Genomic DNA, 144,179 nt, shown 5'->3' on the forward strand with positions numbered 1-144,179 from the left:
GAAATGAGTTAAAGAAAAACAGCAAAAAGAATCTAACTTTTAAAGAAAGACAGCATATGAGCTTTGTAGGAAATGACCCATAGCGCCTAAGCATGCAGTAGAGTCGATTGGTGGACACTCCTTAGTGCAGTATCACGCAGGGTCTGTTTTTGTCAGGTAAGGTGGGGAGCTTTGATTTTACTTTGGAATACAACCCTCTCCCTCCTTCTCTTAATATTCAGTAATGCCTACATTTTTTTTTTTTTTTTTTTTTTGGTTAGCAGAGATGAGAATTAAAGGAGAATATTTGGGGAAGAGGAATATTGGAGTTTTTGGTGGTTATTTTTTTAAAATCTTGAGACTGGATGTAAAGGAATATATATATGAAGACATTATTTTTTAAGGATAATTTAGTCTTAAAAGAAGTAAAAAGAACTACTTACTGAGTAGAAGTATTCCTAAAATTATGTGTGTTTTTATAAATCTAAATTATGCCTTATATTTTCAGGTTATTTTTTATACTTGATATACTTTTCAAAATACTATTGAAACTGCTTGGTTGTATTACATTTTATATTTGAGTTAAAGACTCTTTTACTTAACTAATTTTCATTTTTATTTAAAGTGAGTCACATAAATTATCCCAGTATGAATTATCACCATAATTTCTTCTGTGAGATCCTAAAACTTCAGGTGTGCTAGAAATACAATATGGGAATTTTATTCTTTCTGAATAAGATTATTAAAAATATTTTACTTTCCTTGGAAAATACAATGGGATAGATGTTAGTTTTTAGGATTTGGGGAAATCAGAAATCAAATTGCCTTTTCCAGATTAGATACTAGTATTTTAAAAAAGAATTCTTACTTACCTATGGAAATTTAATTTAATCCTATGCTATTATTTTATATAGTATCTAAAGCTGTTCTAACAAGCATCGAGAGAAAAACTAAACACTTGAAATTTTTTTTCCTTGAATTTTTCCTCCCTTAGCATTTTTTCTATTTATTTAAAAGTAATTTTATTGATCCTTAAGAAAACTTACTAAGCTTTTTTTTGGAGCTATTTTATTAAAGGAATTCAAAACAAACAACTATTTCTTTTACTTTTATTAAATTCTCTCTTTCTTAAACATTTTACCCTCCTCACTTTCTATCATAAGCCAGCGTTTTCAAGTTGTCCTCACATTTGTCATTTCATTCATCTGGGATCCCCTTGTCATTTCGAGGTGCTGGTTTCATTGGGTGCATATGCTATACGCAAATGAAATCACCTATAAGCAACTGCTTAATGCAATACTTAAAGTGGAACACAATTATAAATGATTATAAAAACAATCTGAGGAAAGATCATTTCATTCTTTTAAATCAGATATGGTGGCAGTGATGATATATAATTTTCTAAAATTCCATTAAAACAATATTCTTTTCTGCCTGTTGATTTTACTTAAAAAAAAAAAAAAAAAAAAAACTATACTTTTAACAACTGAATTATGTAGCAAGACTCAATTACATCAGGTGGTACTGACTGCCGTATTTAATGTTGGAATAAAGATGCCAGCCATGACAGAATCGGTTAGTCTAATATTATGGCAAAATGCCACTTCTTCCACAAAGTTGGCTAATAAAAAACATTGCTTACAGAGTGATGAGGCCTGTCAAGTAAATTTATGGTATGCAAAATTCATAAGCTTTCAAGTATTTCTTTGGAGTTTGGCAGCATGGGTCGCTTAGAGTGTGCTGCCTGTCTGTGTAAGAAACAAACAAAACGGAACGGAGGGTGAGCTGGCTAATAAGCAGTCCACATTATAATTGACTCATTAGGAATATTTCATGTTCTGTATCCATCTTTCATCTAGAATGTTCTTCTTCGGAGAGTTCTATATTTCACATTCAGTTTTTATGTTTACTTGCAAGTTTCTCTGGTCCCACATTTCAAAGAGAGTCTGTTGAAGGGGAAATTAGAGGCTGTGATTCAGAATTCAGTGAGTCTAGCCCCTGCAGAAAGTTGGCAGAGGAGAGGATCAGTTCTCGGGATGCCAAATTCAGTGGCCCTGGGCCAGAGGCTAATTTTGAATGCATGGCAAACATCACTCTGTTTCTCGATTAAGCCATGTCTGCGGATCCCATGCAAGCACAGGGGGAGATTTTATTCAACACATGTATTAGCTTACAGCACATCATAGATTTAATTCTGGCTTTAAACATGTGACAGAAATTACTTCCTTACATGATGAATTCCACCTCTGAAAAAAATGAATGAGGAATGTTAATTGATGTTTGTCTGTTCATGTTTCCTTATTTGAGTTTTAACAATATAAATTCTGGTCATTTCTTTTCTTTTTTTTTTTTTTTATCCTCACCCAAGGACATTTTTCCATTTTTTGTTCAGGTAGAGTGGGAGGGAGAGAGAGGAACAGAGAGAGAGAGAGAAACATCGACGTGAAGGGACACATCGAGTGGCTGCCACCCGCACAACCGACCAGGGCCGGGGACAAACTGCTACCGAGGTACGCGCCCTTAGCGGGAACCGAACCGGGTCTCTCAGGACCACAGGCCAACGCTCTAACCGCTGAGCCAAACCGGCCAGGGCAATTCTGGTCATTTCTTAAAAGGCATATTTAAAAAGAAAGAAGTAATCTGACATAATGTAAAAATGTAACAGAAATAGTATAATAATATTTTGATTATTTCTCCCCTCTGCTTCCTGCTTCTCTAATATATATCAGGGAGAAATAGATTTATCAAATTAGATTTGTTTATTAAGCTAATTCAGAAGTCTTAGAACAGACTAATCAAAATTACAGAGCAATGAAAACTAAATATCAAATATAAGACTGGATAAAAAAAGTTTTCTTTATGAGTCTATTCACCCTGCTTGTTCATACTGTTGTTTTATTACCTGGGCACCTTCCCAGAACCTTTTCTTCTTTTTCCCATCAGGGAGCTGCAACTTTCTGTGTGTCTGAGTCTGCAGAAACACGGCCCTTTCCACACAAATACTTTTGGCATTGTTCTCGTGCAAAGTCATTTGTAAATATATATATACGTTAAATGTAAAAAAAAATTTAAGTTACTGATATAAATTTTAAAACTGAGAGTTGTTGCCACTGAGTGATAGAGAGGATTAATGTGCTGTCTTAATGTACTGACTTTGAACTCTGCCAAGTTGTTGTTGTCAGCCCAGATTAAAAAGACCAGGATGAATCACATGCAGCTGGCCCAGGGAATTACAATACAACATAATATTCTTGTAAATCTACTGTCCGAGAACTATATACAAAAGTCTTCTATCTATACTAACAGTTTTTTTAAAAAAATCAACCAGGATATGAGAAACTCTGACCTTTTGTTCAGAGAAAAATGTCTACTATTTAAATGACTGATTTTGTGTTGAATGTTTTTCTCTCTACAGCAGTTTACTTCCTCTCTGTGTTCCTTTTTAGTGTGTTTATGCAACTCTGAGTATTTACTCACCATTGAATACTTAAAAGAGAAAGGAGGTAAAAGGCCAGAACCAAATTAGAATCATTTTGAATCGTTTGCTCTTGTTCCAGTCAATCTCATTCTGAAATGAAACTAATATTGCTCTTTTCTTTGGAATTAAAGAGAGAAAAAAAGAATTCAGTGTAAATTATATTGTTATTTTACAACAAGCTTGCATTGGCCTAAGGGAAACACACACTGAATCAGAAGAAAGTTTTGATGCACAGTATGACCAAAAAAATCTTGTTGTCACTCAACACTGGTTTGACTTTGAGTGAATCTGGTCTAAATTGTGGGTACTGTAGTCCTGTATAATGGAGATGAGATTGGGGAGGACTGACATCTCTTAATTTATTTATTCTACCAGTGTAATGCTAGCCACCTCCTGTTTTTATGATACCAATTTAATGCCAGCCATTTCCTGTTTTCATTAGACCATTGTAATGCTAGCCTCCTACTGTTCTCATTAGTGCAGGACTGTGTAATGGCAGCCACCTCATGTTTTCATTATAACAGAGCTGTATGGTGCCAACTGCCACTTGTTTAACTTTACTGAGATGCATTTGACCATGGACTACATACTCCTACAAGCTAGCGCCAAAACAGGGGGAAGGTGCCAAGTTCTGGCGAAATAGTGGTTAAGTGCTTAAGTGACTTATTAGCTATTAAGCATGCAAGGAATATAGTTGCTGGTTAACGTCTGGGAAACTGCAATACACTGAATAAACTCTTAAACTGTTTTGTTATTGTTGTTCGGTTGTGTTTTGTTTTAGAATAATTTGTCTGACAAAAGACCTTCAACAGGATTTTGAAAGTATCTGTTGTGTGGATAGATTTTTATTACTGAAAAGAATCCATTTGTAATCATGGAGAGCATTCATTAAAGTTTACTATGTGTCCAGCGTGTGTCTAAGTTCTTCATGTATTATCTCATTTATTTCTTACAATTACCCTAGGATTTAGTTATTCATTCACATTTACAGATGGAGAAACTGAAGTACGTCCTAGTTATATGATGTAGGGCTGGCAAATTTGCTTTGTAAAAAGCCAGATAGTAACTATTTTCCGCTCTGTGGACCATAAAATGTTGCCCTAACTACTCAACTCTCCTATTGTACTAATAAACAGCATGCTAATGAGTCAGCGTGGCTGACTTCTAATAAATCTTTATTTCCAAAAATAGGCTGGTGGTTGGAGCTGGCCTAAAGGCCATAGTTTGTCCACACCTGGAAAATTCACAGAGCTAGGAAGCAGTAGGTGAGGATTATGGCGCTAACTGATCTACTATTCATCTGCACAGACTCTGACTTAAACTGCCGATAAGGCTGGAAAACTTTATTGTGCTGTGATTCAAGTTTTCAAACAGGAAAACAACTCTGTTTATGTGCTTTGAAAACTTTGCTTTATTATTTATATTTTCATAATTTTGTCCCTGATGCTTTTATTTATGAAACATCTAAGGATTCTTTTGAATAACAACATACCTATGAAATTTATTATGGAAATTAAATGTCTTTTCTGTGAATAAAAAATAAACTTTCAAATCTATTTTAACCTGCATTTTTCTCTTTATGTAAAATTGTTATGGAATAAATTTTTTTAAAAAATCCAACACTTTGTCATCCTCAGATTGCTATATTATTAACTTTACAAAATAGGGTAATTGACAGATGTGTATAGTTTGTTGAAATGATTAAAAGCTGTTGAGAATTGTAACCTGTCAGTGTTCCCTGGGAAACAAAGTCCTATCCATCTGTTAGGGGATTCTCTAAATAACTGTAATGAGTCACCTTTAAAATGGCAGCTGTCACCCTAGGATTTGAACCTTGAGGCATGAAACAAGAATGCATTATATATAATGATGCATGAGCTTCAACAAAAAGGGAAAATATATCTCCAAATTTCATGCCTTTGATCACAAAGGGGGTCAGGAAGCAAGGCTTTGTTTCATGAGGCTGTGATCTACAGTTTGCACTCCCGTCTGTCTGAGGCCAATAAAATCAGGCAAGCAGGAGCTATGTGGAAGTTTGGTAAGACATTCTACTCTTGCATGTAACTTCTCACTTGTCTCTAAGATTTCTCAAAATGAATACACCCTCACAATGAACTCAGTATGGCTCAGCATCTCCCCTGAAAATTGCCTTTATTGAACTGCAGCAGTAAAGACTCAGAAAGAAGCAGAAGATTGAAACAGAAAGCCAGTTCTAGTCATGAGAGTAGGAAGCATCAGAGATTTTCATGCCCTCTCCAGGCTGCTGGGTTCAGCGTTGCAAAGTGGGGATGGGTGGGTGAGGAGTTTCTTATACTCATTCTCTCCTTTCTATTTTCTTAGTTTTTGTGTTTTATCTGAAATAGGGCAGGTAGAGTCCTAATATTTGCTGTGAAATAAAATGCAAATTCCACTATGCAAATAGACCATTAGAAAGTAAATTAGCTTGAACAGTAGTGGTATTTCAGCAATTATAGTGCTTTTTAATATAGAAAGATTCAGCGTAAATAAAACCCAGCAAGTCTGTGTATGTTCTAGGGAGATGACTGTCTCCACTGGGAGAAGACCCACCAAGTCTGCGGCTGTGGCTTTCACTCTTCTCTCGACTGCTTTTCAAAGTGTCCCTGGTCTGTTGGTGTCACCCCCATTGACAACAATGGATAGCAACTATATTTTTCACACACTTAGTGCATATTTAAGCAAATTATACCAAATAAAACCTCAAATGTGGATTGGCTATAGTAATTACCATTTATATTAATTAGCTTGTCAAAGTGCAGACTTGCAACTTCGCCACTGGAGTTCCTGTCACCCTTTTAACACATTACCATTATTATTTTTAAACCAGAGTCATTTCAAGTTCAAATTCATAAAATGTGCATTGGAACCGCCCACCCTGCATTACAGATGGGTAACGCAAAATACATGTCAAGAGAAATAAGGCTTTTGAGAAACCATTTGCACTCACCTTCTCCTCACCTCATTTAGAAAGTCAATTTGACATTTTTTCGTATTCCACATTTCACTTTTAAAGAATTAAAATCAGTATTTCTGGCAGGAAGAAGCCAGGGAGATCAACAGAGACAGTCATTGTATCACATCCAGGCATATTTATGGTCACCCAGTTTCTGCTCAAATGTCATCGTTCCTTGATCTGCCACCTCCCTGACCATCACCACCTTTTCCAGTTCTAGCCCCTACAGACTCCCGACGTCATGGTAGAGGTGGATGCCCCATATATGCGAAGGACAGGTGACTTGAAGTTGGAGAATATGTTGAGCATACCAATTTACTTCTAAGGCCTCTGAGGCAATAGCGGACTAGACCATTGAGGTAGTCCTGAGACCGACTGTTCCTCTCTCTTTCCAGCTGGGGAATTTTATTTCACCTGACCTCATTAGGGAATCAGCTTTAAACTGCTTTGGGGGAAGGGAAGTAAACAGCCATTCCCAAGCAACACCTTTTTTTTTTTTTTTTTTCATTCCATGGAGATTCTTCCAATATATGTGCTACTGGAACTGATTAGAGTCTGAGATAGTACTCTCAGCTGCAAGGAGACAGGGGTCCTGCCAAGCTCTAGAGCAGAATATACCCACAAGAAGTAGATCACGTCCTCTTGTTAAGTAATTTGGATGTCTTTCCAGGACTCCTCTCAAAACTCTGGAAGAAAACACACCAGTCCATTTAGTATCCAACACCCATCTAAAGCTAAGTGCTGTTCACTCCTCTTTTTTAAGATTACATCCTTTCTAAGGAAGGATTTTTTCAACCTGGGCATTATTGGCATTTTAACAGGATAAGTCTCGTGGGCTGGGGTCCGTATTGCGCACTGCAGGATGTCTGGTTGCTACTAAATATCAGTAGCAATGCAAACCCCCCACCTCTTGACAACAGAAATTGTCTCTAGATATTGACAAATATCCCTGGGGGCCAAAATTGCCCCCTGCTGGGAACCACTAATCAAGTCATTATTCCCTATTTTATTGCCTCAATAATCAACAATTATAATCTCCTCTACTGATACACACAGAATATTATGAAAATATTAAGGTAAGACACATATATCGTCAGCTTTGGGGCTCCTGAGAGAGTGAACACAGCCACAGATTTCCTAGGAATAGGATTATTCTGCCCAATAGAATTCACACAGCAGATACCAGGAGATGCTTGGAGAATCTTGGAATATTTTTAAAAATATATTTAAAAAAATTTTCTCGAGAGATGAAAATCATCCATGCTCTTGATCTTCACCTTTTTCTTCTGTCTCTCTTTGCCTCCCAAAGCTTCAAACACGATTACAGATTTCAAAGGAAGAATTATTTCTGGGAAGTTGGAAACATACATATAAATACTCTGCTGAGGGTTTGAAGCTGAGAATTGCAAGATTCAGCAAAGTTGGCATTGCCTTTAGATAGTTGGACATGATCCAAGAACAAGGTGCTATTAGGCAGCATCTTATAAAGAATGGCTCACCAGGCAGCAGCAAGCTGTCCTGGTGTTATTTTCCTGAATTCACATTCGGCTTGGCAAGCGGCTCACAGAGCTCCCCCAGCCAGTGAGCCCCATCCAGGCGTCCTCGAATCTCTTCCTTGGAATAGGAATTCGTGTGACATCTCATTGCAGCATTCAGTACAATTTCCAACTGGACTTATCCCACCATTCAACCCTTTCTAATTCCTAACCAGAAAATATTCTGACTTATTTCAATGTTTTTGCACACACTGCCTCTCTTCTTTCCGAATGCATTTCCTGTACATCTCTGCTGCCAAAATCCTGTCCCACCTTAAATGCTCAATTCAAATACTGCCTTCTCTAAGAAGCAGTTACTGATTCCCTCAGCCACCTCTCATTTCCTCAGCTGAAAAACTTGCTCTCTCTCTTTTATTCTCCCTCCCTAACATACTTTTCTCACAGTACCAACTACAAACTGTACTTGTGTCAATATCTTCATTCCCCAGAATATCTTAAATTCTATAGAGACAGAGACTGCATTTTGTTAATATCTGTGTGCTCCATTGTATGAAAAAACACAATGCACACTCCATAAATTAGAGTTGAATTGAATTGGGATGTCACATTCCCAGGACAGAAAATCACCAGAGAAGCCACATTTAACCCTTTCATTTATTTCCTTTCCTCCTCTGGATTATGAACAGAGAGTAAATTTCAGTAATTATCCAATATAAAAGTAATGATGAAATATATATACCATAAGAGTTGAAATGTAGAGATAGTTGGGGAAGAAATGCACATTGAGAAATCATGAGCACATAATCTCTGAGGTCAAGTTCTTTTCTTATCTTCAACCAAAGCCAACTATGTCACATGATGAGATATTAAAATGAATATTTCTTAACATATAGGAATTAATAATAATAGAGTAAGATGATACACTTTCAATCTTTCAGTGAAGTAGCTAGGCACTCGTGCATAAAGATTATAGCTAAGATTCTGCATCCTTACCTGTTTACCACTTTGCATCCCTCTGTCACATTTTATTATGCATTTTGTTCATTTTAACACTCCACATAGGTTACATCTAAAAGATATTATTAGTTTTCCTATATGTTAATAAAAACAGTTTGGACATTTTTCACCTTATGTAATTATCTAGTGGGACATCACTTGCCTCCATTATTGATCCATAAACATGAAGACATATGAAAGAATATATAAATATGAACGCATATAATAGAAAAATAGATGAGAAAGGCTATATAATAGTTGATATTGATATAAAACTATGAAATGAAGATAAAATAAGAGAATAGTCACATATAAGACAATAGATATTATAGAAAGATTAATGCTTGTAGACAAAAATATGATTTTAAAAGAGAAAGAATAGCCCAGCCAATGTGGCTCAGTGGTTGAGTGTCGACCCATGCACGAAGAGATCGCCAGTTCAATTCCCAGTCAGGGCACATGCCCAGACTCTGGGCCAAATCCCCAGTGGGGGGCATGCAGGAGGTAGCCAACTGATGTTCTTTCTCAACAATGTTTCTGTCTCTGTCTCCCTTTCCCTTCCTCCCTCTCTAAAATCAATAAAGAGAAAAGTTTTATAAAAAAGAGAAAGGATAAAATTAAAAGGGCAAACACCTTATCTCTAACCAAATTATTATATTGAAGATGTAGTTTTTCAGCTGAAATAGTAAGGGAGAATAATATCAAAATATGATTTGATTTGCTAAAAATATAGTACTGAGATAGTTGATCAATGGGACAAGTGAATATCACATCCCACCTATTTGGATTTAGATGTTCAAAATATAAAAATAGCTAATTAGTGTTCAAAGAACCTTGGAATTTATTTCTGGATCTCTTGCAAATAAGGTTGGTTTTCAATAAATTGTAAAAAGAAATATTAAACAATGTATTAGTAAGTTAAATTCAGGCAGAATCAGAACAGCTTCATTAACCAACCTGAAAACAACTTTAATAGCAATTGCAATCTCTCTTTTTTCATGTTATCATTGAAGAAGTGAGTGATATAATATTTTATCCATTATAGATGAAGCAAGATAGACATTTTTTTAAAGGAATTGTTTATCCCTTAGCTGTATTATTGCTCCTTAAATTCTCTCTCTCCTTAATTTTGTGATACCGGTTTCTGAAATTATTTGACTTTCATGACTCTATCTGTGTATATTAATTCACATGTATGGATGTAATATTTGAACGTCCCTTCAATATTAGCAGAGTTTATGTAATTATTTCTAAGAAGCCAACTAGTAATACTATTAGTTTAGTATATGCAAAACTTAATGATATAAAGGAATTCAATCAAGTCTATATGACTGCTTTCAGGTGAATATATATCAAGTTCAAGAACAAAATAATGTTTCATAATATTCTCTTGGAATATTTCAGAGAGCATAACACTAATATTGTGAAACACTTTTATAGATGGAAATAGAAAAAGTTGAGGGCAATATTAAGAGAAGCACAATTCTTACATCTTTTTATTTTCTTGGAAACTGCCATCCCTATTCTCTGCTTTTCAAATTATTTAATACTGTTATGAACTATTTAACACAGAGACTATCTAAATTCTGTGATGTGACTGTCAATTTAAAGGGGGAAGAATATTACTAGCATGATGTAATTTTTCATTGATGAATTTAAGATACTAGAGAGGTCAGATGTTAGGGCAAGATTGCAGAATTCACAAAGTCCAAAACAAACACAGGAACTGGACTCTCAGTTCAAGTGTGGTCTTAAGGCTTTCTTAGTTCTTTGTCCTGGGATAAGTGCATTTGCCTTTAAGCTTCATAATTCTTAACTCTGTACTGTATTATAATTTTGTGAAAATGCTCTGTATATGGAAAGTTCTCTATAAGCAGAATTTATCGGTATTAATTTAAATGTGTGTAATTCTTCTTTTAGTTTGTCTGCCTGGTGCTGAAAATCTTTAGAGAAGTAAACATGATTTTCATGTAAGCAACGCTAAACAAAATATTTTCAACAAAATATGACAATCTGTATAAAATGAACAAAATGAGGGTTCAAATTTAGTTCTATCTGTTTTTTAACAATCTTAAAAATATTATAAAATAATTTGATGAGTAACATAATTTCAGGAAACCAGATTTTTAAATATAAATCATAATCAAAATTTAGTTTATTAAAATGTTGCAGGCAATTTAATGTGTATAAGAAAGGGTGGAACAAATAATAAATTGTTTCTCTCAAAGTGAAGTGTTGCATTTGTAAGACAAAAATAGAATAGCCCTGGCTGGTTTGGCTCAGTGGTTAGAGCGTCAGCCTGCAGTACAGAGAGACCCGGGTTCGGTTCCCACTAAGGGCATATACCTCGGTTGCAGTTTGTCCCCGGCCCAGGTTGGGTTGTGCGGGTGGCAACCATTCGATGTGTCCCTTTCATGTCGATGTTTCTCTCTCTCTCTCTCCCTCTTCCTCCCTCCCTCCCACTCTATCTGAACAAAATATGGAAAAATATCCTCTGGTGAGGATAAAAACAAAGACAAAACAAAAATAGAATAGATATCTTGATCTACTGGGTGGTGTCATCTTGTGTGATACAGTTTGTAAAAGCTCACTGAAATCTTCCTTTCTTAACCCATTTTTGCATGTAAGACATTCATTACCACTTAAAATAGCTTGCAAACACTGAGTAATTTTTTTAATGTTTATTTTTATATTTTTTTCTTTATTGATTTTACAGAAAGAGGAAGAGAGAGAGATAGAAACCTTGATGAGAGAGAACATCGACTGGCCAACTCCTGCATGTCCCCCACTGGGGATTTGGCCCACAACCTGGGCATGTGCCCTGACCTAGAATTGAACTGGCAACCTCTTGGTACATGGACCAACGCTCAACCATTGAGCCACACTAACTGGGCAACAACTGAGTAATTTTTTATGAATCTTTCTAAAATACTAAAAAGGGGAAATAGTAAAAGAACTGCATGCTTTTTTAAGAATACTGAGAATTTGATCCCTATTATACAATGGCTTGTCCAGTATTACAGTGTCTAAAATGAGCAGTAAATGATATATGTCCTTGGTGAACCATGTGCAACCATCTCCAAAAGCACATACAAAAGAGGTTTGAGGATGGTCCATTAACTTACTGATTTATTTCTGGGTGCCATATTGACGAACTTTAAGAATGGGTTCTGGCCCTGGCCGGTTTGGCTCAGCAGTTAGAGCGTCAGCCTGCGGTCCGGAGAGACCCGGGTTCAGTTCCTGCTACCTTGGTTGCAGTTTGTCCCTGGCCCTGGTTGGTCGTGTGGGTGGCAGCCACTCGATGTGTCCCTTTCACGGCGATGTTTCTCTCTCTCTCTATCTTCCTCTCACTCTACCTGAACAAAAAAGTGGAAAAATGTCCTCAGGTAAGGATAAAAAAAAAAAAAAGAATGGGTTCTGTTCAAATTTTACAAAGAATTGTCTACGATTGTCAAATAATTGTAACTTGCGAGCATATCTACTCAAAAAACATAATTAAAGGGACTTTGATAGTTCATTGACTAAAGAAAGCCTATAATATAGATTCCATTCATCACTTCCTCCGGATTGGAGCATGGCCAGGTAGGGCTCTCCATCTGAACGACTGGGTGGAGTCAATGAACAGCACGCTCTTGTCACGCTTGAAAGCAGTGAATGGCATGGCAGGCATGTGGTTTTTGCTCTTCCTAAGAATAAAATCTTTTTCATTATGAAAAAGTAACAATGTCATGCACCATAAGGTCAATTCCTATTTGGTGGATATCACCTAGGCACAAACTTTAAGTACTCTGAGGGTAAAATGGAACTGGTTTAGTTCTTGTACCTTAGGATCCTTTTACAGCACCTGAAACTTGACTGAGGCTCAATGAAAAAGAAACAGAACTCAACAAATAAATGAGCAAAAGACTGAGTAGATAAGCCATTTAGTCTATCCTAGTAACTCTAAAACATAAAGATGTTAAATATGAAAAGGCCATGCACTTTTCTTGATACAAGTTGTGCTTTCAGAAGAAAAGTAAAATTAAAAGAAAATATCTAAATGGGCAGACTATTAGGTTGATTTGGAATTTAGGAGATGCCCCTCACTGAGTGAGATATGAGGAGTAACTGAGGAAAATGCAAACAACTAAATCCAATTCATAAACAATAATGTGTATTAAGACTTACCTATTTTTTTCTATCACCAGACTGTGACTCCAGGCATCATTCCTTGTTTGCTATTTACTCCTGGGACATAACAGCCCAGGGCAGACACACAATAGAAATGCAGTAGATGTTTGTTGAATGAGTAGAAAGAGAAGCTTATTATTTTAAGTTGCCATGAAAAACATGTCTTTACTTTAAAATGCCATTTATAAATATGTGCTTTCATAAATCATGTAAGATTATTGAAGGTCTTTATAAAAATAACTTTTCTGAAGTCTTTTAGGATCTTGTACCAAATAATCCTCAAACCAATTATAAATATTAAAAACCACAAGTATCATTAGGCTAGGACTCCCTGGTAATCATTTAACTAGTCAATTTACTTACACTATCTGGATGATTGTTAACCCATGTCCAAGAGAATCTAGTGACATTACTGTTCCAAAATTTTTTAAAAAATATTATTTTACTGGTAAACAAATAACTAGCAGAAACTGTTGTGATGTCACAGTTGCTTTCGAAATTCATTCTGACCATGGTCCCTGTAATATGCTATGTGTAACACATCACTTGTGTTTTAATGAATTCAAGGAAATGCAATGCCACTATTAGTAATAGCTTTTTATTCGGAGTCCTCATTTTCCAGATAGGTCACATTAAACACAGCCATTAAACAATAGCATTGAGATAAGTCCATACAATGTATGCTGCTTTTATTTGTGTTGTCCTTGTTCACCAATCACATGGTGCAGCTAAGAACCTTAGGGTGTGATGGAGTTGATATATGAGAATAGCCAACCTGCAAAACACTGGGGCCAGGAAAGTCAGACTTTAATCAGGTCTCATTCAATTACATTTCAAAACAACACACGTTGATAGCCAAAACTGTCATTTGAATTAGTGCTCTGATGAATGCTGTCTGTTGTCAAAATAAAATTATATAATTGGACAATAATGAGTGGGCATTATTATGCCAGACCTCAGTTTACCTGCTGACCTCAGCAACTTCTACTCCATTAGGCAACAAACAGTGTTTAACCTGGTTCTAATAAAGCATTCTGCTCTATTAGTACATGACTTTATTTCCACGGTGTCATTTTTAAATCAAGCAGTGCCTAGGCCTTTTAAAGGGAAGCCATGTTTTACAAGATCTCAGCTAATTTCGGAAAACAAAACAAGTCGGTTTCCCAACTAGGAATTCAGTTAACATATGGAGTAGTGAGCCAATCTTTGCATATTGCCTGTAATAAGGGTAAGTGTGTCAGGTTAAGAAATAATATAAAAGCATTGTTTAAAATTGTGTGAAATGTCTCTTTAATGTTTACTTTGGTATAGGTATAACTAACACTGATTCTTACTACTTTTAACTTTGATGGAAAGATCTTTCATCATTAACATGTAATGAAAAGACTGTTTTGTTATTGATTTTTTTTTTTTAGTTCATCAGTAAACAGTTTTTAAAACTTTGACTTTCTTAGGAAAATTTCTATAAATTCTTATTCTGTGCTTGACTTCAGTTATTTAAGGACCTAAAAAAAGGTATCATCAAATTATTTATTTTGAATGTGTGGGGTTTCTTTTTTGAAGGGTTAGTAAATGGAGGATATGAATTAAGACAATTTTTTTTTCACAATCAGAATTATGCTGCAACCCCCTGAAACATCACTGTTTGATCACGTATCACCCCTTAGAGCAAGTTGCTCCCAAAAAGGGTGTTTTGGCATCTCATAGACTTCCTTGGAAGTCAAGCACCAGAGGTCTGTGATAAAGGCAGTTGCCAGCCAAATGAATAAAAGCGTGAGTCCCTCAACTCAACTATAAAAGCTTTGAGTCCTGACCGCTGATTTACCACCAACTTGTAAATAAATAATCACTACTAAATACAGATAACGTGTTAAACAGCTAACACTAGTAAATCACTGGTGACAGAGAGCCTAAAGGTAAATCCCTCACACATTGGCAAAACCAATTCTTAAAATCTTATAGTGTTTTAATGTCTTCAGACACATATACTAAATTGAACAACTGGTTACTCAAAGTTAAGAATGTTTTAAAAATAAACCCTACTCTCCTTGTTGATTTCATTTACATACTGCCTTAGATTTTACTAAGTGGCTATCTGTCTAGTGAGAGAGTGGTAAGACTAAATGGACATCCATCAAATTTCTGCTATCAAGCTAAATCAACCTATGGTCTCCCTGCAAAAAAGAAAAAAAAAAAAATGACATCATATAACAGAGACAACACATTTCAGATACATAAATTGTCCAAAATATAGAGAGTCAATTAGGTTTCACATGTCCAAGATCCCTTCTTTTCTAATTTAAACATTTACAAATGATAAAAACCAAGAGTAGAGCTTTGGAAAGGCTGTTACTAGGAACCAAATACAGTTCTCGAGAGAATAAGGCTGATGGGAGTGGTCCACTCTTCCTTTCAAAGCAGTTTTGCAAACGAGGTACATTCTAAAATCTTGACAGCATTTGACGGAAATATTTTCAGTTGAATTTGTTGAGGTTTAAAATGACAAAACTTATTTCAGTTCAATGTTTGTTTTTGCTCTTGTTTTTGTTAATATAAGGATTTTATGACATTTATCCTGTTTCTACACTGGCTTTGTGGCCAGGAAAGAAGGCACAGAATTCTCCACCAGTTTGCAAATAATGCATTTTTCTGCTCCAGCGCACAAACAGACTTTATTTAACTCAGCACCACATTTTCTAAGGTATGGGCTGGAAGCTGTTTGTCATGAAGCTATAAAATGCCAAAAATTTTTAACACTGAAGGAAAACGTCAATCAAAGCATTTTCCCATCTGCTGCTACTTCTGCAAGTGCTAATCTTATTTTTCCCAATTCCTGAAATTTGAGGTCTCCTTGCCTCACGTGGAAGTAAGTTTGAAACTTGCTAAATGACACAAGAAAAAGGTCCAACCCAACGAAGGAAAAGAAGGTGTATTGTTCTTAAAGGACACCAAGAAAGGAGGCAGAAGAACATTGAGAAAAATGAAAAACATTCTGTTAAGACGCAGATCTCTTGAAAAACACTACACAATGCAAATAACCAGGGCTGATATCACACATGCATGAAAGCATTTGTCATGGTTTGGAAATAAATGGATACACACATCTTGAACCACATAAGATACTTTTGAGAACCAATCAACAGTATGATATCTACAGAGGCAGAAACTGTAGGCTATTGAGAAAACATGAAGAAATTTCAGGTATTGGTACAAATGTAATTCTTGTGATTTAGCATGACTTTAATCAAAGCTTCTACAAGGACTTGCACATAACCATGACTGACAGATGTAGTTTTTGACCTTTCAGATAGCTCCATCGGCTCACTCAAACACATTTTGAACAGATTATGTACTGTAGTACTTGGTAGACTATACATTAAACAAGAGACTTTGCTCTGAGGCACTGCTTCCCACACTCCATGGGGAAAAGGAAGCAGGAAAAAACAAAACTCATAGAGTTCGACAGCTACCGAGGCAACACTTGCCATTTACAATATAAGCCCAAATATTTTTGCAACACAACTATATATTAATTTAATAAAATACACAATATAGCTCTTATACACTCAACAATTTGGCTCATATGCACTGAATCTGCAATAAATCAATAAAAATATGTCATTTGATGTAAACACATTGAATCTTCTTACATTTGCACATATAAATGGTCATGTGATTTGTGTATGTCTAAGACATTTTCAGTTTCCTGAGCTATTTTAGTGTCCACAAATGAGTAAAACACATTAATCATGTTAATTTTCTCTGAATAGTATTACTCAATGTTAACTATTTTTCAGAACCTTCTTAGGTCAAATTAAAAACATATCCATCATTATTTATATGTTTGGTGGACACTAAAATGCTGAAGAGGCATTTTTAAAACTTTAAATTTTCTTTTTCTTTAATAAAGTGAGTTAGTCTATGTGTGTGCAGGACAAAATGGACTATCTTTTTACACTTAACTTTTATACGACATGAGGTGTCTTACAAATGACCAAGTATTTTTCAAAAATTTTTTCAACTAATGATATGGAATGTTCTTTGTGTTTATATGTGTGGCAGGTAACTTTATACAGAAATGCTTACCACAAATATGTGTTAATGTTTGGTGTAGCTTGGACTACTGCAAGGTCTTTTCGGGACTTTCAGTAGAAGCCTGTGATGATCGCTAGAAATCCACCACAGATCACAAATTACGACCCTGCTCTGTATGGGGTTTATAGGTAAACAGTGAAGTCAGCATAAATCACGGAGGACAGTCTTAGAGTGATCAGAAATACTTCCATTCTCGCACCGCATACCTTCCTAACAGATTGTCACAAGGTAACTCGCCTCCTCATCCTCCTTTTTCTTCTCTCCTTTCTCTTCTTTGTGTTTCTTTCCTCTTTGCGCATCATTAATTCTGTCCTAATATAAGTCTGTTCAAAACAAAACCAGTTATCTCTGTAAAAGAAATAGCAGTGAAAAGAACATACTTGTGGGCACTTCAGATGTTCACGAAAAGCCTTAAAGCAGCATTGGTCTCTCTTCGTCTCTATAAACCAGGTTGTCACCAGGAGGGATCATTTTTAACTCAACAGAAGAGACAAGAAAATGCCAATGCTCCCCCACACCCCCTCACTTTCTCACAGCCACAGGGTCATTTCCCCGGCAGTCCTGCAAAAGCTTGTCGATTTCTCTCACAACTTCCTCCGCATCCACCGACTCTCTGCCCAGATCCCTGTTGGGGTGGTCGAGCTGCTCAAGGACAGCCCCCATCTCGCTGGAATCGCGGCTGGCTCTAGAATGCACATCTGCGAAGACCCTTGCCATCTGATCGGACGCCATGAAGGGAGGGTCTCTGGGTTGCTTACTGGGTGACAGATACTGACTGTCAGTGGGCAAGTACTGGCTGCTTGCTTCGGCCAGGGCGCCTGGTTTAGCTTCACAGCCATCCTGAGAGCCTTTCGTTGAGGTGCAGGGCTCCACGCACGCCTTGGTTGGGCTGCTTGATGCTGAGGGGACCTCTTGGAGAAGAGGGCTCAGGGCACGTTTGGCTTTTAAATAAGGTTTAACATTGGCAATGAGAATAGTGTGCTCTCGCTTGTCTTTTCCAAATGTACAAAAAGTCTTTTTCCCAGTGGGATTCACAGTTTCATAAGTCTCAGTCTCAACATTAGCTTCAACTGTGGGTACAAAGAGATTTGTGCGGTAATCTGCGTTTTCAGCCTGATTGGCTGCAGGGAACTGTGGCATCCAACACCTGTCAGAATGACCAAGCACTCGGCATTCGTCTGTGCAATTAACACACTCTTCTGGTTCTGTAGAACGAGAGAGAAAACAGCAAATCCGATCATTAGGGCTGCCTTTCCATTTCCACCAAGACTGTGCTCAGCTCTCAGTGGGCTTGCTTGACCTCTGGTCTCTTAATTAAAAAGGAAAGGAAAACAATAATTAAAACATTTCAGGATGGTTGCATAAACCCGCTGGTTGAGACAATGGTTTTATTTAAATTTATTCTCTAGGTATTAACAAATTCCCATAGCCCGGGAAGAAGAAAAAGTGGCCATTGGAGAATCATTCTCAGTAGAATAGAACATCACTGTAAACTAATTTCCTGGGGATATCTGTTAGTCTTTGTTCTGCATAACCCATCCTGGAAACAGTTGACTTCAAAAAGGATTACCAGGATTAATTTTTTCATATCAAACAACAGGGCAAAAACTGGAATGCAAACTTCTGTAACAAGTCCTAAGCTCCTTAAAAAAATGTTTTATCCCTATTTTGTTTGTAATTGTTATTTTAGCGACAGTCGTAAAATAAAAGGTTTCCTTTAAAAGCCTATTTTTTCCTACTGAGAGTACCAATGGAATTTTCTATCAGAATGTGTTATGAATAAGCTTGTCAAAAAATACACATTCCTATTTTATTAGATATGGGTATGGATCACGTAATCAGTTTTCTTCATGTTAGATATTTGTTGTTGATGTAAGTGGGTACAAACAGATTTAGCTAACAGATATAGTTCCATGAATGACAAATCACAATTTCCTATTCTAAATGATCACATTTTCTGTGAGAATTTTTGCTTCTCTTTTGCCAATAGGCACATAGAGAATCTATATAAAACATTCTTTAATTATCCTTATTTTAAAGATGTTGAACAAGAAAATATGAAAGAAAATGCCTTCCTTGTGACAACATCTGCATACCCCCATGACCCCAGTATTTTAAACTATAAGGCTGAACCACCTCTTTTTAGTTGTCCTGTTCATCTACAAATAGCTGTTCCCCTTAATGTTAAATGATCCTTTTAAAACCAGAAACGTTTTTTGTTTTGTTTTGTTTTGTTTTTTCCAAGACGGGATATTTACAATTTACTTCTTTGTGATGGAAATAGAATTCCCTATAGATTTAGGAACCCTTGGGATTGACATTTAATTGATGCAAGAGGATCCTCACAAATTTATACTGTCATGTACAAGAAGAAAAATGCTCACATGAAAGATATTCAAAGCAGGAAGCAGCAAATTTAACAGCATTGATACATTTACACAGTTACTTTTCAAAGTCATAAATAACATGAGTTCAAATTTAAAACACATAAATAATTTCCTCTCCGGAATAGAAAAAAAATTAATAAACCACAACTTGATTTATCTCAGAAGGTTTTAGGATAAAATAATTTTCAATGAGATTAACATTTTCTAGAAAGTTTGGTTTCTTGACAGAACAAAAATACGGTGATATTTCACGCCGCATGTCATTCACACTTGTGAAATATTTAAAGAGTATTTAAGTAGCCTGCCTATACTTTAGTTTTGTCATGTTTTAAAAAATATATTTACCTGTGAGTAAATGAAATATGTTGTTTATTAGGTAATGCAGGCAAGAATGCTGAAATGTAATCTCTAACTGAATTTTACCCAGACATTCAAATATTGTATGACTTGAAAATTGTTAGACAAATGAACACGAACAGAAGCAGAAAAATCAAGGCAATGAAATTTTCTAAAGCGCCTTCCTGTGTAGATTAAAAGTAGAGTAGACATATTTTTAAAAAAGAATATCCTGTAAAGTTCAATATTTGGTATCTATTTTCTTTACCTATTCTGAATGGGAAGCATAACAATTACCATTATATCTATGTCAATAAGTGTTAGGAAAAAAAGGTACCATTTCACTCAATCAATTTTTTTCCTTCAAAAATACAATAGAAAACATTACTATCTATTTTGCTTCATGATACTCTTGGATCTTTTACAGTGTAAATCTGTAAAAAATTCATTTACCGCCCTGGCTGGTTTGGCTCAGCGGTAGAGCGTCAACCTGCAGTCCAGAGAGACCCGGGTTCAATTCCCGCTGGGGGCATGTACCCTGGTTGCAGTTTGTCCCTGACCCTGGTTGGGTCATGCAGGTGGCAGCCACTCAATGTGTCCCTTTCACATCGATGTTTCTCTCTCTCTCTCTCCCTCCCACTCTATCTGAACAAAAAATGGAGAAATGTCCTCAGGTGAGGATAAAAAAAAAAAATTACAACTGATATGCACTCATTGAAACACAATGACACAGTTTTATATTCCAAGCTTGACTGGCCTTCAGTTTCAGCCATTTGGATAGCCTCGCGCCGAATAAATTCAATGTGAATGTTAAAAGAGAGTGAAAGTGATAGAATAATGCAGATATATGAAAGTGCAAATCGACCTTGAATTTGAAACCATCAACGTGAAATGATTGTTTGTAGTTTCCTGCTGAAAATCTGCAGCGTTTTACTTGGATCCTTTATGTCACATGCTAGGAAGCAAATTTGGAGTATTGATAGTGATACATTATAAGCTGTTCACCTGGCAATTAGACTGCAATTGTGATGGCAGCAATCCATAGGCAGCGAAGAAAATAGAATGGATGCTCTTGTACAAGCAGCAGAAACTATGAGCATGAAGTGAACAGTAACTGCCAAGGGTCAAATAAGAATTTATGAGAGTGAAATTACTTTTGAAGTAACATTAAAAAATGGGTAAGTAGGTAGGTACATAAGAGACATAGGCAGTATATAGTGGGAAAAAGAAGGAAGGAAGGAAGGAAGGAAGGAAGGAAGGAAGGAAGGAAGGAAGGAAGGAAGGAAGGAAGGAAGGGGGGAGGGAGGAAGGAAGGAAGGAAGGGGGGGAGGGAGGAAGAAAAGAGGGAAGAAAAAAACTAAGTGAAGGGAGAGAGGCGGAGAAGGAGGGAAGCAAGGAAGCTGTATTAGGAGGATTTCTCTCATGTGTATCTTTTATTATATATTTTCAAAACTCCCTCAATAACCCAAGTGTATATAATAAAGAATAATAGTGTGGAGTGTTTTCTCAAGTCCAAGAGCTACTAAAGTCGATGAACTTTTGTATCTTAGAGAAAATGGATCTAAAATAGATATGTTGAATGATAAGCTATAGAAAAAATTTAAAAGAAAATTATAAAGACTGCCACTATTTGTATAAATTTGTGTATCAGAAAAAAATATATATATTTGTATTAGAAAACAAATTTAGAGACTCTGGACAGAAGAAATCAAAGCAAATATAATTGGTCCAAGATTTACTTTTGTCTGCAAACCAATTTGGGATTATAAAGAAATTATTTACCTTTATTTTTATCCTTCCCTCAGTGTAACAGGATTACCCTTCAACAGAATGCACCCTCTGCCAGAAAGATAGCATAATCCAACTGGTATGCAGATGAGAATAACTGAGAAGTAAGCATGTTTATATTGCAAAGAGAAAACAATTCTGAAGTCCAACAGCTTGAAATCTGGACAGTTCTGCCTATGGGGAAAGTTTACAACGTCTAATTTTTTAAATGTATGATTGCCTGAAGGATCATGTGGCAATCAGATATATTTTAATACTTGTTTAGTATTAAAAAATCATTGTCTATACTCATATGTAGCCCCTCTGACTATTACACAAGCCCCCATAGGGTGGGATCTAAATACTGTCACCCTAATTAGTTCAATTTTGCATCTTAATTTATATCATATTTTTTCAAATGATATAAAGTCAATCAAATGGCTACAGTACTTACAGTTCAGCTGTACCATAAACCACACATACACACACACACACAGAATTTATTTGTAGGTGTGTGTGATAAAATACAGCTTTCTCCAGCATATACTTTAGACAAAATTTAAAAACTCAAATACATAGCCAATTCTTGAAAATTAACCATCAGTAATTGATATAAGTGAAGTACAGGTGACTCAATAAAACATATAAGAATGTTATGTATTCATAATATGAGGGATAACATAAATGTATATAAAACATATATTAAAATATTTATATATAAAACATTACATATATAATGGATATGTGCATGTGTGTGTGTGTGTGTGTATCTTTTTATTTAAAATCTATGATTGGACCAACAACTTGACTACCTCTGATTTTAGAATTTTATACAATGCAAATTGATTTAGACATCGGCTGACATATCTGAAAGCTCTCGCTTTTTTCACGTAGACTAAGCAATTTAACAAGTTAATCTTAGACAAAGTAGGTAAGTAATCATTTTGTGCCAAATACATCTTCAAAAGAACTGTCATTGTGGATGTTACACGCATGAAAGAAAAAAGTGTTTAGGCAAAACATCAAATTATCTATTCTTAAATTATTGGATTTTAGCAATCTTCCAAACAGATTACCATAGTTAATGTTTACAGGGTGATTTTAACTCTGTGATATCACTATATCATAGGAACACATTGACATTTCAAAGATGCCAAAAATTGCTATCTATAAATTTAAAATTGGAAGTCAAAACATTATTTAAACCAGCAAAGATGAACAAAGATTAAGGGAGCCTCTGTTAAAGATAGTTATTTGGGGAAAAGTCAGGGGACGAATCCTTGCATATTAGGACTCTGGGGTGTTCACTGCAAAAGAAACACGTGGAGAAACCAGTCCATAAAATTTCTTACTTCAAAGTAAATTTATGTCTTTATTCTATTCTGCCTCACTCCCAGGCGAGAATTTATCACACATTAGAAGTTAAGTTTATTTTCCCGGTCTTGGAAACACTAACCCACATCACCCAAAGAGAGATACTTGGCTACTAATTTGTTACCACTTAGGGAAATATTAAAAAACATAAAAGGATTTCCTCCCCTTAGTTTCAAACTTGCTTGCTGCCTTGGGAGCCCACATTATTTGTACATCTGAAAACATGCATAGAGTTTCTAGCATTAGAATTTCAGATTTGCATCTGATTTAATTTGTTATAATGAGGAAATCACTGTGTCTTAGAAATGTGAAGACCAAAATCTGTAAGTCAGGGAATCAGTGAGCACATTCCAAAGGGCTGCGCCATGGAGGAAGGACATCTGAACATTCTCCCTGCTTAACAACTGTTCACAGAATGATTTCATTTCTGCTTTGTAAATAGCTTTAAATAAGAATAGTGCTCCTTTGTTAGTGTTGTTGTGGTTGTTACTGTTTCTAACAGCATCTTAAAATTAGAGTTGTTTCCAAGTAGGCAACTCTATAAATGGAAGTCCATTTTTTATTTGTGCTCATTTTTCTCTTTTATTTCAAATTTACCTGTTTTTCACTAACATAAGCTTTCATAACACCTAATTAGCTGTCTGGAAAAGCAGGAGCAGAAAACATCTCTATTTATGGCTGACACAAGTGTTCTGGAAATTAACCCTACAGAATGTAAACGAGGCAGCCATCGCAGATTATCTACCAGCAAACAGGTGAGTCAACAACTTAGAGTGGCATTTCATTTATACCATCTTCCTACTAAAGGGTTCTAATGGTGTAACAACAGTTCACTTTTACTGTCTTTTTCTTCTTCAGCACACACACACACACACACACACACACACACACACACAGATTTCACACATGAAGCACACACACTTCTCCACAAGCACAACAAACTATAATTTACCCAAATATATTCTAACGCAGTAGAGAAAAAGTATGAATTCTAAATTGAAACCTCATCAGAATACAGTCCAACAAATGTCTAATACATTTTTCAGTAGGTTGATGTAATTTGCAACATCTTGTGACTGACACTTTTCTAACAGTTCTTTCCTTTTTGGTGATGTTGATTATTATTTAACTATTACCTTTTACCATCCTATTAACCCCTTACATGTGTTATAATAGGGTGAGTCATTCCATAAAAATGGCACAATCTATTTTCATTCAAATCATTTCCATTTATGATTTCTATGTCCCATTTACTAGCATATTAGTTAAAAATAAACTGGATTTCACTCTGTCTATGAGAAGGGTAGAATTTTTCACTTTCAGTATTATTTCTAGAGACAGTGACGGAAAGTTAACCTTTTTTTTTTTTTCACTGTGGCAGAATTTTAAAAAAAAGTATTCTAATATTACAGTTTTATCACATGCTTCCTCCCCCCCCACTAGTGTTCACATGACTGCCAGCCTTAATTTTAGCACAATTTTTAATAAGCTTGGTTGTATCCCTTATGCAGGGAAGAAAAGGGTAGGAAAGGTAAAGGAAAAAGTCACTTCTGAGACTTTTTTTTTTTTTTTTTTTTTTTTAGCAAAGTGGTGTTTCATCTGTCACATTGTATTTCCTGTTTCTTACTTGTGCTCAGGGATCTATGTTGTTTTACTAATCAAGTAACTGATCCAAAATTACACACATGGGGGTGTGTTTTTGCTTCTTTTATTTCTTAATGTGAGGGAAATCAAGCATTTTGTTACGATAAGCTCATTTGCTCATTTTATGAGGATGCCATTTCCCACTGGCACGGATATCATGATGCAACACTATACATAGGACTCCAGAAACTTACATTCTTTTCTAACAATTGGCCATAAGATATCAGAATTTAGAAACACAATACACATAACAAAAATGCTACGATCGCAACGTATGTATTTTCAAGTGGATGCACTGTAAATCTGGCTTCCAGATTTTACCTCAGTTGTGAGATGCCCTTCTATCTGCTTTTGATAGGTCGAGAGCACATGTTGAAGAGGAAGTTATTATAATACTATCAATAGTCAAACAGCGCAGCTTTGAAGTACTAATCCTCTAGCGTGCACCTGCGTCGCGCAAGGCTTCTGAATGCATCGCCACGGCTGCACGCAGACACCAGAAACCGCTGGCCTGTATCATATTCAACGGCATCCGATTGCAGCTGGGCAGTTGGGGGCTTGGCACATTTGCACTTACTATGGAGTGCAGCTGTACACCTTCAGGGATGGAGTTCAGTGTTTGGGACCTTTTGGACACAATATGTCTACTCAAGTGAGCTTTTGGGCATATATATATAGATAATGCTCTGAGATTTAAAAAAAACTTGAATTAAATGGAAACAGTGTTAAGGAATGAAAACAAAATGACAGGAAATTTGATGTGACAGTACCAGAAATAAAAATATTTTTTTAAAAAAGGAGAATTTAAACCCTGCATTGGGAATCTACGGCACAAATATAATTATGTCCCATGGCACACGGCTCTGAGATTAATGTAGCTGCCCGCCTCCCCCAGTCCCATACTGTAGTTGCTGCCATCACCTGGGGCGGCAGCAGATGCTTGGGAATGAAGGCCCAGATAAAGGGCCATTGCTCTTAACAGGTACCCCGAGGAGAACTGGCTCTGAAGCTCACCGCTATTCTACTGCAGCAAGTTTTTGTTTTGTTTTTGGGGAAAGGGCTCTCCAAGAGCCTCTCAAGTAAAAATAATACAGCTCAAATGCCCGGCCAGAGTAAAGACAGCTCAAATTCAGTAGGGGCATTCGATGTGTGCAATTTGGCAGTTAGTTTAAAGAAGTTATACTCAATCATTCACAAGGCACTTTTCAAGGAAAGACATCTTGAACAGAATACGGTAGAACAGGTGTTGTGTCAAGTAAAGGTCTGTGGTAAATGAACCTATGTCTATACACCTCTAAATCCCTCCAATCTGTAAGATTATATCTTTTCACCGAGGAGTTTACACTTTGGAAACTAGAAAAAAAGCTTTGAGCCTGGCCGGTGTGGCTCAGTGGTTGAGCGTGGACCCATGCACCAAGAGGTCCCCGGTTCAATTCCCAGTCAGGGCACATGCCCAGGTTGTGGGCCCGATCCCCATTGAGGGGCATGCAGGAGACAGCCAATCAATGTTCTCTCTCATCCATTTCTCTCTCTCTCTCTCTCTCTCTCTCTTTCTCTCTCTCTCTCTCTCCCTTTCCCTTCCTCTCTCTCTAAAATCAATAAAGGGGAAAAATTTGTTGTTGTTTTTTTTAAAGAAAAAAGCTTTTAAACCAGCAAGGGGGAAATAAATCATGATAAATTACATTTTATCACTGAGAAAACACAAAAGAATGTAGTCTGTGATATTACAAAAGGCTTTGTACAAGAGGTGATGTTTGATCTGTAATTCAAAGGATAATCAGGGTTTCAACAGATAGTGGAGCGCAGGAAGAGGGTGATCCAGGTGAAGGGATTAGAAAGTGAAACAATCACTACACAGAGACGTACATTTCTCAGGGTAATAATAATAATAAAAAAAGATTTATATGTCATAGGACATATGTTGCAATGCCAAAATATAAAATAATAAATGTAAGGGAAATTGACTAAGATTTACAAGACAAAATTTACAAAAACTCTAAATAAAAGACCAGAGTTAATGTAGTAGACAGTGGAGCACTCATACAGTTATTTGAGCAGTTTATTGCATGTTTCAGAAAATTCTTGAAACATTTAGGTACTTGATGGGGAAGGTACTAGACAACATTTATGAACATACAAAACTAGGATGAGCCACAGGTCAAGTAGTGTTCAAATCATTATTTCTGAATAGATATTTCTAGAGTTTGGGCCCCAAACGAAGATATCTCCAACAGAGCACAATAGGCCATGGCATGATTTACAGGATTAGTCATTCTGACCTCATTCTGCTTGCATTTCATCAGATAACGCTTGAACCACAGAACATTTTTAATGTATGTTTATCCAACTGTTATTTTTAAATTAACAGTATAAATCTTCCATTTTATAATTTTGCATTAGGAAAAGATATCTTCTTCCCACATCTAATTTATCCTTCTTCCTCAAATTTGTTGTTATTATTATTTTTTTTCATTCTCACCTGAGGACATTTTGCATTTATCTTCAGATAGAGTGGGAGGGAGAAAGGGAGAAAGAGACAGAGAGAAACATCAATGTGACAGAGACACATCGACTGGTTGCCACCTGCACAACCCCAACCGGGGCCAGGGACAAACCACAACCGAGGTACGTGCCCTTAGCAGGAACCGAACCCAGGACTCTCTGCTCTGCAGGCCGACACTCTAACCACTGAGCCAAACCTGCCAGGGCTCAAATTTGTTATTATTATTAACCAACCATAAGAATGCATATGATCACATATGTGAAAGATTAAAGAATTCTTTCAGAAAGCCAGAAGAGGGAAAATCTGAGAGAAAGACGATCCTCTTAGGTATCTAGGATAAAGAGGATAATAAATACTCTTATAAGGCACAGAGAATGGCCACAAATAAGGTAGATATTGAATCTCAGAAATCTTTCAAAGTTGATTCTGAATATCGAGAAGAATAAATAATTAAAGAAAAGTCCTGAACATTTTCTCCAAATTAAGCATTTCTGTTTTGGATGAAGATAATGCCATCATTTCCCCCACTGAATTATATATTTTAACACTGTTTCCTAACTCTTAGCATTTTTTTGTGTGTTTGCCTCTCGTTGAGATCTTAATAGCCCTTAAGGATCAAGACACTGATACCATGGATGTTATTTCATGCTCCATTCCTTGAGTCCACAGAGCAAAATATCCATTCTTCTGAGTTTGAACAATATGCTATAATTGATGTAATAAAAAACATTAAATTAAAAAGGTATTATATACTATCGGTAATCTATAACAGAAATGACAACCCCTTACAAATGACTCATTTCAAAACCATTCATATGTGGTTGTAATGCCAGTCTCAACTGACATATACATAGCAGTAGCGTCAGATCGGTCTTTTAAATACCATGTTTACATAAAAATCCAAAGTTCTTTAGGTAATATATGTACCATTTTAAATAAAATAAATTCTGCCTGACATATATACACCTGAAACATGGAGGTCAAGGAAACTTGTTAAAGCAGTCACATTATTATTAAAATTAAAGCCTATATTTAAATAATCACTTCTTTGTAATTTTAAATTATGGAAAATAGTATCTTGAAAAACTACACCTCAGCATCTGCAGATTTGTTTCTTCTCTCCTAGACTTTTCCTTTCGTTCTGTTTTGTTCTACTACATTTCCTGTCAAATGTATCTTGTTTTAGTTAGCTGCCTCTGTAGCTTATACTTTATCTGGCAGCTATCATCAACCTGCAAATTAATTTAAAAATCTTGCAATTTTAGAGTCTTGAAAGGGTTAATGCAGCTTCCAAAAGAGCCTGATTTATATGCAGTGAGAAACCTATGCTCTGGCATGCAATAGTTAGTAAAAGCTGTTTGGTTTACAAGGACACATTTAAAATTCTAGCAACTTCACACTGTGAATTTCAGACCCAAGACTATTTAAATATGCTACTATTCTTCATCTTTAAAGACGATATTTTCCTTATGCTTTTATTGCCTGTGTAAGCTAACCCCATCTCTGATAATGACACCATTTTTGATGACATGGATGAATACATCTAAAATTCAAGTCATCCTCCTTGCAAAGGGGTAATCCTGTAAGTAAGGTCAATGAAAACATGCCTATTAAGCCCAACTCTGTGTAAGAAGCAAGCAAGGTAGTCTTAGTGATTTTCTCTTATGCCTGTTATCTGATTTCTACTGGAATGTATATCTATTTACCAGGCTAAATCCCCTTGTTCATCTTGTTTCTAGCACTTGTTTGCTTTCAATTGTTAGAGACAAGTAAACAGAATCAGGTATCAGTCTTGGCATTCTCAGAAAACAGAGTTAATCCAGATGCAACTAATCCTCTCCTGCTTATTATTTAGTAATCAACACTTGCCAGTAAGATTTGGGAATCCCAGAGATGGATTTTAAAAAAGATTTTGACATTTTTATATTTTAGTGGCATGCTAATATCCAAAAGCTATTCATTAAATTTATAGAACTCAATTCTAGAAATAGAACTAAAGTTTCAATTAAATTAGATAAACGTGTTTCCAAAATAACAGGTGGGTGTGTTTCTCAGGTCTGTATTTACACACACACACACACACACACACACACACACACATATGCCATATTTAAAGAGAGAAGTAATACAAAAGATATTTTCTTTTATGAATTAAAGAAGTGGGAAATATATATAACACTATGCCTCTCCATAAATAGCTCCTACAAAAATTACTTATACTACAATGAAAAATAAACCAAAGCTAAATGTCCTCAATGTGCATGCACACACACACACACACACACGCACACACACACACAAGGATAATATGCATTTTGGCCAAAATGCCTCCTGTGAAATAAAGTTATTTTTCTGATAGAACTATTAAAATTGATAGTGTCCCGAAGATAATTTTTGAATATAATACAGGCAGTTTGAACCTAAATAATTTGGTCCTGGATTTTCTAAAACAATTTCTACCACTAAGCTGCTAATATTACCACTATTATTGCTATTATTATTATTATAAACAGTTAAAATATATACAGAGTAGGAAAGGAAAGATAACTGACATTTTAAATAAAGCCTCTTCTGGAAATTACTTCTCTAAAACTATTATGCTATTACCTTTTGTGTGCTGTAAGTTTATTGAAAGCTGTTTTTTATCCTGTATGATTGGGTCATCCCCAAAATAAAAAACTAAGTAAAATCAATACACTCAATATCCATGTTCTAGAGTAAATATAAAGGAGTGTTTCTTGTAATAGGTTTACTGGCAATGACAAACCATTTTTCGTAACAGCTTTAATAATTTGTAATCATTAAAACACAGCGAAGCAATGAAGAACTTGGAAAAAGACAGTATATTGGCCCTCTGGATCATCCTGCTATGTAATCAAACCAAGGGTCAAAAAGCTATTCAACAAGGCTATCCTTCAATCAGAGCAAATATAAAAATATGTTTTTAAAGAATATGAAAACCTACCCACACTAATGCAGCACGAAGATCAAAGGGTATTGACAGTGGTGTTTTGAATACTTTCTTATCTTAGAGAGCATTTTCTGTGATTTAATTGATAATCAGTCACTCCCAGACAACAAGCAAACAATAAAACTGAAATGTATTGCTCATGAGTAATAATTACAGGGCAATACATGTAAATATAGAAGAACTAATTTTATTTTTAGATTTATAATCTAAACCTAATCTGGAGGAGATTCATATTGATATTCCAGGAAGAATTAATTGAGATAGCCTGTTTTAACTCAAGCATGGTGTAGTTGAGTACTTCCATTTAAAAATTTGCATGCTGAGTTTCAGAAAGAAGGGATCCTTTGTATTGCCGAACTTATTTTTGAGTGTCTGCTTAACATTTCCCAAAGTCATTACTGAAAAAGGTTATGATCTGACCTATTCAGTTTGGTGTTCCAAGCCCTCCATAATCTGGTCCAAATAAATTCTTTAGACAAGTCTACCATATAAGAAAAAATGAATAGTTTCTAACAAGTCTAATTTGTGTACTTTTTGTTTTTTTTTAACAGCAAATCTCTTTGTAATCTTTAGGAAAATGGCAGCAATTTTCTGATTGAACCCTTGCAGTCCTTAGAATGTTGAAGGTCTTAAATCAATTGGAGAATGTGTAACCTGCTACTGGACATGAAGTTGTCATCACAAAGTGTCTGCCCAAAGGAGAAAATAATACAAATTTGAGAAAGTGTCACTGTAACCTTAAATTATAAGTGACTTATTTTAATTTTTCAGGTTCAGATTAGTGTATGCCTTGATCTAAAATGATCTAGTATTAAAATCCAAGGTCTACCTAGAAATAGAATAAAAGTTAACTATTTACTCCAGCAAATTAAAAAAAAAAAAGTTGTAATGTTTTTTTCATTGCATTACTAAAAATATGCATGATCACAAAAGAAAAGTATCTAGATAATTACTATTGTAAATATGGTCATTTTGGTAAGTGTTATAGTAAAATGGATAAATTATTAATTTAGAAATACTTAAAACATAGAAACTTCCTATTTATTGGGTATGGTTATTTTATTATTAAAAACATATATATCTGCACATAATTCTGTATATAATTACAAATATAAATGAGGTGTTGTAATACTCTGGCCAGTTTGGCTCAGCAGTTAGAGCATCAGCCCATGGATTAAAGGGCACGTACCTGGGTTGTAGGTTGGATCCCCAGCCCTGGTAGGGCTCATGCGGGAAGCAAGCAGTTGATGTGTCTCTCTCACATTGATGTTTCTCTTTCTCTCCCTAACTCTCTACCTCCTTTTCACTATATCTATAATCAATGGAAAAATATCCTCAGGTGAAGATTAAAAAACAACTAAAAATAATAATTTGTTGTAAGACTAGGCATTTATTTAAAGAGTACACAGTATAACATATTTAACTCACTAATCTACTTATTATCCATTAGCATATGAGTTTTATCTATATGAACCATATGCTTGGGAGATACTAGTAATTTAAACAAAAAGATACCATTATTCTGATTCTTTTATGACATACACATAAAATGATTATATTATATTATATTATATTATTACATATAATATAATCATTACATATCAAACAAAGTATAAGAACAATCAAAGAAATGTATGTATATAAAAATAGACAAGGATTTCATTGAGAAAGCTCTGATAATTGACTAAATTTAAGGGTTTTATTATAGCATCTATCTTAATGAAAAATATTCACAGTCTTCACTATATTGATACTTCAAAAAAAATATGATAACTTCCAATGTCAGGTAACTATCAACAAAGAAATACAACTAAAAACTAAGCACACATATCCTATGCACATGCCCTTTGTACACATGATAAAAACACACATTCCTATATGAGATGGAAATGAATGAAAGAAGCCTTGCCTAAGGACAATATTCTTCTAGAAATAAAGGCCTAAACCTCTAACAACAGCTTCTGTTTTTCTGACACTCAGTCACAGCTCCTAGATAGCTTTGTGTCTTGAGTTGGTAGACGGTCATGGTAAAGCACAGGTGTGTACATGCACAGACATGTACATGTACCAGGGAGCATATACATGTACATCAGAAAAAAAATGGATGTCAGACCAAGAGAGAGATTTTCAGGAACACATAAAATAATGTAAATAAATTTATAGTCTAAAAGCTAAAATGCTTTATTGGTATGAATGTTATCCTCGAATTTAATTTCTACGAAATTATAAAATAACTCATTTTCCCAACTGAGTATAATTTAATGAAGGTGAACTCACAACTATGTAAGTCATGTAACAGGAATATTTTATATGGATGTGTGTGTGTGCATGCACACATTTTAAACTTCCCAAGTCACCCCTCCCCAAAATCACTAACAAGTATAACTGTCCTAACTCTCACATTATTTAAGACCTTGTCTGTATTTCCTATTCAATTTCCATTCATTTCCACACAGAAAATAATGCAAGCTCTTCTCTTTCATCTGGCATGAGTAAAGCAACACAAATAGTTTTAACAGCGATTGTCAGGTTGCTATAACATATACATATACATTGCAAGCACAGCAACAACCTGACATTCTAGTTTTCTCCACAGGCTTGTTTCTCTTATGTAAAGATTAAATTACTCAGAAACCAAACAAATCTCTCTAAAGCATTCAAATGACTCAAAGACTTGGACTATAGTCTCCAGATAGAGAGAAATAATGTGGTGAGCTAAAATTTCACCTGAGAGAGATAGATACTCCTTGCTGCCTTTCACTTAATCCATCCAGTTATTTCAAATTTCAATGTGTTTTCCCAGAGTATCCGAGTCACATCCAGAACATAGTTAGAGATTAAAATATATTGGCAAAATTATCAAGTTCAAGGACTTTAATATTGAGCTTCCCTAGTTATAATTCGCATGAATTTCCTTCTGCCCTGGCTTTAGGAATCTATATTAAGGTGGTGTGTAAAGATTTTACAAAGTAATGTGTAAAGAAGCTTTTAATATATTCCTCAAAACAACACTTATCTAATATGGAGTATAATTGCCTGTTCAAAAGAAAATATTCGGGGACCCAGTTTCTTAGGTGAAACATTTCTTCAGACTCTAACAGTGAAGCCAGTTGCTTTACATCCACAACTAACATCCAAAAACAAAAAACAAAAACCCAATGCCCTTTCCTGTTCCAGCCCACTTATCATTCCATCCTTTTTTAGTATTTCCTGCATTGTTTCCAAAGTAAAATTGCTACAAGTGGTAGATTTTCTATATTCAATAACTGAGAACTGGGCTCACTTAAAACTCCTTTCAGAAAAATAAATATGAAAAGCCTCTACATAAATGAATATTTAGATTCCCTTTTCAACTATCACTATACAGATTTTCCTGAAATATTTAATAGCACCAAAGCAGGTATAGTAAAATAAATTACTTAATGTTATTTTCTTTTAAAAAACAAAATCCACAAATTCTGCATGGCTATATAAATATATATATATATATAGAGAGAGCCATTTTTGTGTAAATGGCCTTATGAGTGCCATCAGCTAACAAGTAAAATTCAGATCACAGAGAAGAAAGCTAACAGATGAAGAAATTGCTCACCTGTAGGAAGCAGATCAACAGACTGAAGTCTACTTGTGATGCTGTGTAGGGTGAGGAGAGCAAAGGAAAGCAAAGTCGGGAATGCTTGAAAAATAAAATATTTTTAGTTAACAAATAGGAAAGCCAAGTGGGGGAAAAAAAGGGCCAAGTGAATCATGAATCTTTTATTGATTTCAATTTCTCCATTAAAATTATTTAGATTGACCAATTCCTAAAAGATAAGGTCATTTGGTCTTTCCCCGGGTACAAAAGACTTAGTCTTATTGGAAGAAAATTACTGTTTTGGAATATTTCTGTTTAGATGAGATAGAAACAGTACAAAGTAACGACATGAATGCCTAGCACGATGGGGAAAATACTGTAGTGATGATGATGGAGTCACTTACTCTAAATAAAATAAAAACTTTTGTGCAATCGTGGGTAGATGTAAACAAGCAGGCCACCAAAATTAAAGCTGTAAACTGTCTATTTTTTAATATCCCTAGAAAACAAAGCTTTAATTAAAAAAAAAATATTCTGCATCTTAATTTAGTTACACAAATGTATATTGTCTGGAACTTGAAACACAGACTATTTATAATTTAGTTCTTTAGTCAATCACCTAAAAACCTTAAATTTTTGAAAGCATATTGACTTCAATAATGAGAAATATATCTATACATATATATATCTGTAACAATTTCTACTCTATTTTTACTCAACACATTTATGTAATATATAATTAACAAATGTTACATCTTTGTTTCTGTTTTGCTTTTTATGAACGTCTAATCGAGGTGTATTATGGATGTGTATAATTGATCAATTCCTTAGACTTAAAAAGAGAACATTTTATTTGCATTAATGTTATTGATGTGTGCAGCGAAAATATGGAATTGATTGCTGTCTGAAAGTGTTGGCAAAAAAAAAATTGTCAGTGAACAATAGTAGCTCTATATTTTAAATGTTCTCACTTTCTTATTTTCAACCTATTCAACATCTGTTGTTTGCCCCTCCCCTGGAATGTAATTATGCGGGATTCCAATGTAAAACAGGTTGAGCAGTTAATAAAACAGGCAATTCAAACATTTTTTTTTTCTGTGTTGTTGGCCTACAGATGTTTCTTTCATTATTTTTCCCTTATCCCCTGGCCTCTTGTTTAATTTGTGTGTGTTTCTCTCCTATTCTTAAAGTATATTCCCACAACAGATGGAAACACCTGAAAATAAGTCTGCCTGGTACACATGTTTAAATGATGCCTATTGTGATATTTAACATAGTAGAGAGAGTAGAAAATATACAGAATATTTATTTAGGGGAAGGGAGATAACTAATATGTAAATTACATTGTTACTATGCTCAATTTAAAATTCGGGAGAGACAACCTAGCTCTTGCCAAAGACATATGAGGAATAGTTTATAGTCTACAACCTACTTTTTTTTTTTTAAACAGATTCATTTGTATTTTTGCATTTGATACAACTCTTAAATTTTCAGTCCTATAAGAAACTAAAATTTTTCTATCCACTGACCACTTTGCCATGTAAAAAGCATTTTATACTCTCTTGATGATAATCCAAACCCAGTAATCAATATCTAAAATATTTTAGATATATTCAAAATATGCCACATATATTTTTTGAATATTATAACCAGAGTCACATAAGGTATGGAACTCCTTTATTCAGAAACATATAACCTATCCAAATTGTAGGGAGAAAAATAATAGTATAGGCTGTGCATTGGGTTGGATTTTGTCTCCCCCAGTAGTCATGTCCCCTGTAACAAAAGAATATGATATTATTTGAAAATAGGGTCCTTGCAGATGTAATTACTTAAGATGAGATTATACTGGACTAGAGTGGGCCCTGATCAAAAATCTGATGTCTTGATAAAAAGAGTAAACCGAGACAAAAAGACAGTCACATGAGGAGAACGCCATGTGCTGATGGATGTAGAGACTGGAGCACTGTGTCTAGGCTTGCTGGCTAGAGACCAGGGAAATTCTCCTCCGGAGCCATCAGAGAGAGCGTGGTCCCGCTGACACCTTGATCTTGTACTTCTAGTCTTCAGAACTGGGAGAGGATATATCTCTGTTCTTTTAAGCCACCCAGTTTATGTTTTTGTTGTTGTTGTTGTTGTTCTAGCAGTCCTAGGAAACCAATACTGATTTTGGTACCAGGAAGTGAGGTGTTATGGCAACAAATACCTAAAACTGTGGCAGTGCCTTTGGAATTGGGTAATGGGAATACGCGGAAGAGTTCTGAGACGCATGATTTTAAAAACCTTGATGGCCTTGAGGAGACTATTAAAATATGGACATCAAAGGTGATTCAACTGTTACCTCAGAAAGAATAATAGCTGTAAAGAAAAGTGTCTATCACCTTAGAGAATATATTTAAGTCTATATCATCATGGGCAGAATGTAGATAGAAATATGAACCTTAAAGGTGCTTCTTGTGAGGTCACAGATGGAAATGTTAATGGACACTGCAAGGCGATTCTTGTTATATAGCTTCAGAAAACTTGGCCAAATAAATTGTTGGGTGGGAAGTAGAACTTATCAGCAGTGAAACTTATATTTAGCTGAAGGGATTTCTAAGCAAAGAGTGGTATGCATGGCTGGGTTTCTCTGTTGATTACAGAAAAATGTGAGAGGAAAGAGATTAATTGAGGAATGAACTTTTAAGCCAAAAGGAGTCAGCACTTGATTTGGAAACTTTTCTATCTATCCAGTAAGCATGCTCCAGAAACAAGGACAAAGATGTGGCTGGAGAGTTGTTTGTTATAATGACTAGGTATGCAAATTAGGGGTCCAGTCAACCATCTCAAGAGGAGTCAGGGTCAGAGATGGAGTTATTGAGGAAGGTTACTCTAGTCTAACAGTGTTGGTGTGGATTCCCTCAACATCCACTAAAGACAAAGCTATTGAGACTTTTATACTAGCAGAAACACTGCTAACATGGAGTGAGAGCAACAACAATAGGATGAAATGAAAGAAAAATGACTCCAAGAGTACTGATACAGGGACCAGAAAAGTCAGGTTACTACCCCAGAGGGTCAAGTGAGCTTACAGGCATAGAGGGCATTAAGACAGAAAGAATTACCCTCAGGACTTGAAATCTAATGAAATGTGCCTTGCTGCATTGCCAGCTTCCCGTAAACCAGTAACCCCTGTATTATTTTCATTTTCTATCTTTCAGAATGAGAATTATCTATCCTATGCCTGTTCTACCATTGCATTTTGGAAATAGGTAACTTGCTTTCTTGTTTGATAGGTCTGTGGAAGGAGTGGAATATTGCCCCAGGAGGGACCCATAGCCTCACCCATACCTGATTTAGGTGGTGAAATGGTGACATTTGGGACTTTTTTTTTTATCCTCACCAGAAGACTTTTTTCCATTTTTTCTTCAGATAGAGTAGGAGGGAGAGAGAGAAAGAGAAAAAGAGAGAAACATCTATGTGAAAGGGACATATCCAGTGGCTGCCACCCACACAACCCAACCAGGGTGGGGGGACAAACTGCAACCGTGGTACATGCCCGTAGCGGGAACCGAACCTGGGTCTCTCTGGACCACAGGCCAATGCTCGAACCACTGAGCCAAACTGGCCAGGGCAAATTTGGGACTTTTTGAGTTAGTCTTTAGATGAGATTTGGGACTTAAGAGTTCATGCAGGAGAGGACTTCCAGTCAACATGGCAGCGCAGGTAAACGCGGTATCACGTCCTCCCACAACCACATCAAAGTTACAACTAAACTACAGAACAACCATCACTCAAAACCACCTAAAATCAAGCTGAATGGAAGTCCTACAACTACGAAATTAAAGAAGCAGCCACATGGAGACTGGTAAGAGGGGCGGAGGCGTGACGGGCTGGTCCCACACCCACGTGTGGCGGATAAAAATCAGGAGGACACCTCAGCTGGTAAGGTCCTCCCTGAGGACTGAGGGGTCCCTGTCCCACACCAGACGCCCTGCTTAGGGTTCCAGTGCAAAGAAGAGGATCCCCATCACTTCTGGATGGAAAAAACAGCGGGAACTGAGGCTCAGGGAAGCTGACACGGCTGGAACCCCAGGCAGCTCCTTAAAGGGCCCACGCACGGACTTATCAGACTCTCTCCCTCTAAGCTTGGAGGGGAGGCAGCTAGAGGGGCACCAGAGACATACAGGGAAGAACTGAGCTGTTTGGCACTGGAGCGAGGGCTGGAGAGGGGGCTTTCTCCGTGACAAGCATGCTGTCAGAGACCTTTGTTCCTATGGTGAGCCCTTCCCTAGGGCAGCAGAGAGTCGCCATAGCTGGGACTCCAGCAACCTGGCTCACACTGGTTGCCCCACCCCACCCAACTTTCAGGCCCACCCAAGCTGTTGCCAGTTGCTTAACCATAGGATTGGCCTGTCTTGGATCATGCTTCAGGTTTTCCTAAATTCTTTCAAACAATCCGCATCTGGTCTCAGATAGCCCCATACCTCTCATTAAGTAACACAGAGAAACAAATACAGGGAGGCAGCCAAAAATGAGGAGACAAAGAAACAGGTCCCAAATGAACAGAACAAAACCCCAAGAAAAGAACTAAGCAAAATGGAGATAAGCAACCTAACAGGTGCTGAGTTCGAAATACTGCTTATAAGGATGGTCAATGAACTTAGTGAGAACCTCAGTGAACTTAGTGAGGGCCTCAAGAGCATAAAAAAGGACCAGTCAGAAATGATGGATGCACAGTCAGAAATGAAGGAGGCACTAACTGAAATAAAGAATAATTTACACAGATTCAATGGTAGAGTATGTAAATCCAAGAAGCAAACCATCGATTTGGAATATAATGAAGCAAAAAATGCCCAATCAGAACAGCAAAAAGAAGAAAGAATCCAAAAAAAAAAATGAAGACAGTGTAAGGAGCCTCTGGGACAACTTCAAGTGTGCCAACATTCGCATCTTGGGGGTGCCAGAAGGAGAAGAGAGAGAACAAGAAATTGAAAACCTCTTTGAAATAATAATGGCAGAAAACTTTCCTAACTTGGTGAAGGAAACAGACATACAAGTCCAGGAAGCACAGAGAGTCCCAAAAAAGATGAACCCCAAGAGGCCCACACCAAGACACATCGTCATTAAAATGCAAACTGTTCAAGACAAAGAGAGAATCTTAAAAGCAGCAAGAGAAAAGCAGTTAGTTACCTGCAAGGGAGTTCCCATAGGCTGTCAGCTGATTTCTCAAAAGAAACTTTGCAGGCCAGAAGGGAGTGGCAAGAAATATTCAGAGTGATGAAAAGCAAGAACCTACAACCAAGATTACTCTATCCTGCAAAGCTGTCATTTAGAATCAATGGCCATATAAAGACTTTCCCAGACAACAAAAAGTTAAAGGAGTTCATCACCACCAAACCGTTATTATATGAAATGATGAAGGGTCTTTTTGAAGAAAAAGATAAAATATATGAACAAACAAAATGGCAATGTATACATATTTATCGACAATGGAATCTACAAACAAAATGAACAGGCAGAACAGAAACATTCTCATAGATACAGAGAACATTTTGTTGGTTGCTAGATGGGAGGGGAGTTGGGGGAATTGGTGAAAAAGGTGAAGGGATTAAAAAGTACAAAATTGACTAAGAAACCTCAAAGGGAAGGGGGGAGGGGTGTGGGAAGAAATAAACCAAGGAACTTATATGCATAACCAATGGACACAGACAATAGTGTGGGAAAAGGCGGGAGGGCGTCAGGAGTGAGGAGGAGGGGGTCAATGGGGTAAAAATGAAGAACATCTGTAATACATTCAACAATAAAGATTTTTTTTAAAAAATTCATGCAGGAAAGTGTAAAGACATTTGGATGATGTTGGACTGGGGGTAGGGTGGGGCATGTATGGATTTTGTAAATGGTATAAATACGATTTGGGGGATACAGAGGGTAGACTGGGTTAAATAGTACTGTCTCAAAGTTTATGTCCACCACTCTGACCAATGTGGCTCAGTTGAGCATTGCCCCATGCACTGATGGGCTGCTGGTTCAATTCCCTGTCAGGACTCATGCCCTGGGATTTGATCCCTGGTGGGGGATGTGCATGAGGCGGCTGATTAATGTTTATCTTTCATATTGATATTTATCTCTTTCCCTCTCCCTTCCTTTCTCTCTGGAGATCAATAAATTTTTTTTTTTTTTTAAAGAAAACTGTATGTCAAACTAGAAAATCAGAATGTGATCTTATTTGAAAATAGGGTCTTTGCAAATATAATTACTTAAGATAAAGTGCTTAGATTCATATTTAGGTGTGTCCTAATCCAATGACTCCTATCCTTATAGGGGGAAACAAGAGACTCAGAGACAGTTGTACAAGGAGAACACCATGTGAACACACAGGTTGAAATGGGAGTGTCTAGGATGACCAGCAACCACCAGAAGCTAAGAAGAGGCAAGGAAGAACCCATTCTTGGAGCTGTGAGAGAGCATGGCCCTGCTGAGACCTTGATTTTGGATTCTAGTTTCCAGAACTGTGAGAGAATAAATTTCTGTTATTTCCAGCTACCCACCTAATTGTATTCTTTTAAAGCAGCCCTAGGACTCTAATACAGACTGCCAAAAAAGTAACTTCAAGACACAAAATATCCAGATAGCACAATGTTACTTTCATGAATGAAAATGGGAAAAAACTAAAAAGTAGATTCTAGAAAAGTAAAACTAGGTGAATGTGGCTAAATTAAAGTGTTGTCTTCTCTCTTATGATTCATAAGTAAACTAAATTTGGCCTCAAAGATAAGTACATATGCCAGTAAAACTGATGTCAATGCCCTTGAGCATAAAACTCAACTGATCACTTTGTTCCTGGTACCTTAGAGGCAGTTGGCTGCTTCAGCATGAAGCTGGACATCTCTTTCCAAGCTGCTGGCTGGTAGAAACCCATTGAAGTGGACAATGAATGCAAACTTTGGACCTTTTATAAGAGGTATTTGGCCACAGAAGTTGTTGCTGATGCTCTGAGTAAAGAATGGAAGGGTTGTGTGGTTCAAATCAGTGGTGGGAATGACAAACAAGATTTCCCCATGAAGCAGGTGTCTTGATTCCTGGCCAAGTCCACCTGCTGCTGAGTAAGGGTCATTCCTGTTACAGGCCAAGGAGGACTGGAGAGAGCAAGCGCAAATCTGTTCAGGGTTGCATTGTGGATGCCTCAGCTTTCTCAACTTGGTCATTGTACAAAAAGGGGAGAAAGATATTCCTGGTCTCACTGATCCTACTGTGCCTTGTCCCCTGAGGGCCCAAAAGAGCTAGCAGAATCCACAAAGACTTCAGTCGTTCTAAAGAAGATGATGTCTCCCAACATGTTGTGAGAAGGACCCTAGACAAAGAAAGAAAGAAACTAAGATCAAAGCACCCAAGATTCAGCATCTTGTTACTCCACCTGTCCTGCAACACAAATGTGAACACATTGCCCTGAAGAAACAGGGTATGAATAAATACAAGGAAGATACAACAGAATATGTCAAACTTTTGATAAGAGAATGAAGGAGGCCAATGAAAAACACCAGAAATAGGTTGCTCAGAGATGTAGGCTGTCCTGTCTGAAAGCTTCTACCTCCAAGTCTGAGTCTAGACAAAAAACAAGATTTTCTAACAGTAACAAATAAAGAACAAAGATAAAGCAAAACAAAACCGAAAAAAACAAAAAAAACAAAAAAAAACAAAACTGAAATCACCCAGAAAAATTCTGTGTTTGTAAGAATGTTTCAAATCTTACCAAGTACTTAGAAAGAGACTACTTTCTTAAAATACCTGCAAATTAATAGCTCTTTGTACTTGTTGTTTAGATGGTTTACCTCTCTTTTCAGTTTGTATTACTTTTTATTTTTTTGTATAGTAATCACATTTTTAGTGCCATCTGCATAGAAACCCTGCTTAAAATGTCCTTGTGCAGCCCTGGTTAGCCAGCTCAGTTGGTTGGCACATCATCCCATACACCAAAAAGTAGAAGGTTCGATTTCCAGTCAGGGCACATATCTAGGTTATGGGTTCAATCCCCAGTCAGGGCATGTGTGGGAGGCAATGGGTCAATGTTTTTTTTCCTCACATTGATGTTTCTCTCTCTCTTTCCCTTCTTGTCTCTAAAAAATAAATAAAAACATATCCTCAGGTATAATAGTGTGCTATTAAACAAAATGTGTGACTGTAGGTATACACACATAAGTGCACGAGTATTTGGATTAACAATAAAATAGTCTCTTGTAAGGAGAAAGCATATCTCTATATTTGTAAATATGGCTTCAAATTACATGCATGTTTTTCACCAGAAACTTTCTATGGATAAAATGGATAGATGATTCAAATGGATGCTCAACATTATCTCAATGCATTTATTAATACATTTCCCACTTTTGAGGAGAATACATGCACAAACATTAAAATATTCCAATTTTATACATTTAGTAGGATGACTACTTTTTTTAATTTAATTGAAAAAATAAGGCAGAAATATATTTCCCTTAAGAAGTATGATACTAAATTTCACCAAAATATATTATACATAAGCAATAGTTACATGCATGATCACTAAATGCACTTCTTTTTACGTTAATTTAGTATACACACATACACATACACATTGTGTTTGTTTTGAGATTTATGTGCCAATATATTAATATTAAACCATCTTTTTTTTCTGTGAGACATTTGTCTTAGTCCATTGGGCTACTCTCACAAACTACTACAGATTGGGTTCTTATGAACAGCAGAAATTTATTTCTCACCATTCTGAAGGCTGAGAAAACATACAAGAGCAAGGCACCTGCAGATTTTGTTTCTGGAGAGGACCTACTTCCTGGTTTTTGGAAGACTGTCTTTTTCCTGTGTCTTCACATGGTGAAAGGGAGTCACTTTTATAAGGGTACTAATCCAATTCATGAGGGCTCCACGCTTACAATACAATTACCTCCCAAAGGCCCCACATCCTAACACCATCGCATTGGGGATCACCTTTCGACTTATGAATTTCGGAGGGATACAAACACTCAATAAAAACCCTCTACTTAATAAGAACACTCTACTGAATAAAAGAAAATAAATGCTGTGAGAGGGGAGAAGACTATATGTCAAGTAGTTCTAAGAAGAAATTGAGTCAAATCTAACTGGCCTGTTGTGGAACTATGTAAGAATAAAATAAATACATAAATAAACAAATAAGTGAATAAATAAATACCTGTTATATTTTATATATGTAATCATGCATGTGTGTGTGTATATATATACATGTAATTTATGAGTATTCATGTACCCTTTGCAACTGCAAAACTCAAGAATCAATAAATCTAAGTTACACAGTAAATCTTTGTGTAAAAACTGACAGTGTCTTATACACAAATGCAAGAAAATATCTCTTATTGTTTTGTTATATTGTTCACAGTAGAATCTTTCTGCCATGCTATTTCAGTTTTTTTAAATGCAAAAAAAAAATAAAAATCAATTCATGCTTTATTATAGCATAGCAAATTACCCCCTGTCACTTTGTTTCAAATAATATCTTCAAAGTGCCATGTCTACATCTTAGGTTTCAGTAGGTTCTTGGTAGGGATTTGAGTCACCGCCAGACTTTACAATAGGAAACAGCTATTAAATTATTTTTTTCTTGATATTTAGCTCTCAATCATTATACTGACCCAGAAAAATAATGCAAAGTTAGATTTTAACAACTGATTTATATTATCATAACTATAATCAAAGAGAAAAAATGCTCAGTACACTTTGGGTTTTATACGAAATTTCTGCTGACTACTAGACAGCTTTAATGAGCAGATTTTGTAATCTACAATGCTTACCAAAAAGTCACAAAGACATAATAAGCCTTGTGATCATTATTATCCTTGACAATGGCTACAGAGAAGAGGGGAATTATTTAATCCATACTACTTTGATGTCAAAACAAAATGGCAAACTGACAGGGACAGATTAAATTTCTAGAGATTACAAACCTATGCAGCTGAATTCTCATTCATTTTAGTTTTGAAATCAGAGGAGAGATATCTAACTATATTAAAAGATCAAACTAATTCAGAAATAAATCTTATCTAAACACTTTTCTGTAAATGTCCCTAACAACAACAGCAACAATAACAGTAAAAAGAAAAGGATAAATCAATATTCTTATGACAGCCAGCAAACATCACTAGTTGTCTATGCAATCAAAAGTACCAAACACATACATTCCACAATAACAAATGGGTTATGTTCTGTAGTCGTATTCATTATTCTGACTTTGGAAATTCAAAATGTATTTTATTACATTAAAAAGGCATAGTGCCCTGAGGGTTTGATTTCTGGTCTGGTCACATACCTAGGTTGTGGGTTCAATCCCTGGTCAGGGTGTATACAGCTGGAGGCAACCAATTGATATATCTCTCTCATCATATTTCTCACCCAACTTCCTCCTTCTCTAAAAAAAAAAAAGTCACAGGAAAACAGATTCTTTGTTTAATTTGCAAAAACCTGCTAACCTCATAGGGTGGCTGACCATAGTACTAAGAATACTAACTCTGGCTTTAATTTGAAGTCATATCAACAGGGAACAATAACACAGTGGGAGTATTCCCTCCTTTCCTGACACAGAAGTGATACTATGAAAAATGTGAAATAGGAATGTATTTTACTCCAATCTCCTTTGTTCTTCCTTCCTTATATTTCCTGAGCTGAACACCCTTTCTCCCAAATCACCTAAAGACTTTTCCTCCCTCAAGAAAACTTCGTTTTATGCCAAGCAGTTCTTATCTGGTGCATGTTTTTCATAGAAGCAGAAAAGCAAGGTGATTAAATCACATCCATGTGACTTAATAAACCCCACATTTTCTCAAAATTTAGAGAAAAGTAAGGTACCTTGTATGAACTTTTTTAATGAACTTCTCGGCCCAAGAGTACACATCTTTACAAAATGAGTGAACTGTCTCATTTGTGAAACTTTAAATAAACTGGTTATATGAAAACACAACTAAGGCAGAACACACGAGCAAACACCTGCACGCACACATGTAGGCACGCTTCTGCCAGGAAAAGAAAGGCCAGCGTCACGTGGGAGCCTGCCCGCATCCCTCGCTGCGCCGCGTCTAATAGCTCTTTCCCTTTCCCACTTTTGAGGGCACAGTCAGCAGTAGGGGTTCTGAATGAGTCCCAGACAATGAGGAAGGGAGAGTGTTCTTCTGTGTATTTGGGTCATTTATAAGTCAGACACTGCCTGTCTTGCTCCCTGCGGCTGCAGAGCGGCCCGTCAGAGAGCCCCCTGGAGGCAATGAGGGAGCAGTCATACCATTTTTTGATGTTAGCTGCCTGCACTGTTTGGGGGGCTGAAAATTTCAGTCTCTAAAACTGGATTCCTACAAATATCAATAATGTTGGGCAGTTAGACTATTGAGGACACACGGAGATTGAATTTAGCAAACCCGATAGCTGGATCTGAAACCTCATTGCATGTGTTCTGGGTCAGATTGCTTAATTTCTATATTTTTCATGTCCTCATCTTTAAAATGGGGATATCCTCAGGGGCTGCTGTGGGGATTCAATGAGCATACCCATGTAGCCCTGAGAACAGTTCGTGAAAACCGCTCAGTGAATGCTACCATTAGGTTATAATGCTTGGGCAGAAATAACAAGTCAAGGATGTACAATACAATTTAGATGCAAACTCAGTTTGAATTCAGAGCCCCTTGCAAGTGAAAGCCGTTCATTTTGGGATTCTATGTTTTAGCAAAACACATGGTTATTGTTGCTCTTTTTAATATGTGCAATGTAACATTTCTCACTCCACACTTAAGCATATAATAAGTAACACACAATCTTTGGGGGATGGTATTAATTTACAGTTTAGGTTAAAAGGTCATAAATATACTATTCTTTCCTTCTAGGGCATTTTTGTAATGAATGGAATCAGAATTTCAGAGCCATTGATGATGATCACTATGCTTCTCTATCAGAAAAGTGTATTCAAGATATACAAAACAACAGATGAATAAGACTACAATTACTAAATGGAAAATAATTTAAATCATTACTTCTCTGTTAAAATAAATTTTATTATAAAACAGAAAGCAAAACTATGGGTATTTCTAGAAGTCGTTAGAAGACTCATAAGTGTGCATTTACTATCCTCTGCCTTCAGGGATCCTCTAGTAGAAAAACCTGAGAAATTTCAGAAAGGTAAGGGAATTGGACTTGGGCCACATGCAAATTAGTAACTGACTAGGGCCCTTCCCCTCTCTTTCTCTAAAATCAATTTAAAAAATAAAAATAAAAATAAAGGAATAAAGTAGAATTAAAATGCTTTCCCATGTCTATCATGCAGGTTCTTTCACTACCCTCCACTTCTACAAATTAAGTAACAAAAATCCCAGAGGCAAAGAATAAAGTAATACTGTGGCAAGGCAATTTGATAAACTGAAAAGTGATGCTAGCTTTTGTCTTTCTTTAATTTTTTAATAAACTAAATTTCATTTTTTACATTTTTCCATCAGATCTTAATACTAGAGAAGAATAATGAGATGGTTTATTTTTAGATTGGCCTTCTATTCATAATTTAACTATGGTTTACAGACATTCAAAGAAATGGTGACACAAAAAGTACATTTCATTTAACTCTTAATTGAACATTGTGGAGAAAACCCTATTTTCAGAATTGCTTGGCCTGAAGTTTTCTTAGAGGTTCAGATTTCCATGTGTTTGACTCACTCTTTACATAGAGAATAACAATTACATTAAAATTTTTATTTGATATTTTCTAAAAGAATTTGGATAATAGCAATATAACTCCAAACAAAAGAAATCGAATATTCATGCAGATATTCAGGTCATGTCTTAAATCAAGTATATCTATCTGAGCTTGTTTACTTGCAAGTACTGTTTATATGCATATACAATCATTGCATAGTTTGAAATGCAAAAGAGAGATAATTGTGTGTGACACTTTATATTTTAGGGATTCAAGATAATTTAAAGATCATGCAATACAAAAATCTTTACTTTACAGGTTAGAAAATTGAGGTCCAGAATAGTGTCAAAAATTATTCTCCTTATTCCAAGTACAGTTCTTTTCCCATACAACCTGTGTCTAAATCTTTTTCTTTTTATGATGTTATGTTGTATTCACCCATATGATCTTATGTTGGATGACCACATAATATATTGTCTAAACAAGGGTCTTTTTGAAAATGTTAGGGGTCACTCTAACATTTGTATGCAGCCAGTAAAGAACAACATATAAAAAATAAGAGAAGGATAAAAGACGCTATATTCAGAATGAGTATATAAGTATGCAAAGAGACAGTGTGAATTAATCATACAAAACAGAAAGGAGAAATACAATGTGCAAATTTAATGAAGGGATTCTGGTGGTGCTCACTTGAGTAATCAAAGAATGACAGATCAATAATTAAAATTAGATAGATAGCTGAGAGAATGGTTTGTTTAATATTCAGGAAATTAATCAAAAGAAACTTTCACTGTCTTCTTAATTTGGGAAAGAAGAAAACAGAGATATGAAATACTTCTCTCACACACATACTTTAAACATACAAATCAATGAATCGAAACTAAATATAGACCTTATAGTACCTCTTTTGACACAACATCAATGCTTACAAGGGAATGCACACATTATAATAATACAAGCCGAAATCATTCAGATTTACCATGGCTAGTAATTATCTGGGACACCAAAAGATCCCAGTAAAAGTTAATCTAGTAAATCTGCCACTATCTCTAACACTTCAGATCTGCCCCTTGAACTAACAGTTGTAGCAATGGAGCTCTGATTACACAGAACTGAATCTGCGTGAGAGGAAAAGATGCCAAGGCTTTCCTAATTTATTTATTTTTTCATTTCAACTGTTGACACGAAATGATTAGCTGGTATTTTCTGATTGTCCACAAGGTGCCAAAGATCACTTCTTTCCCTCATAAATATCCACTACCTGACATGAATGTGAAGGCAACTGCTTATTTGAGTTCTTTAGCTCTGAAAGCCGGCTTTAGAAGTGTTCAAGGCCATTCCCCAAAGCGTTGTTTCTGATTATTATATCTCTATGGCCTGAGTAAAACCTGAACCGGCTTCAGAATAAGAGACAATACTTTGGAATATTTTTGAAGGGTTCACATTATTCAACAATTTCTGTAAAATATATAAATTTCACAAGACAGCAATCAAAATTAGCCATCGAACTTGTGGAACACAATATGCTGCTCTTGGTGCCTTCAGTCACATGCGCCGAAAAAAGTGCCCTAATTCTATCATAAGCCTGTGTTTTTCAGGAGGATTAGGAAAAAACAGTGTGATCTTTAAAAACCACCAAAGACCAATATTTGAGCCCTGATTTTCCTTCAGAACTGGGGCTCTGTATGTATATGCTCTGTTGCCTCAATTTCTCCATCAGGTCAAAAACAGGTTTCTTCCCATGAGTATCTCCCAATAATGGTACTTAAAATAAGCATATAAATAGAGGAACTTAGGTTATTAAAAACAAACAAACAAAAAAACTAAGAAACAAACAAAGAAAGAAAAACTTTCTCCTCTTTCTTTATGCATCCCTCTGTGTATTTTCCATTTTTATATAGAGAAATGCAATCTAGTCAATAAATTCAGAACATTTTATAAGCCTATGACACTGTAAAATACTCCAGGTCAAGTTAAAATCTTAACTGATGAAATCTCTTTGTACAATGTTACATCAAAGTATATATTTTACTACTTTATCAAGGTTATTATGGCTGTTCACTCTTGTCGACTTCAGATGCTCCTATATAGATAGTGATGACTAGACTGTGCATGGAAAACACTGAAGAGAATCTGGGACATTAAATATCTTTTAATATATTAGAAAGAACAATGTAAATCCTAAGTAGAATTATGATCTATTTGATTTCACATAATAAAGATTCTATAAATTCATTCAATATAAAATATATCACACTTGTAGTTTTGGTTCTGTTTTGTTTCTGACCTTTTTGAACTTCTTTTGTGGCCATAAAAATAAATCACAATTGTTTTGAGCTGCAAGATGAGGATGCCAAACATATAGACTCTGTTTTGTATCACTGTTAGCATTCTATGTACTTAAAAAAAAAACTGGAATGTTTGACTTTGGATGCTATATACAGAGCATATAAAGACAGTCATTCTTATCCAAGCAGTACAGTTTGGTAACAGGTGGTTCACAGATCACTTTTGATAGAAATGTGGCATAATGAAACCTAAATAGCAGACACCATTGTAACAGAGCTATTCATGTTGGGCATGAGAAATGGTTGGCTTCTTAACATCATTTTTCCTATTTTGCTTATTTGGTAAGATCTCTGCATTCTTTATTTCTATGAGTTGTATATAATAGACCTAAAACATATTAACATAAATCTAAAAAGATAATTTAAAAAACTAATATTTCTTTGGGAATCAAGAAAGTCATAGATTTCTAGCATGAAACACTCATGCAGAAATTTGCTAAATCGCTGATATACAACATGGCTAATATTCATAAAAAACATTTTATTTTAAGAATAAATAAGAACTACTCTGCATGGCCATGAAGGGCTAAAAAGAACAAAAAAACCAACCTGAATTCATGGTGTTTCCACTTAATGAAAACAAGTGCAAGCAGCTCAATGGAAAGAAGGGCATCTGCAAATGTAAACAGGTGCCAAAATGAATAGAAGATTTTCTCCATTGAAGCTGGATCCCTTACCATAGAAAAGCAAGTTGTGTCTCTACAAAAGTAAAGTTTTAATGATAAATAAATAAATAAATAAATACAGGCAAAAAGAAAGAAAGAAAAGAAAACCTAAAAAATCATTCCATTTGCTGCACTTATTTCCTAATAATTTCTTCAAGTCCACTTCAAAAATTCCCTAAATTTTAGAATTATTTAAAACAAATTAAGTGGACAATTCTAAGTGTGTGGAGGGTGTCAATTAACAGTAGATGTGGGAGGACTTGAAGTAGAAGAAAGCACTGCCAACTTTTATGTGACTTTTTTCTCCCACCAGCACAGATAAAGCTTTAGCAGTTTCGCTGCCAAGTGGAAGCAAAAATGATTGTTTCTCATTGCGAATTTTAATTTATCGTTCTCTTCTAACATCTATTGTTATTACTCAGAATGTGTGAAATCTTATACTTTGTTTGAAAAAAAGAACCACTAACTTCCTGTAGTTAGTGTAAATAATAAAAATAATAAAGCATAATCACTATGAATACTTTGAAATATGTAATATTTTGCTGGATATAGTTTATGATAGAGTGCAAAGAATTAATTCTAAGGCATTTAAAAACCACCCATTTTCTTCATTTTTTGTTTGTAAAATAGAATGTACCTGTATTTTTTGTTTGTTAAAGTATCACTGACATTATCTACTGACATTCTATTTTAATAAGTTTCTTTAGTCATTTAATGTGGTTTTCTTTCTTAAAATGTTAGGGCTAAATACCATTAGTTTATATAAAATTGTAAATCTACTTTTTGAAGATTCATAAAATAAGGAAAATTAACTATCTAAAACTGAAGATTTAAATAATTTTATATCTGTAATTTTCTTTTTGTATTTTAGACTCAAGATAATATTTTCATAAAATATTGCCTGTTGAAAGTTAAAAGAACCTGGTTTTAAGATTCAAAGTAATAGTTAAAAATAAAATATAAAAATCATCTAAGTACTGCTACAATAATATCATACATTATAGTTACAGGGTTTACACACTTTGTTCACAATTAGCAATACATTTGAACTTTATCTCTGAAGGAGATGGGATTTACATGCAAGTTGTTATCAGTTCTGGTTTTCAAGAACATACTAAAATACACAGTGAAAAGGACAAGTCGCAAAAATAAAACAGAATCCCAGTTTTCTGCCTCATTGTCTGCTTCTACATGAAATAAAATACCTTGAGCAGACTTAAGATACAAGAATAATTGCTGAACAATGGTTTCTTTTTGAGTAATAGAGAAATAAGATCTAAATTACAGGATTTTTTTTAATCTTTGAGGACTCTGATGATATATGTAAAGAGTTGAAACAATGAAGAGACATGATAAATGGCAGAGAGGTTCATGATACTTAAATTTGACCTAATTTTCCTATCCATAGGTAACTTTACTTCAGAAAAACTTAGGTTTGGGAGGAAAATATGATAATCAGAAAACTATAATTTAAAAATGAGTTAGTGTTCACTAAAATAAATGAGTAAATACAATTTCCCCTGAAGACATAATTTACCTTTAGAGACTATGTTCCCCTTCCTCCCTTCTTCCCTAATTTATAATTTCAATTTTATACTGTATGTGTCTTTATGAAAGCCTTATTTCTAGCAGCACCTCAAAACCAAAGCCTTAAACTATTGCTAAATGAGAAACAGTCATTACAAGCAAACTAAATGTGACCATGTCCCTCCTTTTTAAGAAATTCAACGTGTTTATTATCAACATACTTGGAGCCATTGTTTTATGTCAGATACTCTACAATAGAGAAAAGGCGACTCAACTTTCTCTTTCTCTCCATACACCTGATTTTAATTTATTTGAAAAGGAAAAACACAGTTGATTTTATTTTTCGAGGCTATGGGAAACTTTTCTCAAAATTACATTAAATTGGACAATGAGTCTTTCACTTTCTGGAACAAAAGTGTGTCCTACTTATCAGGTACACTGAACAGCAGTCAAGTGGTTAATAAAATACAAAACAGTAAAGTCTAGATAGCACAAAAGGCCAATATCTTTCTACTCCTTATAAAGGAATTATAGAAACATCCTGACCCAGCTCCTTGGACACACAGGAGTTGCCCTCCAGATTCACAACCTTGATTAATATACTCTGGAATGATACATCTGGTAATGGCCTACATAGGATCCCTCTGAGGACTGGGGAAAAAATAGACACTATAAAAATGGAACAATTATACTACTTTGTGCTGCAACTGTATTTTTGGTTTTCAGCAAAATAAAACAAAACAAAACAAAAGTTACACATTTTAAAATAATCAAATGCTGATCTCAAAGAAAGAGACGTCACTTCAGGGTAGTGTTAAATAAGAGGGAAATTGTGTCTTTACATAGTTTATTTCAGAGATTGAAACTAGTATCCAGTGTGTTTACTCAATAATAAATGAACTCACACAGACTTCATTTTGAAGGTTAAAATGTTGCTTCTAACTTAGGAATTGGCTAATGCTCAATAACATTTTCCCTAATACTATGTGCACACCTTCCATTTCACAGGGAAATTCCTGCCTGTAAGAGAAAGACTCAACATAGGATAGTCCTTCATTCTCACCGAAATCTTTTCATATTTATTATTTATTGGATTTTAACAATGCTCTCCGTGATAAGTATGCAAGGTATTGCTGACAAAATTTTACAGATGAGCTGGTAGCTATTTCATTGTGCCCTCAAAACTACTGCACAAATAACCCCTCTCCATCAGGCATTTTTAACAACAAACACCTTTGACTGGGAGAGAAGCATAAATCTCATACAAGGGCCAGTTTATCTATTTCTAGCTTTTACATCTTAATAACTAAGTCAAGATTCAACTTTTGCCCCGTTGAGGTAGAATTGATCTCATTTTGTCTCTAACTTTATTCAGAGAGAAAATATAAAACTTGTCTGTGAAATATGCGAGATGTGTTGCCATCTATTATCTGGACCTCGCTGCTATGCCATTCCTTATGTAGATTGCCTTTAAAACATCCTTCACTGAAGGCTGTGATATGGTCTCTAAAGTTTATATGTCTACAGTTTATAAATTGGAAATATACTTACAAATTATTTTGACTTTAATTGGTCTCTGAAGACATGGCTTGAATTGTTATAAAAGAATATAGGATGTAAAACTGTGAAAACTTAACAGTTTGTTAGATTTTCCTCTTAAATCAGGGATTTTTAAAACTGTATCAGTTGTTGTTGGTTTTTTCCTGACAATATGTACACCCTCCAAAGAAAATAAGAGATCACAAAATGTAAGAAGATAACATAAAAAGTTTTATATAATTAAGAAAACTATTAGACTGGAGAGAAATGCTGTATAATAATTTAAGCCTTCATATGCAAGCTATTTCTGTGTAACTAAATGTTAAAAAATAAAGCAACGTTAAATTACTGTGTCCCTCACCCCAGTACATGAAAAATAAGATATAAATGATTTTAAGTAATTTGATCTCATTTACCATTTCCAAATAAAATATATAAGATCCACCTTCACTCTGATCTACCTGCAATACCTCTAGTGATATTCTGACAGTTAAAATAATAAAATATAAAAGAACAATGCAAAAAAATATTAGTAGATATGAATCACAAAACTTGAGTATTATTTAAGAAAATGTTTTTGTGTCCTAACTCCTTGCTATATCTGTGAAAGTAAGGAAACATATCAGGCTCCTTTAAAAATTTTACTTCAAATAATCTTTCAGTTCATAAAGAACTATCACACTGAAATTTAAAAAAAAATGTTGATATGTCCGGCCGGTGTAGCTCAGTGGTTGAGCGCTGACCCATGCACCAGGAGGTGGCCAGTTTGATTCTCCATCAGGACGCATGCTCAGGTTGTGGGCCCAATCCTCGGTGGGGTACATGTAGGAGGCTGCCAATCAATGTTCTCTCTCATCGATGTTTCTAGCTCTCTCTCCCTCTTGCTTCCTCTCTCTCTCAAATCAATAAAGAAAACAAAATTTATAATAAAAAAATGTTGATATGCATTTGAGTGTTCCCCTATACTACTTCAAGAACACTAGCTTCCTTGCTATTTGAAAATTGTGGAAATATCATAAAAAAGTACTGACAACAGGCACATCCCTTGAAATGAGGAATCAGGAATCACAAACTTCAGTCCAAGCTGTCATGAATTTCTTTTCAGCTATAGAAAATTTCCAATGTCATTATTCCTTTATTGGAAGAAATACTTACATCTCTAAAATTTTTATTTATGAGAAAATAAACATTTAAAATTTTGATTATATCAGGAAAACATTCAAATGAATATAAAAGCAAATAGTGTATCATAAAGATATTACTGCCAAATATGTTTGCTTTTTAATTGAAATGCAAATTTGAAAATGAGATTTACTCTCATAGGCTGAGCTGGAAAAATTAAATAGGCAGTTTTTCCTCTCCCCTTTGAAAGAGACAACATGCAAAGATGACTGGAAAGAAAGAAGACAATCTAGAATAAGTGAATGTTAAATACAATCTGTGGTCTTCCCTTCTGTTCTAGATAACATTAAGTCATCTAGCATTGTCTTATTTCAATGTACGTAAGATTGCCAAATATCAGCCTCGTTAACCCCTATACATATTACACTATTAAAAAAGTAAATTAATTCAGATCCAATGAACTGTTGATAAACTAAGAGAGCAACTAGCTAAAGTAATATTCAATCGATGTATATAAAAAAAAAACAAAACTGCAAGGATGCTCCCTGGGCATGGATGAGATATGGAGAATCTCTCACTTATCCATAAAACTGCAGGTAATTTAAAAATATGTATAAAACTCTTACTCAAAACATGAAAATGCTAAATATTAATGTCTGGATTCCAGAAAATAATGAAAAAATTAATAGGAGAAAATTTTATCAGTCTTCACCGTGAAACATTATGAACTTAAAATTATCTTCCAGAATTTTATGTGCTTTAACTTTCTGTTTTCACTGACATTTATTAAACCATGAGTCACCTTAAATTGGTTTACTTGTGTTAAAATTAAATAAACTCTACTATACATTCGAAATAGAAAGACTCGGTCTGATATGCATTCAAATATAGGTTTGCATTAATTCAAAAAATAAATTACCTTTATTAATTTATATAATATTGATACAATATTAATTGATACAATACAATCAATGGGTTTATTGATTTGGACAAAAGAAAATATGTAAAGACAATACACTTTCATTTTGAAAGCAATTAATATTATTCTAGATAGGTTGTTCTATCATGAATTAAATTTTAAACAATTTTCTTTCTCATGGATTCCATTTCAAGCAACCCATTCCCACTTCTAAATACACAAGGGGAATGTGTAGTTATTTGTAAAGCCATTAAACTTTTAACTGATGTGTATACATACTATGTCTATGAGTAACAAAAATAGCTTGCATCTTTTAAAAATTAAAATGCAAGTGTTAGATGTAAGAATAAAACGATAATCACAGAGGGGCCCACAAGGGCAGTATTGATTTTATTTCTCACTTTTTATCTCTCAATTGTACTTATATTTTAGTTTTCCTGAAAAGTCACTGTTTATTTTGTTATTTTATAAATCCCTATACTAGGCTGACCATAGGTTTAGATTTTCCCTGAAAAATATGTCTCAGAAGAAGTAATAAAAGTGTTTTCACCCTAAAAAATAAGCCACGTTGGATGATAAATAATATGGTTAACCCACTAAATTCTGTCACCAAGTGCTGGTAAAATGGTTATTAGTTAAGGGGTTTTAATGAAGCTCATTTCGAATGACATAAAGTTTGTTTCGTGTTCTTTCTATACATACATTTTCATTTAATAAAATAGTGACAAAATACTGTCCATAATTTATTTATATTCAACTTTGGAACACATTTTTGATTGATTAATTGGTAGTCTCCAATGAATTAATTTATTATACTTCCAATGAGCAAGAGCAAATGAAAAAAAGGATATTGCAGACATTTTTCAGAAAATGTAATTTTTAACTCAAATGCTTATAACTTAAATCCCTGCAAAATAATTCTTTCAAAATGTTGATTCTGCATTTAAAAATCACAAGGGATACCATTTTCAAAGGTTATATACATATACCGTCAAATGACAGACATAGAGTATAGTCAGAATAATGTAATTTGTGAATATTCTGTGGTTAGATTATTTTGAAAATTGTACCTGGCACAGGTACAGACTATACAATTTAAATATTACACATCATAACATAAATGATACCATGAAGGATGTATATTATGCCTCATGCATTGAATCCTTTTTTTTCTACCTATAAGAATTTTTGGTTTTATTCACAAAATATATCATCTGATTATAGCTGCATAGTAAATATACTATTTCACCTACTAAAAATTAATGATTTTACTCATTTTCATTTTTTCCAGTTAGTTTCAGTTGCATACTTTGATGAAACAAGGTATATTCCTTCATTAATGTTATGGTAATAATTTTAGGTTTTCTAAACTGCTGTATCTAAAACTGAACTTTCTTAATTCATTAAATGATCTCTTTACATTCTGATTTGATAAAGAACTTTAAACACAATTTCCTAAACTTTATTACATTAAACTTACAGTCATTCCTAAAACTAATTTGTGAAAATAGTTTTGTACAAATAATGCCAACAATGTAATAAAAGCCCAGCATGAATATGGTTAAGGTGCTGCTCTAAAAATTAAAATAATTATTTTTATGCATGGTTTCTGAAACCTAATTAAATATGAAATATAAAAACTAATTTGATTTTCTTCTTAAGAATATACTCTTTATATATACTTGGCTGGTTTTGCATGTGAAAATTTTAAGGAACCTATAGACTATTAATTTTATTTTAAATTCCTATGGGGTTTTAGTTTTTTATCAAAAACCTTAAAAAATATTTGTATTCTTTGAAACTACAACTTTATTCCTACAATCACTACTTAAGAAATAATAAGACATATTATTATAAATTAATCTTTAATAGTGCATTATTTGTAAGAGTAATTAGAATAGCCAATTGTTTATAAAATAATTATAAAATGTGTGTATATGTATATTATATGTAATTTTCCTAAAATAGAAGCATGCTTCAATGAAGAATTTCTCAATACTGAATTTGAATATTGAGTTGAATAAGACTAATGCTCATGAAGAAATTTTGAGATTAGGAATTTGCTCAAGATAAAATACTAAGTGTTAAGAAAAATACACAAATTATATTTGTGGAATGAATCCAATTGTGTGTAATTCCCACAATGTTTAGAGTTTTAGTGTAAGAGAACAATAGATGATTTCTTCAATCAATAAATCACCAGCATCTTCAGTAAGATAATTAAGCAGAAATGTATCCTTTCTATTTTCTTTGACTATATGGTCCAATATTATCTATCTACCACTTTCTCCCTTCCCTATCTCACACCTTCTTCTCTCTCAAATTCACCTCCTCTGTGTTCTAGCCAGGCTAGACTTTGTGCTTTTTATTCAATATGCCAGACAAGCAGAGACAGCACTGGGAGAAAGAATCTACTTGGAATTCTCTCCCACAGAAAGCTACCTGACTGTACTTCCTCACTACCTTCATGGCTGTCCCTCCTCATTACCGTCATATGTTAACTAGAATGTCATATTCTTTATGAGGACTCCTGTCTACACTTTCTGTAATACACCTGGCTTTAAGCAAATGAACTTTATTGCTCAGAAATAGTTTTAATTATTAACAGCATCATCATCTTTATCAACAGTAACAGCAGGATTGCTGAAAATTTGAAATAATACAAATAAATTCTGCTCTAACAAATTCTTAGTTTTAGGTATTACCTATGTAGAATTAATCATATTTCTTTTTTGTTTGTTTGTTTGTATTTCTCCCATGAACTTGTTATTTTAGTCACAGAAAAGAAAGCACGAGTGGCAGGGGTTGATTCTTTGCAAAATTTTGCTTAAAGACATAAAGAAAATTGAATATCAATGTTTGTAAGTGGCATGTTAAAGTATTTGCTTCTTTTCTTAATGTTGCTGCTGTCATCTTACAGATTTGTAGATAATTTCTTCAGGTTCTCAGTACCTGTCACTTGTTTAATCATAATTCTATACTGAAAAAAATTATTAGTAGAATTTGAGTAGAGGCTGCAAAATGAGTCTTATAATGAGACAACTTTTCAGTTTCCATATATCTATTTATATACAACATGGTAAGGTGGTAAGGCATTTTAGAGATAATGTAGTTTGGTCCTTTGTTTATAGATAAGTCATTTAATACCTAGAACATTAAAGTCATAGCCAAAGACACAGATATGTACCTAGTATTACTACTGAGCCAATACTAGAACCATGTCTACTCATTCCTGATCTAACATTCGTTACAATGATGTGGACAGTTTCAAGTCTTCTGTGTATATGATGACATAATAGAGCAACTTTATATAACACATAGCATTGTTGCAAATACCCATGCAATTGTGGCTGATACTAAATGTCAGTAGGTATTTGTAGAAAAAAAAGAAGAAGAAAAAAAAAAGAAAATAAATCAAGACAGAAATGAATCTTGAAATAAAGAGAAAAATCAACCTCAGATATTATAATCTCTCACCTTGCTCTTTTCTGACCAAAACAATCAATAAAAATTACATTAGTATGTGATGATTAGTATAAAATAGAAATTTTATTATACCTGCTATAGACAAGCACAATTTCCCCCAAATGATTTTGGAATGCACTAAATGTCCAACTGTCCCAGGAGAAAAAGTTCATGACCACTAAAAATTTCAGAAAAAAGTGGGAAGGAGTAGGGGGACGGCTGGATTAAAGAGCTTTTTCAACAGGGGGAATAATTTTCAAAGATGTTTGTATCTCACTCCACTGTGATTGATCTATGTAAACAGTCCCACTCTATACAGATTATTCCAACCAAATACTCTTACAGGATTCTAACCATCCTGAGAATATTTGCTCTAAATGGGGGGAAATAATCTATCATGTTACAGGACTTTGCTCCCCTGAAGGAGCTTCTGCAGGGCTTCAGCCTTAGACAACACTGGTAGTGAGGTAGGAGAAAACTTCATCACAGGAAAGTTTGTGATATCCATCCTCTTGGGTGGACAAAAATTCCATTATTCTTTTCAGGTACTCATGGTCAAATTGGTGGTCAAATGTATACATCTTTTATCCATTTTAATCACAAAATTATCTCACAGTGTACTGAATCTAAATGCAAAGCACTCTACACAGCAACAATAAACATAGGTTCCCTTCCCTCAGTAGACTACTTCATAACTATCCTTTTGATAATGCAATTTTATAAATGTTTTTAAATGAAGAGCTAGTTTCTTTAATAAGACTGACCCCAAAGAGCCATTCAAGTCTATAAAATGCAAAGTTAGACCCAATTGAGACTGTATTTAATTTAATAGTTATTTCTAATTTGAACTCTACAAATTGCCGACAAAAACATTCTGGGAACTTCCGTTGACATTAAGAGGACTGTTCCACACTATAAGAATAAGTTTCTGCTCTCTCTCTCTCTCTCAAGTCATTACTGATGTTTTATCAGTCACTTTCAAAATTGATAATTCCAACCATTTACTCTTCTTTAAAAGTTTCAGAAGTAATTTATTTTTCATTTTTAAAATACAGGACATAAAAGTATTTTTAATATCAAAAGTACAAATGTAAATCAGAATAAAATAAAAGTTAACCACCTAAAATTTCACTTTATCAAATGAATTTGGGAATGTAACAATGTGCCACTTTTAGACTTCTATTATCATCATTAATTAATATTCTGAATACATCCTAGACATTACTGATTAAGTGATAGTCTGGCAGCTGGAAATTTTCTTATTTTACTCTTGTTTATGCATTAAGAGGATATGGCTCACAATGTGCTTATTAAAATGTTAATATTTCAAATAAGAACACAATAATCATAACAAAAAGATTGTGAAAGAAACCACAATGACATTCTGGGCTCAAAATTTCCAAACATTCCTTATTCACTGGTCAAAAGATTTCAAATTATTTAACCATTGACCATTCCTGGAGGATATGATTAAAGTTTCAGTTAGACTTGAAAACTCAAATACATCTTCCTTTACCCTATTTTAACAGCACAGCAACTGTAGTTTCTAAATCTAAAATTATATCATTTTCCTATTCTATATCGTTTATTATGTTGTAAATCTCTTTTCTAAATCACCTAGACTTTGTTTCTCCAATAGATTTCATAGCTAATAAATTGCCAATATTGTTAATTAGTTATTTATACTATGCCAAACCTTAAACTTTCCATTCACACTAACCACCACATGAATTCTGGTCTTTATCATGTTATAGGGAAGTTTATTGAATCAGATTGGTCTCCTTGATGACACCTTTTCCTTCCTACAATTTGTATGTGCAGTCACTGAAAAAGTTTTTCTAAAGGGCTGCATTAATTATGCTATGCTCTGGCCCACATATTTTCAATGGCTTCCTGCTGATCATTAAAAATGCTCAAATTCTTAGGTTAATATCTAAAGTTCTACACAATTTGGTTTCTTTAATTTTTTTTTCTGCTGATGTTAACAACTTTTAAATAAGCTTCAAAAACATTGAACAGTTTTACATTTATAAAAAAAAATTGAGAATATACTACAGAGAGGTCCATGTATCTTATCTCCAAGTGGCTCTATTGTTAACAGCTGACATTCATAAAGTATATTTGTCACAAATAATGAAATGATATTAATATATTATTATTAACTAAAGTCCATGTTTAATGTGTATTTTCTTAGCTTTTATTGTATGTTCTTTTTCTGTTCAAGGATTCCATATAGGAAACTTTTCTAAAAAAATCCATCCTACGACTTTCACAGCTGCAGATAAGGTAGATTATTTTACCCCACCCAATTTTTAAAGTTTACTAATTTTTTTTTTCACATGATAGATCTAAAGTGTTTTTTTTTTTTTTTTTTTTTTTCAGACTGGCAGGCTTCATTAACAAAAAGTCTAATTAAATTTTGTAACTTTGCATAATGATGCACAGTAAGTGGACTTTGTTGTGACATTCCTTTTGCAATCTGCACAAATGTCAAATCATTATGTGCACACTTGAAAATAATGTAATGGTATATGTTAATCATAATTCAGTTAAAAAAGTCAAATCAAATGTTGATCGAAGAGCTGTGAACAGCACGAACTTCTACTGGGTTAAACTTACACGAGATCTTGATTAGGTTTGCTTTGTGCGTAATTTCATTCCTTAGTGCCTTGCACAGTCAGTGTCTGGCACAAACAAATGTTGAATCATTTAATGCAAACTATATTTGTATACCACTTTGAAACAGCAATACTGCTTTATACATCAGTATAATTATTACTGAGTATATATTTTGCCTTGTCCAATATTTTAATAGATATTTCTCATTAAGAGCATAACGATAATTATAAAACTATACTTATAGTACTAGGAAACAAACTACTTTTAGTCTCCCTCATATAAATTAGAAGCAAATTATAGATAACATACTAATTACTATCTAACATATCTATTCATCCTTGAAGATTTTAATAAGGATTTACATGGCAACTTACTATTGACTGAATTTCATATGTCTTTGAATCAAAGCAAAATAGAAATCTGACTTCTTTTTAAAGTAATTCATGATGCAGATAGGTCCCCCAGATAGCTGTGCCTTATTATTAAAGTGAATTTGAGTACTGCACTGTTAACAGAGAAAAACTGTTTACATCTGAAGAAAATAATAACATAAAACTCAAACATTGATGGTATTAACAAATCTACCCAGAGTATTCAATAAGTATACTGAAGTGAATGTACATTTGTATATTCACATCATAGTTCCAAAAAACTAATCAGACAAAATATGTAACCTCTATCAATAAAAAATATCATTCATAACCTAGAAAAAAATAATTTGCCCTATGGCTTTTAAAAAGTACCTCTAAATAAGCTTTTTCTTTCACTCTTTTCAACATTCAAAAAATTTTAATGATGTTAATAAAATATTGTCATGTGAACACAGAAATAAATAGGTTGTTAATGGGTTTTGAATACTCTTGTACTAATAAATCAATGTAAAATGCATTATTATATGCTGCTTTTACATTCTGCAATTTTAAGGATACGTCTCTAGTAACTTGGTATAATTTCCAGGCACAATTACAATACATTTGAGAAGTTAATAATATTTTGGTTCATGTAAGCTAAGTGTAATTTAAAACATAAAAGGGGTTTTTGCTATTCAAATAGTGAAGATAAATATATGTGTATACATAAACTCACGTATATTTTTATACATATAGGTGTGGGTATATAGCAGAAAATAAGCTTAATAATCAAGATATAGAAAGTCAGTCATAGCTAATAAAAACAAGTCTTGTAGATGGGTTTCCTAACCTCCAGAGTTTTATGGAGCTGAATTTTGTTTGTTTTGTTTTTTAAATCTCAGTATTTTATAAAAGAAAAGAGGAACCAGATACAGCAATGCCAACCTCAGTAAAATGCAAGAAAGAAATATGTGAAACTTTGGCTTCTAGAGAGTTGTTTCTTTAATTTTATTTTAAACATTTTTTTTCTTTATTGATTTTTAGAGAGAGAGGGAAGGAGAGGGAGAGAGAGAAAGACACATAGATAAGAGAGAACATCGATTGGCCACCTCCTGCATGCCCCCCACTGGGGATCGGGCCCATAACTTGGGCATGTGCCCTGACCAGGAATCAAACTGGCGACCTCCTGATGCATGGGTCAACTCTCCACCACTGAGGCTCACCGGCTGGACTTCAACTTCATTTTAAACATATATTCTTCTTAAAGTATAAACTCAAGGGGCCCTGACCGGTTTGGTTCAGCGGTTAGAGCGTCGGCCTGCGGTCCTGAGAGACCCGGGTTCGGTTCCCGCTAAGGGCGCATACCTCGATTGCAGTTTGTCCCCGGCCCTGGTCGGTTGTGCGGGTGGCAGCCACTCGATGTGTTCCTTTCACATCGATGTTTCTCTCTCTCTGTTCTTCTCTCTCCCTCCCACTCTACCTGAACAAAAAATGGAAAAATGACCTCGGGTGAGGATAAAATAAATAAATAAATAAATAAATAAATAAATAAATAAATAAATAAATAAACTCAAGGGGATTTCACATCATGCCCTGAAGAGGTGCACTTACTCCTCAAACGATTTAATATATGAGTACTTTCCTGCTATTTTTTTTTACTTAGTGTTGTCTATTATCCATTTTGACAAAACTTTCATTTTCTCTATTCCTCTACCACTTTAGATGAATGTATCAAACTCGATGATTTCTAAAATCAGTACATATGCATAGCAAACTGTGTTGGTATTTCACAAATAAACACTACTTTCTCAGTATTCAAATATAATTATTTATTGAAAACATGGCTTCTGGGTCCAGTAATGTGAAAGACCACTTCTGAGCCCAGTGGAAACTTTGCCTGTCCAAGTTTCTATACTGCATTTAATTGCAAGCTGCTTTCATTTTACTGCTTTGTCTTGTGTATTTCATACAAACAATTTGTTTTACTCTTTTCCTGAATGTTTCAGTTTATTCACTTGCTCTAAATTTTTTATATACTTTAGATAACCCAAATTTATCCATTTTTCCCTCAGTATTGCAGTATATTCTGAGTGTCTGGAGACACATATTGGAAACAGACTGTACTCACTTTTGGCATTGTCCAATTTCTTTTCACCCATTCCTATTGCACTAGGTGGTTACTGTGCACCTCCCTTGAACCAGCCAATACTATTCAACACCCCAACAATATTGTTAAGACCTAATAGAAACTTTCAATATTTTTTTAAAAAATTGATGACTCCCTTTCTCTCTCTCAAGATGTTATGGTCTTTAATGCTCCAAATATAGTCATCCCAGTTTGTTAGAACTTTGTTATTTCTCATTATCTATTGCCACTGTGAAGCAATGAAAAGACCCATGAAATTAGAATCAGATACCCAAGGCTAGATTTTGGATCAGCCACCTGGAAACTTGACAACCTTAGATTGCTCATTTTCTGTGTTCAAAATGGAAATGGCAATGCCTATCATATATAACTGTTCAAAATTGTGTATGTTAAATAAGATAATTTAAGTAAATGTGCATAATTCAGCTCTTTGAAGTTATTAAATGTTTGTTGGATCTGTTTCTAACTGCAACAGAGCTGGTTTCTCTGTAGATTAATACAATATCATGTTCTTCACACTATCAAGATTCTTTAACATTTACCCATTGACTTCAAGTTCTCTAAAATTTTCTTAATTGTGGTTTTTATTCTTCATAACTCTTTTTGAACTAAACATTGGGAATACTTTGGAGAATAAGAGAAGTACCTTCTTTGCACATGCATTGTGCAGAGTACTGAAGGAGACGAGTTAGTGCAAAAGAAGTCTCAGCACTAGTCTTGAGAAAGAAGGGACTGTGAGGAGATCTCCACAACTGGTGTATAGTGGGCTAGCAGGACAGTGACACAAGAGGAGGGTGTGTGGGCCAAGTTAAAAGTCCAGATATTTTTTCAAGTACACTGTGGTTTTAATAGGAGGAAAATAACTGAATTTCCATTACAAACATGCCAACAAAAGAAGTGACCACCTACCTGGGAGGGTGTTGGGAGGAGAAAGAGATGTCACTTCTAAGGTGGGTAAAGACACTGGACGTAAGTGAACTGAAGAAATGGCAAGTAGAATTGGCTGGTGTTAACAACAGGATTTAATGACACATGTTGGGATGAGGAAGAAAAAGAAAAAAAGAGTTTCTTTGTTTCTCACTTGAGTGACTAGGTAGACGGTGATATCATTTACTGAGATTAGAAGGGAGCTGGCTGCGGAGGGCTTGGGAAAGTGGAGAAAAAAATGTTGGCAGATTTGGGAGGGAGAAATAAAATAAGGAGAATTTACTCAAGTTTTTTCACTATTTTTAGTATGCAATAACTTTGATCAAATACCACGAGAACTGCGAAATATATATGGACCATAGTGTCCTGCAAATGAAATTAAATGTGTGTACCTAACTTAGATATCTCTGAGTAGTCTGTCATAGTTCTAAAAGTAACACTAATGCTAGAGCTTAATACATACAGTATTTAAAAAACAAAATTAATTTTATTTATTGCTTAAACATAACAGGAGTACCATTTGTCAAACATAAGAGGCAATGATTGGGGAAATAGAACATATAACTAGAACTGTCTTATATCCTATTGTTACCAATAATTACATATTAATAAGCAAGATGGATATGGCTTTAGGGAGTATATGGAAATTAAATTATTGTCCAAATGGTATCAATGTGTTAACATGGGAAGGTTTATATTTTATGTCCATTTTTAATAAGACAAATTAGAGTTAACTGAAGAATCTGTAGCAATGAAATAAAGGTTATTTTGCATAAAGACAGCTAGTCTATATAAAGACCAAAAACAATAGCCTCAGTACTAAATGCTGCTGCACATAAAGTCAAAATAATGATAATAATAATAATAAAAGAGGAATAGTAATTATAATAATGCCAACTAATCAGATGATTATATGTGGTTCTGAAAAACCTTTCAAAATCTATTCACTTAGGCATAAAGAATCAGATTCAACTCCATTTTCAAAAGTAAGATATCTATTTTCAATTTAGAAATACTAATATATCTACCTTGCAAACTCTTTGTTGAAGACTGTAAATAAGCAAAAGTGACTACAGTGGAAAGAGCATAGACATAGCATCAGGCAGAAAATTCCTGTACTGCTTAGGACATGAACCATGGGCAAGTTAGTTGGGTTCTCTGATGCTCAGGTTTATCATCTATTAAAAGAAATAACAATCATCTCATCAGCTTGCCATGAGGACAAATTTGTTTAAAAGTGCTTGGTGCAGTGAATGACTTATAATGGATGTTTAATAAATGTTATTTTCTTTTTAATTCCCTCATCTTTTGTTATCTGATTGAATAAGTTCACAAAGTTTGTCATATATTATAATCTTTCAAGGATTTCATTAGGATTGATTTTTAAGGTAGGGTTGCTAGCTCTGCTTTAAAATAAAAATGAAAGAAAAAATCAACTGTGATCATTACCAATATAAATAGATGATACTTTGAAGAGTAATCTTTTTTTTTTTTTAGTTTTATTTATTATTCAGAATAATTTCAGTAAAAACTATTGGACACAGCAATTAAATTATATGACATTATGACATACAAAAATTAGAAAGTGTTAAACTTGCCTCTGACCTTTTGAAACTTAATGAATGATCCATTTGGCTATTGGACTCCTCTAGTCTATTGTTAATTGATAACTCGAGAACAAAACTCTGGTCAGATAACTCCAATCAAAATAAAGTTTTTAATTGCCTACAGAATTGTATTTAAACTCCTTAGTATGGCATGTAAGGTCTTTCATAATCTTACCCTAACCCATTAATTTGGCCCGATTTCTCTCCATTATAAATATTCACCTGATATTCCAATAAAAATATTTCTATTTGTTTTCCATTCCTGGATTATACTCTGACTTGCCAAATCTCAATCTTTTTTGACCATGGTATTATCCCAGTTTCAGTATTTAATTCACCCTGTACCTTGTAGTCCTATTCTACTTTCAAACTCTATGAAAAACACATTTAATTTGTAAAGTAATGCCTTATTCATTTCTTCAGCAGAATTAATTTTACTTTTACATATGTCATAGTATTTAACATAGTATTTAATTACAGCTAGATGGACAGAAGAATGACACCCTCAAAGATAAACACGTTGAAGGCAGAATTTCATCTACATGAGTGCTGAAACAATACTTATTAAATCAATTTATTCATGTAGCTATCAATTAATGGTAATGAGATCTGCGCCTGTGCAAGAGTCCCAATAAAACTCCATAAGTTAAAAGAAATATCAGATATATTTACTTAAAATTCACTCTACTGTCTATTGTTTTCCTACCGTGTAGAGTAATTCTCATGTATGTCATGAAGTTATCCTGCATGTATTAAAATTTTCTAAAGTTTTGTTGCCATCTTCTCTCGAACACCTTAGAAAATGTTAGTCTGTACGGGGTCACAGGTCAGATGTCTATATAAATGATATTATGCAATAAACAGTAATTAAAATTAGGCAGGAAATGACTCAAGACAAAAAAATAAAACAATTTCAATCCTCAATATGAATTCTCAAAAACTCAAAGAAAATAAAATCCAGGAAAGACAAATCAATCTCCATGAAATATATATTTTGTTTCGAAAATATAACCTGTATCAGATGCAGGGGTGCATTTTATCAGTCTGAAAATCCTAAAAGTACTACTCAAAATGAGTTTATGGATTGATTAAACATTTAAATGTTCCCAGATTACTCTGGCTTCCCAAAATAAATATTTATAATATTACAGCTATTACAGAGATAATGGACCTTTTTTTTTTAAATGTTTGGTCTGAGGCAAGAGACCAACTGCACATTTTTAAATCTGATTTAATAGGAAACTGTATAAAATCACTTCTCTTGGTGGTAAATAATTATTCATCATGCTGCTACTTGGGTCATCACCAGTATAATGTGTTGTCAAGAATTTAGGGGGCAAAAACCACAACATGCAATTTAAGTACAAGTCTACAATTCCTTGTCCATATTTTGAAACTCCCCCAAAATTCATATTTGGCTATTATTTTGTTACTCATTTGATAGTAAAAACTGACTTGAACTGATATGAACTGTTTAAATTATTCTGTATTCCATTTAGCATGCATATTTAGCTTTTCATTACAAAGTCATCAGTGCTTTTGATTGTGAGTGCTGCCACAGATCCCAGTAGAAATATCACATAATGTATGACATATGCATTACATCATTTTTGTAAAATCTGAAAAATTAGTCTGGAAAACTGGTTCTAAGAATTGTAGGCTTACATATTAATCCATTAGCTTTCAAAAGTTCATGTGAATTATAAAACTGAAGCATACAGGAGATCATTTAAGTATGTCAAATGTTTGGTTTGATATGAATTCTTATACCTTGTGTGTTAAAAATTATAAATGAAATAATGGTTATAACTCTATGACGACGTGCACCTTGTACCTCCTGACTTCTCCGATCGTCAAATTTCAATTTCCAGCTGCCTCTTCTAATACTCATTTAAACTCTTCTTTTTGCTTCCTAATTATTTCTCCACGGTGACCTCACCTTGCCTTCACCACTTCAGTAAAATGACTCAGTTAACATTCGTTATCACACAATTTCAATCTACCTCACTGCATTTTCTAAGTTCTCTCAAAGATCTGGTTAACTAAAGTTTTTTTGTTGTTACTGTTTTTGTTTTCTCCTAGCATCTTTGAATTGTGAAGTTTCTTTAGTAAGTCAATTTCAGTATGCAAATAAGCACTTGTCATTTAGAGAAAATGCTTCAAGTTTCAAATATATATGTGTTAACTTAATAAATGTGATATATATGCACTACATAAAAATGTAAAGGCATCAAATAATTCAAATGATAGTCCATTTATTTGGGTATAAAACATGATTGTTTCCCTTTAGAAATCTTTACCCCAAAATCAATTTTAAATGAATACTAAGCAATTTATTATCATTATAAAAGTAATGGCATATAGTAAAATAAGTTTGTAATCTTTCACTTGGTTCTATTCTTATGACCTCTTTACCACTCTGGGCCTTATTTTGCCTTGCCCTTGATTACTTTTCCAGCTTCCTAATTATATCCCTGTCTCCCCGGCACTGGCATAAAAATCACCTCTTTAAAATGAAACTTTGAACTATTACTTCCTGAACATCCAATGCATCACAGGCTTCTTATACTCTTGCCACTCTCATACCACCACCCCTAGTCTCACACACACTATTCATCTGTGCCAACAGCAACGTGCCATGCAGTGCTTCATTGCATCTGTGTTCTGAGAGTGCTCTCTCCCAACTCTGCCAAGTGAGCTAAACATTTTCTAAAGGAGCAGCTCAAATGTATCCTTCTCCAGAAATTGTCTTTTGATTTCTCCCAAATCTCGTCTGGGCATTCATTCTCATGACACCATTAGTACCTAGGGCATATCTCCCCCTGCACAAACTTCATAGCTTATATGTCAAATTCTTTTAATATGGTCTGAGCTCGTCGATGACCCAGTGTGAAACTTAGCTCATGTTTTTATCCCTGGCACAGTTGTTTATTAAAAGAAAGAGTCAGTGATTAAATAAATGAATGAATTTTAAAAGCTCTTCTAGAACTACCATTCCGTAATGCTCTAAGAAATTATCAGGGGCCCACAGTTAAAGAGTTAAGAGTATTGTATATATTGAGCCCAGATTGAAACAAATATATACATCTCTCCTTGTGCTTGGTTACAACACAGCAGTGTCCATACCTGCCTTGCAATGAAACATTTTACCCACCTATTGAAGCTTTAATTCAATATATAAAGTGCATAAATATATTAATCATGGATTCAAAATATTTTTAAGAATCAAGCTCTCAAGCATTGTTGCTGACATCTTCAGACTAATAAGGGAATAAAATGTGACAACAAATCTTAAGTACCTGTACTACCTCTGCCACAAACTTGAAGACTGCAGAAGTCACTTATTCTGTTTTTGTTACCCCTAACGTAGGGAGTTATACTTCAAGGATTCCTCTTACCCTAATGTTTTGTAATATGGTTTTCAAAAGAACAGAGAACCTGCCATATTAGAATAGTATGCTATTAAAGTAAAATAATAAAATTCTGGGACAGTCGTAATTTTAAGTTCTTAATAAATAGATGAGCTAATAATAACTTGGTTTTAATAGTTCACAGACATATTCCTAGTTTAATAAACATGTACATAATATGGTAGTATGGTATATGGTAGCATTTATTTCATTTATAAAATGAAATTATATGTAGTCATAAAAAAACACAGGAAGGAGAATCCTCTGATTGTGTGGGAGTATTTGTGAGCTAATGATAAAGCCAAGTCTGGGGAAGGTGCCCTTGCCCCCAAGAATGAGACAAAATGAGTTTCTAAAATTTGGGAACTACTGTTCTGGCATTTCCTAATGGTAATGTTTTCAATAAAGTTAGTGCTGTGCTTACTAAAAGCAAGAGAATCTCAAAATCACATTGAGTCTTTAGTAAATCATGCAACACTTGTTAGGAAGGTTTTACGATGCGCAACAAATGTGAGGGTGATAAAATCTCTATTTTCATGATACCAGCTGCTGGCTTCCAGAAGCAGATGTTTGCACAGGAGAAAAAGAGATATCATTGAAACTTTTAAAGTTAGGTGAACTATGGGATAGTTACAATATTTGGTAAGCAAAAATAAACTGAAGCTGCTCATAGTTTGTGGACTACTTTAGCCTGTAAAATGGAAAATCAGATGAATTCTGACAATCCTGAAAGCGCAGGAAGGAAGAAAAATTGATATTAAGGTGCTCTTAGATAAGTGCTGTCCAATAAAAAACTTACAGGGCTTGAAAATAATACAAATTCTTGCCCAGCAGGTGTGGCTTAGTGGATTGAGTGTTGTCCCATGGACTGAGAAGTCTGGGTTCAATTCCCGGTCAAGGCACATGCCCGGTTTGTGGGCTCAATCCTCAGTGGGGGGCATGCAGGAGGTAGCCGATGTTTCTCTCTCACATCGATGTTTCTATCTCTCTCTCCCTTCCTCACTCTCTAAAAAAAGAAATCAATAAAAAATTTATAAAAATAATATGAGTTCTTTGCAAATAATATAATTTCTTAAATGCCACATATGTGAATCATAAAACATCAATGCCTTTAAAAACTTGTAAATTATTTCTTTCTGAAATTAAATATTTACCAATTCCTTCCCACTCCCATACATGACCGGAATTTTCCATTTCCTTATTAAGATATATTTACGATTAATAAATTTATAACAACATTTCTTTTAAAAATTATTTTCAGAGGTTGCCAGACGGCTGTTGAGAGGACGGACATAGTCATTACCTTCGTATTCTTGCTTATGTAGTAGACTTGCTGCTGCCTGTATGGGAAAGTCTGGGAAAACACAGTGCTTGACTGAAAGGGTCAGACTGCAGTAACCATAATGAAGAATAGACAATAGAGCAAAAGCTTGAGAATATAAAAGTACTATCCTAGTACTTTTCTATTCAGTGTCAGTTCTAGGGGAAATTGCAAAGTAGGTCAAGTTAATGTTCAGTGTCCTAATCCTCTGTCCCAATAACTTCTTCCCAAATCCTGAATGTGTGGCTCCACCCTCACTGCAGGGGACAAGAACCTCGGGAGATTTAAAGGAGTGGGGCTCAGAACCTTGCCAAACTCTGAAATCATGCAACAAATACTGCAGTCGTTTAAACTAACATAATTATCTTTTGAATATGGAGTGCACCAGCAAAATTTAAGTATTGACTTACAAAAAAAATCCATTACCTTTAGTTTTCATAGTTTTTTAGAATGTCCTCTGGGAAGATGGAAGGCAACCCTTAAGAGTGTAATTTAGTTTTAAAATTGAAATTCACTGGAGCAAACCTGGCTCATTTGGAATTTTTGTTCTTCTCAATTTTCTATTGATTTCATTTTTATTAGATTTTAATCAGGGATTCCATTTTTAAATGTTTTGAACCCAGAATGCAATTTAAGGAGTCAGATTTTCTAGCAGTAAAGAGATAACAGTGGACACACAGAATTGAATAGGAAAAAAAAAAAAGGGAAATTATATGGCAATTAAATAAAATGAGAAATAAAATCATTTGAATGGAGCAACACCTGAGGATCGGTCAAGTCCTGAAATCTGGTCACAGGACAAGGGACTGACAGATGGCCACACAACACAGAAGTTAGTTTCATGACGGTGACTCTCACTGCAATCCCTGGCATGAGTTGTCAACAGTCATGATGTACAATGATATTTCATTAACTTCTGACTTAAAGAATATGGTTCCAGTCAATTACAAAGATATCAAGAAAGGTGATTATCCCAGACTCTCATAGATAAAGAGCAGACAGACAGTTCTGGTGTGTGTGTGTGTGTGTGGGGGGGTGTTGGAGGGGGTGGAGGGATTGAGCAAAAAAGAAAAAAAAAAAAAGAAACTCACAGACAAGTGTGCAGTGTGGTGATTGTAGGGGGTGGGGGATGGAGGTGGAAGAGGGAATCCAGGGGAAAAAAGGTGATGGAAATTAAAATAAAATAAAGAAAAAATATTTTTAAAAAAGACAAATTGAGAACTATCACTTGATACTAATAACTCAGATAAATCACCAGTCAGCATTTATAAAAACTGCATATATATATTATTTTGGAATCAATAGAAATACTAAATTTTGGGGCAAGCTTATTAAATTTTTTAAATAAGAAAACAGTTTTTGCTAGCAATGAAAATAATTTATAGGTTTTTCGTGGCCAGAAATTCAAAGGTGTAGTATTTTCTTAAAGTCAAAGATTGAATAATAGTTTGAGGCATAAGAAGTTAACCTAAATTTTTTTTAGTTGTATTCTTTATAAAACTATGTGACTCCTATTTAAAGAAATAGCATTATACATATTTTCTTAGTTCTTATATAAATTGGTTTTTCTTATTCCAAAATATAAATTCAGCAAAATAAGATCAAATGTCTTTTGGTCAATTTTCTGATAAATAATGCTTATTAGATAGACATATGTATATTTCTACTTCTAATTGAGTAATGTCCTACTGTGATAGCATACGAATTCCAAAACATTTGGATTATTTTTATCTACCTTCTTGCCTACCTATAGTATGAGTTGAAGGGACAATAGAGAAAAATCTAATTTAAAAAAAGAAAAAAAGATGCCACAAAAATACAGTTAAATAAAAAAAAGTATACATTTTTTGAGAGCTTTTTCTTCTTTTTTTTTATCACACTAAGATAAACTAAAATAACCTCTTTTTATTAGACAGTTTATGAACATAAAATCCTTAAAGCTATCTTCAACTGTAGTGCAATACATTATACCTTCAACTACTGAACTTCTAAAATAATGGGCAACACATACTTGTGCTTTATATTTGAGATGATTAAACTGATGGTAGCAAATAAAACAAAAACAAATATCAGGAACAGAACAAATGGAAAATATCTAACTGCACAAAAGTGGAGAAAAAGTAACATTTGAGCTAATAAAATAAAAGCTCAAAAAGGCTGAGTCGTTGGCAAAGAAAAACCATTAGCACAAAAGTTCCACTGAAAATGTGAAGATTCTTTTTCCAATTTATTTTAATTTCTAAGTTAAAAGAAATATTTCAATTCAGAAACATAACATTATTTTCTTAATTGAGATCATTTAAACAGGAATGGAAGCTAAAAAAATGTAAAATATAATATGCTACTGATTTTTTAATTGAAATCTATTAAATCACTGCTACAAATTTTTAGTAGGAGAAAAAAACTGATGAAAAGGTTTATTTTTGTTTAGCTTTTTGTTTCTTTCTCCTAAGAGGAACTCTGTTTTTGTTCCTTTATATATATAAATGAGAGCACTTCATAGATATTTATTAAATAAGTGCATTAATGAATTGAATCAATCAATGAAACACTATTTCAGCTAATCCTTCAAATTCATGTTTTAAAGTAGCAGTCTCCTATGTAATTGATAGATTGCCTAAGTGTAGCTTTCAGATTCATAATAATTTTCCCATATTTATTAATAAGAATATGTGGAAACTATTTGTTTTACAGGAAACATTTCTACTGGTCACCCTTGGACTAGTGATATTTATGTGTCATATTAATTAAAATATATGCCAAATATATTTCCTTTTATGAACAATACCCACCTTTTAAAAAATATTACTTTTTTATATCAATTTTTAAAAATCACACTTTAAGCCCTGGCCGGTTTGACTCAGCAGTTAGAGCCTCAGCCCACAAACCAAAGGGTCTCAGATTCAATTCCCAAAGTCACACATACCTGGGTTGCAGGTTCAATCCTCAGCCCAGGCCAAGGTTGTGCGGGAAGTGACCAATTGATGTGTCTCTCTCATATCGATCTTTCTCTCTCTCTCTCTCCCTCTCCCTCCCTTCCACTCTATCTAAAAAGTAATAGAAAAGTATCCTTGGGTGAGGATTAAAAAAATCAAAATAAAACAAGATCACCTTTTCAGTATAAATTATATTTTGAAATGTAAATAAAACAACTTTCTTTTTTTATAGGGGTCTTTTTTATACCCACCAAATACACTGCTCAGCTAGTAGATGAAAAGGAATTAAAGTATTAATGTGAGCAACAGTGTACTTGTTTTTGTTTCTGGTTAAGAAAGTTTCTCATAAAGATATGACAATAACTGTAAACTCTTTATTTACTATATGCAACTTTACAAATAGTAGCCCAAAAAATATCTACGTAATGACTTTACTATATACATAGATTGGTCTATCTTATGCTGTACATTCACATATCAAGATTCAACACCCATTATTTAAAATGTGTCTAAAAGATTCATATAATATCACATAGTCACAGCCCATCAAGACCATTTAAGTCACTTTCAAGTAAACAGTCACATTTGCAGGGTAAGTATTTAAATAGCTTTTGTTCAAAATAATTTTAAGAAACAATTTTGAACTGTTACACAGAAAATTGCGATGGTAAAAGGTCAGAAAAGAGTTATCTATCTGGCACTTATTACTTAGAAAAGAAGACTTTACGGAGGTCAACCTTAAAATAAATCCAGCATAATTATATTCAGTTCAGAAATATTTACATCTATGTCTATTTATTTTTATACTAAGCATGTTTGTGTATGTATATTTGTATTATAATTTCAATACGATTAAAAAAGATAGTAAACATTATATTTGCTAAGCTATATGTGATAAGACAGAGTGCATTGCCAGCAGGAAGTTACTTCCTATCAACTAATAAATGACTTAGCAGCAATGTTCCCATAGTATATAGTTTTTCATTAAAAAACTGAAATGATATTAAATATTTAAATACTGTTGCTATTTTGAAAACTAATATTATATTAACTAATAAAACATACATCTGTAATTCTGAAATCCAATTTATAAAACAATTTTTTTCATTTATTATAGTTGGACATTAAAAAAAGCTACTTATAGTCTGTAATTTTTACACATGAAAGTAGTTTAATTCTCTTTGGGTAAATAATTTGCAAATATTTCATTGTGTTTGAAACAATGAAAACATAAAAATTAATAAAAAGGCATTATGAAATAAATAAATTGAATATAGACTTGTAGAATGTATGCATTTATTAAGGAGTATTTCTTTTTTTATCTCTATCTAAGTAAACAAGTTCATGCTTCTTCGATATCCATGAAGACTTCGATGTAAATCAAAACAAAAGGAGCCAAAACTCTGGCTTCGCTGTAATTTGATTCTTTAAAAACTAAAATTCATATTAAAATAAACCAACATGATAAGAACTATAAATTCAAACCAAGTTTTCATTTCACTTAAAAGTGTTGAATTTACTATTTTAATCCTATAAACTAATATATTAAAATGTGCATTTCTATTAATACAGGCCATATTTTCCTTGTTAATAAAATGCAAATAGGAAAAGTTAGGAAGCAATCATTAAGATAAGAACAACTCTAGTGACTTTATCAAGTTCTCATTTTAAGAAGATTAAAGACTATTATCCATGGCCTTCCTTTTTCTGTTGTTACAAAGGTACCTGAATAGTTGCTTTTTGTCTGGGACAAACTTGAGATTTGCTGTTTCTTTTGGTAAATTATCAATGGTCCATTCCACCGTAATAACTGCAACTCTGGTGCTAATAGGTTTCTAATGATTGCTTAAGCTTTACACTTGGTAAGCATTGGAAGGCTTCACTCACCTTGTTCAAGTGGTTGGCTTTTAGTTGAAGTAGTTTTCATCTTGAGTGCCTCCCTAACAGACATGTCACAGCAGGAGCCTTTGTTAGTGTCTTGGTCACTGTCAGCCTGATCACTGTCCCCGTGCCCACTGTCTCTCAGGCTGGCTCTTTCTGGGTCCTTAAACGTGGAGCTACTGAAATACATATAAAGAAAAAAGAAGAGAAAGTGTTGTCTCTACGAGTTTGAATCTGAAGTGTAGTTTCTTGCAAAGCAATTTTGACACGAATGCAAATGGGGAAGCTGAGAAAGTTATTTAATAGGCCTTACCTTTGAACAAACTGCTGCCTGCTGCCCATGTAATTGGGCTCTGCGGGAAAATTGTCTGTCTGTGAAAGAGAAGGAAAAAAATACGTATAGTTGTACACTGGACAAATCTCCTGCAGAGCAACAAGATTTCCTAGTGGAAAAATGATTAATAATTCAAAAATTCCCTTAATCTTCAGATTTGTACATTTTAATTAAATTGGAAATTGCTGACATGTAATTATGTACTCAGAACAATTAAATGATTCCGGTCCACAAATTACCTGTTAAAGTAAACAATGAGCCTGTCATAACTGGCATTCTCTGTTAGCACCAAGATGGATAACAATGTATTGTTTCATTATTTAGATATTAAGATTGAATATTTGTGGGAGGAGTAGAAAAATGACCTAATTTCTCCAAATTAAAAGTGTGAATTATTTAATAATACTCATTTTTAACATAATTACATAATCTGCTGGGATTCTATGCCTTCCCTGATGTAATATCATATTAAAGTCACCCACTCTTCAATTAAGAGATATGGGCCCTTCCTTTAAATTACCAGAGGGAAAGGATGGTGGGAGGAGACAGAAGGTAAAGGGGAAAAAAATGGTGATGGAAGAAGACTTAACTTTGGGTGGTAAACACACAATGCCATATACAGGTAATGTATTATAGAATTGTGCATCAGAAACATATATAATTTTATTAACCAATGTCACTCCAATAAATGTTTTAAAAATGAAATAAATATATGAGCATGGCACATATAATGCATTCTCATCTATACCCCTATTATAAAAATTGTATTCACACAAAACAATGGAGAGAGATGTTACTTCCTGGTTATTAAAAACAAAGTAAAAGAAAAATAAGAAATAAAATGTTATTTAAAACACTGAGAGTCAAGACATTGAGAAACCAGACTTGTTTTGTGGTTGTTTTTACTGCTTCCAAACTGACATGGAGATCAGCCAAAAAGAACTGAATTCTCCTTGTATCACGGAACAGAGTCCTTTGGGAGAAAGAGACTAGATCTTTCATAGATCTCCCTATACTGTACATTCATACACTTTCCTTCTTCTTGCAGCTGACTCCAGGACAAAGGATGTCCTGTTTTCTGCATCACTTCATATCACACATTATGCTCTGAAGCAGCTATGGGTCGGTACAAGATCACCCAGCATGCAAGTACCAGGGGCACAGGAGCGTGCAATTCATAAAGCAGAGAGCCAAAGGTAAGGCTTAATGTAGTGCAATATGTGTTTTCCTTATAAATAAGGCTAATTTAAACTAACACTACTCTTTTTTTCTTCTTGTGTCATAATTTAAATTATTTGGCTTTTCAAAATATTACTGGAAAGAAAACATGTTAAGCATAACAGCTGAAAGCATTAAGTTTCCATGTCTGTTGGAAGTTTGGGGACAGAAAATAACCCTCACGAATGTCTTTATTTGTTACATGTTGTTGTTGTTCAAATGAATTTTATCAAAACAAATGTATGATTGAGGGTAAAAATGTAGATTCATTTCTCACACTTAATCTACTTTCACTAGTAGTTGGTCGCATACATTTTTCATTAACATGTTTTATTTTTTTCTAGACTATGTGAGGCACCTTATTTTTTTCTCAACACAACAAACTATCCATTTTTAAGGATAACTTAAAGATGTAATAAAAATAATAATGAAAACCAACATGAGGGGCAAAAGTGTTTGCAAGAGTTTTTCCAATTTTTAAAACTATTATTACTTGAAAATACACATTTTAATTTAATAAAATCTAGTTAATCTTTTAAAAAATATGTTTTATTGATTTGAAAGAAAAAGACAAAGGGAGAAAGTGACATACAGAGAGAAGGAGAGAGAGAGATATCTATAGACTGCCTCCTGAATGACCCTATTGGGGATCAAGCCCACAACACAAGCATCTGCCCTGACCAGGAATCAAACCAGTGACCTTTTGGTGCATGGGATGAGGCTCAATCAACTGAGCCACACTGGCCCAGGCTAGTTCATCTTTTGAATTGGTCAAAAATATGTATCCAACCCAATATTCCTATCACTTAAAAGCTAAAGATAGATATTTTAGAACATTTCAGTAAAAGAGAATCCTGAGTTTTAAAGAGAGAGTAAAATGTAACTTGAAAAGTGGAAACTCTAGTTAGAAAATTAAAGTGCTATTATAAGTAATCTTATGTTTTTGATTACTTTAATTAGATGGAGCTGTATAAGAAGTAGATTCTTACTCAGGTCATCACAGGAAAACACACTGGGGAAACTTTTCTTCCCCTGTTCTAATTGGGATAGTATCTAAAAATGTTTGCAAATTATTAAAGGTCTAGGAGTTTTAGTAAAATGAAAGACTCAAAGTAAAAAATAAAACACATGTTCTCATTGTGTGAAAAGCTGTTTTTAAATATGTATGTGCAAAAGCATGGGTGTGTATGTATGTTTTATGTATGCATCAGTGTCTGATGAACATTTGAAATGGTATTGCTACCAAACAGAGTTTTGATGAAAATAGAAAAACAACAGGAGGTTAGAAAAAAAAAAAAAAAAAAAAGATTGTGAAAGGAGAGACAAAAAAAAAAAAAAATAACAGTAGTGAGAAAGGCAAGAACAAATAGAGAAAGAGAAAAAAATAGATATATAAAGGAGGAGAAATGAGGAAGGGAATTAAAAATGCAAAAATAAAAAAGTAGTTTGGTTATTATTGTCAAATTTCACAAAAGTACAACTTTAAAAATTTGCAATTTAATCAGTAGCATAGTATCAGAAGTTACTAATAATGCTTGCATTCATCCATTAAAATAGGTAGGAATGTGAGAGATTTGTGTGTGTTTATAACTATCATAATGAAATTGCCATTTTGCCTTAACAAACATATAATAATTCACTATAAAAAACCCACACTGGCTTTATTATACAAAATAACATGTCATTGTCCAGGCTCCAAGGGTGTCAGAAAACTCATTTGCAATAACCTGAATATAAAAATAACAGTATTTGCATAGAAAAATGAAATATAGAAAAAGTAGCCATATGTATCACATCATTTAATTTAGAAGGAGAAAGGCGTTCAGATGTTTTCCAACATCGTTCTCTAAAAATTGAGTTCTACCTAGTACATTTATAAATTATCTTTTAAGTCTAGGAAGAAAGTAAAATTTGAACTTTCACACACTTGTAGCTTTTTAAGTCTCAGCAGAGTGAAAACTTGATCTTCTTCCATACAAACTAATCACTAGAATGTTTTCCCTTCAAATTCAACTTGAACACAGTATTAACTATTATTTTTTAAATATATAATTTATTATTGGAATATGTGTACCCTGAATTGGTGGATAATTACAGAAAAGTTTTGAAGTAGACACTTTATATATCCTTTTAATCTATTTCAAAGTGAGGACTAAAAGGACAGAAATTTTGTTTTTGTATTTATTTGCTCATAACAAAAAATTTAAATTTACTTATAAAACTAAATATGCCCTTCTATTTTGATTCTTTTCTTGTTATTTTCTTTGCTGAAGATTATAAAATTTAAGATATTCTTTCCTTTCCTTTATACAGAAAACAAAGAAATAAGTTATCAAACAAACCCACAGAATGGATATGAATAGTATCTTTAAATATTTGCCTTTATACTTTTCCCTACTAGTATTCAGCAAATTATAGTAAATTTATAAATTATATTCACAATCAGAATTTTTATCAGCAGTAGTTAAAGTAAAATATGTTATCTTCTACAATTTTTTCATCCTTTTAGGACTATAAAAAACATATCATAATTGGAAAAATGAGTGTCTTTGAGAAAATTAAACTTTCTACTAAAACTGAACCAAGTTAGCTAAAATTAAGAAAGCACTTTATTTGTAGCACCAGATTAATTTGATATGGTCACTTACATGTGCCTAAAAACGTTGAATTAAAAATGGGTAATAAGATGAGTCGAAATAGTTTTTTTTTAAGCACTTGTAATTATCTTTAATTTATGAGGGAATTCATACTTCCCTTGCTTGTTATTTGCAGGTAAAAATCAAGACAGTATGTGCTATTTAACAATCTGGAGGTTGGAAAAATTTATTGCTAGAGTAGACTAAGAGAGATGAGATACAAATCAAATTGGCAGTATTTCCTTATTAGTTGTTTGCAAGGAACACTTAATAACTTAATAGTAAAGGTGCTTCATTTTAAAAAAATCTTTATTGTTGAAAGTATTACAAATGTCTCTTTCTCTTCCCCATTGACACTATTGTCTGTGTCTATGGGTTACACATATATGCATATAAGTTCTTTGGTTTACCTTTTCTTGGCCCCATCCTCCCTCCTTCTGAAGTTTATCAGTCTGTTCCCTACTTTCATGTCTCTGGATCTATTTTGTTTGTTACTTATTTTGTTCATGATTGTCCATAAATAGGTGCATCATGTGAATGGTTTATTTAGCTTAGCATAATACTCTCCAGGTCCCTCCATGTCTTCTCAAAGGGTAAGAGGTCTTTCTTTCTTAGCATCATAACAAAAATGGAAATTTTAAAAATATATCAAGCATTTGAAAGATTCAACATTTATTAATGACAAAATTCTCACCAAATAAGAATAAAAGAAATCTTCTTCAATTATATAAAAGGTATCTATCAAAAAAAAAAAAAAGGTATAACTAATATAATACTGGTGAAAGACTGAAAAAAATTCACCACTTCTATTAATCATTGTACTCAAAGTCCTAATATGTTCAATAAGGCAAGAAAAATAAAGCTCATAAATTAGAAAAGAAGGAAAAAATTTACAGACAATGTAGTTGTATTCACAGATAATATCATGGAGGTAAAAAATAGGAAGGACTCAAAACAAAAAAAAAATTGTTAGAACTAAGAATTAAGTTAAGTAATGTTGCCACATTCAAGGTCTCACAGAGAAATTAATTATATTTCTATATTCTAGCAATACATTACTGGGGATCAAAATTTCAAAAGCAATACATTTATGACAGCTCCCTAAAAGTCAAATACTTAGCAAGTAAATACTTTAAAAAACAAGTATAGAATGTGTATGCTAAACATTACAAAAACTGACTGAATAAATAAATAAAGTCCTATATATCCCTAGCCTGTTTGGTTCAGCACTTAGTGTATCGTCCCATAGATTGAAGAGTTGCGGGTTCGGTTCCCATTTAAGGGCATGGACCTCATTTGCAGGTTCAATCCCTGGGCCTGGTGGGGGTTGTGTAGGAGGCAACAGTGTAGTATCGTTGATAGAAAAGACACATAGATCAATGAAACAGAAGAGACTGTCCAGAAATAGTCCACACAAATGTGGTCAATTGATTTCTAACAGAGTTGCAAAAGGCAATTCAATAAGTATTTGAAAATAAATGAACCACAACCTACACCTCACACTTTATATTTTAAAAAAAGCAAAAACAAAATAAAATCCTTATAATAGATCATGGATCAGAATGTAAAACTATAAAACTTTAGAACAAAACCTAGCAGAAAATCTTTGTGACCTTGTGTTAACAGTATTCTCAGACATGATACCAAAAGCATGATCTATAAGAAAACAAAAACAAAAAAAGGCCCAAATTAACCTAGCAATGTTTTGTTTACCTTAAAGAAATAAAAACTATGCTGACTCAAAAATTTGCACATGAATATTTACAGAAACTATTTTTCCTAAAACTGAAATCAGCCCATATATCTTCTAATAGATGAATAGATAGATGGCGGTAGACACATACACTGGAAAACTATTTAGCAATAAAAAATAAACTACTGATGAAACAACTTAGATGAATATCAAAAGCATTATCTTAAGTGATAAAAGCCAGTCTCAAAAAATTGCATACTGTATGATTCTACTTATAAGACATCAAAGAAAAAAGAAAACTATTATGAAAAATATCAGATTAGAGGTTGTCAGAGATTCAAGTTGACTACAGAGATGCAGCATGAAGAACTGTTTCAGTGCGATAGAAGTATTTCTTAATCTGATTGTGATGGTGGTTTTACAATGCCATAGGTGAATAAAAATATATAGAACTCTACACTCAATAAAAAGCTCATTTTACTGAATGCTTATAAAAGTTATTTCCAAGGCCCAACCAGTGTGGTTCAGTGGCTGAGCACTGACCCATGTACCAAGAGGTCATCAGCTCAATTCCTGCTCAGGGCACATGCCTAGGTTGTGGGCCAAATCCCCAGAGGGGGGCATGCAGAAGGTGACCAATCGATGTTCTCTCTCATCAATGCTTCTATCTCTTTCTCCCTTTCCCCTCCTCTCTCTCTAAAATCAATAACAAAAAAAAAAATGTTTATAGCCCTGGCCGGTTTGGCTCAGCGGTTGGAGTGTCGGCCTGCGGTACAGAGAGACCCGGGCTCGGTTCCCGCTAAGGGCATGTACTTCGGTTGCAGTTTGTCCCCGGCCCTGGCTGGTCGTGCGGATGGCAGCCACTCGATGTGTCCCTTCACATCGATGTTTCTCTCTCTCTGTCTTCCTCTCCCTCCCTCCCGCTCTATCTGAACAAAAAATGGAAAAATGTCCTCGAGTGAGGATAAAAAAAAAAAAAATGTTTATATATATATATATATATATATATATATATATATATATGTAAGGTGATCATCTGCATCTCATATACTCTGAGGATCAATGTCTCATAGAGAATTATAAAACAATAAGTGCTTTTATTTAACATTCTCAATAAAGAGTGTTTCTGAACTTTGTCTTTTAAAATAATACTGAGCCAACTTCTAAAACCCAAGTAGAAATCCCATTTTCACTTGGACAGACTACAAATGGATGCAAGATATAAAGATCTATTTAGCCACACTAGCAAACCTAAGCAACAGCTCTATAAGACAGGCACCTTAAATATGAATTATTTAGCTCAATTTTCATTTCTTTCAAGGATGTTTTTTTTGTGTGCAGTTCCCATTTACCGAGCCATAAAGTAAATACTTTAAATAAAGATTTCAGACTGCATTTATTGCAAAGAAGTAGCTTTCCCTTTCAGTGCAGGAAACAAACGTAGCTATATGATGAAGCATTGAGAACCATCCTGAGAAATGGAGAGGTTTAAAAAAAAATTGATTTTTACAGAAAGAGGAAGGCAGAGGTAGTGAGAAAGAGAAACACTGATGTGAGAGCGGAAGTAAAGGATGGAGCCCACAACCTGGGCATGTGCCCTGGCCGGGAACTGAATTGGCAACCTTTTGGTGCACAAGACGATGCCCAGCCAACTGAGCCACACCAGCTAGGGTGAAATGGCCAGCTTTTAAATTTAGAAATACCTTGGCAAATTGATTCTGAATTTGAAAGTAAATGAATAGCATATCTTTGTAAAGCCTCTAAAGAGATTTAATATGAAATGATTAGCATCCATGATGTACCAAAATGTATCCAAAATATTGTCAGAATAATTTTACAACTTGGAAGTAGAATTAAGATAATACTATGTAAAAATGTGTGGGTTTACATTTCATATGAAATAATACAGGAAAATTTATTGGTTATGTGATACAATTTCTCTTATAATTTTTTAAAGTCCTATATGCATCACAGTAATGATTGTGAAGTGATGATAACTGGATGAAAGTCTGGTAATTTTAAAACAATACCTGGATTTCTAGAAAATGAGACAACTATGAAACAAATAATTATGTCATTTTGAATATTGTTTTGAGTGAATTTCTATGGAAAAATATCAGAATGCTATTCTCCAAATGTATCCCTGAAAAAGGAAGAGAGAATAGGTAAACATTAGGAAATTGAATTCTATGGTTACTTTTCACCATCGTAAATACTATTTAAGTAAATGTTACCAGGATTCAAACTTTGACCAGCGCATTCTGTGTGTGACAACTATATACACAGTACATTGGTGCTATTTTGCAATGATTATCTTATATTTCCCGTTACAGAGTCATGGAACAGTCAGGGAATTTCATATGGAAAGAACAATTTTGGCATTACCAGAATAATTGTGAAAACCTAGGAAACACTTAGTAGTTTATAAACTGCTAACATTCTTGATATCTTTTTGCCTTTCTATGTCAGTTTCTTCACCTAAGAGGACACCTTTGGGACAGAAGCCCAATGGATAAACTCATTCCACAACATACATTTAGCTTATATATCATGAGTAATATTTTAAAATCCAGTATTCAACAATGTAAAATTCACAATATCTGAGATACAATCAGCAGTTACAAGACATAATATGAACCAGGAAACTAAAACCCTCACCTAGAAGAACATTCATCAATAAAAAAGACCCAGGGATAAAATAAAAAAAATAAAAATAAATAAAATGATGGAAATAGTTAATAAGAATCTTTAAAAATTTTTATTAGAAATGTAAAAAATATAGTCAGAAATGTATGAGCATGTTCCTGAGAATGAATTCTTCCTTAAATTTTAAGCCCTAAATATCTCTTTTGTGGCATCTTTATCTCAGGCCTGAAGGAGAGAAGTAGAAGATATATAAAAGAGCCCAGTAAAACGTCTAAAAATGAAAACTACAACATTTGAAATTTTAAGAAACAATGAATAGGATTGACAGCAGATCATACATTGAGGAAGACAAGATGCAGTGTTTGGCACCAAGTTTTAGAAACATTTGCCTCAATAGTATATATGATATTAAATATATTTTATGTGTTTATCTGTATAAGCTTTATATGCTATTTGTCTCAACACTGTCTTTATGAATTTGCAATATACTACAGAGTAAAGACAGGTATGTCAAATAACAAAAGAATCTCCCAAAGGCTGTCATACAAATATGAAGAAAGTTTTAAAATCTAGAGATATTGATCTAGAATAAGAATTATTAAGGAAAAATGGAAGTATGTATTTGACTCTGAAGTCATCATTAAGACATCAACTTATCTCTCACAAACTAATTTGGGGTTGGATGTGTTGTTATGGTTCTAAATCATATCATTTTAGCTTCGGTTATAATTAGATGACCAGTGTTTTTCTAATCCAGGGGTACAGAAGAATGGAATTTTGAAAATTCCTTTGAATTAGGGACACCAGGTTGATTGTATACATTGGTGTCACTGGAATGAAAATGAAACAAAACAAGTTGAATGTTCCCCTTAATTCAAAGGCACTGCTTTTCACATCAATAACAAACATTCTCTTTGCAGCAGACTAAACACAAGGGAGTATTAAGAGGTGAATAATTCACTGTAAGCCTTTTCATACCGACACTGCTTCTGATAGCTTTGCCTTGCACAGAATATATGGTGTGGTTCTTTCTACATTGCTGAAGTAGGCAACAGTATTTTAAGTCACCACTTATAAAGTTATTTGACAGAACCTATGGCTTTGGAATTTTTAAAGTGCATGAAGTATGGCAATAACTGTATTTATCAGTGATTTTCAAAATAATATATTTCATTCAAGTATAGTGTGTTCGGCATTTGTGTTTTGTTACTAAAGGCACAATAAAAGCCTGATAAGTTCATATCACATTTAGCAAAAACTAGCATTATTTTACATTTAAAATGGGAAGACAAGAGTGCCTATCTTTAAGCAAAAATTTCAAGTCTACTGCTCAATTAGGATGACTTAGTTGATTTTCTTTGTTGTTTTTCATTTTATTTTATATTGAATTTATTGGGGGTGACATTGGTTAACAAGCCATACAGGTTTCAAGTGTACAACTCAATAAAACATCATCTGCACACTGCACTCACCACCCAAAGTCAAGTGTCTTTCCATCACCATTTAGCCCCCATCTGCCTTCTTCCACCTCCCCCGACACTCCTTTCCCTCAGGTATCACCATACCTTGTCAGTGTCTGGTTGTTGTTTTTTTTTGCTTAATTTCTTCACCTTTTCACCCAGCCCCTCAAACCCACTCCCCTCTGACAGGTGTCAGTCTGATCTCTGTATCTATGAGTTTGTTAGGATTTTGTTTGTTTATTTTGTTCATTAGATTCCAAATATAAGTAAAATCATATGGTATTTGTTTTTCTCTACCTTGCTTATTTCACTTAGCATGATACTCTCCAGATCCATCCATGATATCACAAAGGTAAGATTTCCTTCTTTTTTTTACCACTGAGTAGTAGTCCATTGTGTGAATGTACCACAGCTTTTTTATCTGCTCATCTACTGATGAGCACTTAGGCTGCTTTCAAATCTTGGCTATTATAAACAACACTGTAATGAACATAGGGGTACATATATTTTTTGATTTACTGTTTTGGGTTTCTATGGATATATTCCCAGATGTAGAATTGCTGTGTCATAAGGCAATTCCATTTTTAATTTTTTGAGATACCTTCAGTTTTCCTCAATGGCTGAACCAATCTACATTCCCAACAACAGTGCCAGAGGGTTCCCTTTTTCCACATCCTTGCCAATACTTATTGATTGTTGATTTACTGATAATAGCCATTCTGCTTCCCTGGTAATCAGTGATGTTGAGCCTCTTTTCATATGTCTATTGACTGTCTATTAAAATATCTAGCAAATGTTAACCTTTTTATAAATGACAAAGTTAACTTGAATAATTCCTGTGCCAGAATTTAATTATGTGATTCATAAATCTTGAAGAAAATCATATTTGACAAGAAGGAAATTGAGATAAAAAGTAAGGTGAGTGCTATTTGTTATTATAAAATCACACAAAATAGAGAATACTGTACACTCTCTAAATTTTGCTGAAGCCTGAAGTGCAGAAGCCACAGAGGTGCCACTGAATGCTAGATGTGCTTTCTCATTGGCAACGGCAGAGCAATATGCCGTGAGTTGATGTTTTCCGATAAATATCCAAACTTATTTCCTGGTTGCTAATTTCCACCTCCCTGATTAATCTATTCTCTTCAGTGAGGCCAGTCTCTCCATTTCAACCCTGTCCTATAACCAATCTCCACTTTTTCTTCCAGTGCTAGCAGTAGCAGGGGAGCAGTTTAGAACTCTCTTCTGTGCTGATTTGTTTCTATCTTATAGAACCAGACATTTCATTTTAGGAGTGTCTATTATGCTCTCTTATTATGCTCTTTTTCATCTCTATTAAGAATACTAAAGTATTTTTCCACTGGAGTAAATATCTAAAACCGATTCTCTGCAATGGGGCTTCCAAGACTAAAAACTCAAAGATTATATGTAGCCAGTGAAAATTCATTATAGGGCTGAACTTTTTCTAGAATTCTCAACATGAAAAGCCAGAGAGAGAGAGAAAATGAAGGGAGATAAATTGGTAACACATTATTTTACTTATTATCACTATGAATGCTGAGTCTTCTGTGATACATTTTTAAAAATATTTTATTAATTTTAAAGAACTTGATAATTAGAAAAAAAAAATTCTTACAAATTAAATATTTAAATGCAAGCCAGTTTGTACTCTCATTTACTTGGCTAATACAGACATGCTTTGAAACGATACTGAACTGAATCTAAATATATGTAAATAGTGTCACTCTATACTCTGTGCTAGGCCATTTGAGGGATGCTGTCCCATTTTAGGATCAACAAAACAGTATTATTGATATTTATTATCATTATTCTCATCGCCCTAGGAGACACAATAATGTTATTGTCCACATTTTTGTAAAACAAACTACAGCTAACAGATTTCCATAGAGTTGCCCATCATGTGCCTGATTCATTGTAGAACAAAAACACTTGCCATAGACTGTACTGCCTCTCTGAGAAATAGAGAAAAATAATAATCCATCACCATATTTTCAGAAATAAGTTAATGAGAAATTAATGTAACTTGTCTTGAAATGCTTTTAAAAATTATTGTCACATACTAAGCAAAAATGGTGCTACTACCACCTTAATAACAAGATGGTTCTTTGAAAGAGTCTGCACTTTTATCTTTCTATACTTTCATGTTAAATTATTGCAGTGGGCTGAACATTTTATATGTATTGATAATTCCAATAATTAGATATTTCTTTCAGTCAATAACATAAAAAGGTAATAATGGCCATTTATTATTAAATATTCTAATGCATGCATAGGCTTAACTGTATGATTACTTACCATTACTATAGTCATAAATTGTCAAAATAGGCACTTCTGAAAAAACACTTACCTTTCAAAGTACTAAAGAAATTTAAGGTATTACATTTAGTCAATCATTATGTAACATTCTCAAATAACTAATTTAAAGGTGAACCAAACTGCATGTCTGTTATCCATTTCAACACACTAATCCTAAAAACTTTATGAATGCAATGAATTGGTAAACAATTCACCAGTCTTGCTCCTCAAACTATTAAATTGTTAATCAGAAGTTAAAGTCAATTATTTACATAATTAGTTACATTTTACAAATGAAAGAAAAAATGATCAATAAGATCTGTTTCTTGTCTGATTTTGCATCAGCCTTTCAAGTCATCACCTGTAGAACAGGTGTGTTCCAATATCTTACAGGAGAAAAAATAGAGAAATTTAAGCTAAAACTGAATGATACAATACTTTCTAATTTTTCCTCTCAAATTCTTGGTAGGCACAGATAATTTTTAACTCTTTATAATTATAAATAACATTTCAGCCAACCAGCTAAACAACCAATATATTTTACAATAATTAGTAAATACTTTGGGGGAAATTTTTAAGTTTCCCATCTTTTGCATGGGTTTCAAAGATAATTTACTAATACCTTCCAAAAAAACAAAGCAGAATAAAACTAAAATGATGTAAAAATTAAAATTTCTAAAATAATTTACCCATTGGATTTGAATTTCTGGTGTAAAAACAAAAGAATAATTTGAGAGTGCAATCATGAAAATTTAGGAGATACTATGCAAAGAATTTGGAAGGCTTGTCCTCAGAAATGACTAATACAAAGGAAAGGGTATCCCTAAATTTGAGAGAAAAATTAATTATTAATCAAATCTATGAGTATTAGATAACCAGAATATTTATCATTTCCCCTCTGAAATACCAGAATAAGTATCACATTTAAAATGTATGATTCAATGAAAATAGTCTATTTTGGGTTGGCGTTCATACCTGAAATTAAAATAAAGCTAAGTGCCTTTACTAACATTAACATATTTTTAATTAAACATTAGCACAAAATGAAATGAAATATCTTTTGACTCGTTATCACACTGTCACTTAATACTTAATTCAAGCATCCCCAGCTTTTCTTTGTTTGAAGAGTTTAATTATAAGAAATTTTCTCTTCTTATGAGAGAAGCAATCTTACCTAGACAATTACTTCATGAGAAAAGAGGTCTGTATTGTTCGATCTCTAGTTTTGACACAGCAATCACTTTGATTTTATTAGAAACTATTTATAATCTACATGATGCAGTTTTTTACAATAACAGAAATGGAAAAAAAATTAGAGATATCATTAAGATTTAGTAATTCATTACAAAAGTGATTGGAGAACATTGGCTGGTGACTCACTAACTGTTTTAGAAAATAAAGTGTTTTCTTTTATTTATTATACTTTTTTGTTGTTGTTTTGTTAATCCTTACCCAAGGATATATTTTCCTTATTGATTTTAGATAGAGTGGAAGGGAGGGAGGAAGGGAGGAAAGGAGGGAGAGAGAGAAACATCAATATGAGACACATCAGTTGCTTGCCTCTCACACGACCATGACTGGGGCCAAGGATCGGACCCAAGACCCTTCAGTCCACTGGTTAAGCTCTAACTGCTAAGCCAAACCAGGGCTGAAAATAAAGTTTTATTGGAACTCAGCCATGTGCTTTTATTTACACGTTGTCTATGGCTACTTTCATGCCTCAATGGCAGAGTTGAGCAGTTGTGACAGAGACCATATGGGCCATAAACTCTAATATATTTACTATCTGTCTCTTACTAGAAAAACTGTAGCTCCTGAATTAGGAAGACTAAGTCTCAGTTCTTAACTATATAATTAAAATTTTTACTCTACTCACTCCTGTAGATAAAATACTAATGAAGCATTTTAATATATAAACTATGCTTAATTTGGTCATTGTTTAGAAAAAACACAAGTAATTTTCACAGTGTATAGGAAAAAGACTTCCTTCACAGAGTATGCATTTGAAGGGTGCCTGATTGAAAAACTGTTTTTTAAGTGGATTTCAGTGTTAAGTGATTTGTAGTATGATTATATTCAATTTCAAATGACTTAAAACTGTGGAAACAATGCCATCATGGGAATACCTGAAAACAAAATGCACTTAAATGCATGAAGCTTCCTGAAGTACATTACAAATTCCTTCAGAGTGTACTTAGAACAAAAGTAACCCATCCCCATCCCACCAGGAATCTTTATTTCTTGGTCCTTTGTCTCCTGGTCTTCTTTATATATTTTATAGGATGACCTTGTCACTATATTTCAGCTCTTCCAAATCTATTATTTCCTTTAAACCTCAGCAGCTGGGGCTATCATAATTATTTGTATTTCATGGATGGGAAAACTGAAGCCTGTGGAATTCATGAAAAGCTAGCTGGAGGTCCTGATATGAGTAAGTAATATGAACAAGTTCCTTTTGACTCAAAACTTAGTATTCTTTCAAATAAAAAACCTGCAAGTACTATGTGATTCATCTTGCTTTTGTGTGCATTGTTATTTGCTTTCTATTCTATTTACCATTGTCTGATGTATTTTACAGATTTATTATTTTCATTCTAATTGTTAATCAATGCTCCCTGTGAGTTCTAATATCAGGTCACACCCCCTTGAATATCTTCGTTCCTATAACTGTTCAGTTCTTAGATTAAACACAAACAAAAGCAATGAGATCTCCTGGAAATTTTATAATAAAATCTAGTTCTAAGACCAAATCTGAGAATTCTGGGCTGCTTCTGGATTCTCCAAAATTTGTATATATTTTCACTATACAGGACCAAGCTGTAGATCCTCTTAAAACTACTGCTGGTTTCCCGGTTGAAAGACCCTATGGCAATGTGTTGTACTTGGGACCCAGCAGAGTTTTTAATGCTTAATATATGAAAGCCTTAAAGAAATATCTTCCAAATGGACCTACCGTCTAGGAACGATGTTGCAGTACTTATACCAGCAGTTACTCATGCTATAAGATATTCTCATACTCCATGGATGCCACCATAGAAATGTATGTCAAACATAATATTCCAGTTGGTGAAGGAGCAAAATACTTAAACTTTGACTTTGGTTCTCTATTCCTAGCAAGCTGTAAATACCGGGTAACATTTCTGTGCTGCACGTTTCTCACATGAAAAGAAGTGTAAATGAAATAAGACACTATCATATGTCTCTAACTTTCTAGTATTTATTGCCTTACAACAGTTCTTTTGTAGAAACTTCCCAAGGTCTCCTTGCCTAAAAAAGCATGATTCTTATGGAAGAATTCATAACATCTCTCCACTTCAGAGTTCACTTTGGTAGTTTAAGTAGTTTGAGATATATGGAAACCAATGTTTACAAGATATTCTAACAAGAATTGGTCCCTTTTTAAAAATGTTTATTTAACATTAAAACAAAAGTGACCGATATTGGTTTAGAGAGGCCAAAATAAAATTTGCAATGAAATAAATTAGCATTCCAGAATATTACTGTTTTATAATCATAAATACTCTGAAATAGAATTGTACTAATATAATTACTAACATTTAAGCCAGCTGAAATATTGTTTTCACAGAGAATATGTCTGCATATCTGTACCCTACAGCTGAACAGCTCCAGAATGTTGCATGCAAATTGTTTTCAGCAACAATAATAATAATGTGTTAATATTTATTCAGCATAGAGTATTCATCATAGTCTTTATATGCATAATGATATTTCATCTTTAATTCTTATGACAGACTTATGAGTAGAAAATATTACACCTAATAAGAAAATAGAAATAAAGAGAAAAGAGTTAGCAATGTGCTTTGGACTGAATAGCTATTTTTTAAAAAAAAAACAAAAACAAGAATTATGGGGATATAATCTCAACGTAAAGAAACTGTCAATCAGAGAGTTACTGGTTAAATAAATTATAACACATCTCTTAATTGGCCCAGAATTCTACCATTGTTAAAAGATGTAAAAAGATAGTCTGAAACTATATCACTGACATGAGAATATGCTTATGATATGTTCATATAACTTTAAACAAAAGCAGCCTAATATATTATGTTTAACATATACCACTTTTTGTAAAAAAAAATCTAGTTTGTGTGTGTGCACACATGCACAAAAGGAGATAGAAAGATATATGAGTTTACAATCCTTTATTCAAAACCTTTGCATCCAGATATGTTTTGTATAACTCTTTCATATTTGAGATCAACATTTTGATGGATATGTCATATAATACCCATTCCAGCAAGAACTGGTTGAAACAATACCCAAATTAAGCATATTAATATTTCTTCAGTAAAAAAAAAAAGTTAATATTCACATTAAGTGGAATAAATCAAGATTTTAAATAACCTTAAGTCAGTTCAGGTCTGAATTTGGATTGTGTAATTAGAGAAGGGATAGCAGATCTGAACAACAAAAGGTCAGCAAGAGCTACCTATGCCTATTAAATTATAAGCAATTATAATTTTTTAAATGCAACTTTTTCTATTTTCAGTTTACAAGTATGTAATGAGTTCATACTACATACCAGGTGCTATTTCAGGTATGGGATTTTAGTAGAATTTTTGCACTAAGTAAGAATTCCTCTTTAAATTAGGGGAAAAAAATAATCATTTAATATTTTAGAAAATAAAAAAAGGAGGGCCTTAGGTGGATGGAAAGAGATTAACCAAAAAGCATATATGCATAGCCCATGGACACAGACAATAATATAGTGAAGGCCTGGGGTGGGGCAGGAGTTGGGTGGAGGGGGGCAAAGCGGGGCAAAATGGGAGAAGTCTGTAATACTGTCAACAATAAAAAAGAAAGAAACTTAGATACACATATCATGAAAATATTTGAAATTCTTTTAATGCAGAAACTTGAATTTTGTGTATCAGGATTTTGCAATAGTTGTTTTTCCCAAGAGTAAAGTCTCTTCTAGGGAAACTACCTACTTGCTAAAAATCAAACAGGAAAGGAGTAACTGGCCCTGCAGTAAAATGTAGCCAATTCATCCCTGGGGGCTGACTATAAATTCCCAGTTCAATGATAGAGTGGTTGAAATCCAAAAGACACCAGACAAGCAGTGCCTGAATCTCAACAACACAGGTCTAGAGGCACAGTCTCAATGGAAAAACTTCATCTTTGGAATATCTGTCATGGGACAACAACAACAAAACAAATTCAAGGGTTTAAAAATCTCATAAATTTACATCTCACTTGTTCTTGAAGAACTCTTCTTTATAGATTACCTGATTCTATATTTTTTATACAAAAATATTATTGTCTTCCTATTATAGTATAAGATACCTTTTGGTATTAATATAAAACACAAAGTAGATAATTATCTTCCAAAAGAAATGAAAAGCAGAAGCATTGTTCTCTTTGCTGATAACCTGCTTTCTCCTTCCTTCTTTTCAAAACAGGGAATCAGGCTGTCATATAGAGTTGGAAATATAGGTTCTTCCTCTCTGTGAAGGAACATGACTTTATTCAAGCAGAGTCAGGTAGTTTATAAAAGCTACACACTTAATGTAAAAATGAGAAAGTATTAAACTCTTCCCTAAGTCTAATTTGATTTAAGGATCCTGATACCCTTTTTTTTTTAGAGGACAGAACATCACAAATATGAAATGTTGCACCTAGTAGCACAGCATATAAATAGCTAAAGCTGAAAGCATAACAATAAGCTCTGCATCTATTATTGCAGAACAATAAATAAGCAAAATGAAAATCATGACACATTATTACATTATTCTATATTGTCTATTCATTAAAAAAAAAAGAGATGAGTGCATTTAAAATAACTTGACATGTCAAATAACAGTAAGCTTTGCAATTGAGATGATACTAAAAGGAATATCTTTAAAAGGCAGATACATGATCTTGTGTGGTTTATATCAAGATTATGGTTGAAGTATGAGGAATCTGAGAAATAAGTACTTCATACCAAAATGGTAGTATCATAATATCCAAACATTGACATCATTTCACCTGTGCTGTGTGTTTTTGATGTTGTAAACGCGATAAAAACAAAAAAACAAAACAAAAAAAAACACCTTAAAAAGCTTTAGAAAAAAATTCTTTGTCAGTTATGCCTTAGATGGATTCTACTTTTTCAGTTTCTCTGTTGATTTAATATACTAGATTAGATTAACAGCACTGGCTTGTAAATACGGAAACTCTGAATCCTATTAATGAAGATATGCTGCCAAAATAATCAGCTTCATACTTAACAAGTTTCCAAGTATTTAGAAAATCTGTGAAATAAGATTGTAAGGTTAAGTGGTGTACATCTGGCTCGTCATTCCATAAATATTTCAGAAATTTGGTCTCTTAGGCTGAAGAAACACCTGTCTAATCATGACTCATTTCCAAGTTAGTGAACTTCAGTGAGCAGAGCAATACACAAATGCTGACAAGAAATCATGTCAATTTACATAATGTACTTGTTATGTTAGGTATATAATTTTATCATACATCACCTTTCTGAGTGAGGATAAAGGAAATATTTTAGAAAGGTTCTGTGGTATCATACTGACGTGTGCCAAAATTTTTGAAACTCAGGATAACCACTCGAAATATCAAATATTGCTTTTTTTTCTTATGTCATGGTATGCAATTTTAGTGTAATTGGATGTTGTAGGTATACATGTAGTGTACTATGGATCCAGAGAATAATAAATGTGAAGCAGGAGTTTGTGCATAAAACAGTAGTAAAAAGTTCAGCAGTCCTTCTAGTTAATCAAAACCTTAATGAAGTTGAACATTAGTTACTTTAACCAGATCTAGGATTAAATAACTACGCTGACTCTTTGTCAAATATACACCAGCCCATTAAGCCTGATTTTATTTTTTCATTTTTTTTTTCAAGAGGTAATTGGGTTGAAAGTGTACTGAATATGACTCTTATCAGATTAACTTCAAATGTCCAACTTGAAAACATAGATTTTGAAACTGTGTTCCAAATGGCAGCTAAAGGTCAATGAATCAAATTCCCTATTATATTTCCTGGGAGCAGATGGGTGCAATGAAATCCAATGATTGAATTTTAAATGCTTTCATTTCTCCTTTTATCTGTTTCCCAACATGTTGATTCCACCTTAGTGCTCTAACAAGATAATAGGTTTATTACAATTAACCAACTGAAATGGTATCTCCATTTTCAAATTATTTATATCATGTTACCTTGGGATATTGAATAAGAGCTCCTTTCCTTCTCCCACCCCAGCGCCTCTCCATCACCATCACACATTTCCTCCAAACAAAACCCAAACTATAATATCATTAAATAACAGATGTGTCCTTGGAGATTTGATTTCTCTAGTAAAATAATGAGAGAAATAAAGCTCAATTCCACTGAGGCGCAATGGGAAAATTCAAATGAAAATAATTTTATGGAATTTTGTTGGCTAAGTTTATACATTTCCTTTCTTTATGTTATGAACTGATATATTAGTTTATTTCTCTGACCTGCATAGGTATGAACATATAAAGAAGGTTTATCAAGAGATTAAAAAAAAATTAAATAGTCTGTTTTCAGGAGTGGCAGATGGAGGATTTTATCTCTACTATATCTCAGTAGAGCACACTCTTGCCTGAAGAATAAAAAGAGGGCCTCATACGGAGAGATTTATTTGAATGCTTTTATATAAAAGATTATTGACATTTTACCTATTGAAATATATACTGAAGTTTAGATTAAAGGAAATCTGAGCAGTTTTTATTTTAACTAATAAACAGAAATGTTTCTAGTCTATTAAATGCATTTAAATAATGCTAAACATAACACTATTCAGTCTAACCCATCTCAATATGACTCACTGTGTAATATCTATATCTATATATCTATATATCTATATCTATCTATATATCTACCTATATCTATCTGTCTATCATATATATATATATATATATATCAGGTCCAAATGTATGCATAGGTAAACACCACCATGGTCTCACCATTTATATCTAAATTTTTAAAAAATATATTTATATAAGAAGGAAATGTGTGAGGTTCTTAAGGTATTCCTGTAGAATAAATATATTTTCTAAATGGATACCACAGAAAAGAGACCAGATGGCAACGATAAGAAGAAAAAAATTACAACTAGTCATTATAAGACATCAATAATAATTCCTTTTTTTTTTGCTTCACTCCAATTATGTTTGTGATGCTTTTCAAATATTTAAATAACTTTTTGAAGTTTTTAAACAAATGGTACATGTTTTAGATTATACTTTTTTGTGTGAAGACTAACATAAATGCATTAAAAACTGGTATATTTGCAAAACATTAACATTTTTACCAACATTGTTTGGAAGTCACATTTCCAGTAGATTTCTAAGCATTATTCTTTAAAACAGCAATTTGCAACAGATGTACCATAATAATTTTTCAAACATGCAGTACCTGACTATTTAGTCAGCGACACTGACCTCTTTGAATGCTCTATCTTAAACCATAAATACATAGATCATATAATAGAGTCACATCTTATTGATCACGTTGCATAAAAAAATTGCGTCTGATTGGTTAATTCTTGGTACCAGAAATCCTTACATACAAGTATAGGCACCTGCTTTTTAAAAAAGTCACTTTGGAGCAAAAAGGGTAGGTAATTATTATTATTATTTTTGTGTGTAAATCAATCAAAATTAAACTTTTTGTCAGATCAGCAAAAATATACATTGTTTGGTGTGTCGCAGAATTTTGGTAATTAGTTTATGTATGCCATGAGATGAAAACAGCTGAAAATCACTGTTTTAAAATAATGTATGGTAGTTCAAGGAAAAGCACATTCAGAGAAATGAGCAAAATTCGGACAGATTATGGAATATTTCAGGCTGTCCGAGAGAATATCTCTTCCTAATACACGGGCCTTTTTTAGTGACCTGAAACCAAGACCTGGCCAGGCATTCCACTTACAGAAGCAGCACCCACTGCTGATGTGCACTTTTCCCCCAAATGCCAGATAGTCCAGGGTCAGTTTACAGATGGACTTGAACTGTAATGTTTAGATAACTGTGGATATAAATGTTCCCACTGAGAAATTATTTATCAGTTAATCTTATAAAATATTTAACACTATTAGTTTAATCTTTCAGAAAGTCTTTAGTTTTGAGTGTTAATTGACAGTGAACCCTAAACTTCTTAAATTTACATTTCTATGCTCCTTTTTATTATATTTTCCTTTATTTTGTAACCCAGATACTCTGGCAAGTGGGGATAATTAAATTTTAATACAGTTTATAGTTCATTCTGCTTGAAGCCTTTATTCTATCAACTCCCCTAATTGTTTGATAAAGATTTTGCAATTGAAATTTAAAATAAGATATGTAATAATTAAGTCCTAGACTAACTTAAAAGTAGTGAATTATTTTAATTAAGGGATTTTTAAATGGTTTCATTTTTAGTAATTGAATTAATGATTATGGATTGAACAACTCTGCAGGTGGTAGATGTATTTTAAATAACAACGCTAAAGTGGGCATCATACTGTTTATATGAGTCCTTAGCTTATGTTTCCTCAATATGTGCCTGACAATTTCATACCACCTCCACAAGATAGATTATGAAATTTTGAGAAGAATTTTGTAAGTTAGGTTATTATTATTACATACATGTAATAATTATCCATGGTGATTTTCTTTTCCCCTTATCAGATGGCAAATCTGATCATCACTTGGTACCAAAGTGAATATATCAAAAAATTACATGTCAACAAATATAAATAAATGTAATTCCAAAATAACTATTTATGGCTTATCTGGAATTCCATTTCATTAAAAATCATATAGAAAATAAGCATTTATATTGTGGAACGTCTTCATAAGAATAAGAATCTTAAACTTAAATATATAAAAAGGATCACATTAGTTGCTTAATAATTTACTAGAGCTATGTGATCCTTAAAGCCTTAACAAATAGTCATAACATCTGAATTGCATAGCTTTAATACTTTATAAACCATACCAAGGAACAGAACAAAAGATAAAACATTTGCCCTTACCAACATTATTTTCACTTGATATACTCTATATACATGTATGTAAATATACATATACACACATATATATCTGTGTATCTATAACACAAATTCTCTGGAAGTTGAAGCTCATAATTATGAATTTTGATCATGTTTTTTTTTTCTCATAAACTTTTAATATGACCAATAGAATTCTATAGGAATTTTTATTGTAGTTATTGAAAAGGAATGATGATAAATAATAATTATCACCTTCAAATAAGTTATTTACCAGCATATAATTATTTCAGAATTTTTATGTAAATAATAGACTTGACCTTAGTAATTTCTAGGTTTGAATTTTAAGCTCTGGCTGGTATTTGATCAGTGGTCATAGGAAATTATAAAGAATTCCAATTTTTTAAGTGCCTACTATATATGGGAAACCACGCTAGGTTCTCTCAAGTACAGAGACAAACAAGATAAATGTGGCCCCTGTCCTCAAGTGTTCTGCTATCTAAACTGCTTTATGACAAATTAACTTTATCAATAGTTACAACACTGATTCAGAGGTTTAAAACTGTTCAGACTGAATTACACGCATTATTTGTGTGTAGATCAATTAGATCTTTATTAAAAATAGAGGTTATACACTACAACCCAAAGAAGGAATAAATGGAAATTGGTAGCTTGTTAAATCACCTGTTATCCAGTCTCAATATACTTATCAGGGCTCTTTAAAATTCTTATGCATTAAATAGCTTTAGAATCAAGCAGAGAATGAAAACAGTTTCATTGATTTCTGCTGATTAGATATTACTTTATATTTCAAAGAACTGTGCTTTGCTTTTTACCTAGCAGTCTAAGTCCTTCTTTCTCAACACTGCCAAATGGCCTTATTACCATTTACTTCAAACTTAACCAGGCAACAGAGGAACATAATGGAAAATATTATCTAATCCTTTGTTAAGGCTTTCTGTGTCAACTTTTCGCCTAAGGCAAATTTTAATAGCTGACATGTGGATCTTTATTTCTAGAGATTTACTATAGAAACACTGACATAACCTTTAACCACAGCAAACAGAGCCACTCTAATAAGCAGGCGACACCAAATCCAAAAATGCACGAGGAACAGAAAGATCCTGGCAGGAATTAATCTGCCATTTTCACACATCGGCCCAAGGGAGGTATTGTAATTGCAAAAATTTACTCTAAGACTGCTGAGACTCATGGTAATTATGTTTCTTTCTTTTTCTTTTTTTTTTTAAATAGAAATAGCCACAGGTAGTAACAAATTGGGTTTTGAGATGGGGAATTGGGCATGCATTCTAACCTAAATTACTATGTAATTGTCTTGATTATGAAAAAAATCGTGGAATGTCTATTGCTCAAAAAAAAAAAAAAATGTCCTTAAATTTATTACTTGTCGTTTAGTTTCTCTCCAGTTAGGCATTCTGCTTCATTTGTTGGTATTGGCACATTTTATATTAGGGCCACACCGTAGAATAGGCTTTTGCCAATAACCCTTACAAATTCCTGTGAGTGTGATTTGTTTAATAGGATAGTTCTCTTATTTTCTTCCTTATTGTCATCTAGGGATAAATAGCAGCTTTCCTAGAAGGTCAGGATCTGGAAATTCAGCTAATAATTACTACTATCCATGCATCTGCCAATACTAAACCTGCAAGGTTATGAACTTTCCTTTTTTAATTTGTGTGTTGTATGAAAATGCTCACTATTTTACATATATACATACATACATATGTGCTCTTAGTAATCCTCAATCTTCTTACAATTAGACTCATGCATTAACAACATATTTTAATTGTTTTTTGAAATTACAGGTCATGCCAAGTAAGAATCAATATGTATCACCAAATTTTTTAAAATCAGGAAATTCTGATTTAATCAACCAAGATTAAAATAAGAAATTAGGCATTGGGCCCTGGCCAGTTTGGCTCAGCGGTTAGAGCGTCGGCCTGCGGTCCCGAGAGACCCGGGTTCGGTTCCCGCTAAGGGCATGTACCTTGGTTGCAGTTTGTCCCCGGCTCTGGTCAGTCATGCGGGTGGCAGCCACTCGATGTGTCCCTTCATGTCGATGTTTCTCTCTCTCTCTGTTCCTCTCTCCCCCTCCTACTCTACCTGAACAAAAAATGGAAAAATGTCCTCGGGTGAGGATAAAAAAAAAAAGAAAGAAATTAGGCATTGGTTTAAAACAAAAAGAAAAGAAAAACAATTCGCTAATGTAACACAAAGTGATGCAAAGATTAAAATAATAATAATAATAATAAAGCAATCAAATGTTTTGCCTTGATGTGAAGGCAAGATTTATGTAATCTTTAATTCTATCTTAATGATAATGTTCATAAAGATAGATTATTGATTCTTTTTTATTTTGCATGACTTCCAGCTCCTCTTATTCACACTCTTAATGCAATAAGTTGATTGAAATAAATTGTTTTAAAATAGATGCAAAATTGAAAAAGCAAAAATGTTGTGCCCCAAGGAGACACTGATTAGAATTCACCAATATTTAGACAATATTCTGTTCTTTGCTGTCAAGCCTATAAAATCAAAGCAAATTATTTTTAAGATTGTTCAGAAAGTTATGACAATATTTATATAAAGATGTGTCATTAAACAATTATTAGTTTTGAGCTTGAAAATAATCCCCTTTGAAGTTAATTTTTTTCAAAACATTAAGTGACATTTTTTCTCCGTAAATTTTGCTATGATTTTAAGCATATCATTTCTCAAACATTCTAATTTCTTACTGTCATCTCATCTACTAAAATGCGGACATCGGTAAGAGTATATAGCAGCCACTTTACACTGTACTTAAATAATCCTTCATGGTGAATCTTTCATATCTGAATTGTTTTTATAAATATCCATTCTGAATACGCAATTGCTATGGTGAAATAGCAAAAAAAGATACATCAAATATTCAGTCATAAAGTAATATCAGTGTATGCTGATAAAATATGCTGTGTGGGAAATAAAATGAACAGCTTTCTGCAAAGATATTTATATTGGGGTCTGTGAATTGGAAAGGAATGTTATATCTATAGTTTTAGGTTTCAAAACTGATGCATGTGTTCATAGTGCAAATAAATAAACATTTAAGAATTTATCTAAGCCATTGATAATCTAATGCTGGGTTATAAAAATAAGAAAGATATTTGGATCCCCGACCACTTCTGCCTACAATAAAATACCTGTTGCATTTCTGCTTTATAAAAGTAAGTTTTTGGAATTAGGATATACATGTATATTTTCATTGGAGGTTTATTGAATTGGAGGACACAAAAATTCTAGGTAAAAGTAGAATTAGTCATTAGTTAGTGATGACTATTAAGAAGGCAAGTAGAAATACTGTAAAGAAGTATGCCAATTGATGACATGCTTAAATTAAAAGAAGTTTAAGAAAAAATACCTAAAGCACCAAGTTATTGGAATAAAATTGTTTAGTCACATTGTAAATTAAATCTATTAATTAAAAACGTATATGTGCCCTGGCCAGATGGCTCATTTGGTTAGAGCGTCATCCTGTACACCAAAAGTTTGTGGGTTCAATTTCGGTCAGGACACATACCTATTTTGTGAATTCGATCCCCAGCTGGGGCATGCATGGAAGGCAACTGATTGTTATTTCTGTCTCACACTGATGTTTCTCTCTACTTTCCTCTCTCTCTAAAAATCAATAAACATATCTTCGGGTGAGAAATATATATGCTGTTAAAATAGTATTAGAACCTTTCTGCATATAATGCCATTATCTACATTATGTATTAATTAAAAATGTGTACTCAGTGTCTCTTAAAAGTAGTATATATCTACAAGATAATTATGAAGGTATTGCTTTAAAAACTTGAAATAAAGTTTTAATGCTCTTGCTTTCGAATTCCACAAAGGCTGCTTTTAGCTGATAAAGAGAGTAAACAAGAAATTGTCCTTTAAATGGTCCCTTTAATGTGTTCCACCAATTAAAAATCATTCAAAAACATTACAGTTTTAAAAAATAATAAATATTGCTCGGACAGGGTATATTCCAGAACCAAACAGAAGCTTACAAGATTACATTTATCTTTACCTTGCTCATTTTTCATCCAACATAAATATGGTTCATGACTATATTATTAGATAGAAACATAAAAAAAATAACACAGGTCTTTAAATATTTCAAAATGACTAATGTACAATGCATTTCTAATACCAATAAGTTATTTTAATATATTCCATTTCTCTAATCAGACCAAAGTCTATTTATGCAGATTAGTTACTTCTAAAGTCTCATTTATCCAACCTGTATTTATCCTCTGATCACAAAGCTTATTAACTTAAATTGTCTTTTATTGTTATGATTCATTTTCCCATAATTATGCTGTTTAACTGCCTTATTTTTTGAATAAATATATGCAAACGTGCCAATCATATTCAGCACAGTTATGCTAGATGCTCAATGAACTGTAAGAGCCATTTCACTACAATAAAACTGCCTGGAATAGATCCAGGGCAAGGCCTACAAATACCAGTAATCAGAATGTCACTAAGACCAGAACAGACAACTGTATATCAATACATTCTCTCAAACACTGAAACCAGTTTTACAGTCTATCATTGGAAGAACTTGGTTTATACAAGTAAAAGATGCCACCCACACAGCCACAATTTGCATCTGTATGTTACCTTGAAAATATTGAACTTCGACTTCTGCAGTGGCAAGGAAACTCTAGCAAGCTTCTGCTTAGTCAGACCAGGAAATGTTGATGTCATTAGAGACTTCTTTATTACAGATAATTTATTTCAGGAGACCAAAGGATAGAAATATATCACTGTCAAAGCTAGCAGTGAAAGCTGTGACTAACTGTAAAATACTGTGTGGCCATTGAAAGAAATGCTTGTCAACACCTCCTTCACTAAAATAGATTGACAATAGATTAGTGTAGGTCTGATGAACTTTAAAAGTAATTTATAGGTAGGTGGCAGAAGTCACACTATCTTCAAATTAACAGGCAAAATGAACTTTTTGCTATTTTCTAACAAATATATAGTCACTGGTTGAAGGAATTCAATACCAAAAAAAAAAAAAAAGAAATCCTTCCCTAATGGCTTGACTAAAATATGACTTTAAGATAATGCCCTGTGAGATTTATTAAACAGAAGTATCACTGAGGGGAATACATTCTGAAGCAATGACTAATATCATAATTAGCGGGTGCATTTGTAAGAATTTACCCACTATTGAGTGTATTGCAGCCATACTCGACATAAGGGAGTTAAGTTTTACTTCCTAACTGGCATGAGCCCAGTCCTAGCAGTTTCATCTTCCTTCTGTTTCATCATCAGACTTATAGCATATCTTTTCACGGTGCCTCCAACCATCCTACCATCCTTCAGAAGAATCAGAAACTTGCATGCGATTTTTTTCTCTTAATCTGCACAAGGTCCAGTGAATGCCAGTTGTTCCTTAACTTCTCTTCTCTAGAATGACTGGCTGGCTCTACTCTAAGGAACTTCAAACTGTTTGAAGATTCAAAACAGTAAAATCAACAAGTTTTAACATATTTTCAAAGAAAAATAAAGGTTTGAGCTCATCCTTAAAAAGAGAACTGACCTGGAACTCATAAAGCATAAAAATTAGCTAATATCTGTGCTTACGTATTTACATACATTTTACTGAAAATATAAAGCCATATTTACATGAATATACATACTTCAATTTTCCCAATAAGTTTTATTGTTCACATTTCCATAATTATAGGCAGAGCCAACCTCCACTGTAGTAAATGCATTTAAACCTTTATTAATATTAAAAATCCAAAATATTTTAACTTACACCTTTTATAGATATATTTCTATTGCATAATATTTCATAAGCAGCACTAACAGTCAAAAATTGGAAACCTGACAATGGTAGTGAAACATAATAAACTATAAATATTATGTTTTTAAATAGTATTTACTATTGACCTGGAGATTTTTAAGAATTTTTCTTTTAAGATATGTATATTTCTTAGTCACTTAATAGAAATGCTATTTGTAATTTTTATATAAATAATTAAGTTATTTTAACCTCATATATAAACTTGTATCTATGCATTATAAAAAAGTGAATAATGTATATTATATCAAACTTTACAGAGAAAATTTTCTGGAAAATATAATATTGGGGGTTTTTTGGTGTGGTTTAATCAATATAGTCACAGGCAGTAGGAAAGGTTTAGATGTAGTCTAAATGTTTAGATATAATCAATATAGTCACAGGTAATAGGAAATATAAATATTTTTCTTGACTAAAAAATATGTTCAAGTAGTTGAGATGAATTGTAGGGCATACTTTCCATGACCTGATGTTTTTCATGATTGCACACAGCCTTAAATAACATGAAGATACCAAGAATAGAATTCTAAAATCTGCCATGTAGACTTATATATAATATTTAATGAAATCATAAAACTCACTCATGAAATTCAAGTAAAATTATAAAATTCACTCATAGAACCCAAGTAAAGATTAAAAATTATCTTTCTTTTGCATTTATAAAAGACTGATGGATTATCATCTTAGTGTAAGAACAAGTATTGCCTAGCTGGTATTTTGAAAATTTTATTTAGTTTATATAATTAAAGTATTATTTTGTTTGTGTTTTCATTTATTGGAAAAATTGAGAGATGCACACAGATTTATATTGGAGTTTAGACTTTTATGGGCACACACAAAACTAAGAGTAAAAGTAACAATATATTAGAGATGATGATAATTTGCATCTTAAATTCTTCTGTAAAGAATGTCAAAACACCTTAATGAGTGATTATCTTTTTAATTAAGTTTACTTGTACTTTATTTGTACTACTTTAATACAATAAAGCAGACAAACGTTTTATGATTATGTACTCATGTTAATTTAAAGTAGAAATTAACCCTATCTTTAAAACATGTTTTGAAAAAAGACAAGTGTATAAGACACTCCTGGAGCATGTAGTAAGAAACATTCCCTTTTTACTCAGCCAACCCTAACCCCTAAAAATAAAGATGTATATGAAGTTTATGGAAATTATTGAATGTAACTAATCAAACTGTGCCGAATTAGAATAATGTTGCCGGAAAATATCTTCAAAATTATAAATGAAGAAAAATACGTTCACACACTTTGTGTTTATTACTGAAATCGCTAACACACTGGACTGTAAAGTTTTGGAGATCATAATCTAGGGAACTCACCTGAGTTCCTATTGTCAAGAATGTTTTAGAAATTAGAGAAGTAGGAATAAAGGTATACAATGAATAATGTTCCTAGTAAAAATACAATTTTTCTTTCACCTTTTCATTCTAAAACACTGAGTTTATTCTCTATACTATAATATTTTAGTCCTCTATGTCTCAATTTCATTTTTATACATGTATTGTGTGATTAATTCCCTTTTACGGAAAACGCCATGCATGTATAGCAAAATAATTTTCTCTTCTAACATAAAAATTCTAACATCAACCCCAATATGAATCTTTTAAAATTGAACTGTAAAAAACTGTGTAAGAATGTATTCATTTTAAAATTTTATTTTAGTAGATATCATTCTACTGGCTTGATACATTTTCTTCTCTGAAAGCATATTAAAATGACTTGTAATAGTGCTACCAAAAAATCTGAAAACACAGATGTTAAAACAAAACTGGAAATACTCCCACTAGTAAAACGTCCCCAATCTTCTCCCTCTTCTCAGTGAAGCCTTCTTTGAAAATACCTGTTGAGAAGTTTCTCTGAAACTTAAATAATTCTTGATAAGCCACAATAAACAATTACTTGTGACATTTTTTGATGATCTCTACTTGATTTTAGATTCTCATTAACATATGAAATAATTCATATGGAAATTGCTCCTATGAAAAAATGTGTTTATTAATTTGTCTAACAATCTATTTGCCTTACCTACCACAAAATCTGTGCTCCTGTTTTTCAAAATAAATGTTATATTTCATTATAACAATCTTTTATTATGAGTCACACTACTGATTTTATTATAAATACTATTCTATTGTTTAAACACTTCTTAATCTCACTTTATTTCAGCTTGTATACTTGAAATAAAATCTCTTAAAAACCTGAAATAAAATCTGTTCTCAAAAAGCCCTCTTTCTACATTAGCTTACATAATTGTTCTGTATTTATATTCAATAAAAATACGCTTATGCCCAAGAATCTACAAATCTTAACCTTAAAATTGTAGGCCCCACAACTCACACATAACCTTTTAATACTTAAATAACTCTTAATTTGAGTTGTAACATGGGTCTTATAAATCCTGGAGTTTCTAAGTTTCTTGTCACCACTCTTTACCAGTGTATCTCAAACAATTATGAAACTCTTTCCATTACATCAATAGAAATACACTGTACATCTTCTAAACAGTACACAAAATGCTGGAAAATAAGATAAACCTGATCTAGTAGCTGCTAATCCAAGTGCACTCTGATGGATTAAAATTATTCCTTCAGAAATACAGGAGATTAATAGTGTGCTTCTTCAGCAGGCAGTGTTAAATACACCCACTAATAAATGCACTTGAAACAAGATAATGGGATACCTGAACACTTTAATTTAAACATATCATCTCAGCTCAGATTATCTGTAGCACACTAGTTTAAAAAAGAGAAAAGAAAAGTCACTGTAGTAAATTTACTCTGTTCTCCCTAATAGGTATTGAGAAAAACCCGATACACTTAAAATAAAATTCACTTAGTAGGAACTTATAAAGCACCCCTTATAGGATTGCAAAAACCCAGTAGAAAAAAGAAGAGAGCTTGTTTTAATAATTTATATTGAGGGTATTCCCTGGGCAAGGGCAATAAGGGAAATTGAGCTACTTTGGAAAAAAATTTCAATAACCTAAAACAATTTTTTCTGTGTCCTTATGGTATGGAGTAGGATTCTATAAAAAAAGAAATGCAAGGAAGTAGGTCTTTTGTCTTCTGTTTAAACTACCTCTCTCCCTCTCTTCCTGTGGGTGTGTTTGTATGTATGTGCTGTGTGTCTATGTGTGTGTGACTTGCTTTACCTCAAGTTTTACTGCTAATGAGAGGAATAATTATCATCATAATCATTACCATCATCATCATTATGATCATGATCATCCATCTATTCATCAAGCAATGACCAGCTTCAAGAACACTATGATGTAAATACAGTATGGGCACCCCCTCAAAACCTCTGAATACTTCCATCCAAGAATATTCCTTGCTAATAGACCAAGGAACCAGGCTTGCTGAGAATTCAACTGTACCAACTTCATTTTTACATGGACTCTAAATAAGAATTCAACTAATAGAGCTTGAAGTAAAAGATCAAGCATTAACCCTCTGTGATGTCATTGTAATGCCAATGGTAAAAATATAAGAAAGGCATATAACATATGTGTATTTGCAAGATGACTGTAAAAGATATATAAGTGTATATTTTAACATCTCCCTTTAAAATGATTATCATAAATAACAGTTTTGTATAGTCACAGAAAGACTTTTATAAAAACCACATTTTTTTTAAAGGGAGGCATTTCTTGTTCAGTTTTATATAAACTCCGAAAAATCATGATTACTGGTATATGGTAAACAATAAAAATTGGAATTTAATATTACTGCAATTTATACTTTAGTATATTCAGTGGCATCAAGTACAAGAGTCTGTTTTACAAGGACATTATACTATTATAAGAAAATAAGTTTTAAGTTTTAGTATTTGATACACTTATCTCAGAAAAGATAAGACTATGAAATTTAACAACTGTTTTAATAATGAAAACATTACTTAATCAAGTGTCATTAAAAGGTATTTGCTTTTGAAAGCATAAAATAATAAACAAATTATTTTCATTTGACCCAAACTAATCTTCCTCCTAAAGTGTCACTTATACTTAAACTCAATTTTGAATTTCAAGAACTACTCATCGAGAGTAATTTGTAGTAACACACATTCATAATAGGGAAGAATTAAGTTTTCCTGTGACAACTCAGTAGTGGATAAAAGAAACTAGTGAGACACACAATATAGTCACCTGCTGTTGTTAGAATCTATGTACATGCTGGATCATTTTTTTTTTTTTTTTTGTATATCAATAACTTCAAATGATACTATCGACTATATATTAAATACCACTTAGATATACAGAATATATACAGTATGCAAACTAAATGCATCCTGCAATTCTTTTTGGCAAGTGCCTTTAGTTCAACTTTGCTTCCTGTTTTCAACAGCCCCAAATGAGTCTGTGACCCTCTTGTGAACTTTCTTCATTCCTCAATGACACCAAAAAACAGAACAGGAAAAACACAGGACAAAATAAATGTAAATTTTTCATAGATAGTTACTCATTATTATCCAGAATCTACATTTATTCAAACTTTTGAAAGGTCTTGAGAGTATGTCACATTTCTGAAGCTTAAGTAACTTAATGCATTATGCTGCAGTTTCAGCTAGAGAATAGATAAAATCACGTCCTTTAAAACACTTTTTAAATATAAAACTGACTTTGGGGATGGTGGTGAAAACCAGCTCAAATTGATTCAGGCTCTGGAGTTCTGGCCGGTTGCTATGTTGTACTTCAAGTAAACTGCTTAATATTTGGGTAGACAAGTCTTTCATTTGGCATCAATTTTTTGAATGGAATTAAATTCATTTTTAAAGTGAATTAAGTAAAACAATGATTTCTGCTCTGAAAATCCTTCCTTACAGAAAAAAAAAAAAATGTAGACCATCAAATAAAAATAAAGGAAATTAAGCTATGAATACTGAACACTGCTAACATTTTTAAATCTATAAAAATAAACTTTAAGAACGCAACAAACGTAGGACATTTGCATCTTGAAGATTTTAGACTATATGGGAGGGAATATGTATAGGTAATGTACACGCAGTGGAAAAAGTGTAAACCACTTTTTAAAATCCCCTCTCACTGCTGCTGGCAGTATGGCTTGTCCTGTACCAAGGATTTCAGGACAGCTCCCAACACAGCAATAGAGGGAAGTCCCAGTTATGCTAAAAGTCTCCTACCTGAATTATGGACATCCGCGTGGCCGGGGTCTCGCTCGCATTAGTCCCTTGTCCGGTGAAGCTGGTGTGGCAGCCCGCGTGCCCCTGAGGAACAGTCAGGTTGTTGGAGGCTGGTTTGAGATACATCACCTCCGACCGGGGCGAGCTGAGGGGCAGGCGGGTCTGATAGTCGAAGTACATGGGGGAGGTGGCCAGGGAGGGGCTGCTCACCACGTTCATGACGTTCATGGCGTTTCTTTCCTCCACTTCGCTCTGCACCAGCATGATATCGTTTTTATTGATCTTCTTCTTCTTGCCCTTGCCCCCGCCCAACTGCGGGTGGCTGTACTCTGCGATGCGGCAGTTGTAAGTGCGGATCTCCTTGTTCTCTCGCTTGCACTTGACGGCGATGGTGATCATGGCAGCTAGAAGGATGATAGAAATAGTGCTCAGAGTCACGATGAGCGGCAGAGACATGTCCCAGTGGTGCTGCTCGCCATTCACCCGGGGAACCCCCTCGGGCAAGGAGCCGCTCACCGAGCGGATGATGAGTTTGGCCACAGCGGACAGGGTAGGCTTGCCGTGGTCAGTCACCTTCACTACCAGCTCCACCACCGGAGTCACGTCCTCCCAAAATGGGTGCAGCGTGCGGATCTCACCGCTGGACGGATCTATTTCAAACAGGTGGTCGTCGTTACCGTCTACGATCTCGTAGGTGAGGCGCCCGCTTTCCCCGAAGTCGCTGTCAAGGGCGCGCACGGTGCTCACCAGGTAACCCAGGCCCGCGTTGCGGGGCACTTGCAGCTCAGCGGTGTCGTTCTGCAGCGTGGGCAGTACGATCACCGGCGCGTTGTCATTCACGTCTAGCACTGTCACCCTCACAGTAGCGTTGCTCTCCAAGTGTGCGGGCGCCCCAGAGTCCTTAGCAAGCACCTTGAACTCAAAAGCCTTGGTCTGCTCATAGTTAAAGGAGCGCAGGGCGTAGATGGCCCCGTTGGTGGGGTTCACAGACACATATGTGTAGATGGACACGTCGCCGATGTGCGAGGGCAGGATGGAGTAGGACACTGTGCCGTTTTGGCCCAGATCGGGGTCCTGGGCGAGCACCGAGCCCAGGTACTCTCCTGGGATGTTGTTCTCGTGCACCTGCAGCACGTAGAGTCCCTTGGTGAAACGAGGAGGGTTGTCGTTCTCGTCCAGAATCTTGACAGCGAACGACTTGGTGGAATTGAGTGGAGGTGAGCCCCCGTCCCGCGCCACGATAGTCACGTTGTACTCGTCCTGTGTCTCCCGGTCCAGCGGGCGGTCAGTCACTACCGTGTAGAAGTTGTCATAGTTTTCCTCAAGCTTGAAGGGCACAGAACCTCCAGACCCTCCCAGACCGCCGCCGCCGGCCGTCCCACCCCCGCCCAGGACCCGGCACTGCAGCTGCCCGTTCTTGCCCGAGTCGCGGTCAGTGACCCGCACTAGGGCTATGACGGTGCCTGGCGGGGCGGCCTCACTCAGCGCCCCCTGGCGCACAGAGACGAAACCAATGGACGGCGCGTTGTCGTTGCGGTCGATGAGCTTGACAGTGACCTTGCAGTGGGCCGGGATGGGGTTGGGACCCAGGTCTCGGGCCTGCACGTCGATCTCCAGCATTCCATTCTCCTCATAGTCCAGGTTGCCTTTGACACGGATCAGGCCGGTCTTGGGGTCGATGGAGAACAGCTCCCGCACGCGATCTGGCACATAGCTGCTAAAGGAGTAGAGCACTTCACCATTGGGACCCTCGTCGGCGTCAGTGGCGTTCAGATCAATTACCACGGTGCCCATTGGGGCGTTCTCAGGCAGTTCCACCAGGTAGGAGGGCGCCTCGAAGACTGGGCTATTGTCGTTGGAGTCAATCACCTTCACGTTGATCTGCACAGTGGCTGAGCGAGGCGGCTCGCCACCATCCAAGGCGGTCAGCACGAGTGTGTGGTGGTTCTGCTGCTCACGGTCCAGTGCCTTCTGGATCACCAGCTCTGGGAACTTGGTGCCATCGCCGCGGGACTTGACGTCCAGCGAGAAGAGGCCGTGGTCGTCACGCGTGAGAAGATAGGTTCGGAGCCCGTTCTCCCCGGCGTCGGGGTCGTGTGCACTGGTAAGGGGGAAGCGGGTGCCAGGGGCGGCATTCTCTGAGATGTCCATCTCAATCTGGTCCGAAGGGAAGGAGGGCGAATTGTCGTTGATGTCCTGGATTTCCACCTTGATCATGCAGATCTCCTTGTCGTTGGCGAATACCTCGAGGGACAACTGGCATTTGGCGTTGTGGCGGCATAGGGACTCACGGTCGATGCGCTGCTTGGTGTAGAGGAGCCCGCTGTCAGCGTCCACGTCCAGCAGGTGAGGCGCGGAGTTCTCCAGCACCCGGTAGCTACCGGACTTGCTGCGCCCGCTGCCTCCGCGCTCTGCAGGCTGAATCCCTGGCTGCAGTCGAGCATCCTTGCCGATGTTGCCGATCACCGTGCCGGCCCCCTGCTCCTCCGGCACGGAGTAGTTGAGGTTTTTGAGTGTCAGGGCAGGGGCCCATAGCAGAAAACAGCAACAGATGGAAAGATACATCCCAGACCCTTGGGGTGGGGGCCGGAGCAGCCGGACTGGAGGGGAGAGCTGATGGGTGCGCGTCAGCCTGGAGCCTCCGCGCAGCATGCGCGCGCGACACCAGCCACAAGTCTGTGGGTCCTTCCTTTCCTTGGCTCCCGGGCTGCGGCACCCGGCGGTCCCTCCTTATTCCGCTCAAGTTCCCGAACCTGTTGATCTACAGCATCCGCACTGAGCGAGAAGCAGCGGCGCAGCAAAGCTGCACGAGCATGGAGCAAGGCGGCGGCTCCCTGCGGCTGGGGCAAGCCCTGGGCTTTGTCTCTGCCACCGGAACTTGAGACGACTCAAACTTGAGCGACTACGCTGGCGAGAAGATGTAAATCGAGTCTGGGGAGGGGATGATAATGAGCATAGAATGCGTAGGTTTTCCTCGCTCCCGCTAGGACGCTGCAAATCCACTCCCGCCAGTAGCCTCCGGAATACTCCTCACATTGGGTGGGGGAGGGAGCGGGGAGGTGTGTCTCCAGGCAGATCAGAAAGTGAAATCCTTACTTGTTTCTGGTCGCCTCCAGTGATAAAATTGATGGGGATGGGGAGCAATGAAGAGAGAATCAGTTATATTTTGAAGCTTTCCCGGAGAGCTGTGAAATGCCTGCTTGCTTCTCCGGCTGGTCTGTTTTCAGGCAGTGTTTTGCTGCATTTAGAGATCTAATCTTGCATTTTTGGCTGAGGCGGCGGCGGCGGCGGCGGCGGCGGCGGCGGCGGACTGCATCTCCCTGCCAAGCGTATTTTTTCTCTCTCCTTTCCGAGCAGCCAAAGGGAGGGGAGGAAATGCAGCGCAAAGAACTAGTGTCCCGATTTGTAGTTTCCTCCCTCCACCAAGCTCCTCCCTCTCTTCCTCCGAAAAGGCTTTCCCTCAAAGTCAAGAAAGCCACAGCCGGATCAGCGTTTGCGGTGTGAGTCTATAGGGAGGGGGGCGGGGGGATGTATCGGTGTATCTCCGCCTCTGTTCGGAGAACACACTCAGGGATTTCTCTGCGCGAAGCCAGTAGCCGCCGCTACCATCCCATTCTCTCCCCGCGAGCAAGGACTTCTCTCGCTGCAGTTTAATTCCAGTTTGCTTTGCTTCTTAGGCGAAAGGAAATCAACAGGCAACTCATGGTTGGATGTGCAGATTCGAAGGGGGTGGGGAAGGCGGAATAAAAAGGAAGGGGGAGCCACCTCCCAGTCCTCGCACACACACTCTCCCTGTCTCTCGCTAGAAGGGAAACAGTCTCTGCATTCACAAGGCTGGGCTGTCAAGTGCCTCTCTTTTCTTTCTATTCAGCATCTCCTTCCAATGGCCCTGTCTCCCAGTCCTCTTCATCTAGAAGGGAAAACCTTGGCGATGAATAAAAGTGGTGAATATTTGAAGCGAACAAAGTGCGGGTATTTTTTCCTTCAAATTTTTTTTTTTTTTTTTTTTAATAGTAGGAGTGGGCTGGAGGAAAGAACCACATCAAGGTTTGGCGTGACACATTCTGCAGTCTCCCTCAGTCTCTGGGCGACTCCGGGAGGCCAGGGGTGAGGAGCTGCGTCCGCGCGAGTCCAGCCAGCGGCGCCCACCCCGGGGGGCTACCTCCGAGGGGATATTAGGCGCAGGTCTGTCTACACATTATTTCGGGTTCTCGAGGAGCCTAGACATACGGGAATGACACATCCAGAAATGCAGGTGTTCCGATCAGCCGGATGAGTCAGAGGCAGCGGAACGAATCGTATTCACTCTCGCCTCACGGTCCTCCCTTCACAGACATTAGTTGCGGCTTCTTCCTAACGCTTTCTCTGACTCACTCCATAGAAAGGAAAGCCAGATTCATATTTTGGAGGAAAATGAAAAAGCGAGAGAAAGGGAGGGAGGGAAGGAGAAAGGTGAAGCTGAATCCAACAGCACTTTTACTCTACCTCTCTCTGCCGGAGTCCAAGGTTCGGGGAAAAACAAGGCGTCTGTTTTGCTAGGTGTGTTTATTTGTTTATTAAAAAAGAAGAAGAAGAAGAAACCCTTTTCTTTTGGTTAGGCTTGAGGAACCCCAAAATCTTTGAGTCTTGGGGTGGGGGGATCAGGATTCCAGTGAGTGCTCACAGCTTAGCCCCGCATTGTAGTTCAGGATTTTCCTCCCAATGCTCTATTCACAAAGTCCAGCCCGGTGTGCATAGTTAATTGTGCAGTCCGTTGTGGAGGCTTTTAAATTTTTTTTTTTTTCCTCCTTTTCTGTCACGGGTGGTCTCTTTCAATCTGGTGTCTGTCAGGATCAGCTCACAGCCAGCGAAAGACGTGCGGCTATCAAAGCAAATAAATCCATCTCCGCCAGCAAAGCATAGAAGGAAAAGAAAGACGAAAATTCAACAGTTGGAGTAGCGTCTCCCCAGCCGCCCTCCGCCGCTGCCGCATCCGCCCGGCTCGCAGTCCCGGCTCTCTCCCCAGCGCCTCTAGCTGACTGACTCTATTCACCTCACGCCGCCGCTTAAACATTGATACTGATTCCCTGCCAGCCAATCCGCGCGAGGAGCAAAGCCCTGCCTCCGTGGCACACGCCCAATGGAAGGCAGAGAGGAGACAGGCGGGGGCGGAGCCAGAAACCCTAGCGCTTCAGAGTCATTGATTAGATCAGTTAGATGAGAGACCAACCAGCGGGGCTACCCGAGCCCTGCGCTCCGCTATCGCGGAGGTGCCCGGGGCCTCGCCGCCGGGTCTTCCGAGTACTAGACTACTGGGAGGGTCCTTCACCGTCTTCCTCTAAAAAAGAGAAAATTAGAAAGAAAAAAAAAAAGTTTGACAGCATTTAATTTTTTGTCCGATGTGCACAGGCACCGGACTCCCAGCTTGCTTGCAGAATGAGGTAGCTGCGGTCTTCCTGCTAGGTTTCTGTATACACACACACCACACAGCACACACACACGCACATGCACATACATATACATCGGCACCATCGACACACCCATAGCAAGGGAGCCACGGATCTCTGGCTGAGCGTGGACCCGTCTGAATGAGGTGCAGAGGGATGTGTGTGTGTACAGGCGCGCGCGCACGTGCGCGTGCAGGTGCGTGTGTGTTTCTGGGGGGTATGATGTGTATTTCAATGAGTGTGTGTGAATGCGAGGGCGCTCGCGCGCCCGCTTCTGCCCGCGCTGGTGCAAACACACCAGGAGCAACAGCAGTCAATATGTAACTTTCTTTATCCTCTGAGAAAAATCAACTGTCCCCAGGCACACATGCAAGAAAAGTCACTTGATTATGAAAGTGTTTCAGAAGAAAAGTAGAATCCCAGTGAAAGAGAGGCAGTGTTTCCCCAGAGGAAAAGAGTCTCTCCTTTAAGGAGAAAGGCTTACTGTCAATTCAACCTTTGTAGTTTGTCAAAACTCAAAGGTGGCTAAATAAAACTTAGGGCTCTACCCTTTTCAGTCAAATACTAACCAGGCCAGATTCAAGGTAAAGTGGGCATGCACCCAAACACACACAGTATTTGTGTTTTGTTCGCCTCAAGCTTGTTATTAAAGTTCCATAAGGCAATTTGGATGTTATCTCCTTAAGACGAAATATATTGATAACCACATTTACCAAAGCTCTTATGCATAGAAGCTGAACCATAAATCTGAAGGCAGATCTTTGGGTGATCAATTAAGATTCACATTTTGTAAATAACACCACCAAAACAACCGCACACACAGAGGTTTGGGGAGGGGGGAGAAAGAGGACCCTGATTGCTTTACTTTTCCAACTTCAATACCTAATCTCAGAGACTCTTTCTTCCCAAACTCTTAGCACAAACATCCACAAGTGAGGACTGGTTTGCCTGTGATCCAGCCATTCTTGCAAAGAGTTAAGAAGGAAAAAGAAATTGAAGTATTGAAATAGAAAAGGTGAGTGTTTTGATTGCTACAGTATTGATCACAATTCATAAATACTGAAGTTAAGTTGCCATTTATAAATTCTGAATGACTAACGTACAAGTTTGTAACATAAATCATTCAGGATTCAAAGAAAATCAAATTCAGACCAATTACAAGAAAGTTCTGATGATTATTGTTGGAATAATTGCTTAAGCATTTAGGTTAAAAAAAGTTATTTATTTCCCAGTGGATTCAGTGATATAACCTATAGTCTGAATTTGCAGTCAGATCTCGATACAAAATTCATCACTCTCTTCAGAGACTTATCTTTAACAGTTGAAAATTTTAAGGAGGAGCTCCTAACAGCCAGATCTTCAAATCCTAAAATGGCGTTGTATTTTCTCTAATAAGTAGTTTGTCATACATATACCTTTGCTAAACAAGTGAGCTAGAGCTTTGTAGAAATCTGGATTGTTTTGTGTTCAGTGGGTGCTTAACCATGCCACCTTGTGAAAACTGATCTTTACACCTCTTTGAGGTTGGTACCTCTGTTCCAACACATACACCTTGGAAGGTGAGGTTTTGAGGCTATAAAAGCAGCAACTGACTTAAATAAAGAGTAGTGATTATATGCTCATTAATTAATCATTATTTTTAATACAATAAATTTATGGCTTTTTATGCATTACATACTAATTCAAGCAAAGTCATAAAATATGCTTATTTGAGGTATATGATAAGGCAAAAAAAGAGAATGAAAAATCCAAGAAAGGGTAGTATGGTTTATTGATTAGCCTTAATTAGATGTTCTTTTATGCAAATAAGGGGGGAAACAAGTTGTCTGAGACCAGTGATAGGAAACATGTCTTCTTAGACATGATTTTGTCCACATCTATCCAGAGTAATTATGGATAGACAGAGAGCTACCATGCTTATGGTGTATACCAAAGGGCTTCTTTCAAAGGGAGCAAAATAGAACTATATCAGATAACTTATATTTTATATAAGTTGTAGTATTGAGGTCTGTTGTTAAAAACTCAAAAGAAATTCATTTATATCTCATCCTTATTTTATTTTTAAAGAAAACTGATCAACTAATACTTCTCATTGTTTGGCATCCCTTTAACTAGACACAAATTTTAAGCTATAATTACTTTTAAGTTTTCACTATCTCATAAGTTCTGTTTTTTTTCACTAACTATAATTTTTCTGTTTATAATATAGTTCTCGAGGTATTTTTTAGATTATGTTTAAAATATTGAGCTTATTTTTTTCAAAACAGAAATGATATGAATATGGTCAAAGAGTTCAAAAATCCTACTGGTTTTGTACTGTGGTAAGCAGGCTATAAGCATAAGAAATCTTGTTAAAGAATATAGAAAAATGTAGTATTATTCATAACTAACGATACCTACAACTTCATTTCTCAAGAAGAGACTGGTTTATAATCATTACTTATAATTGTAAATGATAATCTTAACCTTCATCAAAATTATATTATTCCATATATATATAGAATAATCAAAGATCTTCTGTGATTTAATAAAAATATGTAAGTATGCACACTCATTGAGAGAACTTACTTGGAAAGACATATATAATCCTAAAGTTTTTAATTAATAAGATATTTTGCTAAGTGAGGTTTAAAATAAATTGATATATTGAAATAGTTTCAAACAGAAGTTTTAATGTCTATTGTTATAGACTGATAAAGACTGATTAATATTGCTACATTAAATCAATAATTGAATTAATATTAAAAATAATCTTAAAGCTCCTTTTTAAATTAAATTTTATGTTGTTGAAGTTATTTAATTTGGTCTCTGAGAGATTATTTAAAATTCATATTTACTAGTTGTAGTCATAGTTCAGAGAGTTTATGTGCCTAGAGCTATAATGTAACAGTTATAATATCCTTCTAAAACTTGTCCTGCTTGCCATATTCTTGAGTCAATAAAATACAGTTCTTTCTTTTTTTTTTTTTTTTGGTATGTGCCCCTAGCAGGAACCAAACCCAGGATTCTCTGGTCCGCAGGCCAACACTCCAACCGCTGAGCCAAACCGGCCAAGGCTAAAATACAGTTCTTAAGAGATTTTTTATGCTATTTTCAACCCAGCCACTGTTTATATGAATGGGAAATTCATCACTATTTTCTTCTCCATAATTTTTACCATTATTTTACTACCTGGTTTCTTTTCTTTTCTTTTTGTTTTGTTAACAGAGAGTTGTAAAAATAAATTTAATAACTAAACTGTTTTAAATATAATAAGGATCAGAAATTTCCATATCATATTTAAATCCTCAACTGAACGATAGTATTTCATTCACAGCTAGTTCTCCTAGTTTTCATTGTCTTTTAGAGATATTAGTGGCTCACCTCTAACACACAGCTACTGGCTACTTGCTGACTTTTAATCAAAACTTTCATTTTTAACAAATGACAAATTCACATTACTAGTAGAACAATTACTAAAACATATCTTTCTCCTTTATGATAAATATGAGTTCTAATAAAGCAACACCAATTAATGATCATTTCTCAGCTTTAGAGGAAATGTTTGTAATTTTTTAACTTTTTGAGAGCTCCTGCATAACAACAAAATAGAAAAATGTAAAATGTCTCCAAAAATACACTATTTTAATTGAATATTATTTTACTAATTTTATTAAAATTATTAGATCTTGTTATTTAAATAAATTGCCAAGAAATGATACATTTTATTTTTTCTATATTTATGTATACGTTATGTTAGAATATGATAACATATACATATATATATATATATATATGTGCCCTCTTCCCATGCATAGGGCATATGTTTCCAATGAAGAGTCAAGAATAAAATTACAGGATTAACCCTACAAAAACAGGCAAGTACTATCAGTTTGAAACTCACACAATAAATGAATTAAATTTCTAACTGGAAGAATGATATATTTCAAGACATTTAAAGTTTTGAGATTTTTATTTAAAAGTTAGTTTGAGATTTGTATATTTGAATTTTACAATTGAAGATTGTTTGGTGTAGCTTAAATAAATTGTGTGTTTGGCCTGGCTGTTGTGACTCAGTGGACTGAGCATGCACCAAGAGGTCGCTGGTTGATTCCAGATCAGGGCACATGCCCAGGTTGTGGGCCAAATCCCCAGTGAGGGGCATGCAGGAGGCGACCAATTGATGTTCTCTTTCATTGATGTTTCTGTCTCTCTCTCCCCCTCTCCCTTTCTCTCTCTCAATAATCAATAAAGAAAAAAAAATTAAATTGTGTGTTTGTATACTTGTGTGTAGAGTACTTAAGAGAGACCATATAAAAACAAATTGTCAAAGCAAAAAATAGATCTGTTACTTTATATCTAATGATAAATATATTAGCATATTTTAAAGATGAGTTGGATTATTGTGCAACATGAGAAACCTACCTTAAGCGTTATAAATTCCAAACAACATATTTATGTCTTCTGACTTAGCCAGAAATAAAAGCTTTCAATTAATTGTGAAACTTCAACTTTCCTGCCCCATGAGAAGTTACGTGCTAGCTCCTCCTTGTGGTCACTTTTATAATAAACAGAGACATTCGGGCATTTGTTTTAGAAATTTCCTTCATAAGACAATTAAGTTTGTTTAGCTTGTACACTACTTTTTAAAACAAATGAAAAGTTTGTGAATGAAATAGTTAATGTATAGATGTTACTTCTGGATTGTTAAAATAAATTGGCTGAAGCTGGAAACAAAAATAATAAGTATTTCATGCATGGGGCCATCAATCCCATAATTTTTTATAGTAAACATGTAAGGACAATTCTGAAACTGAGAGACTAGCCCTTGGATGGAACCCAGGAAATTTGATTCAGTAGGTGGCACTCTTTCCTCAGAGTCAGTTTTGCAATGTTGACCTGAAATGATATTTCAAAAAGCTATGTCACTGGAGGTCCAGTCTTTCAGGTGAGGCAAAACCCAAAAGCTGATAATCACTTATGGTTATAACAGGTCACACATTTCTTTTCATTATTCTGAGACATTTAAACTTCCTGTTATGTAGCTATCGCACAGAGATCAATGAAAATAATATACAAGAAGTACACCGAGCTCTTCAGAAAGCAAAAAAGTGCTCTACAAATTCTCCGCATTTTAATTATCATCATAATCATTAACCCTCCCAAGCCTCAGCGACAAGGTCTTACTTGGATAATTATGTTCTACTTATGTAAATCCCTCTTTTCAGTGAGCTAGGCATATTATTTTCTCTTATCTTTAAAAATTCAGTGCAGTTCATTTGAAAACCAAGCACTGTTAAACAGCTATTGTCTTTCACCCTGGAATTAGCACACTCTTGTTTTAGGTAAAGCAGCTATGTTTAGTTTTCCCCTCCTGTACGTACCTACACAAGTACACATCCAATAAAATTATTTGTTTTTACTCAAGTGATGATTTTGTAATCATATAAAATGTTAAATAAAAGGAACAACTGGAATGAATCATCTTTAAAATGACCATGGCCAGAATAATCTGTGGAGCCACTGAAACCTAATTTTTCACCTCAGATTCTTAGAGAAGGTCCACAGCTTTCTGAGCCAGTGTCACCTGTTTCCAGAGAAGATGAGAGCAGAAAAAAGTCCACAGTCATTTACAAATTGCCAATTCTAAAATAAGAATATGTGATTTATAATATTTTAAGTAAACATGGAAGAACTTTGAAGGAATACATCTTTAGAAGTAAATGAATAAATGTCTTTATTTATCACCAAAAGTAGTTATTGTAGTATGTTTAATAGGTGATAACCATAAATATAATATCACACAAAAAGAATTTAGAAGCTTGAGTACTGATTTAAATATTGCCCGACTCATCTTCGAAAATCACAGATTAAATTCTGAAACATATTAGCTATAATTATTAAATGATTTGGGATGATCTATTTCTACCTTCTAAATGATTTGATTGGGGCATAGGAATCAGAAAAAAGCATAGAAAATAATTCAACATGTATTGCACATTTCATCCATCTATAAAAATATAAATTAACAATATTCTGAAGGTATATCAATAAGGAACTGAAGTAATTAAACTCTTGTGATAAGGATCCTTTTAAGAATCTGCTGAATGCTACAGAACCCCTTTCAATAAATTTGATGGTAATCTACAAATTCAATTTGTACAAATATTTTCATGAACACTTATAGGAATTGTGCATACTTGATTAGCATACTCATTGTGTACAAACATTGAAGTAACTCTGTTTTGGAAAATTATCTAAAATCAGCTTTGCTCTGATAATATTAGATTTTAAGATAAGTGAGATGAATTTGTGTAATGCACTGTATTATATGAGATGTATTTTAATAATTGCAAAATATAGATTTTTTTAAAGGTTCCTGTGCTTTGATCAGAAGTTTGATTTACAGTGGGCAGCTTAATTGATTATAAGTATTGTGATACAAGTGAGTCTCACAACCAGCAAGGAAGTAAAAGATTGCCAAAGGAGCAGAATTTTTACTTTGCTATTCAGGTTTAACAGCAATAAGTCCATTGAGATGTAGAGATCTTTCTCACTCTGACTGGTGAAAGATGGACATATAATTCTGTCTAGTTAGAGGTAAAGGGCACTGATGTGAACAGGTAAGAGCAGTCAGAGAAGGGCATAAAAATGGTGAGGATTTAGAAGTTTATTTCATGGTTCAGCCATTTCAAGAAATATAAATTAAACAATAGTCTACAAGTGGTTGCTAGACTCTTGAGTTGTGGACACTTTCAACAATCTGCTGAATGTTTTGAAACTTATTTCTAATACATTTGTCTATAAGAATATAAAGTTAAAAGATTACATTATTTTTTAAGAAAATATTTAAGAAGAAACAGCTCATAATATTTCTTGTGCTTCATGAACTCCAGATTAGAAGAATCTGGAGCACTTTGGTCAGCATGGTGTATCATTCCAAGAAATTTAGGTTACGTATAAAAACTTTTAAGAAAAATAAACCAAAGTATTTGGTTTTAAATGCATGCAAACACTAAAAAAAAAAAAAAAAAAAAAAAATGTTTATAATTAATAGGTCTAAAATCTTGTCCTAGTTTCAAAGTGAGTTGGTGACATGTGTAGATATCACTTATTCCTCCCCTGCCTCAAAACTTGCTACCTTGTCATTAGCAATATCATTGAAAAAATAAATGTACATCGTGTGCAAAGGGCAATAATGACATATTTGAATAACTAACAGTGTTTTATAGATACAGTTGAGATGGAACTCGATTGAAGGAAACTTCTCAAGTCAACTCCCAGAGCCATTTCCCTGGAAATAAGAGTAAGACCTGGAAAAATATACATAGCATGTACCCTATGGAGAAGAAGTCAAAAGAGTAGGATTGTGGGAGAGGGTGGTTGTTTAATCAGTTGTTTTGGGACTTGCACCACATACCACATGTCAGAGCCTTTCCTTCAGTCTGACTCTGATCAAAATCTGCACATCTCTCAGGGAAACTGTCTTCACCTTCCATGACCTCCCTCTGTGGAAATGAACAGCGTAAATGGATCATTCTGAAACTAGGTACTGCCAATGAGAGTTTCAAGACCACATTGAGGAATCACAGTATATATTCTCTTGTGAAGTGGAATTAATGTAGACACAGAAGAATGTCTTTCCAAAATTCTAGTTCATATGCTCAAAAACATTTTTGGAGGCAGTGAATCCAAGAAACTTGAAGAGGTGGCCATGAATGAGAAATAATATGACATTTTAAAAGTCATAACTGTGAAATATAAAACAACAGTAGGCACAGGCAATAGCACAAAGAATACTGCAGAAAACTCAGAGAAGTGCATGGAAACATTTCAGCTCTTTTGCTATAACTCAGAGGAAAGTGGCCAATGAAGAGATAAATAAAATTAAAGAAAGATAAACACAATGACAGGTGCAGAATATCTATTAAGAGAACACAATAATAAATAAAAACAGAAATTATAACAGAGAAGACAAAATAGAGTGGGAAAAATGAGGAAAATCTACAACCATAAAAAATATAGGAAAAAAAGTTTTAAGGGTGAAAAAAAGGCTCAGATTTGTTCATTAAAATAGCTCATTGACTACCAGCATAATTAAAAACCAACACAGAAATGGTTCCTTGATTTTTGAATTTCAAGGATCGTGAAAAAAAATATTGTTAAGTGTTAACTCCCAAATATGCTCCCCAGTGCTGTTTTTGGTGGGCTGCACCTTGTGGGCGGAGAGAGTAAAATAAGCAGCAACCTGCTATATTTGCCCAAGTCCCAAACCCACCATTGGTCAACAAAAGAGTCAAATTTTCAGGGAGCAAGCTGATGGGAACAAGAGCAAGACAGTATGGAAACAGAATTGCTTGACTTTTAGGCAAACCATGGAAGAAACCACAGTTCTGCATTACTCAGACACTCTTTAGCATTTGGACTCAATTTAAGCTTTTTATAAACAATATGCCCTTCTCTCTTCATGACTTTATTTATTGAAATAAAAATCATTCTACACTTTGGCCTGGAATGGAGAGTGGTGCTTCAGTCTTTAAGAAAACCTCGATTCCATGTACTTGAGTCCTTCTTCATTCTTCCACTCCTGCACCAGAATAAATGGGCAAGTTCCAGAGTTCTCCTACGTTTTCTTCCTATTTGCTTCTCTTTCTATAAGATTAGCTAAACAATATAATGTTTTCCTGATTTTACTGAATAGAATTTTTTTTTTATTTCTAGTAACTCATTTTGGTGCACTTCCTTTCTCCTATCAAATAGATTCCTCTTCTAAATGTCTTGTTCAATCAATGTTACATATTTAATACAGGACTTCTGCTTTCTACAAATCAAGAAAATTAGAATCATCTCTCAAAAGAAAAAAAAAAAAAACTTTACAAGTGATATTAAAAAACAATCTACAGCCTGGCCCGCGTGGTTCAGTGGTTGAGCGTCGACCCATGCCCCAAGAGGTCACTGGTTCGATTCCCAGTCAGGGCAAATGCCCAGGTTGTGGGCCTGATCCCCAGTGGGGGACATGCAGGAGGTGGCCAATGTTCTCTCTCATCGATGTTTCTATCTCTCTCTCTCTCTCCCTTCCTGTCTCTAATATCAATAAAGCAAAAATAAATTTAAAAAAAATCTACAAAAGTAGCAATATAATTCATTTATTTAGTTATTCATTCAGCAAATTAAATGTACATTTTGGGTTTTGGAATTATAATAGTGAACAAGGCAGAACAAAAAAATCTTTGACCATGATTGAGCATTGTTAGCCAAATTGAGTTTTGTGTGGCTGTCGAAATGAGGTCCTATTTTCTTGCTCCTTGTCAACCAGGAGATTTTCTCAGCTACTTAGGGCTGTTCATATTCCTTGTCAAGTTCTCTCCATCTTCAAACCACCCAAGCAGATTTCTCAAATTTAGAATTTCTCTTACTTCTCCTTCTGTTGTATCTCTTTTGCCTCCAGCTGGAAAAACTTCTCTGCTTTTAAGGGTTCATATTATTAGACTGGGTCCAATCAGACAACTCAGACAATCTCTCTAAATTACATTCTGTAACCCCATTTACACTTGAGAACTGCCTTTTTCAATGAACTATAACATATTTGCAGATTTTAGGGATTAGGCTATGGACATTCTTGCTGGGAGCTTTCTGCCTATCACAAAGGGATTGGATAAATACCTTGTAGACTAGCTATCTATATGTTAGCACTCTAGTCAAATGTTAATGTAAGAACAATTAATAAAATGGAACAATGCTTAAAAATTTACGTTAAACAGAATTTAATAAAATCAGAATATATAATATCAGAACTTTTAAAAAACTTATGTATACACATTTACACATAAAAATTAAGTGGGGGATAGGCATCTAATATTTATAAGGATATACCATCAGCATTTATGATTGGGTAATAAGGTGGTAGATGACATCTTAATATCTTCAATTTTATACATTTTTTATTATGAGCACATAATAATATATAAATAAACTAAGAATACCATTTTTCCCTCACCAATAACTTAATTTCAATCACTAAACAATTTCTCATATAAGCAATATTAATTTTCATGTTTGCTTTTGTGGTACTTCCCCCTAGGCATGTCTTTTCTTTCTTTCTTTCTTTCTTTCTTTCTTTCTTTCTTTCTTTCTTTCTTTCTTTCTTTCTTTCTTTCATAGAGAGATTACTCTGTTTTCTGAAGCTCTAAAGTTCCACAAGAAACAATTGATTGGTTATAACCGCTTTCTCTTGTTTTTCATTGTTACATTCATTCTAAATACTTAATCCACCTATAGCAGCATCCTTGGTGTAGGTCCATGACTAACATTATTATTTATATTTTACTGCATTGTTGGAAACAAGTCAATGCTAAAGAGAGGAGATAACATATAGGTAAACGAAATAAGAATTCATTGACCTGGTATTCCATAACATGACATTTCAAAGGGAAAAGATTTGTTAGTACTTTCCACTTTCATTTATGGGACTTAACTCTTTATTTTTTGTTTTTAAACATATCTTTTTTGTTTTTTGTTTTTTTTTGATCCTCACCCGAAGACATTTTTTGCATTTATCTTCAGATAGAGCAAGAAGGAAAGAGGGAGGAAGACAGAAAGAGAAACATCGATGTGAAAGAGACACATCGAGTGGTTGCCACTCACACAACCCCAACCAGAGCCGGGGACGAACTGCAACTGAGGTACATGCCCTTAGCAGAAACCAAACCTGGGACTCTCTGGTCCATAGGCCGATACTCTAACCTCTGAGCCAAACCAACCAGAGCTTTAAACTTATCTTTATTGTTGGATGTGTTATAGATATCTGCCCCTTTTTTCTCTTTGACCTCAACCTTCCCCACACTAATATCTGTGTCAATTGGTTATGCATATATGCATATAAAATTCTTTGGTTTATCTCTTCCAGTACTCCCTCCCCTTCTCCATTTGAGGTTTGTCATTCTAACAACCAATTTGTATTTCTTAATTCCTTCACCGTTTTCACCCATCCACCCAATCTCCTCCCATCTGGCAATCAACAAAAAGTTCTCTGTATCTACGAGTCTGTTTCTATTCTGCTTGCTCATTTTATTAGTAGATTCAATTGTTGATAAATATGTATTTATTGTCATTTTATTGCTCATATTTTTGTTCTTCTTCTTTAAGAAGACCAATCAACATTTCATATAATACTGGTTTGGTGGTGATGAACTCCTTTAGCTTTTTCTTGTCTGGGAAAGTCTTTATATGGCCATCAATTCTAAATGACAGCTTTGCAGGATAGAGTAATCTTGGTTGTAGGTTTTTGCTTTTCATCACTCTGAATATTTCTTGCTACTCCCTTCTGGCCTGCAAAGTTTCTTTTGAGAAATTAGCTGACAGTCTTATGGAAACTCCCTTATAGGTAACAACTGCTTTTCTCTTGCTGCTTTTAAGATTCTCTCTTTGTCTTGAACCTTTTGCATTTTGATGATGATATGTCTTGGTGTGGGCCTATTGGGGTTCATCTTGTTTGGGACTTCTGTGCTTCCTGGACTTGTATGTCTGTTTTCTTCAAGTTAGGGAAGTTTGCTGTCATTATTTCTTTCAAATAGATTTTTAATTTCTTGCTCTCTTTCTTCTTCTTCTGGTACCCCCATGATGGGAATGTTGGTATGCTTGAAGTTGTCCCAGAGGCTCCTTACACTATCCTTTTTTTTTTTTTTTTTTAATTTTTTGTTCTGATTAGGTATTTTTTGCTTCCTTATATTTCAAATAGATGGTTTGCTTCTTGGCTTCACCTACTCTACTATTGATTCCCTATAAAATTTCTTTATTTTAGTACATCCTTCATTCCTGACCATCCTTTTTTAAGCTTTTGAGGTCCTCACTAAGTTCCTTGACATTCTTACTAAGTTCCTTGAGCATCCTTACAACCTGTGTTCTGAACTCTGCATTTGTTAAGATTGCTTATCTCTGTTTCATTTAGTTCTTTTCCTGGAGTTTTGTTCTGTTCTTTCATTCGGGACATGTATCTTTGTTTCCTCATTTTGGCTGCCTCCCTCTGTTTGTTTCTCTATATTAGCTAGAGTCGCTATGTCTCCTAGGCTTCCTAGGTTGGACTAATATAGTAGGTGTCCTGTGGAGTCCAGTGGGACAGCCTCCCTGGTCACTCCAGCTGGGCCCTGGAGGTGTACCTTTCCTGTAGACTGTACGCCTTTCTGTTGTAATTGAGTCTTGATTACTGTTTGCATGTCAATGGGAGAGATTTACTCAGGCTGATCAGCTGCAAGTACTGGCTGTGCCCACTAACCACTGACCTCTGACTACCTTGAAGGATCAGCTGTGTAGAAGACCACCACAAAGAGCAAGACTAACTTTAGCAGGGCTTAGGTACCCACTGAGTCCATTCCTTGATTGTGTCACTTGTGGAGGTGGTTGGGTGGTGGTGCTTCAATGTGGTCTGACTCTGTCTACTGGGTGTGCTGGCTCTGGGGCAAGGTCAGCCACTGTCTGTGTTCTACCTGGAGCCACCAGGCATAAGCTACAAAGTGATCTACAGATGGTTGCTTCTTGTGCTGGTCTTGGAGGTGCCCAGGCAAGGCCAACCTGTGAACCAAGGCTGGTTGCTCCTAGTGCCAGGCCTGGGGCCATTTAGTGAGAGGTATGAGGCTCCCTGAGGCCAGATGCTGCTTGTTTGAGAAAATTTAGGAAAATCTGAAGCAGGAGTCAGACAGGCCAATCTTATGGTAAAGCGACTGGAAACATCTTGGGTGGACCTGAAACTTGAGTGGGGTGGGACCTCAGGTAATCACCAGGGTGGGGTAAACAGTGTGAGCCAGGTTGTTGTCCCAAATATGGTGGTCATCTGCTGGCCCTATGGGAGAAGGGCTCACCAAAGGAACCATGGCCTCCACCAGCATGTCTGTCTCAGAGAAAGCTGCCTCTCCACCTCTCGACCTGATGCCAAACAATTCAATTCTTCCCCATAGGTCTCTGGTGCCTTTCAAGCTGCCTCCCCCATGCTGGAGCCTGGAGGGTGGGAGTCCAAGTAAGTCTGTGCTCGGGCCTTTGAAGAGGAACTGCCTGGGATCCCAGAAGCCTCAGCCTCCCTCAGCCTGAATTCCCACTGGTTTTTAGCCAGAAGTTATGAGGACGTCTCTTCCTGGCACTGGATCCCTGAGCTGGGAGACCTGGTGTGCAACAGGGATCCCTCACTCCTTAGGGAGGACCTCATCAGCCAAATTATCCTCCTGATTTTTATCCCTCTACGTGGATGTGGGACCACCCTGTTTGTGCCTCTGTCCCTCCTACCAGTCTCAATGTGGCTTCTTTTTTAATTTCCTAGTTGTAAGACTTCCATTCAGCTCAATTTCGGGTGGTTCTGAATGATGGTTGTGGTGTAGTTTAGTTGTAATTTTGATGTGGTTGTGGGAGGAGGCCAGTACCGCATTTACCCATGCTGCCATCTTGACTGGAAGTCCATGACTTAACTCTTTAAATAAGACATACCAAATTGTTATGTTTCAATATTATTGAATATGTAAAGTCCAATATCTGATGGATTTCTTTAGTGAATCAATTAGATTAGTGCCATATTATTAAAATACTGTTTTTCAGGTAAAAGTGTAGATCGATTCATTGAGTAATGCACTTATTATTCATCCCAATGAGTTTAAAGTATCTACGAACTAATCAAACCTACTTAGTTTATATAGATTTAGTGAGCATTTTTCAACAAGAGCATTAATAAATAAATTTATTCAACAAAGCGTTCATAAATATAATCATAGTATATAATAAAATACCTGGGAACATTGACGATCTTAATTGTGCTTAAACGTTTCTGACAATCTAGGTGTGGGGCAAGGTGTTCAGGATAGCATGTGTCATTAATGATGTCGAAAATGTTATTGGAAGATCTTGGTTTCACCTGGTCCAGCAGGCAAGTTAGTTAACTTTCCAGTGACTAAATTTTATCATCTCAAAAGTGCTAATAAAATATCTGATGATCCTTTCTCCCTAATTTGTAAGGTCCTCATGATATATGAGAAGAATTTTGTTATCTCTAGGAAACAACTGTCACTATTATTATAGTATTAGTCCATGTGTGGCTAAATTATGACAAAAAAGGATATAGTGACCATTTAAGAATTATTAATTTGTATTAAAAATACAATAATTATATTTATTTATAATTACTATCTCTTGACTATCTTACATGCTATTTCATTTCCTTCCAAATATTCCAAGTGTTTGAAAATGTATGAATTTTATATTTTATTAATCTATTAAATAGTTTACATATTTGAGTTAACTTGCTTTTGATTTATATGTTTATCTGTAAATAGCTAAGTAGGTCACGTTTTGGCTTTGTTTACTTTTTCATTTGTTTGCTTCTGAATGTGTGGCAGCATAAACACAATTGTAAAGAGCACAGATAAGCTCTCAAAATGTTACATGGCACTTTACCCAAACATCTGTCAAGTAAAAGGTTAGAATTTTCACTTCTAGAAGAAGAAAAATCTACCAATTAGCATCAATATTCAGTTGCCTATTGCATGATTTTGGAGGGAAACTGACATGCATGTTGAATATATAGAGGGCATTTCTACATGGGGATTTCTCTGCTGAACATCTACAAGCTGAATTTTAAAAATAACCTGCACATTGTTTAGAAATTTATTTGATATACATACATTTATTTTCACAAAGTAATTTGATTATATGCTAAACATATTGCCAAAAATTATCAGTTAAAATAGGTAATAATAATTGTACATATTCCAAAACACTAGTGGAAACTGCTTTTCTGAATTTGTAAAGAGAATTTTCTATTGAAAGTTTTATATTGAATAAAATACTTGAGGCTATAATAACATTGTTAGATGGCACTGAAATTTTTATAGATATCTAATGTGAGAAAACTGCTAAATAATTGCATTTCTAAGTATTTTTAATAAGAGTTTTAATTATTTAGATTATCATTAAATTTAATTTGAATTAAATTCTAAATTTGTGTGTTTGATATGAAATAATATTTAGTACAAACTAATATTATGATAAATTTTTCAAAATGTGGTTCAGTCGTAGTATTTATAAAAGCAGCAATACCCTATCACATTGGTAGCATATATCATATAGGTAAAGTATGAATGTATGTGATTAGAGTAGTAATCACACTTTTATATATTTAATTTTTCCCAATATTGAAAAACTAAGCACATCTTTCCATAACAGAACATTATGCTTTTAAATAAATATGTAGGATTGCATGATGTAGGCACATAATCATGTATATAACTAATTCATTCTTAATAGATATATGGATTGGTTCTGATGTTTTATTTTAAGTGTTAAATGGATATAGTTATTAACATACTTTTATATGTGTGTGGAAATATTTTTCACATAAAATTAATTCATGAGAAATTAATTAGGTATGTCAAAAGAAATGCATATTTTAATAACAATTAGCTTATATTCTTCTAAAAGTTAAGGAAACTATATTCTTTGTAAATGTCAATGTCATACAAGACAAAGATTGGCTTTGGAAATATTTCAGATTACAAGAGACTAAAGAGACATATTAATTGTAATATCCAATTCTAGACAGAATTCTGTACTGAATTTTTAAAATGCTACAAAGGACATTATTGGATAAAGTGAAAAAAAATGAAATACAATAGTTGATTATGGGAAAAAATGTATCAATGTTACATTTTTAATGCCAGTAACTAAACTGGAGTTATGTAAGGCAATATTCTTTATGGGAAATTTTTATTAAAACAGTTAGGAGTAAATGGCCATAGCATATAAAATTTACTTCCAAGTTATTCAGAAAAAATACAGTTTGTGTATATGAATGGATTAATATATATGTATACATAAATGCTTTTATTTTTTAAAATATTTTTTCATTATTGATTTTAGAGAGAGAGGAAGGGAGAGGGAGAGAGAGATAGAAACATCGATGAGAGAGAACATCGATTGGCTCCACCTGCATGCTCCCCACTGGGGATTTGGCTCACAACCTGGGCATGTGTCCTGACCAGGAATCAAACTGGTGACCTCTTGGTGCATGGGTCAATGCCCAACCGGTGAGCCACACCAGCTGGGCCATAAGTGCTTTTATAAGCATATGCATATACACAAGTGCCATAAAGAAAAGAAAGAGAAATAAGAGAAAGAAAGCAAATGTAATCAAGTGTTTACAAAAATTAAATCTTGTAAAGAATTTATACTTGTTCTTTGTACTACTCTATTGTTACAACTTCCCTGTACATGTGAAGTTATTTCTAAGTAAATGTTATAAAATAATAGACATTTACAAATTGCTCTCACAAAAGCAGACCAACAGTTCCTGTTCCTCTTTCTCCTCTTTCCTTATCTGTAAATAGAATGTATCCCTTTCCTCCCTTTTTCCTTCACTTACCTACTTTCCTTCCTTCTTTCTGTTGTCAAAAATCCATTAGGCAGAAGCAAAGGAGGTAGGCAATATTGGGCTAGGCAGACTCAAGTTAGTTGCAGGGCCACCTTGTGAGGGTGCAGCTGCTTGGCAGTGATGGGAGAATTGGCTACACTCAAGAGGATTGAGTTGATAGGAGTCCTATTTCACGCTGCACCAAGGGAAGGAATAGGACCACGAGGTATGAAAGTGGCTTCTAGCTCAAGAAGGAAAAGATTCTCTCAGAGCCTCTAGGAAGAACTACAGTCATGTTGGCACCTTGATTTTAGCCCAATGAGACCCATCTGGTTCTGACCTCCAGAACTGTAAAATATGTGTTACTTTCAGCCACATAGTTTGTGGTAATTTATTACAGCAGCAATAAGAAAATAATAGAAGGGCATTCTAAAAAATTATTGACTTATATTCAAACATGTTAAATTGGAGGAAGTCAAGGAGAAGCTGAAGGACTCTTACCAGTTAAATGACAGCAACAAAAAACTGGTGCAATGGTGATTCCAAATTGAATCTTTTATGACAAAAGACTTGACTGAGAAACCTGGGCTTCCTGAATGAAGGATACATGGTAATTTTTGCACTATTCTTGCAATTATTTTTTATATTTGAAACTGTCAAAATGTAATTTATAGAAATAAAGCAGGACTAAATTTGAACCTCACCACAGTGTATTCACTGTCTACTTCTGCTTATTGTTCCATTCGGGAAACTTATAATTTGATTATTAGCAATTTACATTATATATGTTTGTGTGTGTGTGTGTGTGTGTACATATATATATATAATATATATAAAAGAGAGAGAGAGAGAGAGACAGAGAGAGAGAGAGAGAGATGGATTCCTAAAAATCAATTATATGCTTGATTTTTATTTTATTTTTTAATCCTTACCTGAGGACATTTTTGCATTTATCTTCAGATAGAACGGAAGGAATAGAGGGGGGAAGAGAGAGACAGAGAATAATTGATGTGAGAGAGACACATCGACTGGTTGCCACCCACACAACGCCAACCGGGGTGGGGACAAATTGCAACTGAGATACATGCCCTCAGTGGGAACAAAACCCGGGACTCTCTGGTCTGCAGGCCGACACTCTAACCGCAGAGCCAAACTGGCCAGGGGTATGCGTGATATTTAGAAAGCTTGTTCTTTGTTTATTAAAAAGATAGTTTATGCCTGGCTAGTGTGGCTCAGTGATTGAGCATTGACCCATGCACCAAGAAGTTGCCAGTTCGATTCCTGGTAAGGGCACATGCCCAGGTTGTGGGCCAAATCCCCAGTGGGGGCCATGCAGGAAATAGCCAATTGATACTCTTTCTCATCAATGTTTTTATCTCTCTCCCTTTAAAATAAATAAAGAAGAAAAAAAAAAAGTTAGTCTATATAAACCTGAATATCTTGATAAAGTAGGAAAACCCAGTCTAAATCAAATGTTTTGTTTATATACCAGTAAATTTATTAAATTAAATAATAAGTGTATAAAGTTTAAAAACATGATATAAGTGTAACACAATTTTAAAGGAGTCAAAAACAGGTTGTTTAATTTAACTTAAGTGCATTTATTAACTTTTTATAACCAAAATAAAGTATTTCTCTTCTAATAGAAAATTTGGGGTTCAGTTTTAATTTTCTGGATCTAGTTAGTGGTCTAAGTTTATTTATTTTTATACTTGACTAGAACTTGTATGCTATTTTGCAATTTATAAAATACTTTATATTTATTTTATTTTGATTATGCAATAAATACCCTTTTGAAATTATGTATATCAGAAATTATCAGTCCTGTGTTTCAGAGAAAAAACTAAATATCACAGGGATTAAATAACTTTCCTAGGTACACAGGCTATTATATATAGGTGGCAGAGATAGGATTGACTGAGGATTGTATTCAGGAAGTATGATTCAATTAGTAGAACCAAAGGGTTCATGTTCTTTAGAATCTTTTTGCTTTTTTTAATATGTATTAATAGTGTAAAACTGGGAATACTTGATGAGGCAGCTGAATTGCATTTCAGAGTGAAGTTACAAAGTCAGATTTCTTCAGTTCAAATCCTGTTTCCACCATTTACTTGTTGTCTTACTGTAGACTATTTTCTTATTCTGTGTTCTTTATGTAGTTAATGACCTAAAAGATGAAAAGTCTTGATCCAAATCTTCACTAGTAATAAGTGACAAATAAATATTTTTATTAGTACTATGATTATGATTTGAAATAAAAGTAAATGGCATTGATCTAATGTATAAATCAAATCAACGTCATTGGGAAAAATAGCTTATGATGATATTTCAATGTTAAATCAGTTATTCAATTTCTTCTTCATCCTCCTCCTCATCATCATTTTTATCTTTATCTTCACCATTATCTTTTATTATCTTGTAAATTAAAGGTGTGTGACATGGCCTAAAGCTATATGTGAAATTAATACAAAGGGGAAATTTACACACTAATTTAAATATCTTCTATGTTTTCCACCACAAAAATGAAAAACTAAGCTTCAATAATTTTCATAGTTTATGCTAAGTCCAGCATTTGAGTGATGCTTTTACAATGAAGTCCAGAATTGTATTTGTTTTTGTACTACCTTGGTTTGTATTTCAGCTAGTGCAAATGCTGATGCTAGAGTAACTTGGGCAAGTTACTTAAACATTTTTATACATCCATTTCCTTAAATACAAATTGGACATAATAGAAAGGTCTACATTTGGGGGGTGTTATGAAGATTAAAAGTCTGGGACAAGTCATTATAACACGAGACTGTTCAGTGCTGGTGTCATATTTTTCAAAATCCCGGTATATAAGATGTATTATTAATGAAGAGGGACGCATTAGAATCCAAAGTCAACAGTAGAAAAATTAACAAACTGTTTTTAGTATCATGCCCCCTTCTTCACAAAATGTTCATTTTAAATAAAAGGTGAAATACCACTAACCAAGTAGCCTTAACATTCCCCTTGGCTTGACTAATGTTCAGGCTTCTTCCTGACTCTAAGCCCCTGACCTCTTTTTCTTAGAGAATTTACTTTAGAAAATTTGCAATTGTAAATTATTTCTCTGCCTCTTAAAGATGCAATCTTCTACAACCAAAGGATATCTTCCTCAAGGTCTTGGGAGCCATCTCTTTGAAATGCAGTCATCTAGAAAGATAGAGCTCCAGTAACTGGCTTCTGTCAGATTTTAGAGCCTAATTCTCATAAATGGCGATTAGCAAATACACATAACCACATTGACCAAATCTCCCCACTAAAGGTCCTAGTAATGTTGCACTAGCTCACCCTAGCGTTTAAAATCTCTACTGCCTTTTGTTTCAGTGGAATGAAGTTCAGTCTTTCTCCCCTATTGTAATAGTCTCTAATAAAGTCTTCATTGCAGTTTAACTGATCTGGTAAAATTTTTCTTTATACATCTTATCACAGAAATTGTTTCCATAATTAGAGAATTTATTACATTATTGTGTATAAAAGAATTATTGTAGTCTGTTAGGTTTTCAAAGAGAGTCATCAAAATTCAATAAGAATTTATATTTCTACTTTCATTTAGGTTGAAAGTTATCAATTTTGACATTGTTTGTTAAATTCTTGACAGAATTAATTTTGGAATCACTTTATGATATATTTTTTAACTTGCCTTATTGTTCCAATTATCCATATGAAGTTAATTCCATATTTTACTGAAGTGTCAGATCCCCAAATTTTAGCAAGCTGCTTTACATATAAATGACTTGGTGATATGGATGAAGATGTTATGATACTTAATCAAGAACTTAATTCTACTTTAAGATGAAGACTCAAGAAAGCATTCTTATTTTTTTAGTCATTAGCTTGACTTTAGGATTAAAAACAATTTATGAAATCCAAATTGTCATAAGCACAACAGCTTCTTCCTGAAATTTTAGTTACATTTCATATGGTTTTAACATAATGAAAAAATATTTACATGTTTCTACCTTTATACACAGCCCATTTGATAAATATATAAAATGCATTTTTTAATTTAAAATATGGATGATGAATGACTTGGTTGGTAGGTTAAATGAAATGGTATATATTAAATACCATACATAGGACAATAGGAGGTGCAGAATGAATGCCTTTGCTCACCATCTCCTTAACTTCTCTTGATTTATTCATTCATTTAGAACAATAGAAACAGAATGACCCAAGTCAGGTTAGAATGGTACATAAGACTGACATAAAGCAGTTTGAATATAGATAAACACAATGACAGTGTGAGTTGAGTAACGACAATAAAACCCTCAGTGTATTAAAAATGAATTTGTAAACCTATAATATTAAATCTGGAATGAGCACTGTGTTATTGGATTGAATATGGCTTAGTTTCTTGTCATGAAAATGGATAAAAAATCCACATTAACAAGTACCTTGCAGAATAGGCCAACAAGTTTTTGTCTTTGTGTCTATTTTGATATTATACCCATTTTAATGACCTAATTAAAAGAAGATGTAATCTATGTCTAGACTTAGAATAAACTATAAGGAAATATAACACTATAATCACAAAATAAAATAAGTACAATGAAAAAAAATGTACAGAAGAAAACTGAATTAACCACCAATGATTTCAATATGCAATAACCGACAATATGCTTTAGAACATGAGAGGTATGAAAAGAGGTTTAGAATTTTCTTTAAATCACTTAGATTTTGAAATATTTCTAAATATTAACAAATAATATGCTATAATGATATGATCCAAAATTGTATTCTTCCTCACTTTTTCTACTGATTTTATAAGAATAAGTTTACTCTCTTTAATTTCAACTTCAAAAATATAGTTGTTCCAAAATATCTTTATTAACAGATTTTTGATAAATCATAAGTAAATTTACTTGACCGTTTCTGTTTTTTAGCTGGTATCTTCTTTAATGAAAAATAAGACTTCCAATTATAGTAGAAAAAAGAGAAAAACAATCAATAGAAAAACATGATTTAAGAAGGGATTTTCACTTTTAAGCAAAGCATAATCACTATATATAATTTGGAGGTGTCATTTTATAAAGACAATAAACTATGTACCCAATTACATTCTTATTTTAAACAACAGTTTGCAATCAGGAGAATGTGTGATGAGGTTTAATCAAAGATTAGAACCTTTTAATTAAATAGGGCCTTCTGTGACTAGTCATTTGACATTAATTACTGTTTTAGTTGGATTCCTTTTGATTTGTAAAGGGCCCTGAGCACTGCAAAAATTATATTGCATCACAGAAATTGTTGATAATTAAAGCAAAAGCTTGTCTTCATCAGCTCATCACACACCTTAAAAGGAACATCATTTTAAATGTTAAATGGCTGCCTTAGACAAACAGACTGGAAGCTTTTAGAGGAAAAAGATAACAGATGGCATGTCAAGCCAGTTGCTTGGATGGACAGCTTGAAGATTGTTCATTGTAATGATTTATAAGCTGTTTTAAAATGTTCAGCCACACTTTTAGGTGCTAACTAATGGTAAGAGGTATATGTGCTGAACACCCCTATGAGAATCACAAACCTAACTCATACCACTGCCATAAATAGAGGTCATCAATCACACTTAAATAGAAACTGACCTAAAAGTTTAAATACTATTTTATTTGTGGACCCATAGAGAATAAAATGTAACTTGAAACTATTTTTTAAGATTGTAACTCTAAACCCAGATAGAATAGCCATAATAAGAACCATCATTCTCTCTCTCTGTGATTCAGACATGCATTCAAGGGTTAATCCAAATAAAAGGGTTTAAAAATCAATAAACTAATTTATTTCAAAAGAATCTTAGAAAAAATAAGAACTTATACATGCAAAGGTAATTAAAAATAATAATAATGTGCTGTGTTTATGTAAGACTATAGTGATTGGACGTGTACAGACTTAAACATCAAATTGTTTTTCCAGTTGGGAAAAAAAGCATCGCATTTTCTCTGTGCTAGCTTCTTTGTAATGGAGAGTATTCAATTTTAGTACAATTTGCCTTAGGTTAGGGTTATGGTCTGTGGACAGAGTAAAACTAATTGGCCTGAAAACGGATGTCACCCATGCCCTTGGCTTCATTAGCAGAACGCGCTAACCAACTGAGTTAAATAGACATGGCAGTACTAAAACAGAACTTTAAAAATGGTTGTGTGAACAAAGGATACACAATACTGAGAACAAAACGTGATTAATTTTGCCTTTATTAGACCATGCATAAAAGCTAGACAGCTAAAAATGTGTTCAATGTAACTGTGTTTAAGTATCTTAACGATAACAATCTCACAACAGTAAAGACAACTTAGATAATATCCATAATCAAAGCCACTTTAATGTCCATTAAAATAAAAATTATAAATATAAATTATAAGAGGAGATAATCTGTGTTGATTTATTTAGACTTTTTAGTAGCTAACATTTCAAGTTTATGTTTTAGGCTATTTTCATGTCCAATGGAGACTTAATATGAAAACACCCAAAAGAAGAAATTAATTGCTTATTATGGCGAATAGGTTGAGGGCATTGAGAAGGCAATGACCCCCTTCCTCTCTTCTCCGGCCCGGGGATAAAATGAACTGGCTCCACAGCAAAACACCGATCTTATATGTTCAGTTTCCTAGCAAGCTTCAGAATTTAAGAAATGCAAAAACAAAAAGGCTAGACAGAACTTTACAATTAATGATAATTATTATTTATTTATTGTTGGTTATTTACCAATTAACATGCATCATGTCATTTAATGCTCTCAACAACATTTTTATGTATGATTATCCCCATTTTACAAATGAGAAATTTATGCCTGGCTGATGTGGCTCATTGGTTGAACATTGACCCATGCACCAAGAGGTTGCCGGTTCGATTCCTGGTCAGGGCACATGCCCAGGTTGTGGGTCAGATCTCCAGTGGAGGGCATGCGCGAGGTGGCCAAACGATGTTCTCTCTCATTGATGTTTCTATGTCTCTCTCCCTCTCCCCCTCCTCTCTCTCTAAAAATCGACAAAGGAAAAAAAATTAAAGTCTTAAAAAAATATATATCCAGGATTATCCAGTTAGTTTAGTAATGGCCTAGTTAATATTTAAATCATGGCTATATTTGGAAAACAAATCTATAATTTAAAAATAAAATTAGAAAAATATTAGCTTTAAATGCTAATATTTTAGCGTTTGATATTTTGATATATTATTAAGTTTGATATTTTATTAAGTGGATTCCATTTCTTTTAAATGCTGAGATATCACAGAAGATATAGAAAACTAAGAAAAAATGTGAGACAAGAAAAGGAAAAATGTGAGACAAGAAGAAGAAATGTGGGGTTAAAACAGGTATTGAAAATGTATTGAAGCCCTGGCCGGTTTGGCTCAGTGGTTAGAGCGTCAGCCTGCGGTCCATAGAGACCCGGGTTCGGTTCCCGCTAAGGGCATGTACCTTGGCTGCAGTTTGTCCCCGGCCCTGGTTGGGTCGTGTGGGTGGCGGCCACTCGATGTGTCCCTTTCACATCGATGCTTCTCTCTCTTCCTTTCTCTCCTTCCCGCTCTATCTGAGTAAAAAATGGAAAAATGTCCTTGGGTGAGGATAAAAAAAAAAAAAAAAGAAAATGTATTGAAGTTCCACAAGTACAGACCAGGGATTCCTCTCTTGAGTATTTAATCATAGTCTGTCCAGCCCAACATTTGCCTCAGTACTTTCTGGCCAACCTTAGCCCTGGGATTTTAGTTTGATGTCAGAATCAAGGATATACTCTTTCAAATCTCTCTCTCATATAAACAAAAAATATTTCTGATAAAATAAAGTCTCCAGTTCTTCTTTCGTCCTTAACAAAATAATTCCACAACTTAATTTGGTTAAATATAGACCCCATGTGAAAGGAATTCTATGTTTTTGGGTTCTCCTGTCCATCTGAAGTTTAGATTCCTCCTCCAAGTATCACAAGATCCCTTTGTAATCACTTATGCAAGTTCCCCTTTGTTGTAACAAAACCAAAGCTTTTAAATTAATGTCCCTTAAAGTCCAGCCCCCTTCAATAACTATTTTCAGGAAATTGGTGTTCTTCCTCTGTGTTAGAAACAGTTTATGGGCTCCTTAAGGGCTTTTTGGCCTCCAGATTAAGAAATCAGGAGAAACAAACTCTCAACAAAAATGTCTATACAATATACCAATTCTCTGACTCCTGTTGTCTTGGGGAGGGGACAATTCTCATTCTGTTCTAAGTAAAGGAAATACTGTCAGAGCTTCACCATGACTGGAATACGTTGGTACAGGATTAATCAGACCAAGGTTGGGACCTAAAAAAAAATTCTCATTTTGGTGTCACCCTTTACTATTACTATTTCTAATCAAACCAGGAGAGTGCTGTTGACCTTGCACTTTTTCTTACATTACTGCTCAACAAATGAAGAAAAGCTAAAAGTTAGGAATAATAGTTGTGTTTTTAAAAAAATATCTAATTTCATATTCTTGGCAAGACCTTCATGTTTTAAGTTATGATTAAAGTTAATTCCATTCCTTGCATCCATGAAACACAATCTGAAACCTAATTCAAGCGTGAGATTTAGCACATCAAATATGAAGGAGTTAAAATTAAAATTCACAGGTTGCACTGCATTTAAAAGAAGAAAGGTGTTAACATTTTTCATTTAATGTTTTTTTTTTTAACTCAGAAATATATTTTATTAAGAGCAAATACATATAATATCAATAAGTATCATAAGAAGCTTACTTACAATATAAATAATTAAATTATTGTCCCCTTGGAAACTTTTGGGAGGTATAAAATTAAAACTATATTTGGTATTCTTTGCATTACTTACTTCCCCAGAAAACCTATCAGTTAAAATGATAAATTTTAACCTTTTCCATTTTTCCCAGAGAACATTTAATTCATATTCTTCAGGCTTTTTAGAACTGGTTCCCCATACTGATGAAGAAATTATTGTTTTTCTAATATTTACTAACACTCAGTTACTGAACATTCCTCAAGGACATTTAATTTGCTTTTAATGTATAAATCTCAGAGAATCATTTTGGGGGAAAAGGCAGGCCAAAAGTATTAATAAAGGCAGTTGATTGTATAATTAAATGAATTCAAACCAAGACATAATATATTAAATACAGTGCATGTAATACATAGCAAATAAAAAGGTCATGGCATCCAAGAATAGTAGGATCAAGAACAGAAATACTAATGGATCAAATATATACTGTCTAAATAATTTTCTACTATGAGTTCCACTTTTTTCCCCAAATTGATTATTCTTAAAACTACTACAAAAAGTCAGCAATACGATTCTTTTTAGTGTTCTGTAACTTCAAGAATGGATAAAATTGTGTTATACATTAAAATATGCTATTTCTAGAAATAAATAAATCACAATATTCTGAACATTAATGATCTGAAATGTGCACAATAAGCTATAATTTAAGAAAAAAACTTCTTGACTTTCTTTACAATGACAGACTGAAATACATTGTGCACAAAAGAAGTTGACTCCTCTAATGGAAAAATCCACCACTTAAATGCCTGCCTCTAAATAGTTACCTTAAAAAGGTGTATGTAGAACCGTGGTAGCTGGAGTTGGTCCACATGACTCTTTCTAGTCTCTTTCAGCCTAAGTCATTTATAACTGAGGACTAAGGAGAGAAATACTGTCTTCAAAATCTTTGCCCCATGATCCTTCTGTTGTATGATTTGATAACTTGTAGTATGTATTTTAGTGTTACAGACTCATTCTACATATATTAATTTTTTTCTTTAAAATCATTTCATAACTTTGTTAGTGGTGATAAAAGACTATAAGAGGTATTTGTTGCTCTATTTATAAGTAAAATTGGGTGATGTAAATGTAATCTTGGAAGTGAGTTTAGAAATTTTAAATATTCCAACTTATTGTCCACCCTAATGATGCTCTTTCTCAGTTTTCCTTGCTGATGTCTCCTCTTGGCACACTAGTATGAGCATGAACTCTATAGACACTGCCTCAGTCCAAATATGTGTCTACCACTTACAAGCTATGTGATCTTGGGAAATTATCTAATCTCTCTGTGGCATGGATTACTCATCAGAAATGTGGATGTTAATATTAACAGTACTGTAAGTGGCAATTCTTGTTACCCACTTGTTAAAGAAGAAAGCCAAATCTTACCCAGCTGATATAGTTTAACTGAAATGAAATTACTAGTGTAAAATGATACATTTTTGATCAATAACTAGTAAGTAGCAAAGCCAGGATTTGAAAATAGAATGAATTAAGTTTTTCTTTGTTATTGGTGAAATATATTTATTAATTTTAGAAATGAATATTAACATCTTCAATAGAACTCTTCTTCCTAATGTAATAGAAGCATTCGCTTAACAAGGTATTATATTCAAGTAACATTTAATTTTTATTCAAACATATTTGCCTTAGATCTTTCAGATCAAGCCACTCAAAACAAGATCAGTTGGAAAACCCAGTGGTCTTTAGGAAGTGGGTAGTGGACAAATGCAATGGTAGTTATTACAGGTAAAGCTTTGTCTCTTCACCCACTGTGTTTTGTCATTGTCCATCCGGAATATGACTGCTTGCAATAAGCAAGTACAGGGGCAACTTGATATTTTTTGATGTAAGCACATTTTTTGACCCCGCAGAAGTAAGAGATCCTCAAGATTTGAACAACTCAAAGATTTCTGAAAAATCCTGCACTTCACTTTGGCCATCACTTTATCAGGAATAAGAATAATAGCAGAGTTCTAAGTGTCCTCCCTGAACCACCAGACAAGCCCTCTCCTAGGAAGTGTACTGGGGTGGTACAGGCAAAGAGGCTGCACTTCAGTAAAGACCCTCACACACTCATTCCGGCAGATACCCATGTCGTTGAAATATACGTTTATATAATTTATTGATTTTTTTGAAAATTTATTGTTTTGTGTGTGTGTGTGAGAGAGACAGAGAAGAGTTGATGAACTGCTGTATCACATTACCATTTAACATGGAAGCTTTATCAAAAAATTTCATATTCATTTGGTTACTTCAGGGTTCTGGACCTTGCATTTAGGGTTGGGATCATAAAAGAGGCACACACACACACACATACACGAGGATTGTAGTCACAGAACTGAAAAAGGACTATGTACCTGGCCCATCTTCACCATATTTTGCTTCTCAGAGAGAATTTTGTGGAGGCAATAGTGATAAATAATCAGATAGTGAAGAGCAGTGATCAGATAATACTGTCTTACATGTATTTCCGTCTCTGAAACTAGTTGTCATTCTTTATATATGCCTATGTTTTCCTAAATGTTTTTCTTTTAATTAAAATGACTTCAAACCTTATCTCTACCTGTTGAAATTGCAACAATCCTTTGTATTTACTATATCCCATAAAGTTAACCCTTAATATCTTTCAAAGCCCATTTAGAAAGCTTCTCTTGATTGTGCATCCTCCCTTGATTCCTTACAATTGGATGCGATTTCTCCTTTCTTAGACTGCATGACAATTTATTTATAATTTCTTATGACACAATTTTATTTTGTTCTTCATTATCATTTATATTTAATTGTTTTATCACTCTTCATCATCTAAAAATTATAAAGACCTAAGGGATAAAGATGACTTTCCCATTCTCGTGTACCCAGGTGTCTGGCACAATGTTTTGCAAATAGCATCCCCTCATCCTGCTTTTTTCTCATAGTGCCTGTAACAGTGCTGTGTTCCCTTGGACAGAATATGTGAACATCTGAGTAAGTAGGAAAATGGCTCTAGTTATCTTAGCATACAATAAATGCAAGAGAAGAGCAATGCAATTACTGACTCTCAACTGACTTTACCTAGTTCTGACATCAGATCTATCACTTAGTGTAGCTGAGTTAACAATGGACTGATGAAAAAATATTTAATAGTTGTTGTGTAAGATTTAAGCCTGCAAATTAAGAAAGAAAAATGTATGCAAATCCTATCATTTATAAATCATAATAAACAAATGGCATCAAATAAATATATCCAGGAGACACTTATTTATTTAATTATATCAATATGTTGTATATATAAAAAATTGCAGAATACATAAACAAATGATATATACAGTTGTCATTAAGAACCATTTCTGAAATCATGGCTCACATAACCTTTATTTTACAAATAGGATGTTCTAGATATTACTTTATTGTTCTAAAATTATTACTTAATTGTAAGGGACTTCATTTAAGCTTCTTAACATATGACATGGTAATCATTAGCATAATTTGCATGAATGACAAATAACAATAATGATACTGCAGTTCTCTTAATGAAATAATTCGTTATTTAAGCTGTCTAAGCATTATGCATGACAGCTACCCTATCAACAGAGAAGTTAATTCAATGCACATAGAAGAACAGTTTAAATATTAAGCAATCAATCAATCATTCTTTCATCCTAGTTAATGAATAAGACTATTACTTCAGTTGTTTCTTCTCTACTGAAAGGAAGAACATAATAATCAAATTGAAATTTTATAGAAAATGAGGCAAATTAACATATTCCATATTCATATATGCTTATCATAGGCTAGAATTACTTAGAAATAACATTAAATAGATCAATGAAGATTGAAACTTATAAATATTATTTTAGCTTCAGTCGGTCTTTGGAAATGATTACTGATGCTGTTAACATGATCAAAGCATTTAGTTGAAATTATTTGCATGTATTTTGTTAACATGGAAGGTTTCTTTCAGGGCTAACAGAGATGATATACTGATTTTCACAAATAATGTAAGTATCAGAGAAATTTTACCGTGTTTCACACACACCATGAAAGAACGATCTTTGTTACTGACTGACTATGGGCCTATGCCATGGAAAGATTATATACAGAACAAATATATAACAAATCCATCTTTGTAAAATTGCATTATGAAAATAGAGTGGACCAATCAGATCCTTACTGCACTGATGTAAATATGTAAGTAGAAAACACCTGTAGATAGGGACAACATGTACTTCAATCAAGGAAGAACTAAAAAGATTTTTAGGAGAGATGGTATGCAGTTGTGTCCCAGGCCTCCTGATCGTGTCCAAGAAATCAGCTTAAACAAAATAACAAACTGGTAAGGTATTAGACCTTTTGTTAATTTTCAGTGTGCTGGAATTTTTGAAATCTTATCATGAATAGGAGGTTTTTACAAAGAAAGCAACAACCATTCAGATCTTATGCTATTGAAAAGAGCTGATGCTGATTGACAATCCCCTAAAGAGTGGGGTGGTGGGGGAGAAATAAACCACAGAATTTATATGCATGTATGCATGAACAGCGGACATGGACTGGGGACAGGGCGGGGAGGGGAGGGGTGGATCAGTGGGGGAAAAAGGAGAAACATCTGTAACAAAAATTAATTAATAAAAAAAAAAAAGCTGATGCTAAGAACATGTTCAGGATTTTTTTCAATAAAACAACATCTTAGTGTGTCTCTTAGGGTGGTTTGAGTTAAGTGTGCAATAAAGAATATGTGTATGCCCTCGCTGGTTTGGCTCAGCGGTTGGAGCGGTGGCCTGCGGACCAGAGAGTCCCAGGTTCGGTTCCTGCTAGGGGCACATACCAAAAAAAAAAAAAAACTTAGAGAAAATAGCCCTGGCCGGTTTGGCTCAGCGGTTAGAGTGTTGGCCTGCGGTCCAGAGAGACCTGGGTTCGGTTCCCGCTGAGGGCACATACCTCGGTTGCAGTTTGTCCCCGGCTCTGGTTGGGTTGTGAGGGTGGCAACCACTCGATGTGTCCCTTTCACGTCAATGTTTCTCTCTCTCTGTTTCCCACTCTATCTGAACAAAAAAAAAAATATATATATATATATAAAAAAGAATATGTGTATAACAAAGACAGGAATGGGGGACACCTGTAATAGTGTCAACAATTTAA

The 144,179-nt window shown here is 34.4% G+C and overlaps 1 protein-coding gene across 1 annotated transcript; it reads right to left on the reverse strand.

Annotated features, from left to right (window-relative positions):
- Positions 1–17,472: 17,472 nt before the first annotated feature.
- PCDH17 (protocadherin 17) lies at positions 17,473–111,830 on the reverse strand. The gene is made up of 4 exons (XM_036250141.1): positions 108,513–111,830; positions 75,513–75,571; positions 75,206–75,378; positions 17,473–18,390 (listed from the first exon to the last, which is right to left on the reverse strand). The coding sequence occupies exons 1-4, from the start codon at positions 111,162–111,164 to the stop codon at positions 17,708–17,710; spliced, it is 3,567 nt and encodes a 1,188-aa protein (XP_036106034.1). The 5' UTR covers positions 111,165–111,830; the 3' UTR covers positions 17,473–17,707.
- Positions 111,831–144,179: the final 32,349 nt, after the last annotated feature.

Source organism: Molossus molossus, unplaced genomic scaffold (assembly GCF_014108415.1).
Source record: "Molossus molossus isolate mMolMol1 unplaced genomic scaffold, mMolMol1.p scaffold_m16_p_9, whole genome shotgun sequence".
Classification (NCBI taxonomy): domain Eukaryota; kingdom Metazoa; phylum Chordata; class Mammalia; order Chiroptera; family Molossidae; genus Molossus; species Molossus molossus.

Excerpts from the sequence above, each read along its gene's own strand:
- PCDH17 (XM_036250141.1), bottom strand. The coding sequence starts at position 111,164 with ATGCTGCGCGGAGGCTCCAGGCTGACGCGCACCCATCAGCTCTCCCCT. Across the intron at positions 75,379-75,512 it reads AGGCAGCAGTTTGTTCAAAG|TAGCTCCACGTTTAAGGACC; the intron begins GTAAGGCCTATT and ends TATGTATTTCAG. Across the intron at positions 18,391-75,205 it reads AAGCCAACCACTTGAACAAG|AACCAGAAGAGTGTGTTAAT; the intron begins GTGAGTGAAGCC and ends CTCGTTCTACAG.